The 144,179-nt window shown below is 32.8% G+C and overlaps 5 protein-coding genes across 13 annotated transcripts; 3 read left to right on the plus strand and 2 right to left on the minus strand.

Moving 5' to 3' along the window:
- Window positions 1-6,193: 6,193 nt before the first annotated feature.
- krz (beta-arrestin protein kurtz) lies at window positions 6,194-94,870 on the plus strand. Of its 5 annotated transcripts, XM_088229177.1 has the most exons (14): window positions 6,194-6,275; window positions 10,527-10,572; window positions 69,555-69,597; window positions 72,616-72,745; window positions 76,140-76,200; window positions 78,795-79,203; window positions 80,841-80,976; window positions 81,493-81,650; window positions 85,006-85,149; window positions 86,391-86,534; window positions 89,913-89,942; window positions 91,022-91,108; window positions 91,979-92,116; window positions 92,908-94,870. In XM_088229177.1, the coding sequence occupies exons 4-14, from the start codon at window positions 72,680-72,682 to the stop codon at window positions 92,996-92,998; spliced, it is 1,464 nt and encodes a 487-aa protein (XP_088085303.1). In that variant the 5' UTR covers window positions 6,194-6,275; window positions 10,527-10,572; window positions 69,555-69,597; window positions 72,616-72,679; the 3' UTR covers window positions 92,999-94,870. The 5 variants fall into 5 exon arrangements, with proteins under 5 accessions (XP_088085303.1, XP_088085304.1, XP_088085305.1 ...); XM_088229178.1 differs by lacking the exon at window positions 89,913-89,942; XM_088229179.1 differs by lacking the exon at window positions 85,006-85,149.
- A 5,860-nt stretch (window positions 94,871-100,730) lies between these two features.
- Window positions 100,731-108,350, minus strand: LOC148279934 (mitochondrial intermediate peptidase). Its single transcript, XM_088229192.1, has 11 exons — window positions 108,178-108,350; window positions 107,838-107,991; window positions 106,120-106,382; window positions 105,506-105,757; window positions 104,665-104,850; window positions 104,175-104,491; window positions 103,746-103,909; window positions 103,270-103,491; window positions 102,306-102,419; window positions 102,044-102,169; window positions 100,731-101,602 (listed from the first exon to the last, which is right to left on the minus strand). Exons 2-11 carry the CDS (start codon window positions 107,982-107,984, stop codon window positions 101,291-101,293), a joined length of 2,103 nt encoding a protein of 700 aa, XP_088085318.1. The 5' UTR covers window positions 107,985-107,991; window positions 108,178-108,350; the 3' UTR covers window positions 100,731-101,290.
- Window positions 108,351-108,373: 23 nt separating this feature from the next.
- Window positions 108,374-128,478, plus strand: HDAC6 (histone deacetylase 6). Of its 2 annotated transcripts, none has more exons than XM_088229190.1 (18): window positions 108,374-108,571; window positions 108,744-108,878; window positions 110,319-110,408; window positions 111,999-112,129; window positions 113,277-113,460; window positions 114,185-114,456; window positions 115,477-115,669; window positions 116,371-116,430; window positions 119,270-119,463; window positions 120,755-121,011; window positions 123,502-123,580; window positions 123,935-124,205; window positions 125,015-125,172; window positions 125,774-125,969; window positions 126,070-126,199; window positions 126,280-127,037; window positions 127,125-127,286; window positions 128,142-128,478. In XM_088229190.1, the coding sequence occupies exons 1-18, from the start codon at window positions 108,569-108,571 to the stop codon at window positions 128,367-128,369; spliced, it is 3,501 nt and encodes a 1,166-aa protein (XP_088085316.1). In that variant the 5' UTR covers window positions 108,374-108,568; the 3' UTR covers window positions 128,370-128,478. The 2 variants fall into 2 exon arrangements, with proteins under 2 accessions (XP_088085316.1, XP_088085317.1); XM_088229191.1 differs by lacking the exon at window positions 116,371-116,430 and adding an exon at window positions 116,482-116,541.
- Window positions 128,479-132,155: 3,677 nt separating this feature from the next.
- On the minus strand, window positions 132,156-135,156 carry PIG-Z (phosphatidylinositol glycan anchor biosynthesis class Z). The gene is made up of 3 exons (XM_088229193.1): window positions 134,687-135,156; window positions 133,652-134,591; window positions 132,156-133,516 (listed from the first exon to the last, which is right to left on the minus strand). The coding sequence occupies exons 1-3, from the start codon at window positions 134,850-134,852 to the stop codon at window positions 132,631-132,633; spliced, it is 1,992 nt and encodes a 663-aa protein (XP_088085319.1). The 5' UTR covers window positions 134,853-135,156; the 3' UTR covers window positions 132,156-132,630.
- A 1,190-nt stretch (window positions 135,157-136,346) lies between these two features.
- Window positions 136,347-143,019, plus strand: imd (death domain-containing immune deficiency protein). 4 transcript variants are annotated; one of them, XM_088229183.1, is made up of 5 exons: window positions 136,347-136,471; window positions 136,566-136,854; window positions 138,393-138,556; window positions 140,234-140,368; window positions 142,043-143,019. In XM_088229183.1, exons 2-5 carry the CDS (start codon window positions 136,575-136,577, stop codon window positions 142,214-142,216), a joined length of 753 nt encoding a protein of 250 aa, XP_088085309.1. In that variant the 5' UTR covers window positions 136,347-136,471; window positions 136,566-136,574; the 3' UTR covers window positions 142,217-143,019. The 4 variants fall into 4 exon arrangements, with proteins under 4 accessions (XP_088085309.1, XP_088085311.1, XP_088085310.1 ...); XM_088229185.1 differs by having other exon boundaries at window positions 138,474-138,556; XM_088229184.1 differs by having other exon boundaries at window positions 136,347-136,440.
- Window positions 143,020-144,179: the final 1,160 nt, after the last annotated feature.

Below are 144,179 nucleotides of genomic sequence, written 5' to 3' on the forward strand. Positions count from 1 at the left end.
TTTCCTATATTAGATCAACATTACAGCGATTCTAAGTTTTCACAGAACGGTTTTACCATCCATAAAACACTTAAAATGTGTTATTGTTTGCTCAAAACTATCGCAATTCCTCAGATCTGGCTACTTAACGAAAATATGGAACAATGCCAAGTTGTATAACGGGTACATAGATACGCCAGTGACCAGATTAATGGAGACGTAAGTGAAATATAACGTAACAGAATTTCCTTACCGACACGCAATTTCCACGTACCATATGAAGACGATTACCTATCAACAGTATAAGTATAGATGTTTGTAAAATACAAGTCGATTAATTACAGCGCAAACGACTTGAAGGATATTGGGCCATGAACTGGGTAACTATCGTTATTTTAATATTATTTATTGATTCGGTGTTAATATTGTTGTTAATCAATTAATATTCCCGAAGCTACATATATTTACCATGATTTGTAAGCCTTTTTTGCTAAAATTTCTATTCAACTCATGTCATTCACAATTTCCAGGGAAATCGTTTATTTATTGGAATTGAACTTCCGGGCCAAAATACGACGGCTTAAGAATTACCCGTGTTTATATTATTGCTCAAAATCTTCATCATCCATAAATATTGCCCCTATTGTAATGAGCAGGTTCGTAGTATAATGTAATTACACGGTCATATACTTTGACAGTTTTGATTTTTTTAGTTCCGTAATGTTTGTAAGGTTATTATATTTTAATATATAATTCAATTTTGTCTATAGTGAAAATATGCTGTATTGAGAAGAAAAAAAAAGAAAATTCGGTCCACCTCAGAACAGGTGTTTACTGTACCTAGTGAGAATACACAGCTCCTTATATGTTTGTTTATATTTTAGTTTTGCTAATTTGTTTATTTTTTTACCTTCTTCACTGTTTTGCAAACATATCAAAATAATACTATGCTTTACTTATAATAAACGCCGAATTTTTCGGCACCGAACTGGAACTGGAGGTAGTCATGTGTCTAGCGCCAATCTTATCTTTTATTTATATTAGATAGAAGATTTCGCTTAACATAAACAGTATGTCTTCCTCACGGCTGACCTTCTTGTTTTGTTTATCAATAAACAATTTTTCAATAAAATATACGAAACAGGGAGTTAAAAATAACAAATACCTATCTAATTCAATTACAAACCATCTTGTTATGTAGATTCATGTTTTGTGTTCTGTGTGTAATCCTTTATAATTTCAAAAATATACATTTTGTTTAATCAACTTTATTGCATTGGTGAGCTCATTGGGGGTGAAGTGAACTAACTGACATTTTAAAAGTAAAGTAAACATAATCCTTGTATTAAATTTCTATAATTGGCATAATCCCAAAACCTTTTTTCCCTGTTTATTTATGTACAAAATATCAAAATATCCTCGTTAAATAAATACATCAAAACAGTTCATACAAATTCCATCTTGTATTATTACTAAGGTTCAATATGTCTATTTCAGTTTCTTAAACAAAAAGTTTAACCTAAAAGGTGTGTACTGATTATGAACAATGAATCAATAGAACATATTTGTATCCAAACTACAAAATGCAATGAAGAATATCAGTTTCAAAATGATAATTTCCTCCAATCACTGAAAAAAATTGCATAAAATATTTACAAATTATAATTGATTAAAATATAAAATGGAAAGAGCAAATAAATAATATGGTTAATAGAATGAGAAAACTTAAATATGTGTTTATTAGATTAAGGAATATATTAACTATCGAAACATTAAAATCAATTTACTTTGCATTAGCCCAATCCGTATTACAGTACGGAATAATTGAGTGCTTTTAAAACAAATATTTTACCGGTCGAAAAAATACAAAAATTATAAAAGTTATTTTGAAAAAACCGTCTACTTTTCCCACTGTTCAATTATTTTTAAAAAAATAAGGTTTTAGAAATAAAATTGTTATATGAAAAGAATTGTTTGCTTCAAATACATAAATACTAGTAGTGTTTCTATGTCACAAAACGTAAGTACGCGACCTAGAACAGGTGGTAATATCTTTATTCCCAAATTAAAAACAACTACAGCACAACATCATTACAGAGGAATATTTACTTAAATGAAATGAACAAAGATAATAAAAAGTTCAGTCAGGAATACACCATATTTAAGAAAGGAGTGAAAAGGTACATTTATAATTCTTCTTTATGAATATAAACACTGTTTTTATATTTTTTTGTAATTTATATATGTTATCCTAAAAATATTAATAATTAAAACTAAAATTAACAAACCATTGTAAGACCTCACTCCCCATTATGTGCATAAGAATCGTTTATTTCTTTTACGTAATGGGAAACGTTTATGTAAATATACGTATTTAATTAATGTAAAAATTGTATTTAGTTGTAATATTGTATTTTTATTTGTTATCTGAATAAAAATATTTTTAAAAAGTCGCGCGCTTCAGATATTTAGGAATTGATATTTACAGAGAAATGGCGTGATGGTAGTAGTAGTACATATGTCGGTACGAAAATAATTTTCACATGAAATTTAGTAAAAATACAAACATTATTACGTATATTTACTAAAAATTCACTAAAAACCTAAATCTTTTTACACCGTGAATTCAGTAATTTATTGGAATACAACACGTAGAAATTAATGTTACCAAGTAATTAAAAATTTACTACGGATTTCCATATTATATGCCTCTTCTGATATTTACCATTCTTTTCTATCGTGTGCTTTTCTTTCCCAATGGTCTCCATTTTTGAACTCTGGGTGTCCATCTCGCGTTTCCCTGTCTCGCAACATGACCTGCCCATTGCCATTTTAATTTAGCGATACGATCTGCTTTGTCGGTGACTTTTGTTCAACGTCTGATTTCATTTCTAATTTTTTCCCTCAGACTTATTGCTAACATTTGCCGATTCATAGACCGCTATGTGCATTTTAATTTAGACTTTGTGTTGGCAGTTAATGTCGTCGATTCCAACCCATATGTTACCACCGGAAGGATACAGGTATCGAAGACTTTTCGTTTTATGTTTATTGGAGCTTCCTTGTTTTTGAGGATGTGATCGAGTTTACCAAAGGCTGTCAGCCTAGTCGAATTCTTCTAGATAACTCTGCTATTTGTTTTTTTTTCCCAATTTAATTTTATGTCCAAAGTATATATTGTCGGATTTCTGACACAAGTTGGTAACCACATTTTACTAGTTGTGAGATATTGCAATTTTCTAGTTAAAAGCTCACCCTAAAGCAACAATTCTAATAAAACTGTAAGCTGAATATTCTGAAATATTATTTTTTGTATTTATAAAATACGAAATATTTTGATTTATTTTTTAAATAAAGATTATTTGATGCTGTTTATGAAGACATGTCATTTTTCGAAAAATTGTAGTTACCAACTTGTGCCAGAAACCCAACGATATATTCTTGAACATTTTCTATTATTTTGTATCTACTTTAACTTCTAATGCTAATATTGATATCTTGAACGATACATAAAATAATTATAGGAGAACTGTAACACAATAAAAAAAAAACAAATAGTCCCTTTTTTTAGTAAGAAAAATAATTCGTAATAACCTGTTAGTATAATGTCGACATTGTTGTCGGCCTTGTGGTGTAGTGGTCAGCTCTTTTACCTACCATGCAAGAGGTCTCGGGTTTGATTACCGACATGAAATATTTATTCAATACACTAGAATATTTCATAGTACCTGGACCGGTACCTGAAGCGTAAGACTGATCATATTTCCTTCGAGTAGAAAAAATGATCAAGATACACTGCGATTGGTGAATTAATGCAGTGTCCTATGCACCATTACGTGCGGAAAGGGAATGATGATGATAATTTATTTTAATAACTTTTATATTATTGTTAGAAAAAATTACAACTTTTATTTTTTTTACCTATTTGTGCATGTTGTGTTTACATATAATTGATGAACAATATCTTAACATATAACTGATTGCCAAAGATGAAACCGAGCTAGCAGAGGTCTTCAGACGGATAGAGTTGGAGAGTGAGGCTCTGGGTCTGAAAATAAATGAAAGTAAGACAAAGCTCATGATTGTAGACAGAGCTGGTAGTCTCCTAAGGACAAGACAGATGCAAGACCTTGAACTGAGTCAAAGTCTCTAATCGTTCGCAACAGGAATCCGAGAGTTTTCATGCTTTTATTAGTTATGCTCTGTATATGTTTAATGAAGTTTAATTTTTCATCAAATATAATACTAAGATCAGTCATTTCGGTTACTAGCTCTAAATTTATAGAGCAGTTGAAAGCAATTGGGTTCTTATTTCGGCAAAAAGTCAAAACTTTGCATTTGTCAAGGTTAAGGAATAAATTGTTATTTTCACACCATACATTCAAACACTTTCATGTAGATTGCAGATTTTCGCAATGACCTATGTTTGTTACCTCTCTATATATTTTAATATCATCAGCAAACAGCAAAACTTCGGCATCTCGGAAAAACGATGTTATGTCGTTTACGAAAATCAAAAATAATATAGGTCCCAGATGACTGCCTCGCGGAAGACCGCTGGTTGCACAGAAGCAATCGGAAAAATAATTTTTCTGACAGGAAGGCCCGAAACCATTCGAAAAACGTTCCACGGACTCCCAAACCAAATAATTTACTACGCATCACCTTATGTGAAACCTTATCAAACGCCTCGCTGAAGTCAGTATATATACTGTCAACCTGATGATTCTTGATAAGAGCTTCACCAATAAAATTCTGATAAAGCTTGTGGCAGTTTAAATAAAATTCTGCAAAGTTTGTGGCAGTTGATCTTCCTTTAACGAAGCCACGTTGTTTACAATCAATTATTTCTAAGATTTGCGGTTGAATTCGATCGAGAATAAGTAACTCAAACAATTTAGGAATGACAGACTGAATGCAAATAGAACGGTAGTTTTTTACATCGGTATCATCGCCCTTTTTGAAAATAGGCGTGACATAGCAGGACTTCCACTTAGAAGGAAAGTGTCCTAGAGATAATAATTTATTAAATAATTCAGCAAAACAATAAAGGGTTAATTGATACTTAACAAAATGTGTCCGCTGCACCTTGACGCAAAGTAAAGTGGTCTCCACATCTTCGGGCCACGCGGCCAACGCTCTTCACAATCGAGTAACTTCCCCACCCGCCCCGCTCCCGCCCGTCGCGTCGGCGTCGTTCGCTGTAAGCCACCGGAATTACAAGAGCACCGCATTTATACAAGGAATTGATTTATCGCTACTATCTGCCCCATTTCGTATCATCGTCATCATCATAAACCCCTTTCCGTACCCAGCGGTGCAAAGGGCACCAATCGCATTGTATCGCGATCATTTTAGTTACGTGAAGGTAAGATGATTAGTCTTACGCTTCAGGTACCAGTCCAAGGACTATGAAATGAACGTAGTCATGCAGAAAGCAGCCAGCCATAGAAAACTGAAACTGAGATAATAGCACTTTTGTGAAAAGAGTAACTGATCAAATCTACACAACATTTTAAATGTTTTTGACTCTGACGAAATGATCAACAATGAATACATTAGTTTTTTTTTAATATTACAAACAAGAATCTAATTTTGTATTTGACCAGCTTTAATGATTTTTCAAGTACCCTAAGATTTTGCTAGTGCTGCGGGTGTTTTATGCAAATTGAGAAATGCCGTTTTTGTGATCGGCATCATTTTCAGAAGGTGATTAATAAAGTTTTTTGTTTGAAAACGGTCTGGCTGTTTTTAGCAGAATATAGAATTGATCTTACTGCGCCCGTTAACACCGATATCTCATTTTTTCAAAATTGTGGACTGGCTGCTTTCTGCATAACTACGTTAAAATATTCTAGCACTGGTCAGTAATATTTATTTATCAAAAAAAAAACATCAAATGGCAGGTCATAAGCCCTGTAAATGCCTAGACTTCTATATTCCCTTATTTAAGGTATTCTCCATCCCTGTTGTAATTTGTTTAAAAAAAATATACAAAATATCAAGTCCTACTGAACTGCATAAAATGCAGTTCGTCTGCAGGTGCTTATAGTTAAGTTTTAATATACAGGGTGTTCATTAAACCCTTACACATCCGAAACCACGATGACCAGTATGAGTAAGAAGACATATTGGCTCATTAAAATAATTTTAAAAAACGAATATATATATTTTTTTAAATATTAAAAAAAGCAAATGGTTCCTTACTTCTGCAGGAAAGAAACGAGGAGGGGGAGGGGGAGTCTGATACACTGCCGACCGCGCGGCCACGCCCCCCTCGCCTCTCTCCTGCCGAGGTAAGCACCCATTTGTTTTTTTTAATATTTTATTTTTAAAAAAATCTTTGTTTTGAATATTTCTTTTAATATGCTTATATGTTTTCTTGCCCATTATCGTGGTTTCGGATGTGACAGGGTTTATAGAACCTATTCACAAAATGCTGATTTTAACATCAAACTACATAATAATAATTGTCTTCAAAGTGCTCATTGTAATTGCCCAATACTGGATAGGACAGACAATGTCAAATACTTAGGAGTTATTATTGATATAAATTTAAAGTGGAAACAGCAGATTGAAAATGTTACTAATAAACTTAAGAAATTAACGTATTTATTCAAAACAATTCGAAATATAATTAATGTACAGGAACTTTTAAAGATTTATTTTGCATTGTGCCAATCAATTTTGGAGTACGGTATAATCGGTTGGGGTGGTGCGAGTGACACAGTTCTAAATAGTGTATTGGTTGCACAAAAATCCATCATTAAAATAATACTCAGAGTCCCGATACAGACATCCACTGAAGAAATATTCCATAAATCACAACTTATGACACCAAAACAATTATACGCTAAAACAATACTCACTTATAGATTCAAACACTACTCTTACTCAAATGAAAGACATAACCCCCACAATACATCACATACAAATAATATAATCACTAGATCCTCAACACATAAACAACTTAAACAAATACAAACTAATACCACTTTCAGACAAAGGGATTTTGAGTATTATTCAATTAAAATCTATAACCTACTTCCACTATCTATTAAAGCAATTAGTAATGAGAAAATGTTTAAAAAGGCTATAAAAAAATGGATAGTGGAGCTAGGTAGAAGTAAAATGGATTGTCTCATTCGCCCATACCAATGCTGAATCAACTGCTCCACAACTGTATGGCTATTGCTAGGTTTTTGTTGTTTTCATTGTGTGTTTTGTAGTGTTTTGTAATATAAATAATATAGATGTATATAAATACCTTGTTTTTAAAACTGTCTGAATATTTGTTTAATTATGTTTGTTTTTTAAGTGAGTCTTCTTTGTTTATTCTCAAATGTAATAAAAAAAACTAAATTGTTAAGTGTCCTCGGCACGGGAAACCCCAGTGAGGTCACATTATTTTAATTATTAATTTATAGTTTGTAAGCGAAAAATATGAATAAATAAATAAAATAAAATATAGAACATAATCTTATCTCTTAAATTCTATAACATGTATAAAACTCTTATTACTACGGAAAAAAAGATAATATCTATTCCCATGTGCATCGAAAATATGTTACACGTCGAAAAATAAAAATTTGTCCAAGATAAAAAAGAAAAACTCAAAAAAATTTCAATATAAAAAAGCACGTTCTCAAAAGCCAGATTTTCAGCATATGTTTTTTTGAGCCTAATAAGTTTTTTTTGTTTTTTTGTTGTATTTAATGAAAGCATATTATACATTTTTGGTATAATACTAGAAGTAAAGACAAATTAGTAATCCCAAAATAAAAGCTAAGAAAGGTAAGCACATCGTTTGTTGGGCACTGTACTGTGCGTACGCTTCTACAATAGAATACCCGACATTGTCCTAAACATGACCTCTAAAAACGGCCTATTATGGACTAAATGAATACATGGAAGACACCAGTATAATGGAATTGACAACATTATTTTATTTGTGTTAATTTATTTGATTATTTTTAGAATGTGTATTTATTATTAGAAACTTGACTTTCGTGTTGTTTTGTTTATTCATATATATATATTGACTTTCAATAAGCGTGTAAATTATACCTACATTAAAGAAAAATTAAAAACGAAAAAACGACATTCTTGTCTAAAAACACCTTTTGAAATAAATATTTTATCTCAACCATGTCAGGCATTGAACCCTGGACTTCTTGCATGGTAGGCGAACGCGCTGACCACTACACCACGAGGCTGATTTTACACCATCGTAAAAATCCACACGGCTCGATGAAATAACATAGGGTGGATTGATATTTATTGTATTTTTATTTATTTTATGCTAGGAGAACGCTGTAACCAGTACTAAAATGGATCCAGGATACCTATTGGTCGTCTGTATTAGGGAAAGTTTACGTCAGAGGAAATCTACTCTTAAGTCGGAATTTAAATCAGGCAGAGAAAACTTGTCGAACTTCGGCGCTGCTCAAACACTAGGTTCGGAGATCGTGCTTTTGCAGTATTTACATACAAAATACACGAGAAAAACGGTTATCTCGTGCCACAAGAGTGGTTCAGAATAGCACCCCTGGAACCAATTGCCTTCACTCTCGCGAATCATCGAGTCCCGTCCCAGTCAGTTCAAATCTCAACTGAAATCTCACTTCTTTCAATTTTCAAATCTGAATATAGAAATCGGGTTGTAGTCCCTTAGTTAATGTCTCGGACTCGCGGCTCAAAGGCCCGTGCTTCGAATCCCACTCTACCCCAACTTAATTCTTATTTCCTAATAGTGAGTTATTTACAACTCGTTTTGAAAATGGCCCTAAAATATTTGGGTAAATCATAAGAACTCAAATATTTATTTTTATTTAAAAAAATAAAATGGCGCTATTTAAATCAGCCAAATGTTATTATTAACATTTTTATTGCCGTGACGCCGATTTATCTCCACTGGATAACCTGGAACACTGGATTTTTACCTGAGCGTAGCCGCTGAATATGTTTGGAATAAATATTTTTTTCTTTTAAAAATATCATCATCATTCCCTTTCCGCAATTAATGGTGCATGTGCATAAGGCACTGCATTGGTACACCAATCGCAGTGTATCTTAATATTTTTTGTTACATGAAGGTAAGATGATCAGACTTACCCACGCTTCTGGTGTTCAGGGACTATGAAATATTCTAGTGTAAAAACACCTTTTTAAATCAATATTTCATTTCAACCATGTACCAAAATATAGCAATCCATCCTAATTTCACCGTGCCTTGTGGATTTAGACGATGAAATGGTCCATTAGGTCGTGCGAAGATCTTAACATGGTGCCTTTGGTATGCACAGACAACTTGAGATTTTTTTATTAATACATTTTACACCAATCGACAAGTTTTTAGATCAAATTAACCTGATGATGGATACTACTGTGACTCCGAAACTTGTTGGATAATTCATAATTTAACTTGTTGTGTGTGGGTCTTAAAAAACAATGTATTAAATATTTACCATCAATTTAATCTCTTTAACTCTTATAGGATCGGTATATACAGCGTGAATTGTAAACCCCATCACATCCGAAACCACGATATTCGCTGTACGCACGAAAACATATTGGCATATTTTGAAAAAATATTTAGAAGCGTTTCAAAATTATTAACAAAATCATTTAATATAACCGAATGGTAGCTTACTACTGCGGGGGAGAAAACAGGAGTGCGGAGAGGGTAGCTAGCTCCACGCGCTGCAGAAGTAAGCAACCATTTGTTTTTTTTTTAAGATTTTCGAAACGGTTCTTAATTGTTATTTTTTTAATTGTCAATACGTCATGTGCTCTTATTATTGTCATCTGTTAAGAAGTGAACCTATAGTAAGTAACAAAATATTAAACAGAACGTTTACTATACAAGATAAAACAACCTGTTTCAGAGATATAATGACCTATTGGCGTGTTTGCTAACAGTAATTATTTCAATTTAAAGTTATCATACCCATATGAAAATAGAAATTATTACCAAATTATGTACAGTGCAACTCCAATAAGGAATATCAACAAATGCCATAAATCAAATCACTGTTTAAATGTTTAATTTATTCTTACAAAAAAGATAAACAAACAAATAAATAATAAATAGATGTATGGCTTATTTTCGTAAACTAAAAGTAGCAGACATTTTTAAAAATTTTTTTCGTTTTCTTATTAAAAAATTAATCCTATTTTAGTGTGTTAATAGCGACGACTAAATCTGTTCTCTCTTAATTAGTATGTTGTACGCGAACTTATGATTTTCTTAGTTGGAAAGTTTATACTTAGAAATTACAAACTTTCTACGACATAAAATTATCTTTTACTCCCATTTTTCCCCACAAATTACTTAAGTTTTAATATAACCGCATATGTAATGATTATGAAAATTTACCCCTTTGTTTTTTACGTTAGCACTTTTCGGTTGGCTGCCATTTTCTCGTTATTTTATGTCTTGGAGCTCTTGCCACCTTTTTGTTCCTCCGGCGAATATGGGGATCGAGGGTAATTTACATAAAGATTCGAGGTTTGTTTATAATAGAGTTGTTTTCCTTTCTTTTCAGATCCGGTTGCGACCGACTTTTCGTGCCAAAGCTTCGGCTACATAAGGTAAAATAATATCATTTTTCCTCCGCTTTTTAGATTATCCCCTTAAACCTGTTTACTCAATAAAGAGTAATAATATCTCCTGCTATTGAAAATCTCTAGTTTTAGTTTGGCACGTAGTTTGCGGTTAAACGCGGATTAGACAAGAAGTTCTTATTTTACCCGTTAAAGAAAACATTCTCTTAATTTATTGATACATCTTTCTTTCTCCCTGCTCTTTCTGAAAGAGCTCTGAACAAGGTTAATGTTCATTACGTTTTAACCGCCGACGCCAACGTCGACGTGTTGCTTCTTCTGAAAGGAATGAAACCGTTCATTTTTAGCTATATTTGCTTATTCTAGCTTTTTTACTTTTCATCGAAAGAAGCTCTTTAACTGTTTCAATCAAATACAGTACCATCATCAATTATTTCGTCATTTCTATTCTTTGTACATTATTTTATGTTTATTCGAAAAGCGATCCCGGTTAAGTGTGTAAATATTATTTTATATAAATATCTTCCATTCGTATCGCCGCCACCGCTCGCTCTGCGATAGAAAATAAAACATATATTTATACACATTTCCTATACTTTAATGGTGAAGTCGTAAGGGGAGTTTTATTGAGTAGATAAAGTGGGAAATGTTTGTTGTGCTAGCTGTCACCTCTAGTATCGTCTAAGTTAAGTGTCTTTTCCTGTATTTCTATAGGTCTCGCTTATACAAGTGCTTGTGTAATAATTTTTCTGTATTTATTAGGGACGTATTCATTATATCATGTGTATCCTGTATAACAATTCAATGTGATTAATTCTTTACTCATCCTTAAATTGAATCTAGGGACTTCTATTTCAATATTAAATTGAAAAAATGTTTCGTTTCATGTCCCGAGTTAAAGTAAATATGCGCGGGTTAGTTATCGCATTCTGATTAAATCCCTTTATGTTAAATGTCTCTTAAATTGAACAATACGCGCTAAAGAACGAATCCAAACAAACCCCTCGATTACATCGAGTTAGAAACATTTCATCAATTTATTCCATTTCCAGCACCACTAATTTCATTAAAATATCATTCCTTCGGTTAATATTATGTTCCAAGTTATTGAAATTCCTTAAAATGAGTATTTAATTAGATCTAAATTTGTTGTAATAGAGAAGGAAAATATTTTTGAGCAAGGAATATGGACGTATAGACATTTACAGGGCTTGTGATCCGTCATTTTGTATTTATTTTTTTATTTTTTTTATTTACAATATCTGCGAGGCTGGTCTCCATTCTGCCTATGTTCAAACATCCACATTTCTTAAAGTCTTTCACTCATTCCCCAAAGGAAGTTAGTAGCTCACCCACGTGATAAAAGTTTCACCTCTTTTACTTCACAAAAATCAATGATGAGTCGAGGAAATGTTGATGTTTAAATATAAATGAATGGTAAAGTGGCCACTTAACATAGCCAATGACATGTCATAAGCCCTGTAAATGTCTAGACTTCCATTCCCCTTCTCAAAAATGTTTTCCCTCTCTGATGCCGCAAATTTAGATCTAAATAACTCCCTAGGGAGGAAACCCAGCCCGTCCACAAACATTTGGACATACTCAAAACATTGTTCTATTTGATTATATTAAATTATTATATTTTATTTCTATGTCATGCAAATAATCTTACGTCTTCATCCATGTACATACTTGACGATAAGAAATCCTTATTTTACTGAAAATTATATTTCAAATAATATCGGTCGCTACAAAATAAACAGAAATTAACACTTTTCTTTGTTCCCCTGTGAATGCCTTTTTGTGACCTTAAGTAGGTAATCTAATCTTAGTTATGTGTGATTTTTCCTATTTTACCTGTGTTTCCTTCTTGCACACGTTCATTCCAAATCAGCGAGTTAAGCGATCTTGATTTAGGGTTGAACTTAGAACATATTCCTCATTATTGTAACGTTCATATTTGTTTAGTTAAAATAAATCGTAGTTCCTTGTTTGAAAATAACAAATTCGTATACCTGTATTCGTTTCCGCATGGCCTTTTTTATTCCCGTTTCACTATTCTTTTGGGGAAAATCTTATTTGCTCGTTTAGCTTTCATGTATTTCATTCGGAGATGTATTTTTATTGAAATAGTTCTATTTACTTTCACGATGATACGTGGAATACAAATAAATCCGCCAATCACTTCAATATTTATTTTTGATCTTCCATAAAATGTAAATATTGTTGTACGTGTAATGCCCTCTGGCCGAGTATAGAGTATCGAATTTTGATCCATACCCCTAAAACTTGCTCTCTATTTTGGTGTTCTTGTCAAAACGAATTTATCGGAAACATTTTCCCCCCTATTCCACCAAAATGTTTGTCCGAAAAATATATTGTTTCTCACTCCGTTGTTTGAAAGTATGTAATTACAAAATATCTTACTCGACTATTATGTGTGTATTTCAACTTAACAGTTCGAGAACTTTTTTCTATAAAATTCTGGAAAATGTTACACATGACATAAGAATATGCTGCTTCAGATCGTCGCGTGTTTTTTTTTATACCTAAGTATTTATATGGATTTATATAATACTCGTATTGAACCATTTGGAAGTTTTCTGAAAACTTGCCGTAATTATTGTATCACATATTACCCGAAAAGATTAAGCGTGTTAGCTCATTTCCATTTTACTGAAATATTTTCATTTGATATTGTATGAAATCGCAACAATATGAATATTTCGGTAATCATCGATACAATTTTTTTATTTTGGATATTTTAAGCGTGTTTTAGTGTGAACAACATATTAGGTACATTGATTAAATTTTATGCAGTAAATTGATTAATTTTACTTAAATTTTTTTATGATTTATTTTGTTGTTTATTATTACTACTTTTTCTTCAATACATAAAATATGTTAAAAAATAGAGGTCTGTTTTAATATTAGTTGTAAATACTGTTCACCTGTTTGAAGTGCATTTAAAAAATATTTAACGAAAATGGTTTTAATATTAATTTTAATTGATAAAATGGAATTTTAAATATATGTGATTCACAGTGCAGTTTAGTATTACAGGTGTATACGTTTTCATATATAATCTTTCCGTGGAAAAATAAATTTCTCATTTTATCAAATCGTTGAATTAATTCATTTGATTCGAAATCGAATTCGTGGCTTTGGCTCACACTCAATCCTCCAAATACCTCAAATTTCTTACGAATTGAATAGTGTTGTTTTTAAAAAAAATATTTTATATTTATTGAAAAAAATTATTGTCAAAATAAGTATAAAATTACAAAATGGTTTGTACATACATAATTAATAATAACGCTTCCACCTCTCTAGTAGAGTAAAAACTCGTGTTTAGGGAGGGAGTTTGTTTTACATTTATTTTTATACATATATATATAAATATAGTATATGTACATATGTATTTTCATTTTTTTACTTTTCATTTTTACTATCTAAAACATATTCCTTAAAATTAGATACCATATTATTTATGTATATATAGTCGCCTCTAGCGACAGGCTACCATAGAGATGAGTCTGTTAAGCTCGAGTGACGTCACGCGATGATTGCGTATTCTATCCCGGTCGCTGCGCTGGTCGCTGGTCGCCTGGTACTACTACTACAGACGCCCATTGAAGCCTTGCAAGTACTGATTTACCAGGAATCAACGACAGAACATTCCGTTAAGCGACCATGTCATGTATTTTTCATGATTCGTCTGCTGATATCCTGTCACCTGTATACAGGATTATCGAAGATTACCGAAATATTCAAACCGTTTCAATTTCATACAATATCGAATGAAAATATTTCAGTGAAATGGAAATGAGCGAACACGCTTAATGTTTTCGTGTAATAACAATAATTACGCCAGGGCCCCGATTATAATAGGAAGTTAACATTTATCTTCAATTTTATCTACAAAGTAAAATTAAGTTTTCTGTATGGAAAGCAGAATATGCATACATTTTTTTCCTTTAAACCGGTTACCGATGAAGATATTTTAAATTTTCATGCAAATATACTCATTTTCGTACACAAATATCGTTTTTTCTTTATAGACGGTCGAAGATAACTCTGTTAACTTTCCATTGTAATCGGGGCCCAGGTATTTTAAGTTTTCAGAAAACTTCCAATTGGTTCAATAGAGGTGCTTCTATACGAGTATTATATAAACCAATATGAATAAAGTATTGTTGAGTGATAGTGTTATCCTTATAAATTAAAATGTCAGTGCTCACCGCATGTTTTTAAATTATTTTGACAAAAACACAAAAAAAAATATTGTTTACCCGATCGTGCCATTCTTACAGCGCCTCTACTTTCTCCACCATAAATCTTTTCTGCCATCGTTTCCCCATCTATTTGCTCCACGTGCCGTCTTAAAGAACTCTTCCTGGGGGTATTTTATTGTGTAATACCCCCGTTCGTCTAGAAACAATGGCATTAATAAAATAAATTTTGAACAGGTAACACAAATGAACGTAATTCAATCAGGCGGGTTAATTGCGATGACGAATACCAAGCGCTTAGTTCTCTCCCGGTTCTCTCAATCAGCTCCCCCTCGCCATTAAATTACCAGTCGACGGCAAACGGTTAGTCAACGGTTTAAAAAATTCTCAATGTTACGTTCAGCAGGCGGTTAACCAATATGTAAAATAATTTGTTAATCTTTTAGTTAACCACAACTGGCTGTTTCTTGTTTCCCGATGATAATTTTGCGATGACGAATACCAAGCGCTCAGTTCTCTCCCGGTTCTCTCAATCAGCTCCCCCTCGCCATTAAGTTACCAGTTAACGGTAAACGGTTAGTCAACGGTTAAAAAAAATCTCAATGTAACGTTAAGCAGGCGGTTAACCAATATGTAAAATGATTTGTTAATCTATTAGTTAACCACAACTGGTTGTTTCCCGCATCAATAAATAGTATGATTTAACTCTTACTTGGTAATTAACGGAACAAGCCGTTTACGGTGGTAAAGCTCTCGCATTTGTGTATAATTTGTCGGGTTATTTTACGCTTCCTAGCACTCCTAACACCTATTGTTGATTTCGAGTGTTGAAAACTAAATAATAATTTGATTTACAAACCGTACAATTCACGCATTGTCTAACCCACAATTTCTAAATTTAAATGTTCGGTTTTGTATAAATAATCGTGATTACAAAAGACTTTAATAAAAATTCGTTATATTAGTTCTATTCATATCGATATTTACATTACATACATATTTTTTATTTATTTATTTATAAATTTATTCCATTTACGTACCTACTTATTTTTTACCAGGCAATCTATACAACATTAGGGATTAAAACATCAATATATATTATCTTCTGGTTATGTTAGTCCCCTTTCTAACATGGCTCAGCCTAAGATGGAGTTGTCTGTATTTTAAATTATAAGTGGTTTTATGCTAATATTCAAATACCATCTTTTTAAACATTAAGAGTACTTATATTTCGTGTACCAATTATATAAAGATTAATATTTTTCGTACTGGGTTTTGCATGTTGGTTTAGTTGGTGTCCTGGCGAAGATACCGGTACGGATCGAAACCGGTAGACATAGAAAAGTCGGTGAGTGGTTATATACAAATATTTACATTTAGTAAAACTGTTAACCACAAAGCCAATCCTCTAAAAATTAAAATAGTAATTATTTAACCTAGCATAAATAATATTGATCTACAGTTATTGGGTTAGTTTTCCTGAAACTGAACTTGTTTTTTTTTTAATATCTCGATCTGTGCAAATTCAATACGATAATTCACTAAATACATAAAATACATATTTTAACGTCATTTTTAACGTTATTTTTAGATATATAAATGAACAGTGTTGAGGATTCTCAAATCTAATTGCTATTGAGACATTTCACTTAAAGTCTCTAGTGGCAGCTGGAGGCCTCTTGATCGAAAAATGTTTTGGTCCAACTTGAGTTGAAGGGCCTTATTATCAATCACTCATCGGATATCCGGCCGCCCTAAGTGCCACCGTCTTCCAGCACTAGGAAGTATCCAATCCAAATGATATTATAAATAATATAATCACTGCGAAGGATATCCAATAAACCAAAGCAAGCCATACACGACAAACCAAAAAATGTATTTTTTTCCCTTAGACTAAAGAGATTTTTTCTTAAATGAATAATAAATCTGGCTGTTGATATTTTATATTTCTCAAAATTAATTAGGCAAAAACTGTATTTTCCTCTCTACTTTCTAATGTATACTTGAGCAAGTCAAGTGCCTCAAGCGTTTTGCCCTACCACTGGTAAATGATAGCGCAAAACATCCCATCCTAAGAAAAATTTACGGATATTTTGTAATCTTGCATTAGATCGGGCTCGATTCCCAACTGGATCAATAAAACTTAAAACTCGTTACCAGCACTTTTAAATTTCACGAGTTACATAAACGAATATTGACTCGTTTTTTTTTATTTAAAAAATGTCAGAAAATGCAGTCAGATCGAAGCCTTGTTCTCGGCGACATGAACGAATGTTGCAAATCTGTCATTTTCTGAAAATAAGTTTTTTTTCATAAAACCAAAAAACAAATCAGAATGTAGGTACTTTACCCTTTCCCTTACTGTACCGAAATCATCGGCGCCTTGCGGTGCTGTGAAGTCATTACACATGCCTAAAATGAGAGATTTTAAATCGGAATAATGTGATATTCATAGGCAATTGCTTCAATTATTTATAGTTGAATTCAAAAGTGATCATATTTTAAATCTATTTGCTAAAAACATGAAAAAATCATTACTCTATGCTGTCAGCGCGTGCGAAAGAACCGCCCCTGACGAAAGTCCGGGAGCTAGTAACGGGCATCTGGGTTAAATACTAGAAACTTTGCTGTTCGCGCGTTTGACGTGTGAAATTGTCCCTCTCACTCTCGATTATTCCTGTATCATTGAGGGGTGTGTGAGACAATTATTATACAGTATTAGGATTACTCTTGTACTACGTTCGCAATATGCGACACATTGGTAAACTTTCTTTTATATTAGTAATTTATGATAAAATGCTTTTTTCTGATCGCAATAAGCATTAATTATTTTGTAAAAAAATATTTTAACCTATACGTAAATGTATAATGGAGGAATAACGAAAATATCAACCCATAATTAATTATTTTTGTGGAGATATTAATGTTATTAGATGCAATGTGTACTAGCTACCAGTGGCGAGCGGTGAGTTTTTAGATTGATAAAATAAAATGAACTAATGAAATGATAAAATGTCCATAGCGGTAGTATGGCACATAAAAAAAATATGTCTATTTTATATTTGATAAATTTAATAATCCATAACAAATAGCACTAGCGGCTAATAGTTTCAGTTAAAATATTTTCTAATTTAGCACGAACATTTGATTAACAAAAAATGCGTTAAAAAAACATCATTGCAAAAAACTGGAACCCGTAAGGACTCGAACCCCCGCCTTAGTCAATGGAAAGCAACGATTTATCCACTCAGCTATTTTATGTCTTAATCCGACCGTCGAAAAAGTTGTTTATAAAACTATATTGTTTATTAGCGTACCGATGCATCTTTGTTTACGTCTGACTATTAAAACTTGTCTTGAAATAAAACACTTTTTCTTAGTGAGAAAGATAAAAACTAAATTATTTAAAAGCATTCCTTACCGAGTACGATAGTTCACTAAACAAAACATAAATTACGTTTTTAGAATAATTATTCATCGATTTTTATATCACATTAATATTCCCGAAACGACATACGTTATACATTTTAAAATTCATTATATATATTTAGTCTTAACACTATATACTAGTAACGTTTTTATCATCTCCGACATAATTTTTAAAGTTTAAATGGATTCTGAAGAAAACCTATTATTCAACTGTTATCAGTCTGCACAAAAGCATTTTATATATCAAATATATTAAATTTTTGTTGCGAACCTTTGTTTTTTAAAACCCACTAAAGGATTTATACTGATAAGCTAATAATAATATCCATAAGGATTAAAATATCAATTCGTTATATTATTTATTTTACAACAAAATTTCACAAAACCACCGAAACTTATCAAGTATTATTGTAAATTGCGTCTTAAGACATACAAAATGTATTCGTTATCTCTTTCTCACACATATCGAGTGCGTATAATGCCACCTCCCTTGGACCGTCTTAAGTCAAATAGATTTATTTTAAAGAATAATAGCCTTTATGAAGAAGTGTTTAAGATTTTACTGTAAACGCATGTGTCATTTTTCGTTATTTCTTTAGCAGAGTAATCTCGTGTAATCCAGTAGTAATAATTTTGGCCGTTAGAGGCGTAACTGGCTCGCTGTATGAAATAAAGGAATATGATGTAAATTTGCTAACCCAAGAAATGCAACGTATTTTTTTTAAATGTGTTTTTTCCTAATAATAATGTAACATAAAACATTACTTTCAATGTCAAAAAAAAGGTAAGCTGCAAATAATCGATTATAAGGAGAATTCGCCCCTGCTAGCTAAACATCACCGGGAAGGGAGAGTTAAACCTATTAAAAATATATATAATCAAAGTGCATTTTTTTTTCATTTTACCTCGAATTGACTTTCAGTACGTTCGGAACTTTCAAGTTTTTACTGACCATATTACCAACGTTTTATAATCGTTTATTATCATGTCATTAAGTGTGTAATATATTAAAAATAATGTAGAATTATTTAAAAAATCTTCGCCTTAGATTTAAAAAAAAACGGCAGAAAAAATATAATGTTATGATACTCTTTCAGTAATACAACAATTCTTGATTTCCTGTGTCTGTACATGGACGTTAGTGACAAGTTTCTAGATTCTTCCAGGCAGCATTTTCTTCTGCGAAGAAAAAAATGTCTCTGTTATTGTATATAAAACTCGAGTCTTTATTTACTATATTTTTATATTTGTCAGCGGAATAAAAAGTTTTTCTCTTTTTGTGTTCGGATTCTGAGAACTGACAAAATGTTTGCGCTGAGAAAATTTCTCTTAACACCACGTGAATAGAATTCGTTCAAAACATGTTTATGATTTCATTCAATCAATACATTCACGCGATATATTTTTATCATTTAACTACTAGGCAAAAAAAAAACTCTAGGTATTTTTTTTAAGACATTATTTTAAATGAACTCATTAAATTACTGTAATGTTAAAATAACCGATAGTAATAATTCATTATTTAGGTATTATTGTTAACACAATAGTGAAATTTAATTTTTTTACAATTTTCAAGTAATAAGGGTCTATGAAATACTGTCGAGTAAAAAAAACACTTATTACGTATTAGTAGCATGAAATATATATATTTTTTAATTTCCACGAAAACGCGGTCATTGCATTGGCCACGCCCCTAATTCGTCATGATTCATATTAATTTTTAACTTTGTTTTCCGTTTAAATTTTTATAAATTATTGTCACGAATCTTGACGTCACAATTATCAATGCCAAACATGTGGCGTTTTTCTAGAGACATATTTTTTACAATTTCTTTTTTAAAGTTGTGTATGAAAACATTTCTCCACAATATCTATAGTGGTTTTTGAAAATACAATTGATTTTTCCAAAATCATTTCACTTTTTTTTTTATTGGTATTCGTAGTATGTGTCCTTATTATTCTCCTTTTAGATGTATTTTTTCTACAAAATCAAGAAAAGAGTTTTGCGTTGGTAAGGGCATCAGATCGAAAGAACGGCTAAAAATATTATCGATGCTAATGTTGATGGATTTGTCGGCCTCGTGATGTAATGGTCAGCGCGTTTCCCTGCCATGCAAAAGATCTCGGGTTCGATTCCCCACGTGTTTGACATGAAATATTTATTTAAAATGGTGTTTTTACAATAGTATATTTCATAAACCCGGATCTTCATGTTACGAAAATGATCAAGATTCACCGCGATTGGTGTACCAATGCAGTAACCTATGCATCATTAGATGCGGAAAGGGAACGATGTTGATGATGATGTGTTGATGGATGCAAGAATGAGAAAGACCGAGAAAGACATGACATGATCTATCAAGTCCAATAAGTACTTGAATATAGACATGTCCAAAGTCGGAACAATGGGCGCACGTGCATGAGAAGATGTATGAATCTAGAGAAAGCGAAATCTGTATGCAAATGCTGAGTTATACGGCGTTCTATTCTTTCTGCCTGGCCTTGCGGAGAAAGGCCGTGATGGTTTGTTTGTTGTTTGTTTTGAATCTTAACAGGGTACGTATTCTGAAGGGAAGTTAAAATTTATCTTCAATTTTATCTACAAAGTAAAATTAGGTGTTCTATATAAATAGAATATGTTAACAATTTTTTTTCTAAACATGTTTAATTACCGCTTACTGACGAAGATACTTGGAATTTTCATGCAAATATACACACTTTCGTACATAAATATCAATATTAGTTGATACCATTTCAGTATATACCGATGAAGATAGCCGTTCATAATCGCGGCCCAGATCCGTGTAGTATGCGCGGCTGAGAAAAGTGTTGTGTATAGAGTTTAGGTATTTTAAGTAGAATTATCTCAATACTATAGAACTCCATTTATCCGAAACCCAGTCGCCCAGATTGCTAAATATTCAGATCGTTGTCAGGAAATAGAAAATAAACGAGAAGTTTTTCAAATGAATATAAAACATCTTTGTTTTTAACCACTTTTTTTTTTCTACCAACCGGTTTCAAAGCTAAACAAACTTTATCAATTTAAATTTGTAATTAACTAATGAATCGTATTCTAATTTATTTTAAAGTCGTTTTATATTAATTTATTTCATTATAATAAGAAACCACAATTTTAGTGCTTCAAATTTAAATGATTTTAATTCAATTGTGCAATAAACTTTGGTGGACATGTTTAAGTAAGTTTTTAATGTGGTTCAAATTCGCCGTATTATAAAAGCAATAGAATCTGATACTCGTTAATCCGGATAATTGTACTCTTACTGTAATTAATTGGAATGTTTTTAAAAAAATCTACCACTTGTTTACAACATAACCTTAGTGTCTTAAGCTAGGGTTTCCTAGGACAGCGGTGCCCGTATTTTAACGGCCGTAGTGAACGGTGATGCAGTGGACAGCCGTCGTAAAGGTGATTAGAGAGTGGTTTCCTAGGAAAACGGTGTTAAATGGTGTTGATAACACCGTTTTCCTAGAAAACCACACTCTAGTCACCTTTACGACGGCTGTCCACTGCATCACCGTTCACTACGGCCGTTAAAATACGGGCACCGCTGTCCTAGGAAACCCTAGCTTTACGTCTTACACCATTGCAGTGTTAACATTATTATACAAGCATTATTTTTATTAAATTGAATAAACTAAACTTTTATACAATATTATATTATATATTTACAAGTATTTAACAATAATTTATTATATGTATGAAAATATTAACAATTATTATTCATATAAGTCCTTCTGAACTCCATAATATGTACAGTGCATATTGATGAATTAACCATTGAGTTACAATACATATTAAAATCATAAACATTTTCTCCCTTCTCTGTTTGTCCCTGTACTAACACGTTTAATACAAATCATTTTTTTAAAATACAAATAGAAAACGATTTTTAGTACCTCGATAGTCAATATGAAAAATCTACTTTTTTTATTCAGATCCTCAGCATACGTCTCTCTTGTTCACAATTTGAATTATAATAATTTATCACAACGTTTAATTTATATTGGGACATGTTATATTTATTTATTTTTTTATTCACAAATTTCATAAAAAGTACCTACATGTTTTTGTAAAATTCTAAACATTTCTACTTTTACACATCTAGTAAATGTTATCACTGTAACTCTCCAAAAAAAGAGACTCTTGTGCTTGGAGAGTGACTTACACTGTTTTAGTTGTTTATTTATAAGAGTTTATATAATTATAAATACGAGTATTTGAAAAGAAAAATAAAACATAGGATAAATAAATAAAAAACAAAAAAAAAAACATTCATACTAATTAAAATTTAATGTTGTTTTTACACGAGTCAAAAAATTTCTTTGGATTAACTTTAAATTTATTTATTGATATATTATTTTTAATAGTTTTTAGTTCATTAGGAAGATTATTATATTTTTTTACACCTTTGAAGACAAAGCTATTTTGCCCATGACTTGTGTGGAATTTAGGAATTTTAATATTATGCTGGTATCTGAGTGACTTATTCATTTCAAATTCTTTTATTTTTTCTTTTTTATGTATTTGTATAGATTACGGGTATATTATACTTTAGCGATCTTCTACCATTTTTTTGGAATATTTTTGGAGAATTAATATGTCTACAGCTTGCCCACCACATACCGTACACCGCATCTGAGGACATAAGTCTCCTTGGCGGTGCCCACATACACGGAAAATTTGCTCGTTGTCAAACGAGAAAAGCTGCCCGAAGGAGCTCTCTGAAATCTGGTAGCCTTAGCATCTTTGTGCTGAAAGAAATTTATCCAGAAGTTCATAATATGTTAATACGTCTACAATCAAAATTGAATCGCGTTGTGATCCCGTGGCTAGTGTTGCGGTCTCACGAATCAGAGGTTCGAGGTTCGAACCGAACTCTACTCCAAGTACGAGTTCTTTACAGCAAAAAAAAAAAAAATGTCTGAGAAAATCATTCCGACATACATTAACACTCTTTTCAACACATACACCCTACTACCAACACTCCCTCACGATGCATCATTAGCTGAGTATGGGATTTTTACTACAGTTTTCATTGTTTTCTTTTCCTGCCCTTTTGTTATGTGGCTTTCAGCATAACTAAGACAAATTGGCCCGATGCTCGATGTTTTTGTGTTGTGTGTAAAATCAAGAAATATGATACTTTGAATGTGGTCGTAGATTTCTGTATTGAAAATAAGTCAATTTAGTAATAAAAAAATAAAAAATTTAAGCGAACAAATTAAGAGATTTTGTTAACAACTTTTAAGCTTATCTAATTAAAAAACGCAATTTTAAAAACTCTTCACAATATTGTTTTTTTCATTCAAGAGTCACACGTCAAAGATCCAAAATACGTGAAAAAAAAAGTGTTCTCGTGTACAAAAACATTGTTTCCGTAAATTTAAAACATTCAAGTTTGTTAGTGAATATTCTTGGTGGAAGTTCATTGCCTTTGTCTTTTTTTTCCACAATAAATCAGTGAATTTACACTGCAAAACCAGAGCCTTTAAATTATGTTTTGCGCTATACATTTCAATGTCTATGTTTCAACGTAGGTAAACAAGTTTTCTATGTGTTTTGTGTGTCTACTTTACGTGGCGCCTTAACCTAACCTCGGAATACTGAAATGTGTATGTATACGATTAATTACTTCAAGGTCGCCGTGTCATTATATCCTATAAATAATCTCACCTTAAGTCGAAACACCTTTTATTTGTATTAACCCGTATTGCGTGTATTGCGTACGGACCTCAAAATTTAACATGAGCATCTCAGTTAGCAAAACGAGACGTTTAACCTTAGAGTAATAATTATCTGCTGCCTCCAGGGAATCCCTTTAGCTCTATAGCATAGAACAAAAAAGTTTCAAATTTTCAGTATGGTTTTTTTAAAACAAAAACCGTGTAACGGACGGTTTCGGTTTGCGCTTGCAATTCTCAACCTGAGTACCTACGGCCTGTTGTACTATCGTAAACTGTAGCTAACTTCACGGTTGATAATCATAGAATCGTTTTTGTCTCTTTTGGCGACTCTATTAGCCAGTAGCGTATTTATTTATTTTATTTTATTTGGGATTTTTACAGCTATTACATATAAAAATAAGTAGAAATAAATTATCAGTACTAGAGCCAATTAAAAAAATCCACTGTAAATCTTATAATACATCATATATAAGAGAAATTGTAAATTGATTGTAGATCACTTAGTTGATCCGGAATATAAAACAAGAGTTTCCCACACTCACAACACTAGATTAAAAACTAAGGGCTCCCTGTTTTTTCCCCGAATTACAAATTACTTCGGAGAGCGAACATTAAATTGCGTTGTTCCAAGATTGTTCAATGATCTCACACAAACCATCATTAACATAAAATATCTTCAAATGAAAAAAAAAGAACTGAAGAAATATCTTCTAGATACTTTATAGTGCCTGTTTATAAATAAATTTGTAAAATATAAATAAAATAAATGTAATATAAACTTGTCATAAAAAAAATGTGTCCCACCGAAAAGTCTTTAGACTTAGTGGGTAACAAATTCTTGTATGTATTTTTTTAAATTATAAAATAAACGCTGCTCTGCAGCACTGAAACTGAAAGAGTTTACGTAATTGTATGTGTGTGACGTCTGTATTCATGTGTGTGTATGTGAATGTGTGTGTGTGAATGAATGAATGTGTATGTGAATGTGTGTGTGTGTGAATGAATGAATGAGGGAGTATGTGCATGTGCGTGTGTGAATGAATGAGGGAGAAGTTGCGTGTGTGTGGGTGCGTAAGTATAAAAATATAAATAATGTAAAACTTGTAATTAAATCGAAAAGTGATTATTACTCTTAAGGTACGGACTCTGTATATATGTATACTCCGTATACCTTTGAACTAAATTCATATTGTAAAACTGTACTTCTGATCAAATCACGTCTGATTTGGAGAAATTAGATTCAGAATAAAAATAGCATGATCAGCATTGCTGAACAACTGAGACAGGATGGCCAGGTGCTATGTGTGGTCAATACTGCCTTACGGAGTAGAAACGTGGACTCTCAAGGTGGGCTTGATCAACCGATTAGAGGATTTTGGAATGTGGCTTTACCGGAGAATGTTGATAATGCCGTGGACAGATTTAGTAGCCAGTGCCGAAAGACAACTACTGTCGTCATTAAAGCAGAGAAAACTCGCACATCTGGGCCACGTCTTGCGCGTAAGTAAATATGCGCTTCTGCAACTAATTGCGATGGGGAAGATCGAGGGAACGCGTGAAGCTGGAACGCGACGGATGTCCTGGCTGAGGAACATTCACGACGAGAGTGCGCGGGGTCGAGGAGCTGTTCCGGTTGCCAACGTCGCGTCGGGGGGGACCAGATATGGCACAGGAAGAAGAATTTACTTAAAACATAATTGCTTTAAAAAAAATTTAAAAAACACAAATTTAATCCTAAATTCCGCATTTGTATTATTTATTCTTTTACAAGTTTTGTGGTTATTTTTTTACATATAAGATAATGTTTCCTTACTGGAAATCTTGTCTTATATGAAAATTTATTTTCTTTTAAAATACTATATCGTCCAAATTTATTACACATCTACAATTTTCAATTTCATTGCTTACATAATCTTTTTTGTTTTGACTAAAAAGGTTTTTTCTTACACATTTAGGAAAATTTTCGAAAATAAGATTGGAAGGGACAATGCGTTCCGATGTTTAATAAACCTGTGTTAATGTGTTAGTACTGCCTGTCCGTAAACCAAGTAAACATACTAATTTCGCTTATGTTAGTAGGCACACTATATTTATATGAAAGCTTATTGTTATGCACACATAAAGCAGGGGTAATTAAAGATTTGAATGGGCAGTACTTCTTTTCTGCGCATGGTTTTCATAATGATGATGCTTTAACGGCAACAGGGGTAATCTAATAGAATATTTTAATAAAAATGGTTATTTACTTATTTTTTTATTATTGAATCCTGAAATAGGGCACACATAAACATATTCTTATTTTATTTTATTTATTTTGAATACAAACAGATGTACAGGTTAAATGAATATTTAAAAAAATAAATTATATAAAATGTATACATAGTAGAGCCTGCCATCCAATTATATGTATTTACTAAATAATACTGTAATAAAGCGACGACGGCTTGAAGTTTAAACTATATAAATAATAAGTATACTATATATTAAAATAAGATAAATATGGACAAAACAAGGAGATAGTGGAAAGGAAAAGAAGGAAATTGATAAGGAGTGGTAAAGGATGATTGAAGGAAAGTGAGAGTGGAAAATTGCATTTGATTTAATGATTAAACGAATTATGAATGAAGAGCATGAATCAAGCCCATTAATTCTCTTCTGTACATATTGTATGGAGTGTTAAATATATCAAGACTTTTAATTTTTTTGTTAAATGTTTCACATATACGAGGGATTGTAGAATGTTTCCGATGATTAGTTTTAAATTTACGAATATAGAAAATATCAGAGAGTCTAGTTGGCCTGGAGGGGGACACGGTAAGCAAGTAGATTAAGTTCCGGGAAATCGAATTATGTGTGCTTATATAAGAACAACGTATATTTGTTTACTTTATAAGTTATTTAACACAAATTTCTTAACGTTCTGTTTGAATTTTTATATTTCACATATATCAGCGTTACAAACAAGTCATTCAAATAAATAAATTTTAAAAACTAAATATCTGTTTAAGTTTCAGTCGGACATTTAAAAGTACAGATCTCTGGTACTGCTTAAAGTTATTCCGATCTAGTATGTACTTGTTTTATCGGATTGAATTATTTTTATCTCAAAGCGTTTAGTTATTTTCTCCGTTTCGAACGAATTGAATCAATTAAAATTCTTTCGGACGGAATTTCGCCGACTCGATAACTAACATCTGTTATTAATAATTCCAATCGCACTTCTGAATCGTAAAGCTTTGAAATGGAAATTATTCAATCTACGTTACTCTTGTGTAGCATATTTAGTGCTTCGATTGTATTATTGAAACCATAGGTTAATTAATAATTAATAATGTAATGTGTTATCTATCTCACAAAATAAATCACTCGTTGCCTGTTATTTATTTCTCAAAATAAATCACATGTAATAGTCTTTTTTCTTTCTAATTTCGGGATATATAGTTTGTATTTCTTTTTTTATTATCATGGATAACTTATATAGCGCAATTTTCGTAATATAATACCTCAAGGGCGCTTTACATAGTGATTCTATTGTTAAATAAATTTAATTGAAGCTTTTAAATTTGTAATTTAATTAAAACAATTTATTTTTTGTCACATGCTACGGATTTATTCAAATGATTTAGAGAACAAGTGGGTTTTAAGTTTTTTCCGAAACATCACTTCACTTTCACAGCCTCGCACCTCTGCTGGGAGAGCATTCCATGCCATAGGGCCTGCGACCGCAAATGCGCGTTCACTAAATTTAGTGCGTTGTTTGCGTAGAGGTATAATAACTTTTTCTCTCGCCGTAGACGTAGCTGATCTAAGCGTGAGACGCCTGTCAGCTAGTTCATCTGAAATGCATAGTTCCCTTAGATATTCCGGGGCAGAGTTGTGCAGTGACTTATACATAAGCCAACAGAGTTTGTATTCGACCCTCTGTGGAAAACGTAGCCAGTGTAGTTCCCGAAGTAGTGGAGTAATATGACTGAACTTAGAGATTCCGAAAATAAGTCTCGCGGCGGCATTCAATACAGATTGTAGGCGAGTCATTTTGTTCATTGGTAGACCTGCATAGATACCATTACAATAATCGACTCTAGACACTACAAACGCATTTATTAATTGACGGGCGGCATCAACCGGCAAATTTTTGCGTGCATTTAATTTGTCTTAGCTGGTAGAAGCATGAACGTATCATTCTACTAATTTGAGCGTCAAGAGAAAGGTCAGAATTGAGTAAAACTCCCAGTAGTTTAACGGTGGGTAAAGCGGTACTCCCTACATTGGGTAGGGCCGTATCCTGGATAAAATTCTGTCGTCTGGCTGAAGCCACCCATAATTGTTCAGTTTTTGATGGGTTTAATGTTAGTCTGTTTTCAGCCATCCAGTTTCCTATTTTCTCGATGCATCCATCAATTAAATTGACAAGCTCACTTCTCTCGCCTCGTTATCAATAACTCACTATTAGAAAATGGAAATCAAGCTCGGGTAGATTGGAGTTTGAATCTCGGGCCTCTAAAACGTGAGTCCACGTCACTAGCCACGGGATCACAACCCGATCTGAATGACTATGATCTGATTTTATGACGAAGATCTCTTAAACCATAGGTAATAAATCAACATTACTTCGTCAGTTAAATAGGTGCGTAGATTTTTATCAATATGTCTGTTATTTTTTGGGTGATCTCGTTGCAAGAGTTATCTTCAGGGTAAACTTTGTTAAACTAGTGGCTAGATGGCTCCCGCAACGGTAACCGAAACGTCGGAATGAGTCCAACCCACACGAGTATAGTCTTCATATTGACTCCAATAATTATTTTCATCATAGGTATACTGATACATACATGAAAATTTTCCGTTGAAAAATGTCTTCATTTCGTTTTTATATGACCTTGGTTATCTTTTGTGCGCTAAGGGAAAACGAACCTTATGATCATTACATACTCGTAGTATTATGTAAATTTATATGTATACCTACATGATGCTTTAACAAGCGCCTCCTTTATGCCGCGCTTCCTGGGAAGATACACCTTCTGGGTGTTTTTCAATACCCTGCCACATTATATTTAATGTCTCAAATAGTGCCTTTAGATATTTTTTGCCATCCTTCTTTTCAGCGCATTGCTGGTATTTTATCAGACCTATAGCATAAGCGAAACTTAAGAAAATTAAAAATAGTATATTACGCTTTAATTCAATCTTCAATAACATATGGTATAATTGGGTGGGGAGGAGTCTTGGACGTGCATAGTCGCTCAATAGAAATTGCGCAGAAAAATATAATTAAGAAAGTGTACAAAAAACATAGACTATTTCCTAGTAATGAATAGAAGATAGTGGATTCCTTAGTTTTAGAAAATTGTATTTATTCCAGTGCCTGAAATATGTTCACTTAAATAGGGAATTATTTAGTAATAATTTAAATCGTATTAGCAATAGATCCGATAGTGTACTGTCAGTTCCAGGATGCAGAACTAAGTTCGCACAGAGGCACTCCTTACATGTTGGTCCAAGATCCTTTAATCTTCTAACTAAGGAATTACAAAACATTAAATCACTGGTACAGTTTAAAGTAGGTTTGAGGTCTTGGATTAGCATGGAAGGAACAGATAGACACCATTAAAAAAAAAAACAATTAAAAATGAAAACAAAATGCATACTGCAAATAAATACTTATTTCATAATATCAGCATATGTTAATTTTGTTTTTCTTTTCTTTTTCTTTTCTTTTCTGTTCATGGTCATGTCATACCATATTTATATGCTTTAAACTTATTAATAATTAAAAAAGGAATGGCCCAAGCTCAGACGCTGAAGTCTTTGTGGGCATTTTTTACAATTTATGTTATAGCTTAATTTTAAGATGTATTTTTTCTAGTGTATTTTTGTAATTAAAATATTCAAGTTATATCAAACGCTGCAATTGGTGCACAATAGTTTCCTACGTACCGTTATTAGGTGAGTAAAAACTACATTTTCTTCTAATGTGTGCCCTATTTCACCCTATTATTTATATTAATGTAAGAACAAAACTGTCATAAATATTTCTATTAATCGCTTATTTTGTCGATAATGAAATTGAAATAAAAGCCTATAGATGGCACATTCTTTGAAACATTATGTAATCCTACAATAATTAATTGGATCTAAAGTCGAATACATTTGATATTGATACTTCTCGTTAACATGCCGTTTTTTGTGTATAAATAGATGGTTTCCTTGTATGAAATTCGATCATTTATGTAAATGTATGCTCTCAGAGAATAAATGTTGTGGCAATATAAATCAAATCGTTTTTATGGTTTATGACTTTTATCAACCTTCTTTAACCCTGTTCTCTTCTACTTCATTTCTGAAATGGGGGTCGGTGCAATACAAGCTCCTGACGCCTTTGCGACCTGTGAAGACCTATTGTGACGGGTCCCCGTGAATCTGTTCTCGTCCTCCAAGCCTAGGTCTTTAAAGAACCTGACTATTATATGGAGGGCAAGAGTTCTCATTTTGCTAAATCTCTCCCTCCATCAATAAAGTGTAGGACTTTTAGATAGGGGGCGAGCTCTTTAAAATCCTCAGGTTTAACTCTTTTTTTACATTAAAATAAAAAGTAATACACGTAAATCCCAAGTTATACACTTAAGTTTGTATTTTATTTCTAACTAAGTATGCAAATTAATGATACTCGGTAACAGTACTTTCTCTTATTTTATTTGAAGATTCTTATACAGTTTGAAATCGAGTGTAGTCTGTAGCTCTCCATTATATATTCACTATTCACTGCTCGTATTCTTTCTATCTTAATTATCTTAATCCTCTCAAACAGTTTTGCTAATCTATTGAATCCCCTGTTCTTCAAAGGGTATAATCGCGTTTACGAGTTTTATTGTTACTGTTTGGTATTATATTTTTTCAGCGCCATGCAGCGTTTTCGTTTTGTTGAAATTTTGTATGAATTAAAGTCTAATATTTTACACTATTAATATTATGAAATGGGAAAAACATTTATGAAGAAAAAAGAAAATCAAAATTTATTTATTTATTTAATTGACACTTTATATATATACAATAAATATACATATAAGGGCGGGAATATTGCCTTAAGGCAATTTCTTCCTACCTACCCAAACCGTTCAGTTTGAGAAAATTATAAATACATGGACATATTGAATCTTACAATTTTATACAAAAATTAAATGCAAAGATTAACAAAAATAAATATATATATATAATATATATAAATAACACTATATTATGAAGAGAGGAGAGGGGATGGGAAGGAAAGACGGAGGATAAAGGAACAATTTAAATATTTAGATAGTGACATTTCAATCTTGACTTAAATGTAAATAAAGAAGGGCTGTCTCTTACATTAGTGGGTAGATTATTCCACAATCGAGCGGCTACTACTGTGAAAGAGGAGGCAAAAAATTAGAGCGATGACAGGGTATTAAAAGGGTTATCTCGTTACTAGAACGAAGGGATAGTCCGTGTTGTGAAAGAGGTTGGATGAGCTCTTTCAGATAAACAGGCGAAGTGGGATTATTTAAAATATTGTGAAGAAGTGATAGAATGTGAATGTTTCTTATATGCCTGATACTGAGCCAGTGTAGTTGCGTGCGATACTCGGTTATGTGGTCAAATTTGCGAAGATTAAAGATATAACGAATACAAATATTCTGCAATCGTTTTAACTTATCAAGCTATTCAGAGTCAGCATCTGGATAACATACATCCGCGTAGTCAAGGAGTGGAAGAAGTAAGCTCATTTTAAGTAATTTAAACAGTAGATTAAGAAATATGTGTTTAATAACTTATAATTTAATTTATTTTACAGAAACATACAGTCAACAATGATTAAATTACAAAATAAAGATGAAGTTTAAAGACAGACCAGCGAATAATAATCATTGTTATTTATATGTACATTGTTATTATTAGACCATACATAATTATATGTTTGTGTGTGCCGTATTTCAAGATGCAAATAAAATAAATAAATTTATTGTATTTGATAAGTTAAATTAATTACGTTTTAAATTTATATCACAGATTCCGCCCTTATAAATGTTTCATAAAAACGTAGCCATTTGCAATAAAAAAGGCGTTAAAATCTCAAGTTTAACGTTTTTTTTTTGCCTTTTTATTGTAATATTTTGCACCACAACAGGCCAGTAGGCCTAATTACAGCGTTGAATTACTACACAGAACACCCATGCTTGAGAAAAGTCACATGTAATATTTGTGTTCAATCTTCCCTTAACCATTACTTTACAGAGGCTGCCATTTATTTTAGTAAAATTCTTCTCCTTCTACTTGTTCTAGATTATTGATCTGTTCTCGAACGAGTGTCGTTCTCTTGTGAAGTGGAGCACCAGCTAACTTTCCATCTTTTTGGCGGTCTTCCCGTCCCACGGACATATTGTGGGCAACCACATGGGGCATTCTTGTAGTGTCCATCTTATCCACGTGGTCTCTCTAGTACCGCCGTCTCTTCCTGCCCCATCTCACGATGTCTACCGTCTGATATGTCTATCTTATTACGGAATCTCCAACCATGTTCCTAAACGTATTTCCTGCTGCAATACTCTCATCTCAGACGTTCGAAGAAGGCTTTTGGTTCTTAATGTATCAGCCTTATTTTCTATACTAAATACTCGTATGTCATAATGGGCCTGACTGTAAATTCGTACTTTGCTATCTGTGAGCATCCGCTTGTTTCTCCATACTGTGTCTTTCAAGCAGCCGGATATGGATGTTGCCTTAATAGTTTGCTTTCTAACTTCATTGTAGAGGTCACCGTGGCCAGATATCTCAACACCCAGATATTTTAGTGTAATTTAGTATATTCTTCACATAGAATTCATTGAATCACTTATAAACATCAATAAATTACAACTATATAATACTATTCAACAATTAGTAAATTAAGCTCATTAAACGAATAAATGCTAATCAATAAACACGAATCCAATGCCAAGCTGTCTTGTCCTGCAAATAATCTTTGACTCTATCGTAGCTCTTTCCAAACAGCCTGTGTTTGACTAAATCTTTCAAATTTTTTGTTGGCAAAGCCTGAATTTCAAGAGGTACCGTATGCAGGTTTAGGGAAAATAATTGTACTTTTTTGCAGTCTAGTAGTGGGCAAAGCTAGTTTATCTTTATTTCTTGTATTAAACCTATGAAAATCTCCGTTCCTTCTAAAATCGTCAATACTTTTGCCCACATAGATCAAGTTTTCATAAATATATTGACACGTGACTGTCAATATCTCGATTTCATTAAATTTATTTCATTTTAAGGAACCTGTAAAAACTTAAATTTGGACAAACTCAAAATATTGTTGATAAATTACCTGGTCCATGAAGAAGTATAGAAATTGAAAAAATAACATTTTCAGGCGTTGCCTAGTATGTAGGTGAAATAATTCAATTAGATGAATCTCACCCGCATAAATAAAGGTTTCAGCTCTTTAACTTCACAAACATCAACAGATTAAAGAATTGAAGGAATATAGATGTTCAAATATAGGCAGAATGGTGAATGTTACACAGTGTGTAAAGTGGCCACTTAAACCAGCCATTGACAGGTCATAAGCCCTGTAGATGCCTGGACTTCTACATTACCTTATCTTAAATGTTCTTCATCTCTGTTGTAATATGTTGATATAAACAGCTCCCCAGGGAGTTGAATCCAGTCCTTATCTACAAAAATTTGGACACACTCAAAATATTGTTTTTTGTATTAGATACGCCTTACTATTTTGCAAATGCAATATATTGTATTATTTTTTATAGTAAACGCCGATTTTTCGCCAATGAACTGTATTTATTTACGAGGAAAATAAAAAACAAACCGACACGAGCGTTGTCTTAGATATTAAACACGCGTTGACTTATGACTGCGATAACTTGCATGTTCATTATTTATCATTCATCGTGATCGCTCAAATGCTTAGCATGTTTTTCAGCTCGTCGATAGTTATTTGTGAGTGAGCTACTGATCCGTGAGTTCGCAACACGCCGCGCCGGAGGCATTTGCAGGATATAGCCTAGCTCGCCTCTGCTTGATGACAGTTATGACCGGAGTTTGCTAGGTCCGTTCTCTTAGTTCTTTATTCCTCACAAAGTCAAACCACCGCACACTTCAATATTTTTAAAAAATTAAATTAATTTATATTTTCATATTTCATTTCGGTCGTAAAAATTCTTCTAATTCTCACTAAGGTATAATTCTTTAGAGATGATGCTTCATGGAACGACAGTTTGAAATTATGTTCTGAAAAATGAGCGTTGTCACGTCAAAAAACGCAAAACGCGTAGAAGAGTTGCCAGTTCATGGTGAATTGAAAGATGTATGTCGTGTCTTTTTGCGCTGATTCACATTTACTAACTACAAATGAAGTTCCGGAACTTAAGTTGAATGGAACACAAGACGGGTGCTCATATTTTGAAAATAGTTATAATAGTATAAAAGTAAAATAAAAGTGATTCTCTGGGATTCATATGGTAAATTGCTCGATCGGCTCTCTTCTGCAGCACAAAAACGGAATCAATATCAGCTACATTTCCCCACAGCGCCAGCGGTATACCGCAAGTCTTAAGCTAGAGTTTCCTAGGACAGCGGTGCCCGTATTTTAACGGCCGTAGTGAACGGTGATGCAGTGGACAGCCGTCGTAACGGTGACTAGAGTGTGGTTTTCTAGGAAAACGGTGTTAAATGGTGTTGATAACACCGTTTTCCTAGAAAACCACACTCTAGTCACCTTTACGACGGCTGTCCACTGCATCACCGTTCATTACGGCCGTTAAAATACGGGCACCGCTGTCCTAGGAAACCCTAGCTTTAGGACGTAAGGCATAACGCTGCGGAAGTAACTGATATAGACCAACCTAGCTGTTCCTACATCAGTAAGATATCAAATCTTTTTAACTGCGTCGGCTGCATAACTAATAGACCAGCTATATGTTGACCCATTGAAGCTTAGAATCTAATTGCATGCATGTACAATTCATATGAGTTATTAATAAATATTAATAAATATTAATTAATGTCTCATCAGAGACGGAGAAATCTTTTAAAGAAAGGATTATGGCGGCCGAGATAAATTTACAGGGATTATAAATGGTTTATGTGATCACTTTTTCGTCCTATAGTTATCTATTTTTGAACGTTTGATGAAAGCTCCTTACATTTATAAAAAAAATTTACAGGGGAACTATCTATATTCTATTTTAGTATTGACTTATTTCCCATTCACTGTGTTCAGTCACTTAGCTGATTCTTTTCATACGAATACATTTAAAGTCACTGATAAATAAGTCTATATTATATGAACATTATTTGATATTTATTGTAAAAGTTATTGTGGTTTTAACGACAGGCACGGAAATAAACCGCATACTATTTTTAGTATCTAACAGACGTTAAATATATTTAAATAGTTGTTTACAATTCTGAACGATCGGAAATATTGATGAAAATTATTCACTTTGGAATAATTCTATGTTTATATTTTTGTCTATTTTTTATTCCTTGAGAGGAAACCCGGTCTGCCTTTTCTTCAGAGAAACGCATTCCCGTATTTTCTCCCAGGATAATGGCACTAGAGTAATGATTTTTTTACGCACTATGGATATTTACAATTGGCGTGTCTCTATCGTTTTGCATTTTTGATAAATTGTTTCTTATGGGAGTTAAGACCATCCAAAAACCCATAAAAGCGTCCAGTTTTATCTGCCGTCTTCGGACGTACTGCATATAAGTATGATTAATGAAATTGAAAACTGAAATGGCACTGACACAGAAAATTTCATTCTAAAAAAAATCGTTTCAGTTGTGAGGTGCGGAAAACGGGACAGCGAAATCTCTGTTTTGTCGATTTTATTTAGGCATTATCAGTTCGACGTACAGTTGTCTTTTTTGCCCAATATCGGGGAGGCATCTGCGAGAGTGACAAACTATTTTCAAATACTTATTCATCAAATATCAAGCATCTCTGTCGGCTGCCAGCTCCTATGCATCCTCCCAAGTCAGGCTCGCGTACCGTAGGTCTGACACGAACTACCGACGAACAGTCAGCAGTGGACGTCCAGGACGTCGAGAACCTGATGCCTTGTAAAGTAGGCAAGCGGGGTTAAGGCTTTCAGGAGGCATCCGCAGCACATGGCCAAGCCAACCGTATCGTATCCGCTTGATGACAGTTGTCACCGGAGTTTGCTGCGTCCGTTCTCTTATTACTTCATTCCTCTCAAAGTCAAACCACTGCACACCCAATATTCTTCTGAGACACGTATTCTCAAAACTCAGAATTTTGCTGCTTTGGGCCCTAGTGAGGTGCCACGATTCGCATCCGTAGATGAGAACAGGTGTTATGCAGGCGTTATATAGGTGCCATTTGGTTTTCACTGAGTAAATATCTGATTTCCAGACAGCCTTCATTCTATTGAATGTGGCGCCTGCTATTCCTAGTCGCACTCCCAGGTATTTTTTAAAGCTGCCATTTTCCGTTACATATACTCCCAGGTATTTGAAACTCTCGACCCTTTCGATGACTTGGTTTGACAGAGTCAGGGGATTTTGAAAATCAAGGCACGAAGTGTTACGCAGTACATGGGTTTTTGCCATATTGATTTTTAAACCCATGCATGCGGATTACCTATTTAGGCTATCTACAGTGGCCTGAAGACCCCTTACTGAATACCTAATTTTACCGACTTTTTACTTTTGAATAAACAAATCTAATAAATAAAATTAAGTTGAATTTGAAAAAAATTAAAGATTATATAACTTAAAAAAGAGAGAAACAAAAATAAATGTATACCACATACAGCACCAATGCTGCCACAACCTCGATTCTCAGCAATGTTCCACCAATTGGCTGACTCTGATGTTAGGGCTTTTTCCCAGCCGTTATCTGAGGTCTGCTATCCGGTGCCGCAGCATTCCATCCCAGTGAAGAAATCTACCAGCAGCAAACATTTCACTCGCGCTACAGTGTCGGGAAAGCTTGTGTAGGGTTCTATTCTTCTTTCGGGTCCTTCCGAAGTTGATGTCCAGCCGCGGATGTTTTTCATCCAGGACATCTGTCGCCTTCCAACTCCACGCTTTTTCTCGATCTTCCCCCATCATGATTAGCTGTAGAAGTGTATCCATTATTATAGCGCACTTTCATATCCCTAACACTACGGTGATTGTATTTACACCACAACTCACCGGTGTATTGCTGTGTGCATAGAACCTGAAGCAATATGTTCTTCACTTCCACGGAGCATTGACAAAATCTTTGTGCCAGCATATTAGCTGCATATTAAATGAGTTAATTTCAATCCCCGAATGTGGAGAGGATTAAAAAAAATACTTATTTTGATGAATCTTCTCTCAATATAACAGAAAAAGCCGAATCGCTAATTAGGTACAAAAATCCCCGTTAACTTTTCTAACAAGTCAGGGGTTATCACTTCTGAAAAGTAAAGATAGATGCTCAGGTGCCTGGAAAATCCTAAATTTCTCATTTGAATACCTGTTCTAACAATTATTACGTAGTCGTTTTCTCGGGGTGTTCAAATTTTATTTAATCAAAATGTTCACCAGACCTGAATATTCATAAGAAAAAAGCGGCGATTGTTAAATAAAATGCATTATTCAACATTCTTTATTTTATGAAACCTGTTTTGTCAATTTTTACGAAAATGCCACAATAAATATTTAAACTTTTCGTCGTGCAACTGAGTAAATGGGATTAGTACCAAATTGTATTTTTTTATTATTATAATCAATGTGCTATCTCTCGTGAAATATTTATAATATCGTGGTGGCAAAAAGCTTTAACTCTCAAATCCCTGTTTTGAGAAATCAAGCATTTAAGTTTTGACCTAATTTCACTCTTTTATATCTTATTTAAGTATAGTAAGATGTTAAGTGCTCATTTAAGAACATGAATGTAATTTTTCCGTTTCTTAATTTTATATCATGTAAATATTAAGTTATTTAAATCTTTTAGCCTGAATAAAATACCCGGTATACGACTTACCCTTAAATTTATTTTTAAAACTACAGATATATGAAATTTAATATGACTTGGTGTATTTTGCCAGTTAGTAGAGCGTTAAAAACTTTACAAAACTGCATCATTAAGTCAAATCTGCATATTTTCGAGTTAACGTTTTTTGCCAGTATACCCACGATATTATTTATTTTTATTTGTTATTATAAATGCATCTGCATTTTTCTTATTTAAATCGATTTTGGTTTTCACTACTTACTATTTCATTAAACGATTTTTATATTTGGTAGATCAATTATTTTTGTGCTTCGTGTTTAAAAGGTGCGTGGATTGTCTATTTCGTTTTCAACGTTATTTAACGGTTTGCGTAAATGAAAATTTATTTGTGAAATGCCCAAATAAAACCCAGTTAATATTCCACCTACCCTCGCGTACCTTCGTAGGTACATATGTAACATCACTTACACACGGTACAGCCCTGGGCTCCCGCAGGAACACTTCCGTGAGAAGAGAAAATTACTCCGAGAGAAATAGCATGTACGAAAAAAGGCTTTTTATTTTTTCCATCCCCTAAAAGTTTTTTTTAATGGCAAAATATTCACAAGAAACTCTTGAATTTAAATTTAAATTATAACTCTTAATTTATGTTTGTGTAGATAATTATAACGATTTTTTTTACCGTCGCATGTCGGTACAAATGCAACATATTGTGGTACTTCCGCCCGGTTACGCTGGTGCCAAATCGCTACATTTAGGTCGTAGTAAAGTGTATGTGGCTCGTTTATGTAGGTCAGAAAATGCGCGTTATTTGTCGTCATTTTATCGCTAGACATTCAAGATCGTTGTGACTCGGACTTGGGGAGTTTCAGTCGCTGGGGCGTTAGTAACCCGTTCGCCTGAAAGGATGGACCCTTATGAAAATACCCCTACTGATCTTGTTGAATCCGCTGTGATTTTCTGCTTGGCTACATCTCCGGTAGCCATCGAACGGTCACGGTATGTGTTCGGGTGTCGGGAGTATTTCTGATTAAATAATTCAGACGCCGATTCCCAAGCCACATTTCGTGCTTTTCGCTAAATTAACTCACTTGTTCTTAAACAGTAAAAACGAATGGTAACCATTTCTTTGTCTACAATATACTGCGGGTACGTATTCGTGAGGACTAAACTTCTTACCTTTTCGTATTTTACTCGACTGATTTACAAAACCCTCTAACATAATTCCGAATTATTCATTGCTGTTATGAAATCACGTATTTACTAAACATATGAATATTTACGGATGTCTCGGAATTTCGGCCGCGTTTTCACGTATATCGTAGCGAAGTAATATAAGAAAAAAATTTTAGGATCAAGATTTTGTTTTTTCTCGCAGATACGTGATATTTATGCTTCAGTCCACACCACCCTTCTGTATGAAAATACATATTTTTTATTTTCGCAAATTCCTCCACGGAAGCTTTCTATGTAGCAAGGCCTGTGCTTGAGTAAATACATATATGTATTTTCACCATTGTATTCAAGATTATGTATTTTGAGTGATCTCATTTTTATTTATTGTTCGACCATCGATTCTTCTAGTTTTGTAAAAGAAGTTTAAATGGTCGAATGTTAAAAGAGACATACTGCCATTTTGCATTTAATTACTACGGTTTTCTATCCATAGCTTAAAGGATTGACCAAAGAAGTAATTTTTTTGTAATTGTGTGATTTCAAATACATCATATCTTTGAAACCTCGATTTTAATAAGGCATTATCAGTCCGATGTGAAATCGTCTTTTTCGCGCAATATCGGGGAGACATCTGCGAGAGAGTGACAGAAAAACTATGTTCAAATACCTATTCATAAAATTTCTCTGCCGCCGCATTTCCTCTTAAGTGTACGCGGCGCGGGTGGGGGTCGAATGTGTTATTATAGGCACAGGCGGGTAGAATAGACCACAGCCACCGCCCAGTCGCCCAGAGAATTTAATTGGTAGTGATACATATAACTGATTTTTTAAATCCAACAATCAGATACTTCAAGATGATTTTCACAAAAATGGCGCTAAATAAACTATCCAACTATATAACTATATATCGTAGGCAACAGAAATGGCTCGAAATTAGACAGCGGAGAAACATCACTTCCTCTCACTTCTGTTTAATGTACTTCATAGTCCTAACGCTTCTATATACCTCCACGAAAAATTTCAACGCTTATCAGTTCACGGTTTATCTCTTCGTCCTAATTCTCAAAGCACTCTCATAATACCCATCCACAATTTCTCTTTCTTCTCTAACTCATATAGTGTCAATGCGGCTCGACTGTGGAATTATCTCCCATCCACCATCAATGATACTACAGCATCTCTGTTTAAATCACGTCTGAAGAAACATCTCCTTTCTCTTTCTTAATCTCTCCTCCTTTTCTATTTCCTTTTTTCCCATTGAGTAAAGGTATTGATTTAAGATAATTTATACACAAATACATTTATTTATATTTTTTTATACTTAAGATTTTTTATATCATTTTCTTTTGATTATGTTTTGTAACTTGAATTATAAAAATAATACTTTTATTTTATTGGTTGGTTGGAAGAAATTGCCATCTGGCAATAAGCCCGCCAATGTACAATTAACACTATCTACAAAAAGTTAAATAAATATTTTTTTTTAAAGCAGAGGTCTGAGGTTATAATCCCGCACTACCACAACTTGATTCCAATTTTCTAATACACTACAGTTACGTTTTACCGAATTTGATGGGACCGATGAGGCTTCGATTAAACGAAAATTCGGTTAAACCAGAAAATATGTACAAAGCGAAAATGTGCGACATGGAATGAATAAAGATATGAAATTTTTTAAAGCACATTAAAAACATCCTTGCATGATGGAATACAAAACTGAATCGAGGAAGTAAAAAATGTGATATTTTCTTTTGCTTCATAATATGAGAAGAACATTATGATGCAGCTCGATCTCTAGGGCGTTTAATGAGAAGCAGATCAGCAGGAGACGTTTCCCCTTGTTGCTCAAGGTACACCATGTGGTCTTCAAACATCCTAGTTGCTTCTGAATGCTTTGGTCATTCTCTTCTTTTTGTCGACGCTTACTGTACGAAAGCAGTATAGAATATTGGAATACAAAAGGTATTATGGTGATTCGGTTGATCCGAAAATTCGGTTAAACGGGACTGAAGTTTAGTTAGTTATTTATAACTCGTTGAAAATGGCCCCAATTTTTTTTGTAATAAGTAAGATAAATCATATGACGGCAAATATTCTTTATTTGTACCGAGGAAAAATAATAATAAGATTATGAAAAATCACATAATTTTTCGGTTTTGAGAAATTGGGAAAAGTATAATATAAATGAAAAATCACTGTAAATAATAGACCTCAAAAAACTGAAAATATATTAAACAAAATGTCTTTATTTTTTGTCATGTTAAATGTATATATATTGATATATATATAAATATATTTACGTACCATTTACGATGGTAAATAACATAATCTTTTTTTTTTTACTTTTAATGTACAAATTAGTAGAAAGTATCAATAAAAAGAATTATAACATCTGTAAAAAATACATTTGTTTCTATGTAATAAGCAGGTGCCCAAGTTGAACAAAATAACAAAACTAAAATTTAAATGCGTATGTATTTTATTTATTGCGGAAATCAACAGTAACACAGGTTAAAAATATAATTTACAAAATATACAAAGAATAAAAACAATGACAGATACGAGTATCTTATATAATATAATTATAAATTAGTTATCAATGTTTCTCCCTAATCTTTCTTTCTTGAAAAGAATGTTCAAATAATTCCAAAATAATATGAACGAATTTTTCCGTAAGATTATTAATAATCCTGATTTTTATTATTATTATTCCACAACCGACATGAAATACATTTTGTTTCTATTCATATCTTACTAAAGTCCGACCGAAGTTTCGGTTTCAGCAAGTTTGGGCCGCGGTTTCAGTAAGTTAAAGCTTCTATAGCGTACATTGAAGATCTGTTACATATGAGTTATATACATACAATATTTGAGTTTGTCCAAATGTTCGTAGACAAAAGACTGGATTTCGCCCCCTCGGGAGTCATTAAGATTAACAAATTACAACAGGGATGGAGAAAAATGAAATGCAATGAAACCAACTGGTCCAAGAAGTTTAAAAATTGGAAAATTGTTTTCAAGCGTTGCCTAGTATGCGAAATAATTCAGTCAGATGAATCTCTTCACAACAATAAAGGTTTCAGCTCTTTAACTTCACTAAAATAAACAAATGGAAGAATTGAAGAAATATGGATGTTCAAACATAGTCAAAATGGTGAATGTTACACGGTGTGTAAAGTGGCCACTTAAACCAGCCAATGACAGGTCATAAGCCCTGTAAATGCCTAGACTTCCATAATTCCTTATTTAAGGTATTCTCCATCCCTGTTGTAATTTTTTATATACATACAATTTAAAATTCAAATAATGATTAGTTCTTCACCTTTGCTTTAACTCTTTACTCTTGCGTGGACAATTATTTTTGAAATTTATTATTGTTTAATATTAATATTTATATAAACCATTAGGTAAACTTTTTAAAGCACTTTCTTTTTTCTTCTTCTCTTCCTCTTATTTAAAAACTGCTATTTTTTTATTTATTTATTATTTTTATTTACCTTTCTTTTATAAAGGTTTCTTTATATTTATATTTGTTACAGATGTAGTATTTCTTTTTAATATATAAATACTGTTTAAATATAGTTTTTGTTCTTTTTTTATATATTATGTTATTTTTTATTGTATTTTTTTTCATTGGTTTTATTGTAATTATGTTCAAGGTTCATGGAACCGTAAATAAATAAATAAATAACATAACAACGAACCAACAGACCTCGTTGCTCTTTATCACTCCCGGACGGTTGTCAATCGGAGAGTTAACTCTTATTTCAATGAACTCGCGAGGTTTAATAATAAAAACGCATAATTTTTGGCGTTTTGAAGTGACTTTGAAATTATTTAAATAAGTTCAGGTTTCGGAAGAAATTAAAACAAAAGCCGAAATTCTGTTTCGGTTTTGGCTGAAAATCTTGTTTCGGTCGGTCACTATATCTCATGCCCACCACTATCGTGGGTACATAATTTGTCGGGCGAGCGCGACGCCGACGGGTGGCTGCCGCAGGCCGCGGGCATCCCATCAAGTCGCCCAGAAAATGTGACGTCCTTGTCCTACACGCTACACGCACGCTGGAAACGTTAGCAAACAAAGCGAAAGTTCCAACTCTGGAAACAATTTTTATGCCCCTTGAATAAAACATTACGCTGGCGATGTCCCTTAAAATTCAATATGAATTTTGCTGTATATTTACAGTACTCTTTTATTTGTTGGGATATTAGAGGAATATTACGACGCGTTTAGACTTACATTTTTTGCTTGCGGTTTATATACAAGATTTATTCGTTTAATGATTTATATTTTTTCACTCTGTAAATATGATTTGCATGTAATATAAGTTTATTTTATTTTATTAGTATACACGACATAAATGCCTTTTATAAACATAAAGATATATACATTATTATAAAACAATACGTAAACACTAAAGTTTTTCATATTCATCATCATTCCATTTCCGCACATAATGGTGCATAGGGAAATGCATTAGTACACAGTACACCAATAGCACTCCATCTTGATATGTTTTTTTGTTACATGAAGGTTAGATGATCAGTCTTACGATTCAGGTACCAGCCCAGGGACATAGTAACTTAAATATTCTAGTGTAAAAAAATATTTTTAATTAAATATTTCATGTCAACCATGTCGAGAATCGAACCCGAGACCTTTTACGTGGTAGGCAAACGCGCAGACCACTACACCATGAGGCCGACATGTTACACAGTTTTTAAAACGATATTTATATATCGTACTGTATTACAATACTATGCAATACATGATGTTGGTAAATCATTGAAGATGTTAGAATTCGTTCTGCGTACTGCCAGGGTTTTCGAAAATACCCGCATACTGAGAACTCTTTACAACTCCTTGGTGCGAATTATACTCGAGAGTGCCTCGATGATTTGGAGGCCACATGAACTGAAGTACTCTCTTATGATAGAGAAAATCCAAAAGAAGTTTTTGAGATATCTGTACATGGGTGTAGGTATTATCCTTGGCTCTACCCGACCGAGTTTCTCCAGGGTATGCTTGGCTACAACGGTTAAGAGACTAGACGGAATGTGTATTTAACTACAAATTTTTATCGATTGTTGCGGGGTATGGCCGATAATCCTAGAATTTTAGTTTGCAATGCATATATTTTTTTAAATAAATTAATTGAATTGAATATACTAACCGTATTTAGGTAAATATAAATAAAGATAACGTAGTAAATCAGAAATGACCCAAATCATAAATTCCTAATTTGTTGGTATTGTTGCAATGTCTTTATATTGAATACCCTATGTTACTAACTGTCTAGTGGTAAGACCTCGGGGGTTCACAATAATTTAAAAAATAGAAATTATCGCGTTGTGGTCCTGTGGCTAGTGTCTCGGACTCACGTACCAAAGGTCCGTGGTTCGAATCCCACTCTACCCCAACTCGATTCCATTTTCTAATAGTGAGTTATTTACAACTCGTTGAAGATGGCCCTCAAAATTAAATATTTGGATAAATCATAAGAACGCAAATATTTATTTTATTAAAGAAATAAACCCATTGAAAATATTTAACATGTATTGTTTTAACCATTTCCCTTTCTCTTTCTACAAATTATCATAAATATTTAAACAGTAGTTAGATTTCTAAACAATTTTCATGAATATAATGTTTAAACTTGATTTGGCTAGTGTGAAAAATGACAATCCAACTGATCTGGTTCCCTAGACTGTGCAATCTTGGAATAGGTGAATGAATAGAATAATTTGTTGCAGAAATTTCAATATGAAATGGCACATTATGTCTTGGAGTCCTAACAGGTATTCGGAATGAAATCAACAGGTACAATTTTGACTGGGAAATAATTTTTTACCTGTCGTGACGGTTATAAAAGGTGACTTACAAAGTTACTGATACTCCAATGAAATAAAGAAAACATATTTCTGTCCTAGTCCAATTTTACAAATTAATGTTTTGTTCAAAATGTTTATTAGTAGTAAAGTCAAATTAAAAGTAAATCAAATTGGGTTTTGTATTTCGATGTCTGCCTTTAAAAATAATCCATTAAAATAGTGTTGGACATGTTTCTTCCATGACGGTTAAAATAGTAAACCGACTTAACCGCAACGATGTCATTTTGGAATTTCCGGTTTCATCTATTTGTTCATTTTAATATTTTATTTTAAAAAACAGGGAAAAGAATGCTTGCGTAAAACGTATTATTGATTTTGTTATCCTTCCTAAAAAAACCGTTACACAAATAAAAATAGAAATGACGCATCGTTAAACAACCACCAAAATGAACATATTTCACCTACTCAGAATAAATTATTGATACGTTTGTCTTAAAAAGGTAAAAAGCGGAATATCAAATGAAATTATATTTTTAGAATATTATTTATGGTCTTATTTATTTATTTAAATCTTAAAATAGGGCACACATATCATACATATTGTTATGTGTGTTCTAATAATAACATTGCAAATATATTTAATTTATAAATTGTTTATCACATATGTCTTGACCATTATTTTAAATTTTGATATGTTTTTTTCTTCATAAATATTTTTTTCCATTTCGTAATACTTTTTAATTGCTTTAAATAAAATTGAATTTTGTGACTTTGCCTTTTTCCTAAATGGAAGTCTAATTTTGTTCTTTTCTCTAGTATTGTGATCGTGTTCATGCTGGTTCCGATCAATTTTTTTCCAAAATTCTGTTTTTTTATTAGAGTTTATAATTTTATGAACAAATATCATTGTATTGTAAAATATTCTTTGTTTATATGTTAATAATTTCATTTCATTTACCATCGACTTTACCCTCGTATATCTGTTTTTTTTCAAAATGATCTTATACTGATATTTTAAAAATATGCTCACTTAATGAAGTGCTTATCATTGTTGTCTCTTTTCAAATCACCTTCCCTTGTTTTCGAACGTATTTCTTTTATTCGCGATAAAAATAATACGGAATATATTCTTAAACGTCTTGATGAAACAAATAATGTATTACGCGGTGGTCGAGATGTCGTTAAGGGTTGTTTCTTGAAACATTCCTACCCTTCCCTGGGGGGTCGTGACAAGCATGATAAAGACTTTTATTTCTTGTGCATAGAGGATTTGTTTTTAATGTGTTTATTTCGTATTCCTGACGGACTTGAATTCATGCACGCGGGAAAGTAAGACCATCATGAAAGCCGCAAACCTAAATGGTCCCCCATAAAACAATTTTCGCCGGTAACATGTTAAAACGATTCTACACACGTATTCAGTTTTTATAGAGAAAATTCTAATGATGTAATAACTTATATTTACATACAAGTTATTAATTTTAAAAATACTCTGTACACTTCCACTTATTTATTTTGACCAATTAGCGCTTTCACCCTCTAATGGGCATCTTCAGACTGGTGAATATTATACAGTGTAAGGGTAATTTATATAAAACTAAATATTATCTTAAGTGTAGGTACATTTAAAAATAAGTTGAAAAAAATACAATTTGAAATATTTCAATGGAACAGAGTGAGACAAATTATTGAAACATGTGTTGGCGGTATACTTTTAAGAGAATATTATATTATTTGAAAAATATTTATTGTTTTATTACAATGTACAGGGTCTAACTAAGGGGGCTAATAAGGGTGAGTTTTTAAATTATATTTGTTGATTTATTAAAATTCTATCGCTATTATTTATTTCTAAAATTTCTAATCTATCTAACTTTTGACCTTTATGTCCTACATGTAAAATTTTTATGTTTTTTGCTTTATCAAAAGTATGTTTAAATTCATTTAAATGTGATGAGTTTGATAAGTCGTTATTTAATCTATGCGAAGCTAAATGTTCTTTTACTCTATATTTAATACGTCTCCCAGTTTGTCCTATATATAAACCAGGACAAGTACATGTTAGTTCGTATATTCCGCTATTTTAAAATTTATCGACCTGAACTTTACTATTTATTAATGTTTGGCCCAAAGATTTTTTAATTTAAAATGAAACAAAAGATTTTTTTTTGTAAAACTTGTTTTATTTTATTGCTATTATTAAATTAGAGATAATAAAGAAAATCAATATAAAAAAAAATGTCTCGTAGACGTTGTTTTTTTAACAATTTAAAAAAATGTTCTCATTCAATGATCCGAGTGCCTATTTTTAAATGATAGATAATGTCTTCGACGGAGCGAGATATTTTAGAGATAAAAATGGCGCTTTCCATGAAATTTCGGAAAATTCTTGTATTTTTCTTTTATCAAGATACACCAACGACGTAAGCGTGATGGTGCGTTTATGTATGCGGCCATAATTCCCGAATTCGTAGAATCTAATTCATACAACAAGTCTTTTCAATTCCAACGCGAAGTGCGCGGTAATGGGGTAATAGCATGGGCGGCTCAGCGAGAAGGATCCTCCAATTTGTGTTCAAAAATATCTCCAAACCCGAGGTAAAATATTATCGGGGCCACCAATGAGAGATGACGGATCGTTCTGCGGTGGTCACGGATATGTTAGTACCATTTTCGGGATTCTTGTTTATGGTTAATGTCAGAGTCCGTACACAGCATTAATAGTACCTCTACTTGTATTCATTAACTAGACAGTTCCGAGCCTTTCTGTACTCAGTAATCGGTGTTGAATGCTTTGGCAGCTACCCACCGTACCAACTTAATATATGTTCCTTAACTCCGCAATTATAATTTATCGTATAATTCAAATATTCCCACTTCGGATTCTTTAAGTTAACGAACATTTAACGAGGCACTTCTTTTTACTAAAGTAATGTACGGGAGTGAAGTATGGAATTGGAAAAATGATGATGAAAGTAGGTTAAATGCTGTCGAAATGCGATCCCTTAGGCGAATGTGTGGTAAAACAAAGCATGATAGGTGCACAAATTTCGAGATCCGTAAACGGTGTAAGGCTGAGATATGCATTATCGACAGAATCGAGATGAGATTGCTGCGTTGGTTTGTACACGTAGAGCGAATGGACAGCGAAAGAACGGCTGAAAGGAACTACGATGCGAATGTTGATGGATGCAGAAAACGCGAAAGACCGAGAAAGCCATGGCACGATCAAGCCCATCAAATACTTGAAGATGGACATGTCAAAAGTAGGAATAATCGGCGTGCGTGCATGCGAAGATGTATGAATGTAGAGGAAGCGAGGTATGTATGCAAAGATAAGATAAGACGGTACCACCTGTTTCATGTACCAATAAGTAAAACATCGTATGTTAAAAATGCTTTTTTTCGTAGGACTTTTTCAATGTATAATACAACATTTGAAAATATAGATTACACAAACATCACTCCGTCAGATTTAAAATTTACACTAAAAATGCGTTATGTAACTTAGTAGACATTATAATAATAAATATGTACATCTCCCTTCCCCTCCTTATCCTCTCTTCAAGCATTCTTGTCCTAATCCCGCCCAATTTACAGTAACGTTCTTAAAATAAATATAAAAAATTATTTGATTATTGAGTACATGAAAATAACATTTTTATATGTATAAATTGTATGTATTTATTTGAAATGTAATATATTTTCTTTACTAACTTTGTATACTATGTGGAAATCTGTTATTAGTTCTGAGTTTATACACTATATCTGTTTGTTTACTAAAAATATGTATGTAGAACTGTTGATTTACCAAATAAAATAAAATAATAAATAAAAGATAGAGTGATATGGCGTTCTATCCTCTCTGCCTATCCCTACGGGCAAACGGCGAGATGGTTTGTTCGTTTGTTTTCTTTTTAAAATGCTCATTTTTATTAATTCATTGAATGATTTAATCAAAATACCTTTCATATTGATTCACAACTTACACACATTATTTTACTCACTGTTTCTGGCGATTTTGGTTCCCCGTTTTAGTCAAGATAAAAGAATTATCCTAAAATTTTTAGATTTCTTGACGACACTGATCACTTTGCTGAAGTGGAGATATCAGACTAAAAATTGCAGTCTTCTACAGATCTTATTTTCCTCGTCGATAATATGATGCCGATTTAATAATTATAGTTCTTTAAACGTAAAACTTTATTTTTTTTAATCAATTTTCATAAGCGATTCATAGATCCAGTAATCAAAATACATTTTTAAAATCACCAATAATATAAATCCGCAGGAATGATAGTATGTTGTATCGTTTTCACTGTGCATAATATTTTTGCAATGTTTTTTATCGCTTTGGTCGCCCAATCTATCCGCTTTGAGCACTTAGGAAACTTTGGAATTATTTTTAGTTAAACCGTCTCCGCTCGTAGATGCTTTTCGAAGTTTAATATTAAATTTAGGAACATTTTTCATTAATAACCATTACAGCTTTCAAACTTTCATAGAAGCTTTTGACTACTACTTTAATCGTCTTGAAAATCGTGCAAAATGCTTCAACCTCTTAGTTCATTATCACTTTAACATATTACAACAGAGATTAAGAACATTCAAGAGAAGGTAATATCGAAGTCTAGGCATCTACAGGGCTTATGACCTGTCAATGGATGGTTGAGGTGGCCACTTTACACACTGTGTAACATTCACCATTCTGCCCATATTCGAAAATCTATATTCCTTCTTTTTCTTTTATCTGTTGATGTTTGTGAAGTTAAAGAGCTGAAACCTTTATTTAACCTGTTGATAAATCTACCTGGTCCATTAAACCAGCCATTGACAGGTCATAAGCCCTGTAGATGCCTAGACTTTTATATTACCTTCTCTTAAATGTTCTTCATCTCTGTTGTAATATATTAATATAAACCTCAGAGAGATGAATCCAGTCCTTGTCTACCAAAATTTGGACAAACTCAAAATATTGTTAACTATCACATTATTTAATATTATAAATAGCATAACCCATATTATTATTTATAAAACATGATATTTTTCGATGTTTTTTTTTTACCTACCAGTCTGATGATATTCTTATCATTTTTTTTTTGCAACAGAGGGAAAACATTTTTGAGAAGGGAATATGGAAGTCTAGGCTTATGACCTGTCGTTGCCTGGTTTAAGTGGCCACATTACACACTGTGTAACCATTCTGCTTATGTTTAAACATCCACATTTCCTCAACTCTTCCAGCAGTTGACTTTTGTGAAGTAAAAGACCTGAAACCTTTATCGTGTCGGTGAGATTCATCCGGCTGAAGCATTTGGAGAAAATCCAGTCTGTATACGAACGCTTGGACATATTTAAATCATTTTTAATTAAAATCACCGATATAAGAAGTTTAACAATTGTTTTCAGGCGTTGCCAAGTAAAGGAAATGGTTCAGCCGGATGAATCTCACCCGCATGATATTATGCAGTCAGTAACCTCACTTCCCCTTTCAAGTACCATTACTGACGACTGATAATAGTAATAAATAACATATTTTCCAAGAGACATCACACATCACAACATTTGTAATTTGTTGTTTTATTTATCATGTGGGTGAGATTCATCCGGCTGAACCAATTCACCTACTAGGCAAAGCCTGAAAACAATTTTCCAATTTTCATACTTCTTTTACCAGATTCAACAATGTTTTAAGTATGTCCAAATGTTTTCAGACTGGTTGAATTTCCTCCCTAGGGAGTTATTCAGATCTAAATTTGTTGCAACAGAGGGAAAAATATGGAAATCTAGGCATTTACCCTACAATAAAAACGAATTATTTGAATGGACAACAATCCAATATGTCTAATTGTGCTATTTTTTTATTGATGAATAGCAATGCATATTTGGAATACTTCCATAAAAAATAAAAATTTCAAAAGTTAATTTAAAAAAAAAAATGAGAATCAAAAACGACTGTCCGACGCGTGCGAGCGTTTTAAAAAGATTTTATGTAAAGTTTTATTATTTTATTTTACATTCACGGCTCGAAGGCCTTTTACAAAATGAAAACTACATAAATTACAGTGTATACATACAAACAAAGTAAATTAACAGTGGGGGTTAAGAAACAATAATATAGGGAAAAAACATTTTAAAAATGACATATAAATAGTAAAAAGTATTTTAAAAAATGGAATTAATTATTGATCTTAAGTGAAAATCTAAGCAAATTAACAATGATATTATATGTATGTACATACGAGTATACCGTCTAACAAATAATTATAAATACAGGTTCGGCTGCTTCGGCCAAAGTTTCGGCTAATTTTCGGCTGAAACTGAAAATGCGGCCGAAACTAGTTCTATTATAATCCTCTTTTTTGTTGCAACACGTATATATTGTAATATATATTTTACGTTACTCCCCATTATGTACGCAAGAATTGTTTTTACGTTTACGTAATGGAAAACGTCAATGTTTAAAATATATGTATTAAATTTAGTTGTAATATTATAGTAGATATTTAATTATATTTTTTCTGAATGAGAAAAAAAAAATTGTCCGAAAAAGAATCTTTGGTCGTTCACTACTGTGTACATGGTATAACGTTGTGACACTTACACTAGGTTTAAGGCTGTTGTTTGGGAAAACTCATGAAAAGTGGGGAAATCGTACGATTTTGTCATTTTAAAACATATTATTTTCAAACTCGTGCCATTAAAAAAAAAAAAATTAACACTAGGTGTGTTAACGTAAATGGTTTCCGTTTTTTTCATGATAAGGAGAACGAGAGTACTCAACAAAAAAAAAATACAACAAATAAGTCAATAATCAATTAACTGATATATTTTTATGTAATATATTTTTTTTCACAAAATGATTTCTGATTATTCCTCAAATGAGTTTACTAAAAAGGTTTTTTCTAATCAATGTGAACACAGATATGAAACTAGGAAAAAAATGAATTAAGGCTGCCATTTCGTAAGAAGACAAAGACACAGAACTCGTTGATGCACCGAGCTGTAAAGTTATAGTTTAAGGAAATACTATTAAAGAACAAAAAATATTATTTCATTTAAACGTAAGTTAAAAAAACATGTGTGTAGTAGATAAGTTAGCTCTTAAAAAAATAATTGTATTCTAGTCGGCTTATGAAGTTAATTTTTTAAGTGAACTTATATTATTTAGAAATGTTAATAATTAGTATATATTTTAGTAATAATTATATATAAGTTAATATTAGGACATTAATATATTATGTTTGTACTATTTTAAGACTAAATTGATCGGATTGTGGTCCTGTGGCTAGTGTCTCGGACTCACAGACCAAAGGCCCGTGGTTCGAATCCCACTCTACCCCAACTCGATTCCACTTTCTAATAGTGAGTTATTTACAACTCGTTGAAAATGGCCCTCAAAATTAAATATATGGGTAAATCATAAAATAATAATTATAATAAAAATAATTAAATAATTGGGGTATTACATTACGAAAATGGCGCTGTATAAGTATAAGTAATCCATAATGATAATAACTAACTGGCAAAATGGTAAAACCTTTGTAATCAAAGTTTTTACTTTACTAGCTTCTTGCATATTTTTTGTACTAATCTGTTTCGACATTTGTAATGAACTTGGATGTTTTATACATAAATAACCGGGTAAAAAGTTCTTTGGATTTTACTGATTGCAGAAATGTAATGTAAGCAATGAGTTTACTTCACCTTTAATATCAGTTGGTTCTCTACACCTGCAACGGACTCAGATTGAGAGCGTATTTTCCCCTTTTCAGAGCATGTGTAAAGCCGTTATAATACTTAAAATAAAATATTACCTACACGTATAGTTTGACGTAGGTATTTGTTTTCTCGATATGCAAATCTTTTGGTTTTTATGTCCGTTCATACGTATTTCTCTTATGTGCGCGTTTAATGTTATTCGGTTTCGCTATTATAAGACAATTAATATGCTCATCATGTATTATTGGGATTATAATTGAGAATCTTTAAAAACACAAACAACATAATACATTTTTCGATGAAAATGTCAATAGTTTTATGTTCTGGTTATTCACCAAACCCTAACACTTTTACACACACACACGCACAAACATGCATATTCTTAGACCCACACGCACAATTATATGGGCCTGGGCCGCGTCATAAAGGCTATAATATTCTAGGGTATGTTCTACTAGGTATATATATATATTGAAATACTTTCGTTGAATCCTTCTTTTATAGAATTGTATTATCTTTTTTGTTAAAGAAGATAATTCTGGTTGTAATATTTAATTTATTACAACATCTTATTTACGTTTTTATGACCTTCAGTCCTGCCCTTATCGTTTTCGGTAAAGGCAGGTATGAAGGTCATATAAAGTTTTTCAATGTCTTTTTTTTTAAGTGTTACCGAAGGCATAAATTTACGTAAAAATAAAGGAAAATGTCACAAAAATTTATTTGATTATGATGATTTAAAATGCTTGCGTTTCTTTTCGAAATCTAAAAGTAAAATTTGGCTTTGGCCACTTCCATGTTCAACTTATTATCTTCAAATTATTACAACAAATTTTAGTTCAGTACTTAGTCTTCATTGAGATCCCAGATACTTAAGTTTAGGATAATTTTGAACTGGCGTAATCTGCCGGTCTTAAAGTAATTATATTTAACATATTACAACAGAGATGAAGAACATTTAAGAAAAGGTAATATAGAAGTCTAGGCATCTACAGGGCTTATGACCTGTCAATGGCTGGTTTAAGTGGCCACTTTACACACTGTAACATTCACCATTCTGCCTATATTTGAACATCTATATTCCTTCAATTCTTTCATCTGTTGATGTTTGTGAAGTTAAAGAGCTGAAACCTTTATTTATGCAGGTGAGATTCATATAATTGAATTATTTCACCTACATACTAGGCAACGCCTGAAAATGTTATTTTTTCAATTTCTATACTTCTTCATGGACCAGGTAATTTATCAACAATATTTTGAGTCTGTCCAAATTCCCAGCTCTCCAGGGAGTTGAATCCAGTCCTTGTCTGCAGGAATTTGGACAGACTCAAAATATTGTCAATTATATTTTATTTATATAAAACTTTTAAGTAAGTTTTTCAACAGAAATACCTTTAAAAAATATTGTTTTTATCTAATTTATGTTTTTTTATTATTGCGAGTTTAAAAAAAACATTCGTTTTAAAATGGCAAAATCGTATGGTTTCCTAATTTTTGCGTTCGTTTTACCAGACTACAGCCTTAATACTTAGGACTATATATTGATTACAAACTTTCATGGAGCTACCAATTTGAACATGTAAAATCAAAATCTAATCCAATATATTTAATAGGGATATATCACTTTAATATATAAAAAAAAATTTAAATCAATTAGGTCTATGAAATACTGTAGAGAAAAAATAATAGATTTACTACTTATTAGTAGCATAAAAAATAATTTTAAATTTGTATCTTTGAATTCCCTCTAAAACGGTCATTGCATTGGCCACCCTCTAATACGTCACGATTCCTGTTTTTTTAAAACTATATTTCAAACCATTAAAAAAATTTCAGAACATCGTCACTAGTCTTGACGTCACAATTATCAATGCCAAACATGTCGTGTTTTTCTAGTGATTTTTTTTTTTAAAGTTATATATGAAATCATTTCTCCACAATGTCTGTTTTGATTTTGAATATACAATTAATTATTCTAAATCCATTTCAAATATATTTATCGGTATTCGTAGTGTGTGATATTTCCCTATTGTGCTTATTTTTCTCGCGAGCCGAAGTTTCTGCCAATTTTCGGCAGAAACTGAAACCGCGACTGAAACTCGTTTTATTGGCCAAAAACTGGCCAAAAAATGAAACCGAAACTTCGTTTACTACTAATCACTACTAATTTGATTATGTAAGACCAAACACACGTAATTCTCACGCGCGACCGTGACCGCTCGAGCAGCGCAAAAAGTAGTTCCCAACGTCATAGAAACTCGAAATACCGGTGTTAACTAGCACATTAAAAATTGATGGGATACAAATAAGAAAAAAATGTAGCAAGTACTAGGTAATCACTACCTAGTTGAAATTTAGAAAACAACTCAATTAATATTAGTTTCAAGTAAGGTACCCCAATTAAGAAAATAAACGAGGTTCCTACTTGACACAAGATAGAGGTCCCGTGATGTAGGAACATAGTCTGTTTTTGAAGGAGAGTGATAGTTGTAGACTTTAAATAAAATCGATTTGTCAAATATTAATTTAGAATTATATCCCATCAAAATCCATAACGTGCTTTCACTGCTGTTTTTATAATTTTAAATTCCTCATGCTTTTATTTTAAATCAGTTTAAGCCTTAGAGTAATAATACGCCACCGGCTAATAGTGTCGCTCATACGGACATAAAACATTCTATGATTATCAACTACGAAGTTAGCAACAGTTTACAGCAATACAACGGGCCGTATTTACTCAGGTCGAGAATCGCAAACCAAAATTTTAAACACTTTTGTTCTATGCGTTAGAGCTAAAGGGCTAGTCTTTTAAAGAGCGATTGATTACTCTAAACTAAATTTTATTTTTCTAGCAAAAAAGACATGCCAAAAATCGGTTATAAAAGATAAATGAATGTAGAGGAAGCGAGGTATGTATGTATAAACAGAGTCGTGAGGCGTTCAATCCTCTCTGCCTGCCCCCTCCCCCCCTACGGGTAAACTGCGTAATGGTTTATTTATTGTGTTTTTGTGAACATTACTTTTCTCTTTTGGTTAGTTGGATTAACCTATTTTATAACGTTTTGCCTTTTAAAAAAGAATTTAGCCAATATATAACTTTTTGAAAAACGTGTTTAAAATTGACCGTTTTAATTGTTAGTGAAAATTATATAAAATTCCCAATTTATTTATGGGTGGGCATGCACATACATATAAAATATTGACTGTCTTCAATCAAATCATTCTCTAATATGTTCTCCATCTCTGTTGTAATTTGTTAAACTTAGATACTACTTTTATTGGGTGGAACTTTCAGCTCTTTTACTTCACAAAATTCAACAGATGGAAGAGTTCAGGAAATGTGGATGTTCAAACATGTGTAGAATGGTGAATGTTACACAGTGTATAAAGTGGCCACTTAAACCAGGCAATGACAGGTCATAAGCCCTGTAAATGCCTAGACTTCCATATTACCTTCTCAAAAACGTTTTCCCTCTCTGTCGAAATAAATTGAAATAATTGCAGTTCCACTCGATAATTTATGATACTGTAAAAGATTGATCGATATTTATCGATATAGTCAACACGAATTTTCTACACAAAAATTTGATTTTTCGTTACCTTTTTCGATTATAGAGTACGGTAAGCTTACCTATATTACTAATAAAATTTCACACAAACCCGAGTATTAAAATGTTATGTTCGCTTTATCCTTAAACATCGATAAACCTTTGATGAGTGTGACGCAAAGACTTGCAGAAAAACATTCCTGCGAAATGAGAGAAGATAAATATTTCTCACTTAATTAAAAATAATACTTTCCTTGAAATTTGGATTACAATACGCCAAATAAGTGTTTGCTTATTTGATGTTGTTTGTACCTGGAAATTCGCACCTAAAATATTTAGCAAGAAAACATGTTTTCACAAATGAGATGTTAAATTGACGCGTAGCAACCTTTATAAAAAATACATAAAATATTTGATTACTCTGTTGCTAGCTCGAACCTTAATTACCATTGTATTTTTGTTGTTTGTGTCGAAATGGAAAAAATAATAATTGCTCGTTACATTTATTAATCATATCCAATCAGTCGACTGATTCGGTGAATTGATTGTTTCAACCCACAACCCTTTGGATCTGCCTACCTCACACTAATATTATGTACATTTCCTATACGAATAATGATTATGTTATGTGATTCTATACTCTGTATAGGCACTGGGTACGACTACGGGATAACGACTGAAAACCTTTTAATAGTAGTTTTTAAGTCCGTGAAAATTATTTATTACCAATTCGGTATGATACTCTACTCCAGCAGTCGGCAACCAGTGCCTCGATTACGAACGCTATCTTCATCTGTATATATCGAGATGGTATACTTAACTTCTGTACTATTTTCAATTCAATTCAATTTTCAATTCAATTTATTTGTTTTAAATATAACATATACATTACAAAAATATATTCAATACGTACATATTATAAAAAAGGAAAAAAAATACACGAAAGAGACTCATGTCAAAGGAGTCGAAGAATCCTGCTCCGGAAAACCCCTTCGGATACATGGAACAGATCAATATCCAGAGCGATGTTGTTCAACATAGCGGTAGCTCTTCCAACAGGCATAACCATAGGCAGGTTGGTCCTGAATATCGGAATATGAAACAATCTATGCTGACGCTGTCTTAGGTAATTATCAGGAACATACAAACCAATGCTCATCATAATTTCAGAATTATCGATCATACCGCGCAACAATCGATAAAAATGTGTGGTCAAATACACATTCCTTCTAGTCTCTAAACTGTTGTAGCCAAGCATACCCTGGAGAAACTCGGTCGGGTAGAGCCAAGGATAATACCCGCACTCTCTCATGTAGAGATATCTCAGAAACTTCTTACTATCTGTATCTTACCTCGGTATGTTCTACCTACTTGTCATATCGACATCATATGATCGAAACAAGCCAATGGAATGACCGCAAACAATTAGTTCCTTACGTCATTAACATTTAAAATAGTTCTCATTAATATTTAAAATAAGCTTCTGTAATAAAAAGTGCTCAATTCAAAGCGATTATAATCTCCAATAAACCCCAATTCAAGCAAAAATTGCTCGCTCGAACATGCATTTTACATGACTTTTGGAAATCACCTGGACGGTACGCTTAACGATAGTCAGTATGTATCTACTGATCGACTACAAAGACGGCTCCTACAACGTCTTGATACATATACCCGAAAAGATAGTAAAACAGATGGAAAAAATATAACTAAATTATTTTTTTAGAGTGGTAACTTTCTGACGCATATATTCTGTGTCTGATGCCTAAATACTCTTATTTGTTAATAATACAGAAACTAGTGACATTATTTTCACATCTAGGCGTTCGTTTTATTAAAGTGACAGTTATGTCTTTGGAATCGGCCTTCTTTAAACTACACGGAGTTAAAAAGGTTTGCTAAGAAAAAAATTAGTATGTTAGATAAGTATGTTTGTGAATTAATTTTCTATTCTTAATTACCGAAGAAAACAGATACTGTTCTCGGTTATCAGATTCACATTTAGACGCAATACTACACGTCTCTACTTCAAAAATGCAACCCAATACATACGAGGTCTGTTCAAAAACTATCGCAAATTTTGAATTTCCGCGGGTTATGTATATTTCATTTTCGATTTTTTTGTGGCGTTATGTTGGCACTTATGTCTCTAACTTATGCCGACAAGTTCGGCCATTTTGAATGTTTAGTTAGTTTTTGACAGCTGCTTTGCTTGCACGTGTTTTGGCTCGTCTTCGATTTTTGCTCATTCCAAAAAATGGATCAAATAATCTGTATCAAATTTTGTGTGAAAAAGAACATTAAGTGCGCGGACGCTACTTTATACACTTTTCATTTAAACATTAACCAATCGTTTAATTTTCAACCTCCTAGCCCCTCATCCTCAAACATTCTGCAACATGTCACTAAATATTATTTACCTAATATTAGTGCATGTTCGGACATGGTGGTGTTTGCATCCCCTTTAACTCTGCATGTAATTTATGTATTTTTTCGTAAATACTACGTATACTACGGTGATGGTAAAGGTAAACGTGTGGTTAAGTATTTGCATGTTGGTGTAGTGAGTGTCCCGACGAAGAAACGGGTAGGTCTCGAAACCGGTAGACATAAAAAGTCGATAAGTGGTTATATATTAAATTCACTAACATTAATGATTAAATAGGTGCACTTCGTGTAGGTATACAGTATAATACTATAGATGCACAAGATTGCAGTATACCTTTGTTGTGGCGTCTGGTAGACAGAATTATGTTGTAAATTTTCCAATCGTCAGACTACACCGGCTCGAAAAACGAGTATAGAGAAATTGGTAAGTTTGGTTTCGATCGTCAGTTTTTAGATGAAAAATTCTTACGGCGATAAAATCAAAATAACTTGCCTTATTCGAATGTAGTAAAAATCACTTTGACTTTTTGTATTTTGCTTATCTACTCTTAAACTTGTTATAATTTTTCAAACACATGTAATTATGTACCTACCTACTTTTATGTAGTATTTTATCTTTATTTATGTACCTATAAAATGTAATACGAAACTTAAAAAAAAACTGTTCTTTAGATAAGTGCCTACACATTGACTTGTTATGCCATGAAACGCTTTAATTTTATTTTGTACCTGTCATGTAAAAGCCCTCTGGGCGTATATAATAAATATTATATATATTTTATATGTAATATACAAAAGTTATTGCTACATCTTACGCAAACATTTTGTTTCTAGCAGATTATATTAATTGCTCTGAATTTTTTGAATAATCGATTTTTTTTGTTATTAGTGAAAAATGATTTTTAGCAAGTACCGAAATAGAAGATATAGTGTACATATTGCGAACCGGAAAATGTTTACTGAAAGTTAGATATTATAAAGGAAACAAGCAGAAAAATGGTGCTCATAACTGAAATATGAATTGTGTTGAGCATTCTATATTGAATATACAGGCATCCTAAAATGTTGTAAGATTATATTCAATATGAATGTATGTAATGTATGAAAAAATGGTGCTCATAACTGAAATATCCATTCGGTTGTCGCTGTTGTGCTAAATATTAATACAATGGAAAAGTAAATGTGCTTCGTTTAATTTATTGCAGAAAATAAGTTTTAAGTTGACCATTTAATGGAACACCTGGAAACCGATCACGAAGTTAACAAAAAAAACATTATAAAAGTAAGGATTAAAGAAGGTAAATGGCACTTTTATTTTAATCTTTTTTGTATTATCTCCTCGAGCCTACGATTTACCGCCTCGGTAATCTCGTAAAAAAATTCTGGAGAAAATTGAAGAGGACCCGTCCTGTTCCTGGAGTTGCTAGAGATTAGTTATGAAGGATTTTACTATTTGTAGCAAGAACAGCTCGTACTGTTCTCTATCAACTGTCGGCTTACCCCGGCAACGTGACGTGTGACAATAATAATAATTTTAGAGTGCGATATTTCGCGCTGTTGAAAAGTATGAACATAACCATTTACATTTGTTATTTATGGTTCATTAGTTATAATGAGTGAATTGTGTTGAGCATTCTATATTGAATATACAGGCATCCTAAAATGTTGTAAGATTATATTCGATATGAATGTATGTGGTTTATATTCATAATTAATGTATAATTATGTGTATGCAGATACGAGTAATTGGTAGAATTCCATATTAAAATTTGTTAAGGTATCAAAAATAAAACACTTTTATTGGATTTAATCATACTTTTATTTTTTTTAAATACGTGTGAGGCGTTTCGTCTTGTTAGGAGTTTGTTAATGTCCTAACAAGACGAAACGCATCACACATTTTTTTTTAAAGTAGAATTCAATCCAATAAAAGTGTTTTTTATTGGATACCTTACCAAATTTTAAAACCAACATTATAATCAAACAACAAAAATTTTATAAAAAAAAGAACTAACATAATTATAATATCTATCATGATTATAATATTGATAATGGAGTTGTAATTTTAGACAGTCAAACGGGTGACAGCTCTATGCAAGACTGATACCCAAAATATGTTATTTTTTGGAATTAATTACTTCAAAATGGCCGAAACTGCTACAAAAAACGTCCAGATATGTATCGACAGTGATTAGTTACATTGAATTCATTCTCAAGTAACAGAATCGTAAGTATACAACCAAAACTGTCCAAATCAGAATTAGTGTTTGTTGGCAAATCAAGATGAAAGTTTTTACATATGTAGATACACACTCATAGGTTTTCTATTTAGTAAACTTTTGATTATGAGTTTCTTTTGCTTAACTTAGTACGAAGCATTAACAATGTATTGTCTCAGTCTGAAGTGTTTTGATTTTGTCAATATTTCCTGTACCAAATGTTCTTAAACTGATCAATAAACAACTATCAATTTACAATATTTGAGTTTGTCCAAATGTTCGTAGACAGGACTGGATTTCACCCCCTTGGGAGTCCTAAGCACAGTAATTTCTAATAAAAATATGTCAATCGAAGCTAAACTGGCAGTGCACAACGGAGTTTTAGTCCCAACACTTATGTATGGAAGTGAAACATGAAACTGGCAGAGGAAGGATGAAAGCCGAGTGAACGCGGTTGAAATCTCTTAGACGAATGTGTGGGAAATCAATGTATGACAGGGTTACGAATGATGAAATCAGGCAAGAGTGTAAATCTGAGACAAGTATAATTGATAAGATTAAGAAAGGGTCTCTGAGATGGTTTGGTCACGTAGAACGAATGGACGACGAAAGAATGGTAAAACAAGTATATATATGGCGAAAATGAACGGCAACGTTAGACGAGGACGACCAAGGAAGACGTGGCATGATCAGATAAACCAAAATCTTAAGTCTGGTCATGTCAAAAGTAGACCGAACCGAGGGGCATGTATGACAAGATGTATGAATGTGGAAGAGGCTAGGATTGTATGCCAGGATAGACGTGTGTTGCGGTCCATTCTCTCTGCCTACCCCTACGGGGAAATAGCGTGATGGTACCAGTAGTAGTACACGTATCATGTACTTAAGAAAATACGATATTCAACACTGAAACAAATGTACATGAAATGCATTTAAGTATTGTGGGAATTGATGTAATAAGAGTAATTTTTGACATTTTTTACGTACAACACTCACATGTCAATTTGACAGTTGTTAAGCGCCAAAAATTATGACTTACAGTTTATTAATCCTTTGGGAACTGATATTAGTGTTTGTTGGTGTACTATCTGTTGTTTTTTTTTTTTACATTTTCTCAGTAAAGCTTGCATATTAAACATTGTTTTTGAGTTGATTTAAATCATGGATATCACGCCGAGGAAAAGGGAAAAGATTATAACCTTAAGTGAACATACATCAATGACTCAGAAGGAGATTGCTAAAGAATGTTTTGTGAGTCAGGGAGCAGTCAGCAAGATTATTAAGCAGAAAAGAGAAACAGGGTTCGTTGAAGCAAAGAGAATTGGGAAATGTGGAAGTAACCGGAAAACTAGTGTCCGAGATAAAATATCTTTAATCGGAAATAGTAAGTTAAATCCCGGAAAAACAAGCAATTCGACCACAGAAGAAACAACTCCTGACGGCACGTATGATGAAGCAAAGGCTCATTTGGGCTAGAAAATATAAAAAATGGACTGTAGAAGACTGGAGGAAGACCCACTTTCTCGTGCAGGGATATCGCACAAAATTTGTCAGAAAAAGTGGGGATGAAAAACTTACTGTGGCTCATATTGACCAAACGGTGAAATATCCTGTGAAGAAGATGTTTTGGGGCTGCTTTTTGTGGGGGACCGTATCTTTGATACCAATAGAAGGAATGTTAAATTGCCTAAAGTAAAAAGCTCTATTGGAGCAGCACTTGAGTACAGAACTGAGTAAATGTTGTCCTAATGGTAGGGATGTATTTCAACAGGACTCGGCTCCTTGTCATGTATAGAAATTTATGCTTAAGTATTTCAATGATAAAAAGATAACTCTTTTCGACTGGCCTGGAAATTCACCTGACCTTAAACCCTATAGAAAATTTGTGGGCGATTTGTAAATCTAGGATACAAAAATTGGACTGCACCGCCAATATAAAGATAATAGAAACTGTTATTCAAATGTGGTTTCGAGATGACAAAATAAAAGAAAATGGCCGAAGTTTAATTGAGTTCATGCCAAAACGTGTTCAAGCAGTTTTAAAAGCACAAGGAGGACGTACATCCTATTAAATAAAAAATATTTTATGATTTTACGTCACCTGTAACTCAAAATATTAATAAAAAACATATTTTATGATTACAATGAATTTTATTCCATTACTTCGCACAATACTGTATTTGCGGTAGAAATAATAACACTAGACAAAAATAGTTTTTTTTTTAAGAAGAAAGATGGCAAAAATATATAATTCGGTGTAAACTAATATTAAACTAATGTCGGCTTCGTGGTGAATGGTCCGCGCATTTGCCTACCGTGCAAAAGGTCTCGGGTTCGATTTCCGACATGGTTGATATGAAATGTTTATTTAATAGGGTGTTTTTACACTATAATATTTCATAGTCCGTGGACTGGTACCTGAAGCGAAAGACTGATCATCTTACCTTCATGTAACAAAAAATAACAAGTTACGCTGCGATTGGTGTACCAATGCGGTACCCTATGCACCATTAGGTGCGGAAAGGGAATGATAATGACGATGAAACAAATATAGGTGTTAGGAATATTTTTTCCTCAATAAGTCGTAGGACAACATAATATTATGTTCTCACCTGAAGATTATTTATCACTCAAAAAACATTTTCTTTTGTCAGTTTTTCCGTTTGTTAGGGGCTTTGGGGAATAGGATTACGGAGAACCTTCGAACAAAAGTTCGGTATTGTTGCGCACGGCGCAGTTCCAGGCAGTCCGTTCTGTATAATATAATTCCAAATGTCAATCACTGGGCCTGGGAATGTAATACACCTCCACCCGCAGCTGTTATAGAGTCCTGGGGGACTCTCTGTCAGCCACGCTATTTTAACGAACTTACTTTCTTCATACATTTTTTTCCAAGTGATTTTAGTCAAAATCTAGGACAGAAAAGAGCGTGCAATCAATTACTGTACACGATTTTTCTACTCTAGTCTTTTCTACTCAATGTCTCAGTTACAACTTTATTGGAAAAAATGTATTTTTAAATAAAACCGAAATATTTACAAAGTTATTACATTACACATAATGATATAGAAAATACATATTTGGTTACGCCACATTAACTCTATGTGTACACACTTATATACATAGCACAATAACTAGGATGGGGCGTTCGAATTTATTTGCTACCTACGGAGCCCTGCTTAAGATGTTGCATTTGCCTACCGCGGGTACCGATATTGTCCCAGCGCCAGAATAACAACTGAACTGATCGTGTGCACATGTGCTTTTTTATATTCTCACCGCGATTGCAAAGAAGATATTTTGCAATCAATAACTATTAAATCCACTGTGTTGTGTAATTCGTCGAGTGCCCCTCCTTCCTGACCACAAGATCTGGTCTGATTTTGACTGTTGCGACAGAAGTTTCAGACAATAAAGGTGCCGGAACCCAGAATAAGGTAGGTTATTGCGGTCATTGTATTTAGGGTTCTGTGGCAAAGCAAATAAAGGATAACGCATTCCGCGAACCAGCAATTCGAGCGTTCATCTGCAAACATTATAAATTAATCACTTGAATTTATTTTCATTTTCAGTGCTGCAGAACAGCGTTTATTCGGTATTTTAGAAACATGTTATAATTAGTTACCCACTAAGTCTAAATACTTTTCGGTGGGACACAATTTTTTAGGACAGGTTTATTTTACGCACTTTTATAAAATATGTATTTATTTATTACCTTTGAAGCACTAGTATATAGTTTCGGAAATCACATATCTTTCCATCTACAGATGTAGTTTTAAACAAGTTATAACTACAACGATAAGTTTGTAACTACACCTGTGGATGGAAAGATCTTGTTTTCCGAAACTGTATAGTAGTGATTCAAAATATATTCGAGCGGTCTCATAACAAATTATTGTTTAATTTCATATATTTAAATATGTTATTCCACAAAGTTAATGCCGATTTAACAAATAGTATAATTGTAAATTAATCTCAATAATTGACTTTTCACACCGGTGATGCTTTTCACCGCTTAAATCGATGTTCTAGAAGACAAACGTGGCAAGTACAAGAAAAATGAGTTTGGACATATTTGTATTCTTTTTAGTTTATTCATATAAAAAATGGAAGTATACAATATTACAACTTAATAAATTTAATACATATTAACGTTTCCCATTACTTAAAAGAAAAAACAATTATTGTTTGCATAAGAGGAGTGACGTCTTACAATAATTTGTTTATTTTATTTTGAGTTACTAAATATTTTCAGTAACGTTCATTTTCAAGCAAGTGTATTAAATGAGTATGTCATACCATTTGCACTCGCTAAAACACCAATTATTATTTTTTTCCTTAATCATAGTGGCATATTCATAATGAGTTACATGAAAACAAAGACAAAAAACCACGTTTGTCTTCTAGACCATCGAAATTATCTTCTCTGCCTGCTTTGTGTTGAATAATAATTATAATACAAGATGTTCTAAATAACATTGTGTATCTCTTTGCTGTCCGCATTTTGCGTTGAATTTTAACAACTTAGAGGTTGTGAGGTGGATTGTGGTCCCTTGGGCAGTGGGTAGTGTCGCGGACTCAGAATCAGAAGGTCCGGGGTATAAACCCCGCTCTACAACTTGTTTTCAATTTTCTAACACGGCTAACACACTTTATTAACAACCAAAAGAAAATGGCGCCAACATTGAAATATCTGGGTGAATCATAAGAACGCAAAAATTTATTTATTACTAAAAAAAAATGTACGACTTCAGACACCGTTGAAGTTTCTTTTTGTTTACGCCTATTTTTTTAAAAAATCTCTAGGTACTTCTGTGAAAATTTTAACTCATTCCCGCTCTCCATTGAGTAATGTGTATCTTGCTAAATTTAAAAAAATGTTTTTAATTTGATTGATCCATTGATTCATTGTTCTGATTTGCATAAAAACAAAATTCATTTTATCCCGAATGTGTTTTCGTGTAAAATATCATGTTTGTGAATTCGTGCAAATGATTCGCCAATTATTGGAACTGTTTCGATTTGCGAGTGAGGGGTCTGTGTAAATATTTGTTGGATACATTATAATTTCACCCAGACAGATACAGACAATAAATTATTCACGTGTAGCAATGTATCTTATTTATTCACAAATACGTTTAATTGGATTTCGCGTTATTTTTGCCGTCGAATTAGGATTTGTATTTCTTTATCCGATCAATTTGTTAATTCTACATGACTTCTCACGTCTGAATCTGAAGAATTGCCTCGTTTACATTTGAATAATTGAATCACTAAGTAAAATAATTCAAAGGTCCACAATATACATTTCTTCTAATAATTTCAGGAATAAGAACACCGTAGAATTAATTTTAATATTATAACTCGTTTATCCCCGATTCCGCATATGTTATGAACAGAATTACCAGGAGATGGCAGATATTATATTATTTACATCTGTAAACCAAATAAATTACGAGTCAGGTCGCATTTTTCACCTTATTTTCAGATTTAATGTTCGACCGTCTGTCATTCGTGTTATTGAGTTTTAATTTCAATAGGGAAATATCACTTTTTTTAAACATTTTTAAAGTAATAAATGTCTATGAAATACTGTCCAGTAATAAAATATTTTTTTACTAATTATTAGTAGCATAAAAAATACAATTCCCGCAAAAACCGTCATTCCATTAGCCACCCCCCTAATACGTCACGATTCATGTTTATTTGTTCCTACAATTGAACTTTGTTTAGAACAATTTCATGAATCTTGACGTCACAACAATCAAGGCCAAATACGTCGCGTTTTTCTACTGAAATATTTTTTTTGAATTCCTTTTTTTTATTTATGTGTGAAAACATTTCTCTACAATATCCATATTGATTTTGAAAATACAATGAATTATTCTAAATCCATTTCAGATATTTTTATCGGTAATCGTAGTGTGTGATATTTCCCTATTGTGTAGCATTAATTTATTACTTGATCCTGTACACAGCTTTAAAACGTCGCAGTGGTTGTAAACTGATTATATCTATATTTTTCCATGTTTAGGCACACGAAGAATACAGTTCTGTGAGTGAAATAGAACCAGAACCCTGGACGAGTGTTTTCGACTCGATGGGTTACTACTCTCGGGTAAGAAGCCCGATAAGTCCACCTCATAGTGCAGTCCTTATGCATTTCTACTGTTCGATTCTTGGTAGGGCCGACGTGAAATATTAGTTTTAAGGGGTTATATACCATTAGAATTTTTTTGAATAGTTTTTTTTTAATTGTATTTTTGTAATGTACATATATTTAAGTATACGCACACAAAATCCGAGGCATAGTGGTAGAATACGGATGAAAATACCATCCTTATTATAGTGGTAGAATAAGGATGCTTTTCCCATATTTATTATACCACTATATGCCTAGGTGTAACTTTATACCAGGTTTATAAGTAAATCCCAATGAGCTGTGAGAGAAATGATGTTTCAGAAAAAATGTGAAACCCACCTGTTCTCTTACCATTCGAATAAATCCGCAACATGTGATGAGAAAATTATTTTTTTAAACTTTAATTTAAAGTCCAATCAAAATCAATATTCATATTATCACTTTGTAAAGAACCCTTTAAGCATAATAATATTATGAAAATAACTATGTACAAGCAATCCATAATAATAATAACAATAGTACGAGTATTATTATTATGGATAACTTACAAAAAGTGGAGGGTGAGTGCCGGGAACAGGGTGAACGGTGCACTAAAATCTACTTTGGCAAACAAATGTTTATCGCAGGAGGCTAAACTAGCAGTTCACAACGGAGTTCTAGTTCCAACTCTAATGTATGGGAGCGAAGTATGGAATTGGAAAAATAATGATGAAAGTAGGTTGAATGCTGTCGAAATGCGATCCCTCAGGCGAATGTGTGGTAAAACGATGTATGATAGGTGCACAAATGTCGAGATCCGTGAAGTGTGTAAGGCTGAGACATGCATAATTGACAGAATTAAGAAAGGGGTGCTGCGTTGGTTTGGACATGTAGAGCGAATGGACAGCGAAAGAACGGCTAAAAGGATCTACGATGCAAATGTTGATGGATGCAGAAAACGAGGAAGACCGAGAAAGACATGGCACGATCAAGTCCATCAAATACTTGAAGATGGACATGTCAAAAGTAGGAATAATCGGCGTGCGTGCATAAGAAGATGTATGAATGTAGAGGAAGCGAGGTCTGTATGCCAAGATAGAGTGTTATGGCGTTCTATCCTCTCTGCCTACTCCTACGGGGAAACGGCGTGATGGTTTGTTGTCGTTGTTGTTACAAAAAGTAACTTCAAAAGTAACCTGACCTTTTGTTTACAAAACATTCCGTTTTAGAATTTATCAATACTGATGGTTTTATTTAATGAATTATATTGGATTTTGTTGTTTAAAAATAAATAAAACCATGGATTACTCTCTTAGTGGCTTAAATAAGTTCCACGTAATACAAACAGCACACTTTTAAGGTTTAGGGGTTGGAATCCTTGATAGAGAAACTTTTGATTGGAGGTGTTAGACCCTCCCTTAATCTAATGGTGTAAGGTTTAAGAGCTTGTCAATAATTAAAGAGTTTAGCCGATCATATTGAACTTTCGAGTGATTCAACGAAATGATTAGTTTTTATATAAAGTTTATATTTGAAGCATTTATTTTATGATCAGTTTTTGTTCTCAAACTTGTTTGTCTAATTTGAATGTACTTTTTATTAAGACAAAGAATACTATCCGAAAATAATACAAGTTTTTAAAATTACTAAATCAAAGAAAAGAACATAATATTTCTTTTTCTTACAATATCAATATCCCAATACATATACCCACACACAGACAATACATTTGTGTTTTATTGTTTCAGTAGTATCTATATTTATTGGATTTCTTTATTTTTTAGATTTTAAAAAACATTTTCATATTTAAAGGATAACATTGTGATATTTTTTAGTGTACCTCGAGTTTTGTTCGGATTTTCACTTGCTTTTATTTTGTTTATTTTTTTATTTATTTCGAATACAATCAGATGTACTGGTTAAATGATTCAAAATAGAAACTGTAAAAATATATATATATAAATATATAAATAGTAGGGCCTGCCATCTAATGACATGAATTCACTTATTTATACTAAAATAAAGCGACGGCGGTTTAACGAATAATTAATATACTAAATATTGTATTTATGTTTTTGTGGATTTTTCTTGATAAAACTCCATAGTTAATGCTTTAGATAAAATTATCAATAATTATTGGTTAAGTTTCACTTTCACGCTAGGACTGAAAAATGAACAGTTTTTGCAAACCAATTGTAATAATATTTATGTTGTCTGTCCTTTAGTAAAATACCTTGTAACAAATATTTTAAAAGTTCTAAATGTTGTAAACAACTTACCAGTCCTGAAGATGCCTTCTTGGGCGAAAGCGCTCATTGGTCAAAATTAAATAATAGTGAAACTAAACTAAGAAGTTTTATTTATAATTTTATCTTAATCTTAAATATACTATATATTAAAATAAAAGAAATATGGACAAAACAAAGAGATAGTGCGAAGGAAAAGAAGGAAATTTATGAGGAGTGGCGAAGGATGAATGAAGGAAAGTAGGAGTGGAAAATTGCATTTGATTTAATGATAAAGGTCAAAAAACAGACCGAAGGTTTGTTTTGTGTTATTTTGAATCAAGCCTATTAGTTCTCTTCTGCACCTATTATATTATTGATTTACGAGCAGTAAATATATTTTGTATTTTTCACATTGTTTCAGAATCAAATAGTGTTTCCCGATAACAGACACCTTGAGGTATCAGGTATGTCACTTTTTATTACTATATGTAGATTATTCAAAATAATTTTTTTCGTCTTTTGTTACAAATCGTGTAAAAAAATTAATATATTTACAATATTTCATTAGAAATTCTTAGTGCGCATTGGTTTAAATTTACTATCTATTTTGTGGTGAGAAGCTTGACTCGCGCGCAAAAGTTCCGAGTTTTATTCCCGGTGAGGTCACAATTTGATTGAATATAATTGAGGCCCTCGGTATCAAAGATGGCCAAACGCTAATAATAGTATTAAAAACGGCCAAATGCATATTTAATACATACTAAAAATAGCGTTTCCTGTTATGTTACATTGTTAATTGTTCAAAGTGTTAATGGCACCAAATATTATCAAATATATATATATTTTTTTAATATTTAAATTAAAAAGTGCTATTACAGATTTTTGTAATTTTCTCGAAAATAGGTATGGATGGGGTCGTTTGGCCATCTTTGATATTGAGGGCCTCAATTAGTCCCTCCTCCCATGCGCTGGTCGGACCAGATAAAAACTGCAGGGAGTACGACATGGTGGTCAAGATCCTCGGTCATGAGGGACTGACTAGGATGAAGAAGAATTAAACGTAGTTATGCAGAAAGCAGCCAGTCCACAATTTCGAAAAATAAATAAATAGATATTGGTGTTATCGGGTGCAGTAAGGTCAATTCTATGTTGTGCTAAAAACAGCCAGGCTGCTTTAATACAAAAAACTGCAATAATCACCTTATGAATATAGTGTTGATCACAAAACGGTATTTCTCAATTAGCAGAAAACACTTAAAGCTCTAAAAAAATCTTACGTGAAAAAAATCTAGTTCTCTTAAATAAATTAAGTGGATAAACACTTAAGTATTTAAATATTATAGATTCATTAATTTAAAAATACCTGTAATAAAAATATATGTTTTATTGCAGAATGTCACCCCATGCATTCAACATAAGATATTGCTGTTTTCTGAAAAATCTATTTCAGTTTGTGTGGTCAGCCATACTTTAAAATATAACCGAAATGCCTTAAACACATAATTGAATACCCTAATATTAATATAAATTGGCGGCCTCCTTGGTGTAGTGGTCAAGACGCTTGACTCACACACGGAAGGTTCCGGGTTCAATTCCCGGTGAGAACACAAAAACTAAATGTGATTTTTATCGAGGGTGTTCTGTGATGCAATTCACCACTGTAATTATATGTTGTGGTGCAAAAATAAAAGTAATAAATGAAGTAATATGTTTAATACACAATGACATAACAACATATGTGCATCAAAATTTTACTAGGGCTGGCTGTTTTCTGCAAAATGCGCATCTTAGGTTGTGCGGTCAGGAAGACTATAAAAATCATTAAAACTGCTCAAATATATATCAAAATTCTTTTTTGTATTACATTAAAAAACGAATGTATGCATTACTAATGGTTTTTCAAAGTAAAAAAACATTCTAACTTCGGTGTAGATTTGATTATTTACACTTTTCACAAAAGTGCTATTATCTCAGTTTCACTTTTCTGTGGCTGGCTGCTTTTTGCATAGCTACGTTCAATTACTCCCTAGTAATCCACTACTTGAATTAAGCCCCTTGGCTGTAATTATGCAAAGATAGTAGAAAAGTAAATTAAATGTAGTCTGTACTAAATTCTCTGTACTAAAAGTGGGCACGTTTTTCCCCGAAACCGAACCTGTGATTGATTAAGATTTTTATGATGAAATGGAAAAGACCAAACAAATCATTACGCTTCTTCCCCGTATTGATAAGCGAAGGATGGAACATCATGCCTCTCTTACTTAAGATGGAACCTGGATATCTCGTCTTCCCCTGCACCCGGCTGCTTAACATTTTAACATGTCTATTTTCAAGTATTTGTCGACGGTTTAAAAAAAAAAAAAGTTTAATTCGCTTTCAACTCGACAATATTACTGTTTTTATATCGGTACTAAATTTTCTACTTGTCTTATTGTATGTTATTTTATTTTATTTCGCCCTTTAATTTGTTTTGTCTATTTAGCATAGGTGTTAAACATAATATTTTATAACTTAGCAGATGCGTCATTCAGCCTTAGCGGGGCAGTATAATATATGCTAATAAATTAATATGTACCATTATTTTTTTTTACTTAAAAATAACATTTCTACCTACCCCTTTTATTGTAAAATCCAAGTGAAAATTATTTTATCACTTATAGGGCTTATGACTAGGCACTTATAGGACTTATGACCTGCCATTGACCTGCTAAGTGGCCACCTTAAACACCGTGTAACATTCACCATTCTGCCCATGTTTGAACATCCACATTTCCTCAACTCATCCATCTGTTGACTTTCTGTGAAGTAAAAGAGCTGAAACCTTTATAATGCGGGTGAGATTCATCCGGCTGAACCAATTCACCTACTAGGCAACGTCTGAAAACAATATTCTAATCTTTATAATTCTTCTCTTACCAGGTAGTTAATTCAACAATGTCTCGAGTGTGTCCAAATGCTTGCAGACTGTCTGGATTTCCTCCCTAGGGAGTTTTTTTATTTTTAAATTTGTGACAACAGAGAGGGAAAACATTTTTGAGATGGGATTATGGAGGTCTAGGCATTTCCAGGGTTTATGACCTTTCATTGGCTGGTTTAAGTGGCCACTTTACATACTGTGTAACATTCACCATTCTGCCTATGCTTGAACATCCACATTTCCTTAACTCATCCATCTGTTGAATTTTGTTGTTTTGGTCAGTTTATTTTGTTTAAGAAATTGTGTCATTTGTTTGGTTTATATTTATAAAATGTTAAACTATTTCTTTCTTGTTCTTAATAAGTACATTTTTATGTTAAAATCTTATTGTGGTTCCGAATTGAGTTTTAGCAACTCTCGGGGTTTTGTATTATACTCACTATTAGAAAATAATAATCGTAAAACTTGTGGTAGAGTGCGGTTCGAACTGCGAATCTCTGTTCCGTGAGTCCGCGACACTTACCACGGGACCACAACGGCAATAACACTATTGGCTTGTTTCCAGCGTGGTGGCGGAGGGTCTGGGGGCGGGTGGGGGCGCGGAGGCGGCGCCCTCGGGCAGCCCAGACATGGATGACGCTAGCAGCAAGAGGCAGGCGACCAGGGTCTTCAAGAAGAGCTCCCCCAACGGGAAGGTAACCAAACCTAACTTTCCCTTACCGGGACCAACGTAAGAACCCCGTCTGCTCGAATAATATCGCTGGCTGTGAATTTGAACCGCTGTAAAAGGCAATGATGAAGAATTTTGTATACAATGAAGTATCACCGAGTCTACAAAAATAAAAATAGTCAAAACACAAAATTTTCCCATTATTTTGTGCGCCGCAGAAACATAGACCTTGTGAGAAAGAGCCGAAGAAAGATAGGCGCTTTTAAGATGTGGTGCTAAGGTAGAATGTTGCGGATACCATGTACAGCCCTTGGGTCTCATGTTTCTACTAACAAACAAACCATCACGCCGTTTTCCGTAAGGGCTGGCAGAGAAGACAGAACGCCATATCACTCTGTCTTTGCTTACATATCTCGCTTCCTCTACATCCATGCATCTCCTCTTGCACGCCCGCCGATTATTCTGACTTCTGACTTGTCGAGTATTTGTTGGATTCGGTCATGCCATGTTTTTATTTGTTATTTTATTTATTTAAGAAAAACAACAGTTGTTATATAAGAATTTAAAATAAAAAAATAGTGCATACATCAAAATAGTACGTACATACAGTAAAGAGAAAAAATCATATAATATATGAGACGAGAGAAAAAAAGAGCACGAAGGGATGAGGAAATGGAGGGGAGGAGAGGAGAGAGGGGTTTTCATAATGTAGGTGACCGATTAAAAATTTTAATATGATTATAACATGAACATAATTAAAGGAACATCTACTTATTACACACTGACAAATGTTTCATTTTACAGTGCTTCAAAAAGTTTTCTCGGTCTTCCTCGTTTCCTGTATTCATCAACATTTGCGTCGTAAATCTTTTTAGCCGTTCTTTCGCTGTCCATTCGCTCTACGCGTCCAAACCAGCGCAGAACTCCTCTCTTGATTTTGTCGATAATGCTTATCTCAGCCTTACAATATGTACGGATCTTGGCATTTGTGCGCCTATCGTACATAATTTAACCAAACATTCGCTTGAGAGATCGCATTTCGACTACTTTTTTTCTCGTTTTTCCAATTCCATACTTCGCTCCCATACATCGGGGTCGGCACCAGGACTCCATTGTGAATGGCTGATTTTACCTCCTGCTTTCTATAATCCGAGAATTGGATATTGACCAGCGTCTTTCTTCCACGGTGCAAATCCGTGTTCTCAGTTACTTCGGCCACGTTGCGAGGCGAAGATTCAAATGAAAAAAATAGTGGCGCAAGGACGAGTAGATCGAACTTAATCTCGCGGAAGAAGTCCTACAAAATAGACCGACATTTGTGAAACTTTTTTTAAATCATTCATTCTTTTTTTTGTTTTGTATGCATCTTTTGTATTACAATGTTTCATTTATATACATATTATTTACTACTAGTAAGATCAGGTGGGGTAAGAGCGTCATACTCTTTTGTAAATTAAAATTTGCTCTCTGTGTCCAGAATTTTAATATTTTTATTTTTAATGTTACACAGAATGTAAGTCTATTTATTACTATTTTATATTAAGCTAACTTTTACATCAAAAACACAATGTTATTAACATTGACATAATAATCCATAGACACGCCCTATATAGTAAAATATTTGAAAAGTAGTGATGTAAAGTAAAAAGAAGTTTGTTTATTTATACCAGGGCTCCATGTAACTATCGCGCGTATACTACAAAAAATTGGAGGATACTCATTTGTTTTTATTTTAACGTTAACAATCAATATACGATTTTGGTGGATCCCAATCAGGTTCTTTCCTTAAATTCCTTGTAATTTCGGCCCATTTATTTATTTCCAGTGGATTTTAAGGAATGCAAAAATATTATTAAATCACGTTTATTATATTTCAAAAATTAATGTATTCCTATCAGTGCACCTTTCTAAAAAGAGTTTTACAATTGCGTGCTAGGCGTAGTTTGACGTTTACAAAAGCTTTTTTTAAAGATATTTTAATATGATAGCCGAGGAATTTTAGGTTTTAAACATCTAATGTTTTATAACCAGCTGATTTTCGCACATGATTTTGATTTTGCACATGTGTTCGAGACGTGGTACTCTATTATTACTCAAAACTTCCCAACCCTCCCCCGCTTGCGTCTTGAGATATTTCATTATATAGGGTGTCCGGTAGTATATTATATACTTAAAACCGCCATAACTTTTAAACGCAAGCAGATATAATAATTTGGAGTATGGCGTTTTAATCACAAACTTACGCTTATTATTTTTACAAAAAAACATTTTTTGAAAGAGTGGCGTTGTTTCGCTATCGAGGCGTAATTAAAATACAATTTTTGCTCACTGCGACGGCGGAGCTACAAAAATTCCGTAAAAGTTGCAATAATTGCGGGATGAGTTACGGCTATTTTAGGTCTAATATTCCTGGGAATTCTTAACGGATTTTACATCCTTTCGTGACACACGTAGGCATTTTGGTTTCGATTCTGAACGTAACGCCTGGCTGGCGGTCGAAGAACGACTAAATACGAATTGAGCATGACTGAGCGTTCGGGCACGAGTTAATTTTTTATAGCGCCGTATTTGTGGAAAATCGCCTCAAGGGCGCCGTACAATAAGCATCCCAACACGTCCTGCAGCTACAGAGCGCATAGGCGGTCGGGATTTTAGTTCCTCTTTTTTAATAGATTATTTTTTATTTTAAAAATAAAATGTTTAAAAATATATATTTATTTAAAATTTTAAAGATAAAAACATGTCTTGCAGTTACAGAGCGCACGGACAGTTACCATCTAGCCTCTATTTACATTTCCCCAAAAAATACCCTTTTATTATAAATAATATTTTTAATAAAAAAATACATCAATGAAAAACGTTTACATATAGAATATAGATTACAATTTATCCTGCTGCTACAGAGTGCACGGACAGCTAGAAATCTATGTAGACTCTATTTACAGTTAAAGATACAAAGCGCGTGGACAATTGGAATTCTAGTAACATTAAAATAATTTCAAAAAGTTTACAAGAAATAAAATACATCGAGCAGTCAGTAGTAAGTTTGGCAAGTGTGCGCATGATGCAACGGCACAAAATGTAAACAGAAAAAAAAACTAAACAAATTGAGCTTTCCATAATACAATATTATGGTTTACAATATAACAAAAGAGATGACTTTTTGTTCCTCTTTTCCCGTGGTTACGATCTTACCCCGTCTGATCTTATAAACAAAAACCTGTGTTCAGGCAAATGTAGAATACAGTTCTGTGTGTGAAATAGAGCCAGGATGAACAGCTGAACAGCCGTCGAGCCAAAGCCACTTTTCTAGCGTTCTGGTTCTATTTCACACACAACTATATTCTTCATCAGCCTGGACTCATACTGACATTTAAAAATTGAAGGTGTAATATATTTAAATGTTCGTTTATTTTCAGATTACAGTATATTTGGGCAAAAGGGATTTTGTGGATCACATATCACATGTCGACCCTATAGGTAAATGGTTATTTAAGTATTTTTAAAAACACGTGTCGTTAAAATTGATTAATAAATAATGTTTATATGGCTTGATATTTATTGATTTAATTGGCCAATGAACCATATTTTTAGACATAATAAGATGTGTATGATGTACATTACGCTGTACATTTCTTCCTCAAAAATAAATATGTTAGTAAATATTTGTGCCTTAAAGGATAAACCACGGGAGACACATTAAACGAAATGTTCAGGAAACAAGATTTTGTGATTGGGCGATTTCCAAAACATCATAATTTATGAACCAAATGAGATAATTTCAATACATTATTTTCGTAATGCGTATCTGGGATTACTGATGTTAATGATTTTTATTTCAACTTAAAAAGGCATTTTACGACGAAAGTGAACTCTGGTGTTTTATTCGCGTATAAAATAGCTTATAGCGATAATTTCTGCATATTTAACTTCAAAACGGCAAAAAGTGGACTCCCGTGATTTATCCTCCAAGGCAGCGGTTTCCAACCTCGTACTACGCCCCCCCAAAAAAAAATCCGCGTCTCCCTAACATTTATTTTTTAATAGTTATAATAATAAATACACTTTATTACAACAAAAAAACTATAAATTACAATCAACAGAACATAATCTAAAAATTGAATGTGAGGGTTACAGTTGTTTATTGGCACAAAGTTTATCAAATCTTGGGAGCAATTTGGAGAGAGCCACTCGTATCTCCCTTTCGACTACTAACCTGGCTCGATATTTGGTTTTCATTGCAGCCAGTGGCGAATAGCCCGTTTCGAATAAATAAGACGTTACAAACGGTAGGATTTCCTGCATTTCTTTGCAATACAAAGATTCATACTCTCCGCTAAGATTCATCCAAAATTAAATTAAGGTTTGATTTTGAAACATTTATTTTACTGAGCTATCGCAGGATTATCCTATCAATTTTTTTTTCAATTATTGGTGCCTCCCCTGGTAATAGTCCGCGCCCCCCCCTCGGAGGCGCGCCTCTCAGGTTGAAAACCGCTGTTTTAAGGTACAGATGTTCTTTTCTATGAAAATTAATTTTATTGGTCACCTGAAGGGTATGCATAACAAGATGTTTACATTTAAATCAAGGTTGAAATGTCGCTATCTGAATATTTGAGTTATTCCTTTCTCCTCCTTCTTTCCTTCCCATTCTTCCTCATCTCTTCATAGTATAGTGTAGAATTTTAGTAAAAAAAAAAAATCCATAGTAAAGTGTATATATACTATTTTCTAACTCATTTTCATATTGGGGATTTATATCTCTTGTTGGATGTTCCCTAATCATACGATATTCGTGAGACCCATAGGAGGCGAGCTTTCTGAAGAAGAATTGTACCGCGGATCAGAGTCAATAATGTTTTAGATTTGATTTTAACGGTTTTTTCTGTCTTCTGTTGATTCAGTAGATATGTATAAAGTGCTTAATAATAATAAAAAGACACAAAGGCTAGGATTTGGTGTTCGTAAATAGTAGTAGATTGAAGAGAACTAAAATTTTATTTTCATAATGAATTTTATGTTTTGGTATTTTTACATATACCATTTTAGTTATCATTTCTCCATCTTTGAGAGTTCCTAATGGCATCTCAGTAAATAATTCAAAATATTTATTGTTGAGGGGTTGGAGCTCCCACCCCAGTTAGAGATTGACAGAAGTCACGAGGTTTATGTTTGATGCGTGAGTTTATCACATGGCGAATAAATAATGAATTGAATTATGTCGTTCAAGTGTTACGGTGATGAGGACAAATGGCTGCACTTGAACTACATACTGGAACTGATTTTCTACACGGCTGGGTTGACTGCTCGGGCTGACTGTTTGGGCTGACTGGGTATTACCACGACCTGTAGTATCTTTATAGGCCACGTTCCTTTGTGCTTCATGTCTTCGTGAAGGACATTGCTCTTATCTAGACAGGCATTTTATTGTATTCAATATAAAATGATGACTCGCTTCATCGGTCGTTGCTCTATATCAGATGAAATTATTGCACGTCTGTGTGTCATCGATCAATGGACTATGAACCCACATATCTATAAAATAAATCAAAATAAAATATCTACTTCTTCTTCCTATCGTTCCCCTCCCTGGTGGAGGTTGAACATCAACATAGCAATTCTAACTTTGTTGGCAGCTGCCCTTAACTAGGACTGAGTGCTGTAATGGAACCAGTCACACAAGTTCTTAAGCCAAGAGATGCGCCTTCTACCTGCACTGCGTCTTCCTTCAATCCTTCCTTGTAGAATGACTTTTAAAATGTGAAATTTTTCACCTCTCATCACATGCCCAAAATACTCAAGTTTTCTTTTCTTTATGGTCTTCAGTACCTCTTTATCTTTTTCCATCCGTCGGAGACGTCATCGTTTCGGACTCTGTCCACCCAGGAGATTTGTAATATCCTCCTGTAGCACCACATTTCAAAGGCTTCGATCTTTTTCGAAGTGCTTTGGGTGAGTGTACACTAATACTCCTATTATACTGCCTCTCTTATTCAGAATATGTTTATGTGAAAGATAACACAGTTCCTACCCAGTCCCTAACTGCATCTCTTTAAATATTATAAATTTTCCAGATGGCGTAGTTCTCATTGATCCAGAGTACGTAAAAGAGCGGAAAGTTTTCGGTCATGTGCTCGCCGCCTTCCGGTATGGCCGCGAAGACCTCGACGTTCTGGGCCTCACCTTCCGGAAAGATCTGTACCTCGCGGCAGAGCAGATATTCCCCGCGTCGGGTGGCGCTGGCGCTCCGGGCATCGGTGCGGGGGCGGCCGGAGGGGCTCGGCGCCCCCTGACGAGGCTCCAGGAGCGCTTGGTCCGCAAGCTCGGGCCTTGCGCATTCCCCTTCTACTTCGAGCTACCACCGCACTGCCCCGCTTCGGTCACCCTGCAGCCGGCCCCCGGAGACACGGGGAAACCATGCGGAGTGGACTATGAACTCAAAGCTTTTGTCGCCGACTCACAAGATGATAAGCCACATAAAAGGTTATTATTATTTATCTAGATTTATGTACTCATTTTTACAGACCTAAATACATAGGGTAACCCAGGGGCATACGGACCTCAGGTCATACGGACCCCATCTTAACTTTTGGGTCAGCAGAGTGAAATACGGTTGCTAATGGAGAAGACCCAAATTTCAGATGCATTCAATGTGAAAACGATGACTCAAATGTCATGTTCCCCTTGACACGGGGCAAACGGACCTTTGCTTTTTTAAAAAAATATTTTGTAGTAGTTATTAAGTTTATGTGTAAAGTAAACATTTAATATGATGCTGTAATAGCTTATTTAATTTTTAGTATATATTATATATATTTTTAACTATGAATTGCCGTGTGCATAACATAAAACCTTAAGACTGTCCGTTTGCCCCTGGGTTACACTATACATATTGGTTGTTAACATAAGGTGTGTCTGTTTTTTTTACAAATTAAGAGAACAAGAGGATAAGACAAAAATAGACAATTCATAGCATCTTCATCGTACACTGCGCAAATATCGCGAGCGTCTTGAGCAGATTTATTCCTCGATTGAACGTGAACAGAAGGAGGTGTCAAAAATGCTCACTTTCGTCTACTTGACATTCCATTTTGAAGGCTCGTTATCAAATAAAATAATTAGTGACTGACCGAAACGAGATTTTCCGCCGAAACCGAAACCGAATTTCGGCTTCTGTTCTAGTTTCGGCTGAAACTGAAACTTATTTGAATAAGTTAAAAGTCTCTTCAAAACGCCCAAAATTAGGCGTTTTTATTTTTAAACCTTACGAGTTATTCAAAATAAGTTTTAAATAAAATACACATTGAAATAAGAGGCATAAATTTAACTTGACAATTACCAACACTCACTGGCCGAAAGCTGAAACAACTAAAGGGCACACGTCACGCGGCCGAGTCACGAACCATAAGATGCACCCGAGTACAGTCAAACGTAATTCGACACATCCCGACCACAGGTTTTGTCTGAGCCGAAGTTTCGGCCAATTATTGACCGAAACCAAAACTTCTGCCGAAAATCGTTTTATTGGCTCAAACCAAAACCGAAACTTCGGTCGGTCACTAAAAATAATACATGTTACGTAAAAGTAAACTCATTTTCTTGTAGAGCAGAAAATTTTCTTCCATTTTGTTTTTGGTGCTCATTTTGTAATTTGAAAAAAACAGACGCAACTTATGTTAATATCTAATATTCTTGTATTAATTAAAAGGCAATATCGTTAATAAAAATTAAGCAAATTAAATTAATTTATTTCATTATTTACATTTAATAGTTTTTAATGATTGTTTGATAATATATACAATTATTTCAAGACATTAAAACTATACTCAAAATAATGTGAAGATGATAATGATACTTTATTTGAGAGTAATGTTTTTATAGAAAAGTTTGCTTATTGACAGTATTGAAATACCATCAAATCTAGTCAAACAACAATTATTTGTATTTTTGTACTAGCTATATGAAAATGGCAGCTAAAATTCATGTAGTATAAAAACGTATATCAGCCTATGACAAGTCATAAGCTTCCCAAATGTCTAGTCTTCCACATCGTTTTGTATAGTATAAATGCAAGTTCTTATAATGGAGTTTTTTTTATACTGTTTAAATTCCCTTTCCAGAAACTCTGTACGCCTGGCTATCAGAAAAATAATGTATGCTCCGAGTAAGCAAGGAGAACAGCCGTCAGTAGAAGTGTCCAAAGAGTTCATGATGAGCCCAAACAAATTATACCTAGAGGCTTCCCTTGATAAAGAGGTATTTATTTTATTTTACTCCTTTACTTTCAATAAATTGCACTGGTAAAAAAGTTTAAAGTTTTCATTTTTACTAAAAATAATTCAATCGTTTGTGTAAAAGATAATGGTGGTTTCTGGATCCAAACCTTGTTTTCTTTTTGTCAAATGTGTAGTAAAGGTTTCAAAATAAATTACAGTATCAGCTGATTCGGACCCCCGCTTATCTGGTGATTGGGGTAATCGGGACGGATGGGGTGGGAATATTTACAGGGAGGCTGGCCGAATTTCACCTGCGTCGAGCGCCGCACTTCTGTTTTTCGGTTTTTTTTAGCTTCATTTTTAACGCGCGGTTTTCCTACATATTCAATATTGCTTATATTACCGTTAAAGTATTGCAGACCACAATCCGGACGCCTCAGTAATCCGTCGAGTTCCCATTTTTTGTCTGTCCGGATTGTCGAGGCCCTGCTGCATTGACTTTTCTCTTAGAAACATTTATATTTTTGTGGTACTTTCATATTCTGTACTCTTTCAGCTCTATCATCATGGAGAGAATATAGCAGTGAACGTACACATAGCCAACAATAGCAATCGAACTGTGAAAAAGATTAAAGTTTCAGTGAGGCAGTTTGCTGATATCTGTCTATTCTCTACCGCACAGTATAAATGTATTGTCGCCGAAGCTGAAAGCGAGTAAGTTGTGGAAACTCTTTATTCCTCTGTACAGACTATTTTTTATTCATGTTTTAAAGCGCAGAAATATTTTAAAAATATATATTTACTATAGTTACGTTGTGTGTATACTACTTATATACTATAGTTACAATATGTTATTTTGTAGAAACTTTACTTTTACTTTGTGACTAAGAATCGAGAAAATTTTATAATTTACTTTACAATCAATTAATCCTGTCACAATCGATCTATCTACTCAGATGACAGTGATGTCAGGAGCTTATTTAGTACCGATCCCCACCTACAAGAATACACCGATTAATTTTAATTGTGATAATGGTCAAAATATTAAATAATCTTTTTTTTTAAATTTATTTTGAGTTCTTATCATCTATTCAAATTATTGAATTTTCAGACCATTTCTTAAAAGTCGTAAATAAGATAAGAATTTAGTTATGGTAGAGTGGGATTTGAACCTCGGACCTTTGATCCGCGAGTTCACAATACCATTGGCTATGTGTAATGTCTCGGACAGTTCTTTAACATTTGCATTTCTGATGATATTATTTAATGACGGTTGTTATATGATGTTATGGGTGATAGGAGAATAGTGAGGCCGGGAAAAAGAAAATATATAACTCCATTCTGCAAGTGGTTTGGGGGTTCCGGAGAGGGGGAAACGTGAGTTTGAACCAAATTTTTAGTTTGTTTTTGAGACCAGCTAACTCGCAATACACTTTCACTCAGCAGATTATTCAAATTGCAGATTTTGCTTGTTAAAATGAAGGTTTACATGTTTTAACATTATTTTCTGCATTAATGTTTATTCACATTTTTACTGCAAATGTTTTCTGATTTATAAGTTATTTATTTTGGCACAAAACTGATGTTTTCAATATAAAAATGGATTCTAATTTACCATTTTTGAATTCATTTTTAAATATTCCCTTTATTACGTTATACATATTTTTAGTTTGGTCTTTTTCTCACCTAATCTTTTTCTCAAAATAAATATAAAATGCTTCCAAAAAAAAAATTTAATCACAAGAGTTTTTTTGCTTTACTTTTATCTACATTTTTTTTGAGTCTTCTAACATAATAACTTTATATTTTTTAACTATGTACCTATGTAGCTTAGGAAAGTTTTAAAAATTAGTAGTCTCATCTCAGTATTTTTTTTAATAGGTGGAATTGTAATGTTATATCAATTTAAATTGTTTTACAAAAAAATATACCAAAAAAGGCCCCTTATTTTGTAACTTCTTTCAATTGGTATTTTCACACACATAAATTTATGTAACATCACAATCAGTGTGTTTATTTCAGTTTGATATTATTTCGTTATATAACGACAAACTAATACGAACTTTGGTACTATTATATATTTTAACAAATTATGTTCTCAATGAACTCCAAATACTTCATGATTTATGTTTTTTATAAAGTATTGATGGAAAATACGATTAATACTTAAGCAAAAATAAATCGATGAAAAAATTCCTTTTCAAAAAGGCACATTCAATTAATTATTTTTGTTATACAAGGGTTGTGTAAAAAATAAGGTTCCCAATGCTGTAAACTCGTTGTGCAAAATGCTAGACGAAATCCGGCAACACCGCTGTGTGCACTGGTTACCCCACTCTAGATCCCGCCTTAGACTGTTGTAAGCTGCGACTTTCAGTGCCGGCCTGACAGCCATCCGCGATGCAACCCTTTATCGCTGTCACCGCCAGGTGAGAAGTTCGTGCAGTAATCCGATTTTTGCACACTAAAAAGTTACCACCGGTTGATATTCATTGGCAGTTGTGTGAAGTTTATGGGGAAGCTTGTATCAGCGTTCAACACGTCTGCAAATGGTGTAGGGAGTTCTCCGATGGGCGCACAGACATTCACAATGAGCAAAAAAGCGGAAGGCCATCGATCTCGGACAAAGTTGTGTCGAAGATTGAGCGAATTCTGTTGGAAGATCGGAGGATAATGATTCGGGAACTGGCTACCCGGGCTCCTGGGGTCGGAGAGGAAGACTGACGAAAGGCGTTAGACTGCACCACGACAATGCGCGCCCGCATGTCTCTCGCCAAACCAAGAATTTAATCGAAAATTTTGGCTGGGATCTCGTTGAACAGGCTCCCTACAGCCCTGATCTTGCACCGAGTGACTTCCACTTGTTTTCAAAATTAAAGCAACACTTGGGTAACAACGCTTCAAGACTGATGAAAGAGTGCAGGAAGCGGTCACCAAATTCCTCCACGGACTGGTGGCGGACTTCTTTGAAGCTGGATTCCAAAAGTGGATTAGTCGTCAACAAAAATGTGTTGAAAAATCTGGTGATTATGCTGAAAAATAGTTAAGAAATTAAGCTTTCCAATGATATATTTTTCAGTTCAAATAAAAAATGCCTTAAACCTGAAAAAAAAATACAAACCTTATTTTTTACACAACCCTCGTATATGTACTTGTTATGTTTGCAAATAAGTATTAATCATTTTCATCATACGCTTTAATGTAATATGTGTTGATATTTTATATTTTATTATACTCCCCAATATGTGTTGAAGGTAATAAAAAAGTTTTAGTTTTTTAATAACAACTAACCTTTTAATAAAATCCAAATTAAGCAATAAATTTAATAAAAATAAAATTGCTCTTTAAAAATTTTTAAATATGCATTTATTTGTGGTTTCCATATATTTATTTGACTGTAATATTTTGTTTAATTAATTATTTATTCATTAATATATCGACAGTAAAAAGGCTAAATGACTGGTGGATCATAAAGTGAATTTTGCAGGAGTCACTTATTTTTATTACGAATAAATTCCAAAACCATGTAGGTAAGATAGTTGTTATGTAAAAATATTAGAGCTTTGTAGGAGATGTATCAAAAATCGATTTTAATACTAACCCGCCTCTAACTAGGCCTCTTTACCATCGATATGCTTCGAGAAGGTAAGCATTTAGAATATGTAAAGCAAAATTGAAATGTTTCTCAGCTTTTTAATTTAGTATGGTCATTTTATTAGAGAATGTCAATTAATTTTATTTTCATATCTCTACTACTAAATATAATAAGTTCATATTTATTTTGTGTAATGCAGAATGAAAATTGCAATTTTTGCAAATATATATTTGATAGTACACATACCCTTAAGACTTTAAATAAAGTATTTATTTATCGAGTAAAGTTATTATTATTTAATTTAAATTTTTTTCTAATAATATATACAAATTTCAGCATTGGAATGTGAATGTGAATTCCAGAAAATAAATGGTGTTCCAATCAATAATATAAATATTGTTTAAATAGTTGAGGGCTGCGCGCACGTGTGTGTATAAAGAAATAAGTGTGAAGCGTGGTTGTGTGGGTTTCCAGCGTGGGTTGTCCTGTGGCGCCCGGGTTCACCCTCAGCAAGGTGTTCTCAGTTCGCCCCCTCCTGGCCGACAACAAGGACAAGCGCGGCCTCGCTTTGGACGGACAGCTGAAGCACGAGGACACCAACCTTGCCTCTTCCACTGTGTGAGTGCGCCACTTCACCTCCCGCCGATGGCTTCTTTGTTACCTTGCACTTACCAGTTCACATTCTGGATTACCTAAACTCTGTGAAATAATACACCGATCGATATCCTTGTGCCAAACTGTTTCATTCCTTTATTTATTAATCGACAATAGTTACATATAATGATTTTATATCTTATCCAGAATGTGCATTCAATGAACTGTGAATTTATCGCAATAAATCTTCTGCTCCATCAATATTTTAATAAACACAACAGCCAACTATGAGCCATGTATTGATTTATAGTACATGGTGTAAAATTGCGTACTGCAGTCAGCCCTGTAACTGACATATAACTTGACTCGCGCATTGCATTAATTATGTTGAGCCAAAAATGATGTTTCATTTTTCATACTGTTTGTGCAAGGTAATAGGGAGGGTTATTGCGGGACAGGAGTAATGGTGTGGTGTACGGGTAGCAGTGTAATGTTTTCCTTTTTCTCGATTCTATTCCCGTAGCTCCACGTAACAGTTTGACCTGACCGGTGTTGTGCATCTCTCCGCTTCCACTCCAGTAATCTTATGTAGTTCACAGCCTAATCTACATGTTCCTGTTCCAACTCAATTCAATACTATTATTAAGTTGGTCACATTGATAACTTTAAATGTCGATAATCAAATAAATTATTTTGCAGTCAATCCAGTATTAGTCATACTCCAGCTAGCGAGGAGAAATTACTCTAGTAATATATAGTTTTAAAATACAGTTAAACGTGTACTACAAATTTTATTTTGAAGTTGTGCGTATTTTTAATAGGTAATCCAAAATAAACCAGTATTGCAAATTTTTTATACTTAGTTGTGTTTAATTTTGTGAAGAGGCTCATTCTTTTTATCCTGAGTACAGCAGAGTTGAATGCTGAAAAACTTCTATTTAATTTGATTAGATTTTGATTTACCTAAACTTGTAAAAAAAATCTAATGAAAATAATATTCAAGCATATTGTAACTGCAGATTGAGTAATAAAATATATTGTATATTTTTTATAATTTACGAATAAGATATATCTTTACTTGGTTCTTTTAATTGACCACGGATAATGGTTTTGAGTTGATGTGGACAATTCCGCAAGGAAAGGAAGGTAACGAGTAGACCAGCCTCTATATCCCTAAATTGTTATCTAATACCTGTAGTCACTAAAGTATCTGCTTGTTTCTTTTTTGGTTTGGTTTGCGTTGTTGCTCGGTGGTGGTGGAACAGGGAGGGGTGTCCCATCGGGCCGGGCTTCACGTTGAGCAAAATATTCATAGTGACCCCCCTGCTGGCTAACAACAAGGACAAGTGGGGCTTGGCCCTCGACGGTCAACTGAAACACGAGGACACCAATCTCGCCTCCAGCACCCTGTAAGTTGGGACCGCTCGCCTACTGATCTGCCACCGTTCATCAGATCGCATGCGCTACGCATCATTCCTCATACTTTCCACCAAAACAAGGGCTTGACACATTGATGGCCGGCACATTTTACAGTCAATATATTTATATAGTTTACAATCTTTATCATCAGGTCCATGTGAATCTACATATGTAGTTAACTTTACAGGAAAGTGTAAAACTGCTTTTTAAAATCTAAATATAAATAGGTTTGAACTGTTGATGTATATTGTTAAATAACTACATTCTTAAAAAGTAATAGTGTGTTTACATGGTTAACTTTTAACAAACTGTCTAATAATCTGTTTTCCATTAATGTAATCATATAATTTAAACTTATTTTAGCAAAATAGAATGAGGAAGTTCAGTGGTTTTTCTTTATTTTTTTATTTATTAATAGACTCCTCTAATTTTTACTGCGTGTAAGAAAACATTTTTTTTATACAATTTCCTGTAGGGCCGAACTTCCTCATTCATTATTTTTTTTAATTAGAGAGTATAGAGAGAGATATATCAAGTCTTGTACCATACGTAGACTCGTGTGACACCATAGCCACACAAGGGTTAAAATCATATACCTATTAAAAACCTTAATTAAATTTAATTAACTGGGCTTGATCCGAGTAAATATCTATGTAGTGCAATTGCACAATGATTAGATGTCACCTTGAAAGCATCGTGGGCTAGATAGGTATACAACTTGTAAACTTGTGGAATAGTGGATAGTGCATTTGCCTACAGCGCATGGCATCTTGTAGTACTTAATAGTTCCTGAACTGGCACCTGAATCATAACACTGATTATTTTATATTACAAATGATTAAGATATACTGCGTTTTGTGTAAAAATGCAGTGGACTGTGCACTATTATTTTCATAGAAGGATAGTGCGAAAAGCAATCAATTATACAAAATATGCATTGTTGAGTCACGAGATAATAAAAAGTGTTGGCTGACTGGCTCTCCTGTTAAGTTTTTTTTAAACATTCTTTCATACTAAATATTATCATCTTCAATTTGGAGATACCATACTTGAGGTCCCAGGTTCAATTCCTGGGAAGGTGGATATAAAATATTGATTTAATATGTGGTTTTTACATTGCAATATTTCATTGTTCCTGGACTTTTTTATCATAGTCGAGTTACACGAGTATTCTGAAACATCCACAAAAATAGAAATGAACCCCCTTAAATTTTAATATCGTTTCATAAAATAAGTGCCAATAATTGCGAATGGGATGGATGCTATAGTAGTTGGACACTCTTAATCATTAGATACGTTTACTTATTTTTGACCATTAGGTCAAAAATAAGTAAACATGAATTTATCTCCACCGTAAAATAAATACTTTTTTTGTTTGTTTTTTTTAAATGGGCACATTACATTTAATTTTTTTTTACCATTACGCTTATAATGTCCAATTACTGTAGCATGTCTAATTACTATAGCACCCACCCTACTTCCTTTGGCATTATTATTTTAAATGGTTATAGGGATACATTTTTTTTTTAAATTTCAAAATGATGTTAAAAAAAGATTAGTAAAATATAGGTACCCATATAAATATGTAATCATATTGTGTATATATTTGATAAAGTAAGTTTGTTTTCATCCCTGAGTCACCTAAGTAAATACTGCATTTGCTTTCTGCTTAAATCATCACCCATTCTTTATTTGATAAGATTATTATTTTGTATTATTTGTGTTTTCGTAAAGCTTTTTAACAGTCTTAATGTAATATTTTATTATCAACCATTTACAGAATTTAATTTTACCCTGGACAACATGTACATCGTTGGCGATATTTATTTGAACAGCGCAATTACTTTTCTATAACTGCACTGCACTGGGTATCTAATAAATATCTTTAGATTTAAAAAATACTCGGTACCATAGAAATGTAATACAATTAATATTCTATTTCTGATTTCATTTGCCAAAACGATCTAGCATTTTTTTCATAACAAACACACTTTTTTCATTCTTAATTAACTTTTAAAATTCTTAAAAAACTTTTTAAAATCGTAATAAAAAAGATACTCAGTTAAAATAAATAGTGAATCAATCATTTTTTTTAAAGATTTGACATTGTCAATTTTTATTGTTTCTTAGGGAAATTCTTAAATTGTTCTAATGAAAGGTGGTTAAAAAATTTGCAGAATGGAAGGGTTACCGGGAAAGGTACTTATATACATGACTTATCACTAGTATATATACTAAATATTGACACAAATGAGGCATAAGTTCCTAGGTTACACCTGATAAGTGAGTCAACCTGGAAGAAATACAGAGTATGGATAAAATAGAGTTTTGAGCAGTCATTAAATTTCTGACTAAACAGAATAAAGCACAGCGTATCATCTTGGAAGAGATTTCAACAGTATATGGGGAGTCTTGTCCTGAGAAAACCATAATTTGTAAATGGTATAGTCTTTTCAAAGAAAGCAGAGAGTAAATTGAAGATGACCCCCGCGCTGGATGGAATGTTGAGTTCCTTCATCAAATTTCATTGAAAAAGTCAAAAAACTTATACTGGAGGTTGCCCATTAGAAGAAAAAGCAGCTAGCGGAGATGGTAGGAGTATCATCCACATCAGTTTTGAGAATCTTACATCATCGTATTTGTATGTCAAAAGTCATGCCAAGATGGGCACCCGGAATGCTTACACCGCTTCAAGAGCGACAGTGCGTCGAGAGTTCCTGCGCCTTTTTAGACTTCTGCCGAGACAAAAAGGATGATATTTTGGATCAGATTGTTACCGGAGATGTAATGCGGGTTCCTCACTATGATCTTGGATTGAAACAAGATTCAATGCGGTGTAAAGACAATGACAAAATAAATTGAACGATCTGAAAAATGTGTACGTGTCAGAAGAATATATTTTAAAGGAAAAGATTACCATCTTTCTTTTTATTCTGTGAATTTTCAGACCACCTTATACTGTTAATTTTCCCTACTTACATATTTTGCGATTATATTTCTTGTGCAGTGTTTAAGAAATATGCGAGCTTAAACTACAGAAATCATTATTATTATAATCTGAATAGTTAGTTAATTAGTTCATTCATATTTCATTACTATAACTGTTTTCTCTCGTGTTTAGGAGTTTAAAATTATATTTTTTATCATCCGATCTTACTTAAACTCTTCTTACAATATAAATAATAAAGAATTAGGTTCTGTACAATATTTTTCCAAAAACAAACTGTCTTTTTGCATGCCCGCTCTGATGGAATTTTTTATTTATTTATTTTGCATGCATTTGGATCATAAATAGAACTAAAACCGTCAGTGTTAATTCAAAATGTAGTTATGAAATCCATTGATATTTAATGATATGTATTCCATAGGTCTCGCTCATCCGTTGATGGAGAATATAGGTATAATTCAATATATTTGTATGAACCTACTCAACATCCTGTAACATGTTATTTTTCTATAATAATTACATGCCATAGATTTGGTTATTTTTCCTCAGTTTTGCTTCTTTAGATATTTTGCTGAAGATTAAAACAATATGTAATAAAACAAAGAAATCCTGTATTCAATTCTTTACAGCATGGTATGCTATTGATCAAATTACAGGTATATATATATATCTAAACTTATCTATCTAAACTTTTCAATTAATACAGAAGTGAAGTTCATTAGAACAATTGTATCAGATCTTTATATTGAGATTAATTATTAGTTCATGGTTTCTATTATTAAAATGATTTTGTATTCACTGTTAAACTCTAGTTAAAATTTCCCATGAAATTCCCCTGTGTTATTTTTATGATATTAAACATAAACAGCTGTTAGTTTTTTTTATATTAATTTTATTACTCGTGGAAAGAAATAGCAAAATAATGTCTAAATATAAAATATTAAAATTAATTGTTTGCTGTTCTTAGTTTTGCTTGTGTTTTTTGGGTGTTGGCTGTATTTTAGTTTTTTTTTAGGGCACTGGGATTCCTTCTTCCCCGTAACTTGGCTGATATCAATATATTAATTTTATTCTACCCACTAGAATACGAAGTTCCTGTTTCATTTTTGTTTGCATTTTCTCAATTTTGGTTCCATATTTGTATCCCGCTTACAAGTTGGAATTTTTAAAAATTTCAACCTCATTGCTGTAATTCAAATTATTTACATTCGTAACAAAAATAATGTATTGTGTTTTTCTTTTTCTTTCACATAAACTAGTCTTCTGAGCATTTCCAACCACGTGTGTTTTATAAATATAAATACATCTTTTTTGGGTTAGTTTTTCAATATGTATTTTCATCATTAAATTTTAGTTAAAAACTTGAAATTTTATCGCCAAAATATCAAAAACGTCTCATACATCTTGAATCATCTTTTGAAATAGATACCTTCTGTTCTTTATATATAAAAAAAAAAAAAACATTATAGATAACTCTTATAATGCTGCTGATTCAGTGGACATCAGTTAAAATGAACATTATGTTGACAGGGTTGCAGATCCTTCGCAGCGAGAGAATCTTGGTATTATTGTCCAATACAAAGTTAAAGTGAAACTGTGTTTAGGGGCATTGGGAGGGTAAGTTTAATCTGAATTTTTACTATTACATCACATGCATGCATACATACATAGTTGGTCAGATGGTCAGTAGTCAAATGAGGACAGAGACCGACCCTTTTTAGAAACAATTAATTATTAAATTTATTAAATTATTATGCTTGTTTATACACAGATAAATCATTCAATAGTGTATCTACACAAAATTCATAATCAAAAATAAATGGTTATAATAATGTGTTCTGTAATAATGCACACAATAAAGAAAATAATTATTTTTTTAGTAAATCACACCCTCAGAAGTACACCGTCATATGTCTAATTCGGCCAATTCGGAGGAGAGCATAAACAATCTTTTTAACATTATTTATTAATGCTCGTAACAAGTATATTGACATTATAATGCCCAGTATTTTTTTGTGGTAAATGCTCATTTAACTGTTAAAATAGTAGAAGGACACTAGCATCATAATTACTGCAGCGTTCTTCTCGATATTTTACTCAATTGATTTTGAAGAATTCTGAAGTTTGTGGTATATCTCATTAAAAAAATTAAAAGTGATACTTGAGTGTTCTCCTAAGAAAGATAAAAAAATGTGCTTAAACTGCATTCAAAACGCAAAACGGCTAAATTTAGGCTTACGATGTTGTACTTCTGAGGATGCAAAATCTCAATTTTTTGGTGAAGTACATAAAAGTAATATAAGAAATTTATTTATTTATTGACTATTTTTTTGTTTAACAAATGTTACATTTTTTATTACATAATATATCACTTTATTTATAAAAAACAAAAAAAATCCCTCATAACCGCCTGTGCGTGGGTATACTAAATGTAGAATACATTATGAAATCTATGGTGTAGATTAATTATTCGTTTTTTATAAACAGTGAACTTGTGGCTGAATTACCATTTATCCTGATGCATCCTAAACCTGAGGAGGAGGCTCCGCCGGTACGTCCTCCCGCTCCCCCAGATCGGCCAGCTCCCGAAGTTCCAGTGGACACCAACCTCATCCAACTTGACGCGTAAGTACTTGTACTTATTGATAGTTACAATTGCCATGCCGGACTAGACTGGTATGTGAAGATGCTATGAAACTGTTCAAAACATTGCCATTTTTATATGTAATCTTGTCTTTAATAATGTAACCAAACTGAACTTTTTTATTCTTAGTTTACCCAGTACATTGAAACAGTAAATTAAATTTCAATACATTTTCCTTTTCTTTTGTCAAATATAAATTATTGATAAATTTCAAATTTTTTGATTCTCAGTTTTGCAATAAATTGCCATTGATATATACATATGTTTTTATTTAACATGGAAGTTTGTTTATATTTTTCTTCTGCGAATTGTAAATTTTTGTACAATTTATACGCTGCATTTAGTATACCAATGGAGTGCCCTATGCGCCACTAGGTGTGGAAAGGGAAATGATGAAGATAACTCCCAAATATTTATTTCTGCAGATATGCACGCAGATGTCCTTACTTAATTAACGTTGTGATAAAATTTATTAATATTTTTTTTAATTTATGTACATGGTGGCCTCTGTGGTGTAGTGGTCAAGACGCTTGACTTACGCACGGAAGGTTCCGGGTTCGATTCCCGGTGAGAACACAAATATTTTTTGTGATTTTTCTCAAGCACGGATGTTCTGTGTTGTAATTCACCACAATAATTGGGCCTCCTGGTTTGTTGTGGTGAAGAAAAAAACTGTTTGATAGTTGGTGTAGTTTTTTCAATACCAGTAGACGTTGCGGTTTGAATGAACAAATGTATCAAAATACACTTTCATGTTTCTATTCTTTTACAGCGATGATTACGACAACCAGGACCATGAAGATGATATAATATTTGAAGATTTTGCTCGATTGCGGCTGAAAGGAGGAGAAGCCGAAGCTTGAGGAGAGTACGCAATCCTCTGTGAACCGGTGGGAGTCCATTAGTCAGAACGCAACATGGTGCCACTTTACATACCCAACTGGGAAACATTACACCCACCTTCCTCTTCACCGGGAAAACGGATTTCTACGAGGAAATTCAATGTGGAGGCATTTCATACTCGTAGCACTTATGTTGTTGATATTTGGTATTTTGCTTTGGGAGTCTAACTCCAGACTTTTCATTGATAAGAAACTTGTCAATTCTATTTTCTGTAAAACTGTTTAAAGTACGCATTTAAAAAAAAGTTGTATATAATGCCATTAATCTCAATGTATAAGTGTTTTGTACAATTTTTTATTCCGTATACTTCTCTTGTGATATGATAGAATGCTAAGACTTTTTATATCTTATCGTAATTGGCAGATCATATTTCCCATCGAGTAGTTTTTGTTGCCGAGCTTTCCCAATAGTTGATGTTCCACATTGTCTTTATTTATCAGATCTAACAATAGTATACTGAAAGCGTGTTGTCCATATTGGATTGAGATTATAATTTATTTTCGTTTAAGTGGACACCCATCTTATTTGCACAAATTACCTAAAACTCCGGTTTATTTATGTGTTAGAGATGATACATAGTTCTCATAATTTATTAGTATAAATGTATTGAAGATACAATATTTTTTTGCAGAATAGGAAATCAGTTTGGCAAATATGTATAACTAATTTGCATTATTAGATAATCAAATTTTTGTTAAATCATTATTGTAAAATACAATGTATGTTAGAGTTTGTTAAATTATATTGTAATCTCATGTATTCATTCAAACTATGAATATAACCTAGAACATTAACTAGCCTTAAACTGAAGTCATTTCTGGTAGTCAGGGATTTAACATATACATATATATTTGTATTGCCGAGATGGAATTTGGTTCATTGAATGTTGCAAAATGTATAATTTGTTTCGAGTGGAATATTAATATTTGAAAGCAGTCCATTATAATATATAACGATTGTTGTAAGTTAGAGCCAAGAATCAGGGTTGAGCGCTCCCTGCAGAATGCTGCGTAATAAATATGTCTTGTAAATTCTTAAATACCTATTTATATTTTTTTATATTTGTGATGATTGAGAATCTTTAAGCACAATTTTTAGAGTACATTAAATGAATTTGCGCAAATATACAAGTGATCCGAGGACTCTGCGAGTTGTCTGTTGTCTATAGATGTAGTGAATATGAAAAGGTTCCTACTCAATAATTTGCGGGGAATCTAAACGTCCTTCACAAACTGTTCTATTTGGTCTAATATTTATATTGATTATATATTTTACGCACAATCCCATATGTATGTGGATTATATTTAGCCTATTTGTAATATCAATGGTTAATTGTGAAACATAAATAATATGAGAAAATTAAAGGGAGTTTGTAAAGATATTCAATGTAACGTGTACATATATTCTTGCTAGTAATATTAGTTCCATTGCGACGTATACATGTCTTCATCTCGACGTTTCCAATGGCTAAGCTACACTAATTACTTTACATTATATAACCTCATAGTAAATGCCAAAGTGCAGGGATCAGACCTGTAATATATAATATGTACTTTACGGATGTCTGTTTGCTGCTGTATCAGAGATAGGAGGACAAACTATTTATTTTTTGTGACTACAATGTGTTCTAATTTTATTTTTAGCCATTCCATTTTATCATTGTTTATCTTATTTGTCATTTAGAATATAATTTTACATACTGAAATGCTTTATTTATCACCAAAATCCATCAACTTATCCTTAATATAATTTTTTTATCTAATCAATTTTATCAAAACTGGTTTAAAAAAATCATCAACATTTAAAATCATAATAAAACATGTTTTTCAACATATGACTCGTTTCATTCACAGAGCCTTATCCATGTTATTTTATTTTCTCATTTATTACACTCGATTAGTTGAATAACATACATATGTACACATGCATTACATACTCCAAAATATTTTTTTAACGTTTTCTGTTTGTATGACACTCATAAAGGCCAAAGTGTTGATACGCCATGGGTGCTATGGAGGTTTGTATTGGTCGAAAATGTTATCACATGGTACACTTGAAGTTAGGAGGTGATAAAACGGAAAAAAACAGTGATATATATTATATTAAATATAACATTCCGAACAACTTCGTTAAAAAATGTGGCTCAAAATTTCTCAGAACGCGGAAGGTAGGGGGACGGGGTAAAAACGTTCATCCAATCAGAGGAGACCCGAAGAGGTACTTCGGTTTTACTCGGCCGACATCGGCCGTCGTCCACTGACAGGGGTGGCACAAATAAAAATTAAATATTCGTTTTTTTTCAAAATTGTAGAGGTTATAATGGCAATAAAAACAGTTTTACTACTTAAAATTTAACAACATAAATACCAAGATAAATGATATGTGAAAACAACACAGTTTTTATAGATACAACTCAAAGACAATACCATTAAATTTGGCAAAGTTAATATTATGAAAAGTAGAATCTGGATCTGGGAGAGCTATTGGGTTTTTCCCAGTTCCGTATCGTGGATAATATTTTTGTGATACCTTCCTATTTATACTTTAAAATTAAACTCAATATACCTATATTTAAAATATTTTTAACAATACCAAACAAATAAAAATGATTAAAGGGAAAAATACTTGAGTGTTGAATAATTTCTTGGAATAAAATACCATTAATTCAAGCAATTGAGGACCGTTAACTAGTAATTACCGAGATAGTAATTTCAATGGATGTTTCAATATTATCATTCCAGGAATCCAAATAATCGTGATTATGAAAAGACTACTCTGTTACAATGGAATTACAATATAGAATTTAGGTAATGACCTAGTCGAGGTTTCTTCCTTCTTTCGAAATGACATTATGGGTCGTTAAATCAATTGACTTTAATTTTTCTAGCCTTATATACACATTTTCGAAATTCCCAGTATTCCTGAATCGTTAATTTAGGTAGTGCGTTTTTAAACTAAATTCATTATTTAAAACCTTATATTTTGTCTTCCTAGAATGTTTTTTTTTTTAAAGAGATTACTAAATTGTTTTTTTAAATATAGGTGCCAGTTCCTTCTTAATATATGAATTGATGCCTACTTAGAGTTTAAAAAAATAAAATATTTGTGTTTTACATACTGCCTTCAACCAGAGATAATGTAGAACTATAACAAGTTCCTTCAACTAGTCAGAAAGCATGCTAGAAAGTATGACTCCAATTGTGGTACAGTGGGATTCGAACTCAGGAATTCTAATCCAGAGTCTAGGACTCTTAACTACGGGACCACAACTTTTTGAACATTCTACTGACATAATTATATTTATTAAAAAAATATATGAAATCTTTTGTATTTAAGTGATTGAAATATTTTTTGATCGTACTGAATTTAGAAAAAAAAAATTGGATCGAGATAATTATTGAAATCGTAAAATACGGAAAGTTAAAAAAAACGTTTTTGCTTGGAGGAAAGATACAAGATATATTAATTATAAAGAAAAATTATTAATGTTTTAACTCAATAATATTTTACGACGCCACACCCACGCCGCTCAAATCGATCTCCCAGATCCGATCTCAGAACACAAAAACATATTTTTTTATGGAACACTATATATTATTATTGGATTTTTACGTATTTTTTAAATTGTGAGATAGCTCTTATAATAAAAACGCAAGATGCATTTTGAATAGAAAAATGTAAAAAATAATAATGAAATACAATAAAATTTAATGAAATAAAAGTAGAATCAGCGGTGGCAACCCTGACGAGACACTAGATAAAGAGCTTTCTCACAAATGGAGGAAATATTTTTTCTTAAAATGTTATTCTACCGGTTATTTCAATTAAAAAATTAAGTGCGTAACTTTGGAAAATTACTCCGTCTTTTTTCCGAACTGTTCTGGCACTGTTTTTATAATATCTTAACACACACAACGACATTTTACATTTTATGATAAAATAAAAGTCTAATTTTTATTACATTTGTTTGAAAATGCTGAATATATTACATATTTTTCTGCTTTATAGCATTTGTAAAATATTTTTCATTCGATTTGCATTTTAGACGGAAGAGCAGAAAGCTACCGAAGAGAGAGTTTACCAAGATCGCCAGTACCAAATAGATGCAGCTATTGTTCGTATCATGAAAATGCCCAAAACACTGTCGCACAACTTACTTATCTCAGAACTCTACAATCAACTCAAATTTCCAGTCAAGGTAAACAATTTTTTTAAATCTTTTATTTATTATTTCATAATATTTGTTTATATCACCTAATACTACTTTTGTCAAGCGGTCTTGAGGTGAAGATGATAATAGTGCTTTGTAAGTTGTTATCCAAAATAATATTGTGTTGGTAATCGCTTTCCCATAACTGTTTTTCATATTTGTTTTTTTTTCTTTCTAGCCTTCTGATTTAAAGAAACGCATTGAATCACTTATAGACCGCGATTACATGGAGCGCGATAAGGACAACCCCAATCAATACAACTACGTTGCATAAAACCATTCTTTGATTTATAGAACTAAAGTAATTATTGATTGCATATTATAACAGTGAGTGAGCTTATCTAGTTCTTAGAATTCATTTTCAAATCTGTGCTTTGCGTTCATATAAGTAAAAATAAAATTTATCAACAGAACTGATTCCGTTATTACAAGGTGGACTTTTAACAAAGTGATAATATAATACTACAATAGTCTATGAAATTTGTATGAGTGATGACTGAATCATGAAAATATGAGTGTATTTTTTGTGATTAAAAAAATTCAAATTTGTAAAAAAATAATTTATTAAGTGTAAAACGTGTTTCCATAGTTTTTAGCTATATATTTTGTTTCATTATTCTCTTTGCATTATATTATATTGTTGAAATAAAATTAAATTTAAAGAAAATAGGTGCTTTTGGATTCACGAAAGTACTACAAATACAGTACCTACTGCACGTTCACCACAATTAAATCCATGTGGCCAAAACCAAAATTGACATGTTTTACCTTAATAATTAGAAAAAAATGTTGTCTAATGGTGGCTGCGTTTGTTTACCATACATTCAGTCTCCAGTTTGAATCTGTTTCATACGTTATAGTGTAAGATTGATCATTTTACCTTCATGTATATAACAAATGATCGGGTTACGATGTGATTGCAATACCAAGCTGTGCCTTATGCACTGTTAGGTGTGGATAAGGAATATAACTGAAAAATTATTTTATAAAGTGAAATACGAGTAGCTGAAAGTAAATAATCATCTTTAATTACATTCTTTGTTATATCTGAAAAGACAGAAATGTATGCTATTAAAGATAAATTAAAGGGTAATTTGGCTAGCAAAAAATATCTAAATCAATCAAAATAACATCACTGATTTAAAATGAGATTCTTCTCCTATCCCCTATCTACACCGACTACATTGACGCACCATCTTATCTTGATAATTTGTGAAAGATGGTTTTTATTAGGTACCTACGCTACATTATTGCAGTGAAAAACAACTTGGATAGAATTTTCACTTTTGGCAGATAAAATATACAATGTAGTTATTGAATGTTAAAATGGACATGTCCATATTCAGCTTATAATATATCGAATTACATTATGTACTAGAGTTTAAGCACTTACTGGATGCCTCCAGGAATTACATGTTGGAATAATTATTTGTCACAATATAAAAACCTAGCTATTCCAATATCAGTTTATACACAGTACTTAATGCGAGTTTTAAGATGGCTTCAGGTATAAGATCACTATAATTAACGTGAAACCATTTCGTATTAAAAAAAAAAACTACAGTAAAACCTCGTTTTTACGTTTATCGTTTTTACGTTTTTCCACTTTTTACGCCGAATTATTTAGGTCCCATTTTTTTTCCATACATTTTCATTAAATTTTCCCCCCAATTAACGTTTTTTATGTTTTTCATAACCCCGGTTTTACGTAAAAAAAAAAAAATAACTCATTCGATCTGTCAAAAGACGAGCCGCGCGCCACCGCGTGAATGGAGAATAAAATCGAGGTAAATAAAAAAATGTGTAAATTATTGTCTCAAACTAAATTCAAAGTAGGTGCAGTGTAATTGACCATTCTGTTTAAGTGTCTAATTTTGACGTTTTACTAAATAGTGACATGCAGTTGACGCATGTGAAGAATAAAGTCTTCGCATCAATAAATTACGATGCAGAAAGTTTAAAAAAAATGACATTATAAATATTATTTGATGTTTTATACCCATAATGTGAAAAGGAGATAGTTTAAACAGTTTTCATAAAAGTGTGAAACTAAAAATGTGCCATACTAAAAAAAGTGATATTATATAAATAAAATTTCCCAATATTTAGGGAAAAAATCGTTATAATAATGTATGGATAATTTATATAGCGCCATTTTTGTGAAAATCACCTCAAGGGCGCTTATATCAAACATCACTCTGTCAGATTTAAAATTTACACTAAAAATGTATTATGTAACTTAGTAGACATTATAATAATAAATATGTACATCTCCCCTCCCCTCCTTATCCTCTCTTCAAGCATTCTTGTCCTTATCCCGCCCAATTTACAGTAACTTAATGTTCTTAAAATAAATATTAAAAAAATCTTTGATTATTGAGTACATGAAAATAACATTTTTATATGTATAAATTGTATGTATTTATTTGATATGTAATACTAACTTTGTATACTATGTGGAAATCTGTTATTAGTTCTGAGTTTATACACTATATCTGTTAGTTTACTAAAAATATGTATGTAGATTTCCCAAATAAAATAAAATAAAAATAAAAATATGCATTTTATGCAAATTAAAAATTTTATTTTCGTGTTTTTAATGTTAAGTACCTAGATAAAATTATTTATGCATGTATTTTTTTAAATTTAATAAAAAAATAAAACATTGCAGTTTTGTTTGAAAAATATTCTATATAAATATTTAAATATTCAAAATATTTTTAATTATATCATTGGTAAATATGAATAATCCCCAATCATGACAGTTCTTACAATTTTTCCGTAGTAAATTTAGTATAGTCTTGTACAATAATTATATTTTAATGAAATTTGTTTTTCATTTCCTCACTTTAAAGTTTTCCTCAGTTTTACACTTTTTTTTGTTGCCCCCTGAAAAACGTAAAACAAGGGTTTTACTGTAGTATATACATAAACACTTGCCCATTGAGTGATGTGTTTTAGAAACGGACTATTAATCTCACTAGGATTTGCATTGTGGCTGTTATCTAAAACATCAAATTGAGAATAAGTTTTCGACAATGTTTCATCATCCAATATTTTTAGAAAAAAATTTAACCGTCCAGTTAAAAGTAAAATGATATCTCTAAAATCTGTCAAATAAATCACTGTTAAAACTATTTTTGACAAAAAAAAATTTTTTTGACGAAATTTTAAACCATTTTTATTTTATTAATTTTTCCATACATGTTATGTAACAGAAAAGTTGGAACTTTGAAATATTTTTCTAAACCGACTTACCTATGTAGAAATGATAAACAATTTATTTAAAAAAGCATGTAGGGAATTGCAATATTATGCTTTTAATATACGTATGTACACTTTAATATGTATGTGCATTCATTACATCAACTAAATGATCTATAATTAGTACACTTGGAGTCTTATAGTACAAGCTTGAGGTGACGTTTGGACAAGGAGTGAATGAGTTGTGAACGGGAATTTGAAAAATTAAAAATGTTGAATTCAACAAATATGTTTGGTTTTTATTAATTCCTATATTTTTCTTATAGTGAGCTTCTTCGTTTGAAACAAAACATTTATTTTAATAGAAGATTGAAACATACTATAAAAGATAACTACACTGATAGTCATTGACTAGTCTGCCCTTGATAGCAACAAAGTAATCCCAATTCAACATATTGGATTGGATCAACCACACATATTGAGATTTACAAAAAATCAATCATCACATGCTTCCAACATCAGTCTTCTATGTAAAAATTACTTAGATACATAAAAAAAAAGGTAACAAACCCTTGGGGTCAAAAAAATGACTCGCGTTTCTGTATGATCTTGAGTTTACATACATAAATATTTAATTTCATTTTTTTTTTGCATATTATGTTATCTACATATGAGATTCGTGCTACACATGCGTGTCAAGCGCAAATCAATAATGGTATTTCTATTATTGTAAATAGTGAAAATATAAGATTAAAATCAGGGCTCAAAACTGAATGGAAGTAAAATTTTAAATAAGCGGAAAACGTTTACGTTTTTATTTTATGAAACTGAAATATTATTAACACTTGTCGTTAATTCTGAGAACCCTGTTAATGTGATCTTGGTGATGATCAAGTTCATCAGCAAGAGCATTTGCTAGAGATTCGGGAGTAATGGTCTGCGGCTTGAGATAATCAGATAGCAGCTCTTGGGGTGTCCGTGATCCTCCATGCTTTAAGATGCCGTTGCGAAATCTTTCCCCGGCTCCCCTTGACAGCGGGTCTGATGCAAACCCGTGCCTCCATGTACTCCACGCTACTGCTCGTGATATGAGGTACGCATAGTATTTAGCTCCGTAGCTAACTAGATGACTGAAGCGATGCTGCCAAGCCTAAAAATATTATTCAAGTGTTACAAAATACCTAGCTATTTAGTTTAAAAATGTCCATTTTAAAGAACATTCATCGAGGAATTAATAAATAAATTAAAAACTTTTTTTATTAAAATAAAGAACCGTCAAACAGTATTAGTTTTAAAAATGTTTTTTTATTACTATTTTATATTTTGCACGTTTTTTTTAACAAATAACGGGCTGAAATCATAGTTCATTTTGAAAATGTTTGAGTTGTCCACCGGCAATGATATTTTTGCTTTTTGCAGAATTTAAAACGTACCTTTATAATTCATAAACATAATGAATTGCAGTGCTTTCGCACATAATTTATATAATAAATAGCTTATAATACATTTAATCTATCAAATATTTAAAAAAATGAAATAATATTGAGAGAACATGATTTCTATTGTATCAAAAATATGAAAAAAATCTTACTGTATTTTCAACATAAGGAAGACTATAATACTGGTTTTGCACTTCTTTTAAAACATCAGTAGTGCTAGTAACTTCGTCTGGTGATTTAATACCGTGATATCTTTGATCCAAAACAGAATAGAATACCTATAATAAAAATGTACAATTAATATATTCGAAAATTTTATAGATATTCAGCCACAAATTGTAAGAAAATTTAGGTAGAACGAAAAAAGGGTCATTTAATTTCTCTTTAGTTGATAATTGATGAATGATAATCTACCTGTTGTTGCATGTCACTGGCACCAAACACATGTTTAGAGGCACAAAGTCGTTGAATCATTTCTTCCGGCATCGGTTCTTGTGTTTGGAAATGTTTGGCGAACAATCGGACAACCTGGAAAATAATACATATGTCAAAGGTATAGAGTTTCATTTATCGGATGTGACATCAAAAAGACTTAGAACTTTAGAAGAAAGATTGATTAGTTATAGTGATGAAGTTTTTGAAATATAATGCCAAGACTGTAAGTTGTTGTTCTATTTGAAGAATTTTTAGATACAGAACAGCAAAAAAACCCCAGTAAGTCCAATTAAATTAAAGTAGCTTCAATGAAATATTTACTGTTAAATCATTATAATGTTAATGTGTGTTTCCACAACTCTAAAATCAAATAAGAATGATTGAAAACTAAAATCATACTGATAATAATTAAAACAAACCGCACTAATATAATTTGTGAATTTATTAGAGGAATAATCTATAAAGGTAAATCCATCACAATTACATTAGAACGTAAATAATAACATAGATTTTTAGAAAATAATTTTTTTTTGCTTTGTGTGTTTTTTAATTATTATTTTATGACAATTTCTTAAAAGAAACTACTAAATTTGAGTATTAATCTGACTGGTTTCAGTTTCATCATCATCATTCCCTTTCTGACCCTGATGGTGCATAGGGCACTGCTTAGCTGAGTCTACATAGAATACAAAACTTGACATGTCTCTTATTTAAAATGATTAAGTCATATTTTGCTATAAAACAGGCCTAAATTTTATGTTTATTTTTATAAATTTATATAACCAAGCAAAAGATGACATGTTTTTAAATACCTGTATTTAAATACATGTAATCTTTTGCTTAATGTAACACAACGTTACAGCATCGCCTCCAGAGGGATTTTTTAGCACAGTCTTTTAAGAGTTAAACACAGGTATAACAATACAATACAAAAAAGATTTACCTCAGGATTCCCCGTGAAGTACTCCATGAGTATAGATGGGACTTCAGCAAGATCCGTGGGGCAGCGGGTGCCAGAGACGTGTTGGTGCTTAGTACGGCCGAGCATGGAGTGCATTGCGTGACCCAACTCATGGAACAGATTATCTACTGCTCCCGGAGTGAGCAGAGCAGGTCCACCCCAACTTCCGCATCCCAGAGACAACATCACCACCACTATCGGGTTCTGGAAAGTAAAGTCTGTAGACTGAAGCGCAAGTTTTCTCCAAATTTATAATACTAATGTTAAACTTCATTTTATACAGATACTAATTTAGTAAATTACTTTTTATCTTGTGTATGATAAAAATACACGGTGAATGAATTTTTATAGCAGCAGCAGGGCAGGACAACGTCTGCCGGGTCCGCTAGTCTTATGTATAATATTACGTAAATACTAAGTATAAATATATATATATTTTTTAAATTGAACATTCTCACTTGGTATGTCCCATCGGGAAGTAGTTTCCCTCCTCGAATTGTGAAATGGCAGTCTTGATGAGGTTTGTGAGCTCGTTCATAAAAATCACAGTAGATATGTCCCAACAAACCTTCAGCCTCGTGGACAACGGCTAATTTGTACACGTCTGGAGACCAACTCTCACCTAAAATAAGATTTATGTACCCTCTAATACATTTGCTTACTATCCCTCGCTTATAACTAAACTTAAACTGACTTAATTTAATTTATTACCCTTATCATTTGTAAAAAAAAAATACAGTTTTTATGTTGGCCAGGTTTGTCTCAGGTCTCAAGAGGCTTAGGCTCTCGGGAGGCATCTGCATTATGTGGTCCAGGTAATCAAATCACCCTTATTTAATAAAGTTGTCACCAAAGGTAAAATATCTTTTAGGTCTTTTATAACATACCCGGCTCCATTTCTTGATGCTGCAGGGATATTCCATACAATGATTGAACTAAGAGGTTAAACCCTTCCATACATGCTCCGAGGGAGAAATACGGACTGTATTCTGAACTGGCCACCTTGAGCCAGTCTTTTTTGGCCTTTTGCGTGAAGTATGGAGTATCCCATATTCCCAAATGCTTGGCATAAGGAACTTCTAATTTCTTCATGTTCAACATCTGTTCCAAATCATGTTTGGCCCTTTCTTTCAAGTTGTCAGAAAGAATATCGAGGAATTTTTGAACATTCAATGCGGTTTCCATTGTGCTCGCTTTTATTGCACTAAAAATCAAAAATTTATTTTTGTAATCCTTCTATTAATACGAATTTGCTAAGGCTAAAATTGGCGCATGAAATAAAAGTGGTAACGATGTTCCGATAGACTTTTAGGCTATTTCCCTGAAGATGTATGCAGAACACGGTAGGGCCACAAAAATGACAGAGATAATACATACCGATCAGCGTAACTACTGAAACCACAGAGTTGTGCCATCTCGTGTCGGCAGCTGAGCATGTACAGGAGAGTCTGTTCTTGTTGGGGATCAGGGGACAGATAGAGACGGTACGCCGCCTCTCTTGCTCGCTCCTCACTACTTTCCACCTGAAGGCCAGATACCATAACATCACCATCGCTGCCAAAGCTACAAATTGAAAATATGCACATTTTATATATGTACAATTATTACTACAAATTATTATATCTATGTTATTTTGTGAAATAAAAAAATGATAAAAAATAAATTCTACAATAATATTTCTTACTTAAATAATTAAAATACCTATGTACAATAACTCACATTAGAATGAATTCATCATCAGTTCTAAGGCTCAGAGATAAACTATCAATGTATGCATTAAAAAATATTTTGTCACATTTTTCTGACTAATGTAAATTACACGATTTTGAAGTTCATTGTAAAAAGTAGTATAACAGTTAGTGTTTTCAGTAAGTGAATTAAATTAGTTGAAATTACCAACAACCCTATCATTGGGGAAGTTCTTGAGAAAGTACAGATTGAACTGAGTTTGATCATATTAGAGATAGTGCCTGTGATAAATGTTTTCATATTATGAATGTTTACTAAAATTACTCGTTCTTCATTTGCCTTTCTACTCAATTTGAGCATATTAAAGTCCCTGGACTGGTACCTGAATCGTGAGACTGATCATCTTACCTTCATGTAACAAAAATGATCTAGATACGCTGCGATTGGTGTGCCAATGCAGTGCTCTATACACCATTAGGTGCGGAAAGGGAATGATGATGATGATGAAAGAAATTGAATGAAAACTTACTATTCTCTGACAGAAGAAGGTATAACATCTCGTCGTACTTTTCTAGGAGTAGAGGAACCAGCCATGAACCTTTGACCAATCTGAAGAATTGCATCGTTCAACTGCACAACTCTCTTTCTAGGCTTTGTATCAAGATGGATGCCACTTTGTTCAAAGTCAAATAAAAATAATTGAGCTACATGTTGATCTCCGGAATCACCATTAACAATTGAGTTTTTCAATGCGTCGTACAGTTGCCGATGTGTATTTAATCTAAAAAAAATGAGAATATGGATTATTATATATTTAAATATAGGTACAGCTTTTGTTTTTATTTCAATCAAAGTTCTGATGACTGACACATACATTCGATAGTAAATAAATATCAATGACACTCAATATTGTCAAAAAGAAACTATATTACTCTGACATTTTATTTGTAGATACATCATAAAATTCACATTTTTATAATTTTTGATAAAACAAGAGAATACAAAACTGTTAGGCGTTTAATACCTACATCATTAATATGGATATATTTTTTATATTTCATGTGCATAGGCCTTAGTTCCGTCAATCAAGTTAAAGTTGATTGGTATAGAGTTATCTTATTTATAGAATAAAAATATATTTACTTTTCTACGACTCCAGAAATGCTAATACACGCATCTTCGGCAGCATGTCGGTAATGTACGCTGGGGTGGGCGATCCGAACAAACTCAGACAAGTCGGCCACTTGGCAAAGTGTGTCAGACAGCTCGTCAAATATTTCCACCATTGGCCTTTGTCGATTCAAACTGACTGCTTCATCTATTAAGTCATTGCTTTTGGAGATAGCATTTTCTTTAAAGGTGTAAAATCCATCATATCCGATCAAATTGTCTTTTTTGAAAAGTCCCTAAAAGTAAAACAACCTCAGAAATTGTAACTATGTATTTTATTCTGGATAATTTTTAGAGCACCATTTTTGTAAAAATTACCTCAAGGGCGCTGTACAATAAACAGTCCTGCAGCTACAGAGCGCAGAGCGTATGTAAATATGTTTAGTGAGATAATGAGACGTGTATTTTTAATTTGCAATTAAACATTCTGAAATAATGTTTTGAGTTTGTCCAAATTTTTGTAGATAAGGATCGGATTCAACTCCGCAGGGAGTTGTTAATATTAACTATCTATATGGCAACCGTCCGTCTTCGAAAGAAGATGGTGATGTACACTTAATTTGAAGACTGGGAAAGTCAGCTTTTCCGGTGACTGTATAGTCCTATACGGGACCAGCACAGTCGGCCACATTTCTCACACTTCCAGGTTGTGGGGGAGCGCTCTACTAGGTAGCTGCCTTCCTCGCAGTCTTTTAAGCCTCAGACTTTCCAGCCAGAGGTCGTCGTGTGCCACTTTTCCCTCCTTTACGGCTCCTCTCCACACATCTGTATCCCTGGCGAGATCTTCCCAATGATCAGCGTCAATGCAAAAAGTCTCCATGTCGCGTTTACAGAAATCTTTAAATCGCAATCGCTGACCACCGTGGGATCGTTTATCATCACAAAGCTCTCATTAACATATTACAACAGAAATGAAGAACATTTTAGAGAAGGGAATATAGAGGTTTAGGCATCTAAATGGTTTATGACCTGTGATTGGCTGGTTTAATTCAGAGCACATATTTAATTCAGAGCATATAGGCAGAATTAAGAATATAGATGTTCAAATATAGGCAGAATGGTGAATGTTACACAGTCTCTAAAGTGGCCACTTAAACCAGCCAATGACAGGTCATAAGTCCTGTAGATGCCTAGACCTCTATATCCCTTCTCTAAAATTTATTTAATCTCTGTTATAATATGTTAATTTTAAAATAATTTCAGGTTTTTGATAAATTTTGATAAGTATTTTATTTATTTATATTTTTTGCTTACAAACTATAGTTAATAATAAAAATAATGTGACCTCACTGGGGTTTCCCGTGCCGAGGATACTTAACAATATACTTTTTTGAAGATATAGATCGGATATATATTTTTAGTCGATAGTCAATTTTCAAAAATATTAAAAATATAATATGTTGAATGAAGATCAGTACTTGAAGACATTTTCTCTGGCTATGGTACTTACAGATTCATACAACCATTCCATACAAGACCTATGCATGTGTCATGTAGGAAAGTATTAGTTGGGATAAGGAAGTAAACAGCTCCATGTATAAGCGCAGCTGGGTAGATGCACAAATGCAAGGTAAAGGAATAAGGAGCCTGTTATCTATATAAAAATTCTGATGGGGCTTTGATTGCGCAAAAATGAAACATGTTTCAAAATATACAAATTTATTTTTTGTGTATAAAGAACCAATACTTACTGAGTCTTCCTTTACTAAACTAAAATTTATTTTAGGGCGAGGTCTGTTGTTGAAGGCAGTGGCTAGGGGTGATAAAGTGCTAACAGAGCACCATTGTTTTTTCGGTGTTTTTTTAATAATACCCCTACATCTCAAAATGGTGTTCATTATGAATCTGTGAAAAGTGGCAATATAATCGTTTTAATACAAAAATATGAATATTGTAAGAATGGTCAAGTAATCGCGCAAATATGGCAATTGATCTGTTGACATAAATATCAAGAAGAATTCATGTAGGCCTAGGCCGTATAAGGTTATAAAGTTGCGTAGGATTCAATACCAAAGATTAATATTCACATACCCAAATAAGGACACTTGTAGAGGACAAAAGAATCCAGCTCTCCCCTGTTATGGTATCATAATGCTTTCCTGTTATAATTTAGCCACTTAGTTTACTCAACATAATTTTTAATTTTAGAGTTAGCGAAATATTAAAATAATTTCGACAGACAGCTGTCATTTCTGTCGGTAATTACGAAATCTGTATTTTTATTGTCATTATTTCTATGATTTTGCGCGCAGTTCGCAGTTATGTGACGTGAAAATTGAGGTTAAGCGAGACGTCTTTATTGGTCGTTGCCTTTGCTTTCGTTGCTTTGGCTTTTGGCTTTTGGCTTATCTCATATTTATTTAATATTGTTGTGTAATCGTGTATTATTGTTTTATATACTATTATTTATTTGACAGCGTACATGGTAAGTTTTGACAAATGTTTATTCTTAAATACGATTACTCGAGTCTGGCAAAAATCACATTTGTTTACTTTCTTCTTGTCATGTTTTAGATATAAATGTACATATGAATTTGAAGTGTTTCGGCACCGTCGTTTGGCAGATTGAACTAATGTTTAATAAAATAATATTTTAGGCTTCTCCTCCGCCTTTGCGACGTATAAGTAATGAAAGCAAAAAAGTTTCCACTGGCGGTGGTTCTGGTGTGACTACGAGAAATGGGGCACGAAAAGCAAAAATACAAACTAGAGCCATGTCAGGGACGGCAAAGGTATTGTTGTTTTCATTTCTGTTATCGTTACTCATATTTTCCATTTTATTATTTGGAGCATGTCTCATATTGGACTGAATTTCTTTTCTTAATTATTTTAATGTTTTATGCTCTACATAACAAACAGAACCAGTGAAATTATTATTTTTTAAGAGAATTGGCTACCCAACTAAGAGAAAAGCCTTTGGATGTTTTCATTTTGCTATGCGTTTATACATCTCTTAAGTACATAAGTTCAATAAATTTTAATCCCCCGACCTTCACAACTACTTAACTGTTATCAGATAAAGACAGTAAATTAGTGAATTAACAACAACCATAGAACGATATTAATAATGTATCATCAGCTTAAGGTCAATAATTTTCTCTTCTACTACCAGCAATGTTTCTTCTCAAGCGTAGGCTAGAAGATGGAACACCACACTTCTATGCTTATATTCCTAGTTTCTTTTGTTTCTATCCATCCAGTCATATAATATATCGAGGCTTTACTGACAGAATGCATTAAGTCATCAAAACAAGTTGCGGGAAAATGGCATTTAAAGCTTTTTTATTATTTCAATGCATTATTTCTCCCAAAATTTTCTTTTATTTTAATGGATTTTAAAGCTTTAAAAGAGTAATCCTTATTCTAGAATAAGATTCTAGAATATGCCACTGTTTTTAATCAAAAGCTTGCACCTATATTAAAAAATATTTGAAATTTATAAAGACTGTTGACTTAATGCATTCTGTCAGTATAGCCTCGATATATTTCAAATATTTTTCAATATAGCTGCAAGATGTTGATTTTAAATGTTATGCTATGCCTAGAATAAAAATTACTCTTATAAAGCTTTAAAAGAATTTAAATATATGAAAATTATAGGAGAAATAATGCGTTGAAAGAATAAAAAAGCTTTAAAGGCGATTATCCCGGAACTTGTTTTAATGACTTCATTATTAGTTTAAGTTTGTAAGTGAAAATTCTTATTAGTGACCAATCTAGTCAAGTCTTCCTCTACTTTGGGGAAAATAAATTCAAATTTTATTCACAGTCGTGTATAGTTTAGTAATACAAGTTCAAAATATGAATTTTCTTTAGTCTACACAATATGGCACGCTATTAATAAGTATTTAGTAGTTTTTTTTAATATTTTATTTACTTTGTTATAAAAAAAAACTCCAGCAAATAAAATGTGAAAATACTAAAACGGATGAACTCCCGTGTTCTGTTTGTGCTTTGTTTGTCACGATTATCATCTTCTCTCATTATTTTATTTATTATTTCAAGTCTTGTCGGGAAATCACTCATTAAGGTATGCAGCTTTCTTCTTCAATATATTTTTTGGTAATATTTGTGCTGTATTATTTTTTTTGTTTCAACAATAACACTTATAAAACACAAATATTGAGAATAAAGAAATTAAAAAAATTGCAGCGTTCTTTGTGTTTTTCCAGCCTTCATCTGCATTGCTCGCTGCCAAGAAAAAGGCCCAGTTGAAGAAAAGAACTCCTTTCGAAATCGATCTCAGAGACCATTATCAAACGGTAAGAGACAAACAATGTCATTAATTCAATAGCATAGTAGAGGGCATTTTAATTAGTACGTAATTGCCTTCCTCGCTTTTATTCTCTAACGGATCTTCACTGTGATAAGACGTGACACTACCTAAAAAACTGCTGTTTCAATGACGTGTAATGCGTGATGAAAAAATTATTTAATTACACTAAAAAACTGAAGCATAATAAATTGATGCATTATTCCTATACTAGCTACGTCTAAGAACGTACGTATTTTTTTTTTTTCCAATTGTTGAGGGCAACACAATATTTGCTAAATCTGAGATGCAGTTAGTAAAGGAATTACATGTCTATGTATTTTACATCAGTGGAGACGAATATGTATAAAAACAAAATAAACAATGCATCATAAATCAAATTATTTATCAGCGTGAGGTTTTTCTGTAATTTGAACTATTCAATACCCAAAACATGTACGACTTTCGCTCAGAGAAATTTTTATTTTGTGGTCCCAAGAGTGTTTAATGTCGTAGATAAACATATTGAGTTCTCCAAAATGAAAGCCATTTTCAAAAAAAGTGTACAAGTTTGGATTTTGTCCAAGGGAAGAGACCGTTGCAGGAGACTGCTGCGAGACATTGCATATATTTTTAATCTTCTTGTCCAAATGTTGATTAAAATTTATGTTTACGTAATAATTGTTATTTTTGCATTCTTGAATAACATGTATGCTTCCACTTTCCATTATGTTGTATCACAACTTAATACAGGGCTCTTGGCCTCATGGAGTTAGTTTTTTTTTTTTTAATGTGTACCTTTGTATAAATAAATAAATAATTCAATATGGATAAATTTCACAGTGTACCATTGCCAATAGTTTTATTGACATTTTAATAAGAACTTTACTAATATTAAAGATAGTTTATACTTCTGCTTACTTGCATGTTACACAATAATATGTATTACTTATACCCAATGCTGGATTACTTAATTAGGCACTCGCCTCTTAGATTCTTCAAAATATTAGAATAAATAGAGCTGTATGCAGAGAATGATCAATGTTACAATGAACTCTTTAAGTTGATATACAGTTAAACATAATTCTTATTCTTGTTTCAAATTTTACTTCTCAGAAGACATTTTTTTTTTAGACTTTTATTTGTTCTCATTCTAAAAGTGATTTTCATGTATTTTTTGTGTACACTTAAGTTTTGTTACAATTTGAAGGTAATTTGAATGTGCTATATGTAGGTTGCACATGAATTTTATTTTTGTCTGCCTCAGAGTAACTGGTCATCACATTATTATAGAAATCATTTTATGTATCCAGTTTACTGGAAGAAATCTTACCTACCATAAAATCAGTTTGTTAGTTATGTGTGTCCTACATAAAATATTCAATTCTTGTGAAAGATATTTGCAGAATATGACGTGTTTGAATAAATAAATATAACTCTTAAATCTAGTATTCTTTTTTAATGAATCAATAAATTATTGATATCATCGCTAGCATTTTAAAAAGATATATTAAAAAATTCAATACAAAATCCTCGTGTTGCTAAGTTCACTTCCTAAGCAATTCTATAACTCAGTGACACAATTAATTTGTTTTTGCAGGCAATGGATTCTAAGAATGTCGAAAGGGGAGATGTTGGCCTCATACTGGAACCTAAGATGTTAAAACACGAGTGCTTGTGGGATCCTAACTATCCTGAAAATCCTGGACGATTATCATGCATAATGAAAAGGTAATTATTAAATTGATGTCTGGTAATACAATGAAATTCAATGTGAATACTTAAGAAAGGGTTGCTATAATGGTTCCATCATGTGGAAACAAATAGATAAAAAAATAGGTAAACTAGCCAATGACAGGTCATAAGCCCTGTAAATGTCTAGACTTCCATATTCCTTTCTCTAAAATGTTCTCCATCCCTATTGTAATTTGTTAAAGATAAAAATATGTTATACTTGTATGGCAAGAAGGAATGGTAACAAAATAAGTCTTAAGGTTAAACCGAACTAGAGTGGCACGTTGCGGCTAGTGACCGACCGAAGTTTGGGTTTTAACCAGTAAAATGAGTTTCGACTGCGGTTTTTGTTTCTGGCAGAAATTTGCCGAAACTTAAGCTCAGACGAAACCTGCAGTCGGATTACGTTATTAGTATCCCAAATATACATTACTAATCATATATGCAAAAAATTGCACAATTGGAGTTATTGGATTTTTGACCATTTAAATAATTAGTTATTGTATTGCCATTGTCTAACAAAAAATAAAAACTATAGTCGATAAGTTTGAGTTCCTATAGCATACATTGAAGAACTGTTACATATAAGTTACATGTATGACATAACAATGAACCAAAAGCGCTAAAAATAAACAAATTTACTCATTCAGTTTATACCTTTTATTTCATTGTGTATTTTATTAACAGTTATTTTAATTAACTCGTAAGGTTTAACAATAAAAACGCCTAATTTTAGGTGTTTTAAAGTGACTCTTAACTTATTTAAATACGTTTCGGTGTCTGCCGAAATTAGGTTTTGGTTTCGGCTGAAAATCTTGTTTCGGTTGGAGACTAGTTGCAGCAACATAAAATATTATTTCCACAAACCGTACTACAGCTGCGCTAAACTTTGCGGCACTCCATACAAAATTTTGTCATGCAATGCCACTGAAGTGCAGTGTCGCCGTAGTGCTGTTTGACCTTTAGTGTAATCAGGTAAATGAATACCTTATATCTGGACATGACAAGTCATAATTGAAGGGCATGCATGACAAGATGTATGTAAGTGGATGCTTGTATTTGGACTACAAATTTTAATGAAAACGGTTTGAATCATCAAAATGAATCATTCTGTTTGACATTCACAAATGTAATTAAATTTTAGATGCGAAGAATTAGGGCTGCTGAAAAGATGTAGGAGTCTTACACCTCGTGCAGCCAGTAAAGAAGAAGTATTGCAGTTGCACTCGGAAAGTGTTTATGATATGTTACTCAGTACCCACCAATCTAAAGATATTGACTTTTTGGAAGCCATTTCTGCCAATTTTGACGCTATCTACATACACCCTGTAAGAATTAACAAGTGTTTTTCAATGTAATTTTTATAACTGATTAAGCTGAGTTTCTTCATTTCCTTTACCTAAAATTCCTATTACGTTGTCATTCAAAAATAAGAGATTAAAGCTTTGACAGAGAATCTTCCGTTCTTCAGAAACGCCTAATAATACTTCTGAATTTTTATACTTTTTTTTGACCAGTTGTTTAATGAGCCAAATCAACAAATGAAAGAAATTAATAAATGTTTTTTTTTTTTTAATATTGGCAGTAGATTTTAGTGTGTAAAGCAAAAATACAATATTTAAAGTATGTTCAAATCTTTGTAAACAATTACTTGGATTTAACCTCTAGGCGTTAAAATGCTGTAGGTGTATGTTAAACCCTGTGTACTGTGATCATTTGTACCAGCCAATGGCTTCCATATTTCCATCTCAAAATTATTCTTCATTTCTATTAAATTATTTATCAATCTATATTATAAAATGGTTTGGTTTCTACGACATTTTAAACAAATTTATGGGTGCTGCACTTTTTCTGTATACATATTTATTTTTGTCTTATAATTATGTTTTGGAACTAAATTATTTTGGGTTCAAATCATTAAAAATAACCCTTGCTAAAAATAAAAGTATTATGTAATTTGATTCAATGCATTGTTGAAACCCAACTTTTTTGTTTCATTTTTATAAAACTATTCACAAAAATTAGGGATTAAATTCAGTCATTTTTTTTTAGTCTACCCATGAACTGGCTCTCATCGCCGCCGGCAGCACCATTGATTTGGTTGCCTCCGTGGCCCGCAAGGAGATAGACTGTGGCATGGCCCTCGTGCGCCCCCCCGGCCATCACGCCATGACTGCGGAGCCGTGTGGCTACTGCTTCTACAACAACGTCGCCCTCGCTGCCAAGCACGCCGTCACCAGTTGCGGAATGTCCAGGGTGCTGATTGTCGACTGGGACGTACACCATGGACAAGCTACACAGCAAATGTTTTACGACGACCCAAGGTATCTTATACACGTTTTGTCTGCAGTGTTTTTCTTTTAGGAAATCATCTTAAACCACTGACGTATAATACATAGATGCCTTTACTTCTATATAAGCTTCTTCTAAGATATAACAAATATTGCATAACAATAAAAAAATAAATACCATATAATGATACGCATGAAATCATTTATCTAAAAAAGAGATATAAATATATTTTTATTTTATATTTTTTTAATGTAACTCGTTACCATATAAACAACATTATCTGGCAGCTGTCAGTAATTTGAAAAATATAATTATCTACTTATTCCATAAATTGTATTGTATTGTCAAATAAAAATGTATTGTTTTTCACAGTTGCAGTACAATCAAAGCATTTTTTCATTACACACAGTGACATATTTCTGCGTAGCATCACATATGATCATGATGAAAGTCTGTTAAAGAATGAAGGTGCAGAAGACGATTACCCACGGATTAAAATGCCATTTTCTTCACACTAGTAACGCAACATCATTGTTTTAGATGTTTTTTTATTGAATCAACACAACATTACAAATATGTATAATACACTAACAGCTTTAATCTTTAATTGGTACATCCAATGTACTTGCTCATGTAAATGCTCAAATCTGTTTATATTTGATGGTATGTTAGACCATTTTTGTAGGTTTTAAAAGAACAGGTTTTGCATACAAAATGTAGAAGATTACATTTTTTGTAAAATTGCTTCTATCCATATTTTATCAGTCTTTCTGAGGGTGGACAGTAGGGTGATTTTATTTAAAATTCCAGAAAAGCAGCCTTCGCAATATATATATTTTTACAAATTATCTGCCAAATTATTTACTTCAGACCCGCCTTTAGGTGTAACAGTTGGTGTGTTTTCTCTATGTTTTAAGTTTCTTCAATAATGTGAAACTTATACTTAGTTTATTGAAAATATCAGTTTACATTTTCAATATTTAAACTCGATAGTGTGATGTTAACCCTTGAATGACTACTAGTATCCATATTATGTATATTATTTTTCGCAGAGTGGTATATTTTTCAATCCATCGCTATGAGCACGGATCTTTTTGGCCTAACTTAAAACAATCTGACTTCCACTATGTGGGATGTGGTGCCGGCACTGGGTATAACTTCAACGTTCCTCTCAACAAGACCAAGATGCAGGACTCCGATTACCTGGCTATCTGGCACCAACTTCTCCTGCCAATGGCTTTAGAGGTAAAGTACCCAACTTCACAGTAATACGTAATACTTTTTAGGCCTTAATAACATAAGTTCTACCAACATCTAATTTTTTTTCTATTAATAGGTATTTTCATATTTACAAATGAAAGTTACAGGACATAAAGTATAAATGTTAAAAAATAAGTTTTGGGATATATAGATTTTTATGTTTTCAAACCTCTTGGACATTAAAATAAATATCAAGGTACCTGCTTAATATAAATAGCCAATACTGTTTTATATTATCTAAAATGGTTTTCATCAATTATTAAATTAAATTATCACTTTATTTCTAGTATTTAACCAACTACCACCCTATAGAGCCCCCGCTTATTGTGACAAAAAGTCACAGTCAGCGGGTGGTCTTATCCCCGGTATGCATTAAAAAAAAAAATTATCTTGGAAAGTAGAGCTTTTATGTCAAATTTTATTAAAATGTAGATCATGTGAACTGCCGTCAGGTGCCATTATTAGTTTAAAACACATAAAAATTTACATCTATCCTTTTTATCCTGTCCCCTTCAAATATTAATTTACTTAAACGTAATGAATGTTTTTTTACAATCTTAAATTAGACTAGTTTATATCCATCTTTATATGTTCCAAATGTCAGTTTTTTTCTTGAATAAAATTCTTGATTAATTATTATATTATTCACTGTGGAAAGCAATGAAATATTTGTAATTTTCCCCCAGTTCCAACCACAAGTGATCATAGTATCCGCCGGGTATGACGCAGCACTCGGCTGTCTCGAGGTGAGTTTAGTGAACACATTATAAAAACATGTTATTTTGTTATTTTTGTAGTTTTCTCCCGAACTGGTGATTTGCTCAGCTGGATACGATTCCGCCCTCGGGGATGAGAAGGTTTATAAATGTCCATTTTAAAGCTTTGTGAATGTTGCCAATATACATTTTTTTCCCAATCATGCATATCTTGAAATATTCATTATTTTTAACATAACTGGGCGCTTATTTATTTAATTGTGAAAAAAAACAGTACATTTTGGGATGACACTATAAATAGCAATCTTAAAGCTTTGTCTTAATCTTTACTTAACGCATTTTGTTCAATCACGCATTTAATTTCGTTTAAATAACATGTATAAATTTAAAATTGTTCCAACGGAGAGGGGAAACATTTTTGAGAAGGGAATACGGAAGTCTAGGCATTTACAGAGCTTAATACCTGTCATTGGCTGGTTTCAGTGGCCACTTTGCACACTGTGTAACATTCACTATTCTGCCTATGTTTAAACATCCACATTTCCTTAATTATTCCATCTGTTGACTTTTGAAGTAAGTTATTTTACAAAAGTCAACAGAAATGTAAATGCCTAGACTTCCATATTTCCTTCTCAAAAATGTTTTCCCTCTCTATTGCTGCAGATTTCCAATTTCATTATCATCTATCTATAGATCTAAATAATTCACTAGGGAGGAAATCCAGCCTGTCTACAAACATTTGGACACACTCAAAACATTGTCGATATATAAATTTATTTACTTTACATATCATAAAACATAATATTTTTGTTGGTGAACCCCCTTTGAGCAAACCCTATGTATTTTATCTGTTTATGAGATAATTTTTTTAGTAAAAAAGTTATCATATACTATTTTATATCTCTGTGTCCAGTGGATGAAGAATACAGTTCTCGAAGAAGTCGCGAAAGCGGTTAAACCGGTCATTGGTTTTTCTAAATTTGCGTATTAAAGTATCGCTTGTCTTTTATTTCTATAATAAAAAAAGTCAATAAAATTAATGGTTTTCACCAGAATACGTTTTTAAAAAAGAACTTATAGTGGGTTTTTATGCATGGTAAATTTGAAACAAAACCGCAAAGCATAAAGCTCGAAAAGTGAAATAGATTTGCATTTTAACTTGAAATTTTGTCATTTTTGGTTTTATCCGTATACCGACGATATTTGAACTGCAATATTTCATTGCTCCTAGACTGGCACCTGCGACATAAGACTGATCACCTTACCTTCATGTAACAGATAATCGAAATGCGCTACATTTGGTTTACAAGTATGCACTATGGAAGGGGGATGATGATGATAAATATATTTATTTCTTTACTTGACAATAACACCCTTAAGCAAATCTTCCATAGAATGAGGAAGTTCTGTGGTTTTTGAAAAAAAAAAAATTCTAATTGACTATTAAACTAAGCCAAAAATTTTTTTAAAAAAATTTATCGTATTATAATCGTTATGATTTTTTAAAGTTTTATATTTCTGAAATTACTCCGCGTGTGACGTCTCAAGTTCTCTTATTATTATTTATTTAATTAACGCCCAGAAGGCTTTTACACTATACAGTTAAAATTATATATTATTGTATTATAGAAAATAGCAAAAATAAAATCATAACTATTCTACTCTTCCGCTTCTTCTTGGTCAATTCTGCCGATCGGTCCGCTGAATGACCATAAACCGGAAATCTTCTGCAACTTTATTATCGTTGGTTGATTCATATAAACTAGTGACGCCGTTCAAAGTACTTAATTTTTATTAAAATATATATAGATATTTTTTTGTACATTTTCAAGAAACTTACCGCACCATTTAACGCTCTAAGTTTTACCGTGCATAAGAATACATTTTTTGTATCCAATATCCCTTAGGGCTGAAGTTCCTCATTCAATTTTCCCTGAATTAATTTCAAATAGAACTATCAAATCAATATGTTCTAATAATCAGGAATTATATGTTTGTACTTAGAATAACTCATGTCTCTATTTATAAATAGCTAATTGTACATTATGAGATATTAAAAAAACATATAAATAACTGAGATAAATGCTCAGGCTTAATTTGTGAGATGCTAGATGAAACTTGTGTAACATGCGTTGTAAATCATCTTCAGATTCTGCCACTATGGCTGCATCGTCTGCGAAGCATGTAATGTTAACGACCTTATCTCCCTTAGTCCTAACACTTCCTCCATTCTTGAAAGCCTTTTTATTTTTTTGGTGTTAGAATTTTTTTTTGGTTTTTATACTGCCGTGATATATTTAGTTATAAAGATGCCAAACTTGCTTCGTTTCTTTGTTGTTCTGAATATGTGCTTTTTTTAAAGTCCCGAATTGAGTTAAAGTAACTCCTGGGAATGTAATTAATTTGTATTATACTAAAAAAAAATACTTGTAAAAAAATTATTTGCAACGATTTGATAAAATGAGAAGTTTATTTTGTCACGAAATTAATACAGTAGAACTCGTTTATCCGAACCCAGGTATCTGGATGGCCAAATATCCAAATCGTCATCAGGAAATAAATAAAGGAGATTTTAAAATTTAATTTTGCAATTAACTTTGCGGGATATGTTTAAGTAAGTTTTCAATGTGATTCTGATTCGCTGCATTATTTCAAAAGTAATCAAATCCGACACTCGTTGATCCGGATAATTGGAGTTTTACTGTATCATCTGTTATATGATATATGATAAATAATTTTGAGTTAAAAAAGTTATGATTGATCATTTTATAGCTTAATGAATTAATGTTGTGATTTTATTTTGCAAAACATGCACTTTATTATTTCATTCATGCGTTCGTATTTATGTAAAAATTAATTCTATCTTTAGGGAGAAATGGAGGTAACGCCAGCTTGCTACGCTCACCTCACTCAGCTCTTGCTGGGAGTGTGCAGCTCGCTGGCTGTGGTGCTGGAAGGGGGTTACTGCCCCGCGTCACTGTCAGAGGGGGCAGCCCTCACCCTGCGGGCACTACTGGGGGACACGGCCCCTGCGCTGCCGCCCCTGGTGCCCCCGTCGGATTCGTGAGTTGTCTAATATTAAATGTCAGATGGATCACTGTTAGAAATCAGTATTTTTTCTATCAACATAGACAGAACTATGTCTTTAGCATCTCTTCACGAATACCAATACCTACACTTCAGTACTTTATTATGCCTTACATGGATTTTTTATTTATTACAAGATATTGTCAGCAATAAAGTGTGATTTGTTTTTGTGTGATGTTGAGAGACAGGGAAAAATTCTGAAATATATGATTAATGTAATCTTTTTAGCTATAATTTTTTTTGTATTGTCTCCGTACAGTACAGTTATGTACGTGAAATATTAGGTGTTAACATAGAGTGTACGATGAAAATGGTATGAAATATTGACTAATTTGTTGTAAAATAATAAAGGAAAATCGTTATTTGCTAATTTGTTTTTTTTGTGTCCTCTCGTTCTCTTCATTTGGAAAAAAACAGACACAACTTATGTGAACACGCAACAGATTCAGAGGAGTGCTTTTTCGACTCGACCGCTACTCTCATATAAAAGTCCTGAGAAAGGAAATAGAGTGAACATACGTTTGCCTTGTCGTGTTGTGGTTGGTACGTTCGCCTACCATTCTCGAGGTTTTGGGTTCGTTTTCTGGCTGGGGGGGTGTGAAATATTGGTTTTAAAGGTAGTTCTACACTGCAATATTTAATTGTCCCTGGATTGGCACCTGAAGCTTAAAACTGATAATTTTTTATTCTAAAATTGATCCAGATGCGTTGCAATTGGAGTACCAATACAGCAATTTATTTATTTTCATTTTTATATTTATTGTTTTTTTTTTCTCTATAATTACATATGTTTACAGTACATGTGAATGATAGAATATAACAAAATGATAAGAAAAGAAAATCCTACAGGCCCTGTGCGTGGGTATACTGGTTTAATCAGCTTAATGTGACTGCATTGGTATACCAATCGCAGCGTATCTTGATAATTTTTGTTACATAAAGGTAAGATGATCAGTCTTACGCTTCAAGTACTAGTCCAGGGACTATGAAATATTCTAGTGTGAAAACACACTTTAAATAAATATTTCATATCAACCATGCCGGGAATCGAACTCGAGACCTTTCGCATGGTAGGCAAACGCGCTGACCATTACATCACGGGGTCGACAATACGACATACGCATACACATATAAAAAATACACAATAATTTTTTTTTATTACAAAATACTAAAAGGTAACATATTTTGATAGCAATTTAGCTAAAGAAATCAAAAACATCTCTTTCAATTTATGCAATGACAATGATTTTTTGTTTTATTTCCACAGCATACAAGAGACCATTCTGAACTGCATTTATTCTCACAAGCAATATTGGAACTGCTATAATTACCAGTCCACCTACAACACGGACACATCTGTTTTGGGGATATCTAACATCAAGAATGAGAGACATCACCAAGTGCGAGTGGAGTGGTTGGGAAGTGAGGAAGTACCGGACAAGTATGCCACTCGGGACTGTTACCCCGTGCAATCTAAAGACTTTGTAGACAAAGTCCATCAGAGACTGAACCATTTGAAAATTAGTAAGTTATGAGAAAATTAATACAACTCGGTTCCATAGAACTAGATTTAGAAATTACTAGTTTTGAGAAATGGCTGACCAAAGTTTTGCCTCGTCTAAATTTATTTTTAGAAATATGTATGCGTATATTTATGTGAAATATGTACCCAATTATTACTAGTTTTAGGATTACCATTGTGCCAATTTCGTGAATGCCAACAGTAGTTAATCTTTTTAAGAGAGAAAGAGTTGTGAAATACCTATCAAAAAAGAGACAGCTATTTCGCTATTTCGTCCTATCTGCTAATAGATTAAAGATATTTTCCACAAGTTCATCGTCTTCATTTTCTTCACTTGAACAGTTTATTTCTGAAATGTTTCCATCTCCAATCGCATTCAGAACAAAATCGTCGAATCCTTCCTCATCTGGTGCTACTTCCTTGACAGCATCTAATGAAAATAATAATTATTATTATGAATAGTTTATATATGAATTTATGTTAAGCATTTAAATAATTAGTTATACGGAATTCATAAAAAAACTACAAATACACGTAGAAAACATTGAAATATGTCATTACTCTATAAATGTTGTAATGTCAGAGGTGCCGCACGCTCGTGCTGGTGTAAATACTATCGTAAATAACTGCCACAATTGCCAATATTTTTTTTTAAAAACAAATAAAACCACTTAAACGCATATGTAAACTACACTAATTACATCGCAAGTTACTTAAATAATGAATGTTTATATAATACTTACGTGACAGAGTTCGACCTCCAATGCGGTGTGACATTTTGACAGCTGACACTGACGCCCCTAGCGATATATTTTTGAATCTAATGCCTTTAGAGTATTGCTGTAGACCTTCACGGTAAATATCAACTGGTGAAAATTTTGAAATGTTTTCGAGATAAATTTTTTTGTCGACCTGCACGATGGTGTTAGCCGGGTCTGAAAGGAATATATAAATATATGCAATGTCTCAAAGCAGTCTCCTGTAATTGTCTCTTCCCTAAGAGAAAATCCAAACTTCTACTCTTCTGAAAACGGCTTTCGTTTTGTTATGCATAAATAACTATATATAACTAAAAAAATACTTTTTGTTCTATGGAATTAAGCCATCTATATATATAAAATTACTTGTACCATTGATAAGTTTGACAAAAATTCTATAAGGAAAAACATGGGTAATTTTGATCTCAATTGCCAGTATCCGACAGCACCGACATAAAATTACGCATGGCGTACGTATATTTATGTATTATTATCACTTGATGTCATTAAGTTCAAGTATTCAGGAATGAAGTATTATAATTTTCAAGATGAAAATGTGAAAATAATAAGCTTCTTCATTGACACTGTTGTTCTCATTGATGGAAACACTTAGGAAGAAACTTACCAAAAAAACAAGCTCTTTCCATGGTCAAGGGTTATTTAGACTAAAATCTTATGACATTAAATGAAGAAAAAACGAAATTCTTAATTTTACAGAAAAAGGACAACCTAAGTGTGATAGATTCATCATCATCGTTCCCTTTCCGCACCTAATGGTGCATAGGGCACTGCATTGGTACTCCAATCACAACGTATTTTGATCATTTTCTTTTGTTATATTAAGGTAAGATGATCAGTCTTACGCTTCAAGTACCAGTCCAGGGACTATGAAATATTTTAGTGTTAAAACACCCATTTAAATAAATATTTCACATCAACCATGTCGGGAATCAAACCCGAGACCTCTTGCATCCAGGCTAACGCGCCGACCATTACAAAAAGATAAATGGTGATGGATAATTGATACATAAATGCAATTTAACGACTTTAACGACCAATGCACATGTAAATTTATAAACAATGTATTAAATATAAGATATCTAGAAATCAAAATCGTTTGTACCTTGTAACTGGACAAGTCACAAAAATAATGTTTCAGTAAAGGTTAAAAAATTTGAAAATATATATAATATGTTAAGATAAATTTTTCTTGAAAAAACTATATATGAAGTATATTACTCAATGTGTCGTCAAACCATCATAGATTATCGATGCACGGGGTGGAGCCAGCAAAAGTGCTAGACATACCTTGGAAACAGCACAACAGTATTTACTCAAGGCTCTATTCGGGGTCACCCACAACACAAAACACCCACAACAGAGGTGTTCTAGATGTCAGGTAACTGTACGCTATGGTACTTCTCGTTCACACACATAAAAATGATGGGAGTAAATATAATACAATCCATGAAACGCGATCAAAAAAGAGACAGCTATATCCACTATGGTACTTCTCGTTCACACACATGAAAATGGTGGGAGTAAATATAATACAATCCATGAAACGCGATCAAAAAAGAGACAGCTATATCTGCCACCTAAAATGACAACATCGTTTGGTCAGAGGAGTAACGTTGCTCCCAAAATCTATTGTGTTATTGATTTTGTCTCATTAGAAGTTGCCCTTTTTATGTACCAGTATCAAAATGATTAAAATTATGTCTTCTATTTCAGTAACCAATTTGACATCTCCCGAGAAACCATGTTACGTTTATGATGAGGCAATGTTGAAACACAAGAATATATGCGAACCGTAAGTTTTAATTTAATACCAAAATTACTGTACGTATGAGATGAAGGGATGTCTGTAGGTGCAGGGGTGGGCGGGGGCCACCATTGCCAGTGTAGATTCATTATCTCCCCAAAGGCCATGAGCTGTCAAATGTGGCAAACATGTCATATTGTAACCCTAAAAACAGTACATAAATTGAATTTAAAAACAAATTTGAACATTAATTTAACAATGCGTAATGTAATATAATATTATACTATTTTTACACGGTACTGCGTGGAACGTATCCCCCGTGTTTTCAAAAGAGGTTTCAGTGTTTGTTTTTATCTTAAACTTAGTTTTGTCCGCAAAGGATTTATTGATTTGTTTATCCAGCGGGCACGTGGAGCGGCCGGAGCGCCTGAGCCGGGTGCACGGGCGCCTGACAGAGTGGCGGCTTGTAGCGCGCATGCGGCGCGTGGAGGCGCGCGCGGCCAGCGAGGCGGAGCTGCGCCTGGCACACGGCGCGCCGCTTGTGGCGGCCGCACGCGCTACGGCCGCCTCACCGCCGCGCGCCCTGCTCGCGCAGCAGCAGAGATACGACTCGCTGTACCTGCACCCCGACACCTATGTCAGCGCCTCCACGGCCGCGGGATCTGTACTGCAGGTATTTACTGCCATTATTCGACGTCTGTTCCCTAGTTGAAGCTGTAACTGGATAACTTCAACATCAGCACAGGTAAGACTCGCTGTACCTCCACCCCGACACCTATGTCAGTGCCTCCATGGCTGCGGGACATTTGGGATCATTTAATATGTGACGGTAAGATAATCTGTCTCACGCTACAGATCCAGTCAAGGGATCATGAAACATTACATTGAAAAATCACCTATAAAATTAATATTCCAAGTCCATCCTGCTAGAATTTGAATCTATTAACCAGTACACCTCAGACCGACTTATTGCCTATTGATTCCCTTCACTAGGATTTTTACCTGAGAGTAGTCGTGGAGTAGAAACCACTCATCCAGGATTTTGGCTCTATTTCAAACACATAAGTGTATTACTAAAACTATGTTACATTGCCTGCCCCTTCATAAAACTAGTTAGTGCTTTTTCCAGTTCCGCACAATCACTTTATTGATTGTCTAGTTTATTGGTAAATTCAATATTGTCCGCTTGATTTTTTAATATTTGAAAATATTTTTTTAATGTTTAGTGTTGACAACATGTTTACTTTATTAGCAGGATTCCATTCTATTTCATTCTGTAGAAGTAAGTTTTTCAGCGTTAATTTATTTTTGGTGGCAATTATCGGAGTAGTGAATCAGAAACAGCAAAATTTTCATGAAACTGCTTATTAATTTAAATATTGTTTTTTCAGACTTGTTTTGCTAGTGAACTAAACAATAAATTTATTTGAAAAGTTTAATGTGACATATTATTAAAGTTTAATTTTTGTATATATTGTGCAGGTAGTCGACAGTGTACTGGGAGGAGAGTCTCGAGGGGGAGTGTGCGCTGTCCGTCCCCCTGGGCACCACGCATCGGAAGATGTCCACTGCGGCTTCTGCATATTCAACAATGTGGCTGTAGCTGCCAAGTACGCCCTCTCCTGCCATTCCCTCAAGAGGTAACTATCATCGTAATAATAATAATGATATTTGGCTGATTTATATAGTGAAATTTTTGTGAAAAATCACCTCAAGGGTGCTTTACAATTGTATAATTAAACTTACATTTTAACTAAGCTAATGGGACATATTATATTTCCTGATTTAAAAAAGTGAGGGTATGATAAACTAAAGAAATGAGATTTTAGTTGGGATCTGAACTGACTGAGACTTTCGATGATTCGTAAGTTTGAAGGCAATTGGTTCCAGGCAGAGGGGCCGGCAAAGACAAAAGCATGATCTCCAAATCTAGTGTTTGGGGATCGCCGGATTTTGACAAGTTTTCCTCTGCCTGAATCAAATGCTGACCTAAGAGTAGATTTTCTTTGACATGTATTTTCCCTAATACAAAGGTCCGATAGGTATTTTAGAACCATTTCATGAAGGGATTTGAATACTGTCTAGCAAAGCTTGTATTTTATTCTCCGGGGTTTTTAACCAGTGCAAATCTCGAAGATGTTGTGAGATGTGAGAATATTTTTTACTCCCGTAATACCCTTGCTACATTATTATTATACTCGAATGAGTTATAAATGTTTACTTGTAATTTGAATGCCATAGGATCTTGATTGTGGATTGGGATGTACACCACGGAAATGGTACTCAGAGCATATTCTTGGATGATCCTCGAGTCCTGTACATTTCTCTCCACCGGTACGATCACGGCACCTTCTTCCCACATTCTAAAGATGGAGACCATTCAAGAGTCGGTACTGGGCCTGCTGCTGGATTTAATGTCAACATACCCTGGAATAAGGTATTGATTCAGTTTGTACAAAACATACCTGCAATGAATTCTGTTCCACCTGAATTTTGTGCTTTTAGTTTTATTTTTAATTATTTTTAAACTTTCAAAGCGAGGAATGGGTGATGTAGAGTACCTGGCTGCATTCACTCAAGTCATTCTACCCATTGCGTATGAATTCAACCCTGAACTTGTACTGGTGTCAGCTGGATTTGATGCTTGTATCGGTGATCCTCTTGGAGGTTAGTAATTAGCTATTATTTTAATTTGCGGTAATTTTGGGATTTGATTATGTTTTATGAGAGAAACTTACATTCCGCAGGTTGCAAAGTGAGTCCAGAATGTTTTGGGCGCTTCACACATTGGCTGTCCGGATTAGCTGGGGGAAGAATTATCCTGTGCCTGGAAGGAGGTTATAATGTGACCGCTATATCTTATGCCATGGCCATGTGCACTAAAGCTCTGCTGAGAGATCCTCTGGTTCACCATTACGAGCCGAGGAAACCGCCGCACTCTAGCGCCGTAGAATCCATCAACGACGTTATTACTTCCCAAAAACAGTATTGGAAACATATTTGCTTTCAAGCGGCCTTACCAAAAGAAAACATATTACCAACTCCGGAAGAAAGCCGCGGTTTGATAGTCAGGGAACCACAAATTATACCCATCAAAACAGATAGAGATGATAATGATTCAAGTCTCAACAGTACAGATCAGAATTCATCTTACGATAGTCAAACCATTTCAGACAGTCCTATCTCCGATAGGACGATAGATAAAGTGATTCGGGACATCGATAACCTTTCTTTAGAATCTAAGACAGCAAATAAAAGTATTAATCGATTTCTTCCTGAAAATGACGAAACTTCAGAACATTCCCGACAATGTTACATTCGTAACGAAGTAGAGATAAATAAAATTAATGTAAAAAGTGTGTCTGATAATAAAGGCGAGCCGTCTCAGAAGCAAACTAGTAATACATTGACTGAAAGTAACTCTGATGCGGGACCTTCTGGGTCTAGCAATACTGGCGGCGCCAAAACTCAAACTCTTGTTGACTATTTGGCCGAAAACATTGATGTAAGTACAAAAGAAAACTTTATGTATCACAACTACTTTATTTTTCATATTTTTTTTTAATTCTATTTAGTCGATATTTTATTTTAGGCAATAGTCAATGAAGAAATGTATGCCGTGGTACCACTGCGTTGGTGTCCTCATGTGGACCTTCCACTTCCCGAACCCGTGGAGGAAAACTTTGCTCAAGGAGAAAAATGTAACAATTGTAATCACATTACTGAAAATTGGGTCTGCTTGCACTGTTTCACTGTAAGTCTTTTATTTATTTTTCTTATACATATATTGACAGTAAATATACAAAGCATAAAAAAAAAACCTTTATAGGCATAGCTTGTGCGTGGGTATACTGATTTATACAGCACTAACATACCTTATTTTCAAATTAATACGACCCGGAATTTGTAAAAAATCTAACTTTAGCTCAATTATTCATCAATATTTATTTTATCGTCTCCAAAGTAATTGCCATTAGAGGCTATACAACGTTTTTTTCAATCTTCGTAGCAGAACTGCTACGAGATCAGCCTACGAGAACTCGTAGGCTGATTTCGGAATGGCTTTTAGCTCCCTCTGCGAATTTTCTTTTATCACCTCAATCGAGTATGCTTTCTGTGAAGCTGTAATTTGAGTTTAGGGTACAGGAAAAAGTCTCACGGAGTCAAATCAGGTGAATACGGTGCTTGGGGGACAATTTTTATAATTTTGACATAGTAAAATTTGCAGAATAGACCAAAGATCGACTTGGTTTACACAGCTGTCATAAACAAACTACATACATGATAGTTTGCGCTAAAAATTGACACGTATGTCTATGACAATCTTACCAACTTTAAAAAATATATATATATCTTTAGTGCGGTTTTTTTAAATTTCAAATTCCGGGTCATATTTGAACATAAGGTATACTCAATTTTACACAAATTAATTTGATTTTTTACATGTCCCGAATAAAAAACCTTACATATCATTTGATAAAATAAAAATTACTCGGTATATGGTAAAGTGTAGTAAGATATTTCCTCTATCAGGAACGGCATTTCTCTATATTAACTTTTAGATGTATTTTAAGCTCTGAATAATTTAAGTTTGAATGTTTGTTTGCAGAGAGCTTGTGGTCGTTACATAGAGGGCCACATGGTGGAACATTGTGAAGTAACCAAACATGCCCTGACACTCTCCCTGGCTGACTTGTCAGTTTGGTGTTCGCAGTGTGAAGCGTACGTGGACCACCCTAATCTCTTTCCGCATCGCAGTCGAGCGTATAAAGTCAAGTTTGGAGAGGAACTTCCCTGGTCCTTTGGAAATCAGCCCCCTGAATTATCCCTTGTTTGATATTACTTTATAAACTAATTTTATAATTATTTATTTACATTACTTTTATTTTATTTAAATATATATGTTTTTTGTATATTATTATTTAATTAAAATGACTAACCACTGATAGTGTGTTTCATTTACTGTTTATTAAATTAATTCATTAAAAACTTATAAAAAAAAATAAAATTTGTTGCTCAAAAAAATATAGCAAGGTAATGGTAAAATTGATAAGAAAAGCTTCATATTTAAATGTACAAAATAAAATTTTATCCAGTTTGGGTTAAGGTTTTAATTTTTAACTTTATTAATAACATTCTTCACCTTCTTATTTTAATTCATATTTGTAAGTGGTTTAAAAACAGTGATATAAATAATTGAAAAATAATGACAAGTGAATTACGCTTTATTTCCAATTAGCGAAAATACATACATATTTGATTCACAGCAACAGCATTGTGCAAAATACAGTATGACAATATTATAAATTATACATTTTTAACATTGAACACTTCAATTAACGTTTACTTCAATAAATTTTCACTGTTCTTTTGATTTAAAAAAAAATCAAGTTTATTTTATTATTTCTGTGTCCTTAAATTTGCTAATGGGATTTATCATATTATAATATTTGCTGTTTAATATTTATATTAATTTGGAATTTTGGTGTCAAAATCTGTGTTGTTAACATTTAATTAACCTATTTACTAAATGATAAAGCTCAATCAAGTCATAAAAAATGTGGAAATCAACAGTAAAAATTCATTCAAGCTCCAATACCTAATATCAAATAAAATGAGTGTTATCTGATTTATGAAGAAACACAAGTTCTATATATTTTTATAATTTAAATGCAAATTATCTGCATATAGTCATATATGTATGTACATATATACTTTAATTCAGTTCATTGTTTAAAATGATTTATTCGAAATTAAAATTAAGATATAAAAAAAATTGTTACAAAAAACTATTATTATTTTAATCTCTTTTACCAGGCAAATTAAAGTTAAAGGTATCTAATTAAGAAAAAAAAATATATTTTAACCCTTCTTTCTGTGCCAAAAAAAATCCGCACGTTTCAGTGCACGCATACAAAAATTAGGGATTTAAAATCTGAAAAATGGAACATTCATAGGCAATTGCTTCAATCAACTTTATTTGAAGTCAAAAGTGATAGGCATGAAAAAACCATTTGTGGTCGTGGTAGAGGCTAGCCCACATCATGCGTAAAATTGTCTCTCGCTTGGGAATATATCTATAGCGTCGAGGGTGAGACTAAAGAGTGTTTGAGACAATCGTATATTCATACTCTTTTACTTCATCGTCGTGACAACACGACACATCAGTTAGCTTTCGATTGTATTGGTGATTTATCTCCAATTTCTGATAAAATGCTTTTTCTGTACCCAATAAGTATTTATTATTTAATTACAAAATATTTCAATTGATATGTAAATGTATAACAAAGGAATACTGAAAATCTTAACCGAGTATTTATTATATTTACGGATATATAAAAGTTATCGGATGCAATGTGTACTACTGACTACACAACGCCAGGAAGGGAGAGTTAAATAATGACTCATTATTTATGACTTTTTGTTAAAATAAAAACATTGAAAAATCATTTAAAACTTAAAACAATAAATTTATGACTAAACTTTTAAAACATGAAAAATATTCGCAGGGTAAAGAAACAGCAATACTTTTAAATTATTGTTCTTAAATATAATTTATTGTCATTGGTTAAAAATGATTAATGTCTGGTTATAATATCTGGTTGTAAGACTAAAAGTATTTATGGTTGCAAAATTTGATATTGGAACTTCTGTTCCAGAATATAATTAAGAAATTGATGTAAGTATTACACAAACAATAAATGACATACAGTCGAACTCGGTTATAACGATCACGGAAATAGCGAGATCTCGGATGTAACGAGGAAACATTAGTTGACATTTTAGTTCAAGGTTTTCTGCATACAATTATTCACTGTTATAAACGAGCTACTTCTCGGACATACCAAACAAAAATATTGTCAAAAATTACACAAAAAAATCTTCAATTGTTAAAAACATCTTTCTCGAAATAAGCACCTAAGTGATAAAATCCAAACGATCAGCTAACGTAAAGGATAAATACCGCCGGGCGTTGGGATCTGATTATGTTTATGTTAGCTATGTAAGTGTCTAGGTACCTAATTGGATTTTTCGACGACAATATTAAAAAATGATCACACATGGTTTTTAAAAATCCAAGCTTTGTGAACTTAGTAAGTGCCGGTTCGGGACATTGTTACAATTTACAGCTGCTTTTGTAGTTTATGAATAACATGCTTGTTTCGGGGGTTTTTACGAATTTTTTTTTAGATTATTTAATGTTTTATGATTATTTCAATACGCAATAAACATTACAAGTGGGTGATGTCAAATGAGTTCTAGACCAGATCAGTCAAAACCTAACCCCTGAATTATAAACATGTCTACCGAGTGTCTCTCAATTTGTGAAAAAGTGGCAATTATTCGTGAAATCGAACGTGGCGCGAAAAATGTGGAAGTGTGTACAAAGTTTCCTCTATCTTCATCTACAGTGTCAACATTGTGGAAAAATAAGGATGTTTATTTGTCTGCATTTGAAAAGAATATCATGGACACAAAAAATTTAGAAAATGCGATCGTACTGATGTCGATGAAGCATTGCTACAACGGTTTTGTACCCAAAGAAACACCGGATTTTCCATCGATGGACTAATATTGAAGGCGCAAGCGGAAAAGTTTGTAAAACAATTAGGGAACGACGATATTAAATGTAATAATGTTTTCATGTGATAGGTATGTTTATATGCATTTATTATAATTTTCCCTAACATTTTTTATTTGATTTTCTGTACGAATTATATGTACACATATGTATTTACTTGTTTACTTAGTGACAATGTGCAATAGCGATTGTATAAAAAAAACCTTTCACTGGTATAACGAGTAATGCTTATAATGAGCAAATTCAATCGGTCCCATCTTCCTCGTAATAACCAAGTTCGACTGTATGTATATTATTATCTTTTGATGTGATTATAATCTAATAAAAGTAGATGAATCTACAGTTGAGCTGCCATTATTAAATTGTTACTTTATTTAACAGGACTGCATAGATCATAAATAGCTTTAAAGGAATAAACCCAATCAATACATATCAGTGACATATTAATACATAGACACACCCTATAGAGTAAAATATTTTTAAAAGTAGTGACCCGAGAAAATACTCATCGTTACCGAGTTTGTTTATTTATACCAGGGCTGCATTCAACGATCATGCATATGCTACCAAAAATGGGAGGATACTCAGTTTTGGTATATAAAAAAGTTTGTATTTTAACGTTAAATATCAACATTAGTTTTTGGTGGATCCCAGATTCTTTCTCTAAATTCATTATAAATTTGATCCATTTATTTCATTCCACTGGATTTTGGAGAATGCAAAAATAATATTAATTTACATTTATTATATTTAAAAAACGTATTCGTATCAGTACACCCCTGTGAGAAGAGCTTTGCGATTGCGCCGCTAGGGGTAGTTTAAAGTTTCAAAAAATAATATATTTTTATGTTAATATTAATTGTTTTAAGCTTTCTCAATCACCCATGAACAAATATTTATCAATGAAAGGTTTCGCAATCCTTTTTACAATGTTTATCCGAAAGGTTTTTTTACATGGTTCATGACACAAGCAGGCATTTTGGTTTCGATTCTAAATATCACGCCTAGCTGGCGGTCAAAGAATGACTAAATACAGGTTGGGCATAACTGAGTTTTTGGGCATGAGTTAAGTGTCATCATTTTTGAGGGCTCAGGGCATGTCTATGTGCATTGATATGTCAATGGTGACATAATCATACAATATAGTTTTCATAACTTGCTGTACATTTTACGGAATATATTTTTTATAATATCCACTGTATCTCAATTCGATCAAAGTACATTAATATAGTAAATATTTTATAGTAAAATTAAGAAGGCAACAATTTTAGAGTTAAGCACTAAGCACTCGTTAAAATATCACATTACAACTTTAGGATTAATCATAAACCGTTAACATTTTAGCATTTAAAAATTGTTGTGTTATGGAGGTGCATGGATTTATATTCAACACAATTTAATGAGATCATAAGCTATTTACATATTTCACAAATTCAAATAGCAATTGTAGCTATTCTAATCAGAACATGTTTTACTCTGGATATTAATAAAAATAGCCTTAACCTAAAAATAAACATCAAATTTTTCTTTCAGAATTGAATTTATCAATTGTCAAATAAGATGATATATCTACTTTATATAAAACAAGAGAAAATTGATTAATAAAACACATGAATCTTTCTTTTAGATTAAGTTCTAATTTCCAGGACACATCAGACAGAGAATGACCCTCGTAATAGCAAGTTTGATCATTAGGTTTAGGTAAATAGGGAAACGCTTCGGTGCTCAAGTGCGGATAGAACTGAGTTTCCTCTTTTAACTCTAAAGTGGAAGCGTTAGTTTTAAACCAAGCTTGGCCTAGTTCTGATTTGAGAGAAGAAGGAACAAGAAGATACAGTCGAAATGAATGTTTCGATTTGAACTCGTTATCTTTCCAAATTACTTTGACTTTCATGAGAACATCATCTAGAGATTTAGAACCAAGTTCATATAGGAACATTTGTTTAGATAAGTAGTATTTTTGATTGGTATATCTGTTTATTCTAATTTTATTTGTACTTTCGGTCAAAAATAATGACTGTGGAATGTCATATACGTGACTTGTGACTAGATGAATGGTTGTGGCACGAGGCTTTGTTTTTAATTCGGAATGGAAATGATTGGCTACGGAATATATACCCCCTTGATGGATGAATCCGAAAAATAAAGTTAGGAAAATATTGCAGCAGCTCCAAATGATTAAAGCGTATGTTTTCAATTTTTTGGTGGGAATGCTGTCATTATCGATTTTTTGCAGCACATTCGTAAAGAGAAAGACGATCGGAAGTACGACTGGAATTAAAAATCGAGGTTCCTGGTGAGGAAACAAGGAGAGTATCGTCACCGGAGCTATCAAGGAGAATGTCATCAGTCCAGTTATACTCTGCACTTTAGGCATCGAACCGTAGGATCCCTTACTCAATCTGAAAGAATATAATAATGACATGTAAAGCGGGCATTTCAAAATGAAGTTTACTGTATTTATTTGCATTTTACAAGTTAATTGGGTAAGCAAGTACAAAACATAAAATTGAAACAATTTTTACGCTGTATCTTACCTGTACAACATTCTCGTGATGGACACTATAGCAGCCATTCCGAGAACATTGAAGAGCAGGGGAATATTAACCAGGACGTGTAACCAGCGCGGGTGCAGTCCGTGCTCGGCCAAGTTATCGCTCAGCAAGTTATACTTCAGGAAGTTGAACGGAGTCACTACAAAGTTCTCCATGGATACATCGAGGTACAGTATTTCGCCAGATGTGAGGTAACCGTAGTAAAAACTATCTACAAGAATCAAAAAGCAAATGGCCGGTAGCATGCTCAAAATAAAACATAATATCCGAACGTGAAAGTCTTTAAATCCGATAAACTTTGTTCCCAGGCCCCTAATGAGCCAGAAGAATACGGGCGGAATAGCGAACCCTACAAATGTAGGTCTATTGAATATACCTACAGCTACAATAGTAGCCATCTGAATGCACTTGCTTAATGAATGTGCGGGTAATGAATTTCTTAATTTATAAATAGTCACTCTCTCTACTATATCCTTGGACTTCTCATACTTATTGCTGAGGTATTCGTTGTGATAAATAATGCAGTCGGATTTGAGCATACAATCTGCCACGATCCATATTAATAAGGATGTTAAAATCATCTCCAGACTATTGGAGAAGGTGCGAGTTGCGTACACGAGTATTACGTGAGAGCTCGCCAGTGTCAAGAGTCTGTTTTTGTAGTTTTGTCCATACAATTTACAGACTTTGTAAAGGCTGTAATCATTTATGAGGGAAAGAAGGCAGTAGAATAACCGGGGAAATATTAAAATGAAGTAAGGTGTTCTCAAACTTGCTATTAAAAAGTCCCTAAAAATCACGTTAATGAAATTTAAAATCATCAGCGGGAACCCTATTGTAAGGTGAGAAAGAGCCACATTTCTCAAAGGGAATGTTGTGTTGAATTCCCAACAGTGGCGAACTTCCACACTGAGGATATCACCTGCAATAGTAAAAGTTTTTTAATTTGTTTTATTTTAATAATAGGACTAAAAGAAATAAAATATGTAAAGAGAAAATAATAAGCTCTTAGCATACCTGTAATCGGTTCCATAGTTTGAAAAAACTCATCTGGGTGAATATATCCATTTTGTGGAAAGCATGCCAAGATGAATCTTATTGCAACTAATATCCAATAGGAATATGGAAGAACTGGCGAAGGATTTTCCTTAATAGCTGAACGAACATTTCTTTTCAGAAACATGTCGATATTATCCGATACTATTTCATAATCAAAATTGTTGGTTCTACATTAGACCTATTCACTGTTTGTACTCAATAAATTTTGATCACAATATAAGGTAATTATTATGTAATTATTTCGGTAAAACGCATAATTTTATCAAAAAAGTTGTATTTTCCTTTCTGTCAGTTATAATTTATAATATAAATTTTCAGGACTCGACTCATTTTCGCGTAAGTTGTAAATCACTTTATTTTTTTTTTTATTTTACTTTATATTGGTGCAACTGCCTGTCACTTCAGTGTAACTGTCACTGTCATTGAACAAAAAACTTCTAAGTTCATTCATCTTCTATGCACAGCATACCCACGACTGGTATTCCGAATGCAATTATAGCACGTTTTTACATACTAAATACGCGCTGTAAAAGCATTTGGAATACCAGCCGTGGTGAGTCAGGGTTCAGTGCAAAGCCATAAATATTCATGTTTTTTCCCCTTAACTAGGGTCTTTTACCAAAACTTTATAATATCGGCCGAAAACAAGTTACATGCATGCAAATAATTATAATAAGCACAAAAAACGTATTTTATAATAATATTCAAAATGCTTTTTCAGCATTTTATTTTATTTTTATTTTAAAAAAGATATTATTTTCATTCTTGTGATAAACTGAAGTATTTCTTTTTTGTTACCATTTTCAACGAGTTGTAAATAAGTCACCTTTAGAAAAAAGGAATCAAGTTGTGGTAGAGCAGGGAAACGTTTGATTTTATAAAAGAAATGTGGATGTTCAAATAATGAAAGTGTTTTGAATTTTGAATAGTATATGAAGTGAACACTGTAAGTGTACGCATTTAAATATTAATCTTAAAAATGTTTTACAACATCGTCAGTTTTAATATTTGTCAGTAAGTCATGTTCATAATTATGAGTCTTGTTCTGTTCACCTCGTGTTTGATTTCACCCCGGGTTTGATTTCCATCAAGGTTGATATATATTTATTTTCAAAATGCTTTTTAAATGTTTCATAGTCTGAAGCGTAAGGTAGAAAACGTGTATCAATCCAAAGCCCTGTGTTCTATTAGGTGTGTATAAGATGATGATGATGAATATAAGATAAGAGTGGAAAGCTGTTTTGGTGGAAAATTAGAGATTATTGACTGGACATTCAGAAATTTGACATTTGAATCGGCTAGAACTAACATTGCCTAGATTCTAGTATAGGAGTGTTAGTAACACCCCTCTATTACTATTACCTATATTTTGTACCAACACCTCTCTACTCTCTACTGGGCTGGTATTCCAAACGAAATTATAGCGCGGTATAGCGCGTTTTTACGTACTAAATACGCATTATAGCGCGCTTTAAACCAAAACCACCTCTGTAGAGGGGGTTGTGTATAAACGCGTTCGGAATACCAGCCCGTATTACAAATCGATCGGTGTTACGGTCATCTCGAAACGATAGACATAAAACAAAATTAATAAATTGCATAGACAACATGTACAGATCCACAGACTACAGATATCTTCTCTATTTTGACAGATTGAGAGAAGTCACCTGTCGTTTGCTCTATTAGGACTAATTTTATAAATATCATTTGAAGTAATAATTTTGATTTTATTTTCAGTATTCCGTGAGTTATGTTATCTATGTATTTTAAGATCTACTGCGTTTTTTTACTATCAAAATATGGTATTAATATTGTATTTGTTGATCGTTGATTTCAGCTAAAAGAGATGGAGATGATGAACAAATTTGGTTCCAAGCCTGCTCAATTTTCTACGTTGGCCACTGACGCCATGCCGAACCGCCCCGAGGCTGTCCCCAAAGAACCGGAAATTCCCAGAATATATATTGACCAAACATCACGGTCTTCTGATGACGATACTTCTCCAATAAATACAATTCCTCCAGAATCCCCCCCGATCCCTCCGCTACGACAAAAAAGAAAGAAAAAGTTTGATTCGAACTCTAGTTTACCTGAAGAGAAAACGATTCCTCCTATAAATACCAACGGTAAGAAAAATTGCACAATATTTATTTGTGTACTTTGGTTTTCATTGTATCGGTATATTTATCGGTTAAAACTTTTTTTTAAAGCTCCTGCCTTGCTTAAATACGTGTATTTTTAAAGTTTGATTTTCAATAGCATGAGTTAGCACATCAAAATACATCATAAATGTTAAACAAACATTTTGCAACAAATGTATTAAATTCAAAGAGCAATAAAATGCTTTTAAATCTGAAAAAAAATAATTGAAAAAATATCTAATAAAGTATTCATGTAAATACACAATAGTATACAAAAGTAAACATAGAAAGCACTTTAATCTAATAAATGTAAATTACCGTTCACCGTCTTTGAAATTATTAAATAGAGTTCATTTACATAAAAATCACTTTATTTATAATTATTTACCTCCCGGGGTCACAATCAAATTACATGAAATCTAAGTCCATTAAAAACATCATAAATTTAACATGCATTTTGTAAACATACTACCCGTTTTGAAATGTTAAATGTAAATGTACAGGGAGAGGAAAAGGGTGTAGGGAGTTTCATCTTTTTTTCCCTTATAAACTAATCTGCACCACACCATGTCTTCTCCCTTTCACATATTTTGTGAGTTGTCCTGATTGGTGAGTTGGCTTCCAGAAAACTGGAAATCTATCACAACACTATCATTGGTTGATTCGGAAGATCTAGTGACGTCATACAAAGTAGTTAATTTTTTATTTTTTTTGTACATTTTCAAGAAACAATCAAATGCTCTAATTAAGAAAATGTTTTTTATATCCAACTTCCTGTAGCACTGAGCTTCCTCATTGGTCTTATTTTAAAAAAAAAAATGTTGTAAACTAATATTGAGAGTACGTTAGACACTGGATTAGTATTTTTGTTTATAGTTACTGTTTAAGTAAATAAATATTAATTATACGAGGTATATTCAGAAAGTATGTTCCGCTTATATTTGTTGCCATCCCTGTACTGCAATCGCAGTTTCGCCCATGCGCGGTACTTACCCAGACCTATTGAAAGGGAGTTGATGACATTATGAGTTAGCTGACTGTTGTTTACGCTTCGTGGTGCTTGTTTGAAATGCAGAATAAAATTGAAAATCCCGTCGCTTCTGAGATAAGCTTCTGTAATTCGTTTCCTTGATGCGAAGAACCTTAAACCTGTCCACATTCACCAACAAATTTGTCAGGTGTATTCGAATAACACATGATTCAATGGTAAGGAGAAGGATGAGGCAGTTCAATGAAGGTCATGATGATGTGCACGAAGACAGACAAAGTGGGCGTCCAACTTTGATAAGTGATGATCTGGTTCTTCAAAGATGGACGCCAACTCAATCCAATGGGATTTTAAATTTTATTTGGCATTCCTAACAAGCACCGCACATAACACTCGGCTAACTCATAATGGCGTCAACTCATTCCCAATAGTGCAATTGCGGTAATGTGAAATATAAACGGAACATACTTTCCGGATATACCTCGTATGTTTTATTTGAGAAAATTCTTAAATATGTTGCTGGTGAATTTTATAGCTTCTGGAAGTGTGATTAACATTGTGAACTCTAACGGAATTCACTGGGGACCTGAAGTAACCTACAATTTTGGTTCCCCAGAGAAAGCTGAATCTGAGCCAGATCCCGATGTTGCCATTAGAAAAACTAAATCTATCGTCGCCATAATGGAGTCTAAAGATAAGGTGTGTAATGTTTCTACTATATAAAATATTAATTACTATTTTAAAGGTTATTGTTATTATTTCTTTTATCATCCATCCATCTGTTATTTCCATTGTTTTGGAAAACTTGTATTTTTTATTTCTGTATTCATAAATTAATCTACAAAATGTGGATATTCATAAACATAATGCTGAATGTTACACACTGTGTAAAGCGGCCACTTGAACCAGCCAATGACAGGTCATAAACCTTGCTTAGACCTCCATTTTACTTTCTCTAAAATGTTCCCCATCTCTGTTGAAATATATAATCTTAATAGCTCAATGGGGTGCGAAATCCCGTCCTTGTTTACAAACATTTAGATTTTAGATAAACTCGAAATATTGTTAATAAATGATTTTTTCAAATCCTTTGATGTTTCTTTTTTTTTTGCTACATATTTATATTACACAGTAATTTGTGAATAGCCTAAAATTTAACCATTTTTAATGTAGACAAATGTTTTTTAGATTTTTACTGTGTCCAAATGTTTGTAGACAAGTACTGGATTTGAGTATTTACAGGGCAGAGTTACACAGTATGTAAAGTGATCACTTGAACCAGCCAATGGCACCCTGTAAATGTCTAGACTACCGTATTCCCTTTTAAAAAATGATCTCCATCATTTCGGTATTATTTAAAATATGACTAAGTTGCTGTCAGTAGCAAAAGTGATTACCTATGTATGATTGCCAAAAAGAATCTCAATATCTGTCGGGATCTTGCTTAGTTCGTATTGACACATTTTATCCAGAAAAGGTAGATCTACCAGCACGCCTGACTAGTGCGATAAGCATAAGACGGGAAGGGTAGAAATAACCGCTGTCCCGAGCTCCACTTTAAAGGCAGGATAGCTAGATCTACTCGATTATATCATAATAGTATTTTATGTCAATGCTTCAAGATGTTCCAAGTTACACACACACATCTAAAAAAAGCTGTTGTTTAATTTACATACACACATACTTTTGTACAGCTCTTAAGTTAAATATGAGAGCTTGTGCCTAAGATGATTTGTTTAGTCAATGTGTTGATGAATTATATCTGTTCTCTTTTTATTTATTTATTTAACTTTTTGTACAAAATGATATTTGTACATTGGCGGGATTGTATACTCTTTTCACACATAAACACTTTTCACTTTTGTCATTATATTATTGGTAAGCAGAAGGAAACATTTTCGGATTTTATTTTTTATAATATGGATTGTTGTTAGTTAGTCGTTCTGCAAATACAAATATATCCAAATATTTTTTTCACAGCGTGTTGTAAATTTGTTTGACTTCTATTTCCTCTTATTAAATTTGACTAGCAAAATGTGGTGAGTGTGTATTAGAAATTTTATTCAATATTAACTGATATTTTAGGCGATATAGCGATTTTGTTATTTGATTTTTGCCCGCTACGCTTACCGGTCGCACTGTAGCGAAGGCCGAATAAAGTGTGTTTAGTAGTCATAACATCTATCATCATCTGAATATCACTGGCCTTAAAGAAAAATATTCCAATTTTTTCAGCAGTTTATAAAAAGTTTGTGTAAAATTGTATACAGCAGAAAACTATTAAAACAAGATGAAATTTTACAAATTTTCACCCGAAAGGAGTCTAAACCATAAATTATTGTTACATAAGTATGTATTTTCTGTTGTTTTTTGTAGATTGAGCACAAGCACATGGATATAGTGAGCCAGAACTTGGGCTCCGGTTGGCGTGGTACTGCACGTCGCCTGGGCTTTGAAGATGGAATGTTGGAACTATTGTATGAATCTCATCACCATAAAGGTATTCCTGAGGTACGTTTACACCATGAATTAAATTATTTACTACAATATATTTTATATAATAAATAATACAAAAAGTACTTGGCCAGCACCATGCGAAGGAACTGATAAAAAGGTAGTCGCAAAGTTTTGCATTTGACCTAATAAAGCTCAGCCGAAATCAAGTGAGGGTTACCACTAGAGCCCGCCTAGGGCACTGCAAATTGAACAAACACCTTGCTAGAATGAACCTTTCCCAAACTTCTAGATGTAGGTTCTGCAGTGCAGATGAGGAAACACCTATACACATTCTATGTGAATGTGATGCTTTCCATCATAAAAGGAGCCTCACCCTCGGATGACCACTGGTTAAACCTGAGGATGTTAAAGAGCTCGCCCCCTACCCAATAGCCTGATACTTCACGGATCTGGGCTTAGAGGGGGAGATGAATTGTTGATTGATTTATAAATTTAAAACATTTAACCTCTTATTCAAATTATTGAAATAACAAACACTATTGTGATAAAATATTCTTTTAAATAAGTATGAGATTGGTTTTATTTTAGAATGCATCTTTTCAAATTATATAACTTAATTCTCTTTTTTCTTATTGGAGATTTTAATAAGTCCTCACTGTTTTTTTGTGAAAATTAATATTTATTAAAAAAAATTGGTAAAGAACGTGTCGCGGAAAGTATTGTCCATCGCCATCTTTCTGGCAGCATACGAATACCATCTCAAAAGAACGACTCATCTTTCGAGGTTATCCACAAAGGGAGCCATTTTTTGACATCTTCATAAGAATGGAAGTGCTGCTCAGTCAGGCCATGAGTCATTGATCAGAACAAGTAGTTATCGATAGGAGCAATGTCCGGTGACTACGGCGGGTGGGGTAGGACTTCCTATTTGAGCGTTTTCAAGTATGTTTTAACTGACCTCGCAACATGTGGACGAGCATTGTCACGCTTCAAAATTACATTGTCGTGTCTCTCTTTGTATTGTGGCCATTTTTCCTTTAATGTTCGGCTCAAACGCATCGATCGTTGTCGATAGTAATCTCCTATGATGGTTTTGTTGGGTTTGAGAAGCTCCCATACATTTAATAATTTAACTAATACATTTCACCCAGCTGATCATGGTGCTGAGCAGAGATGATGATGATGGTGTTCGGTGATGGTCCGACAGAGCATGGTCACTGTAAGTTTCCACAAGAATTCTATGTGCTTCAGATGCAATAAAAAAAAAGTGTTGCATTAAAAATCTCCATAAATACTCTTTTTTTGGCACGAAATTCGACATGTTTAATGCTATGAAAAAATACGTTGTTTATACTGCGGCGGAATAACATATACTATCATTTCAAGCCTAATGGTGAGCTTTATGACGGAGCTGGCTGTAGTATTGCCCTATGTAAAAAGGCGATAACATCAGCTGTCGGGAAACAGCGAAAACTTATTCAAGTCCCTATTACTACGATGCGTACGGGGCTCAGGGATATCGGGATTATTGCAAAAGTCGCATGTTTGCATTGCATCTAAATATTTGTTCGTAAAATTACTTTATTATCTTTATTCCTATTATCATTTTCAGTGCAGCCAGAGTAGGGATATGAGGTACTGAATAATGAATTTCCCACACTTCTCTGCCTTGAATGTTGTGAAGGCGAGAATCTTTTATAATTAAAATATCAAACGAATTTGTTACAGGTTATCTACCAAGTGTTGCTGGATTGGACAAGAACTGGAAAGCGAACACTCGGGGACTTGTGTTCGGAACTATGGAAAGATGGAAAGAGGGCTGTAGTTCGCAACATTGCCAATCTCCATAAGGTGTCTCCCACCGCTGATGCCCAAGAGAAGAAATTTGATCTTAATAAATAAAAATTACACAATTATGTTTCGAAAGATTCAATAATTTACTCGACAGAAATTTACATTTAGTCATGTCAATTGGAATAATCTCATCTCTAAGTTCAGTTCGTTAACTCGTTCCGATAAGACGCCTTAAAATCACGCACTGAAAATACAAAAGGTTTACATATAACTAATTCTAGTGAAACAAGTAATATGGGTAGAGTGCAATAGTGCAAGAGCAAGTTGTCACAAAATGGTGATTTTTTTACAGTGTAAAGGGAAGTGCGAAAATATTTTTTGAGAAACTTCGTTGCCCCGCAAAAAAGACTCGTGGGTATGCAAAAATTGTACCGATAATATTGTTACACCACACTCGGACCTAGTACAGTCGCCGGCACTCGCTACGACTGCCAGTGGCTTTTGCCGACTCATGTAAAAGACAAAATACTTCTCGAGGACATTTTTCTAAAATTAAACATATTGGATGATCTTAAGGCGGAAATATTAGAGCTCAAAAACACCAGAGAATTTATCAGCCAACAATATGATGTACTTGTTAAAATATCGCACGAAAATAAAAACATTATTTATGAAGTGAAAAAGGAGGTGGATTTTCTTATGATAAAAAATCAAGTAATATACAAACTTCAGGAATCAATTGAGGAAATACAAAATCCTTGTACAAAATTATCAATAGAAATACACAGAGAAATTTTTGACAAACATATTATAGATCGTAAGGAAATTGTAGAAGAAATTTGAGAAGAAAAAACTATAGAAAAAAAAGGAAATAGTAAAAATAATAGTAGAGTTTAAAAATCAAGAAGAAAGGCAAGGCTTCTCAATAGATCTATAAAGTTGAACAATGGGATAATCGAGGAAACAATGAGAGAAAAATTTACATCAACAAATTGACTCGACAGAAAAAAAATGCTATTCTGGAAGACAAAACAAGCAGCGAAGGGAAAATACAATTTTGTTTGGATCAAGAATATTAAAATTCTAGTAAAATAAAACTCCTCTGTAACGCGTTCAATAATCATAAGAACAGAATCTGATTAGAAATAGAATAAATTCATTCCGGCCGCTGCCGTCTAAGCTAATAAAATAAAACTCTGCATGCATTAGTCACATTTCGGACGATATAGTCCGCTGTCTGGATTGGGTCATCTTTTTGATTTCATCATTTACAATAATTATCTTAAGGAGTCTTTTCTGAAGATTTTATATCCTATCGACGTGTCTTGTGGTTCCTCCCCAAGACAGAATTCCGTATGAAAGAATTGATTCTGCAAGACTTATGTAAACTAATTTAAGCAATTAAAAGTTAATATTTGCTTTAGCTGATGAAGTTTTATCATACATACTCTAAGCCTCGTGCAAATAATATTTATGTGTTTTTCAAAGTTAAAAGTTCTATCTAACGTCAAGCCAAGGTATTTACAATCGTTTACAATTTCTAAGTTCTCACATATACACGACATACTGCCTTCGTGTTCATTATGAAGACATAAGACAGCGGACGATTAAAGGACTTCTTAAAAGTGTAAAAATATGTGAACTTTATTTATCTCTTTTTTTATATAAATTCGCAGTATTCCTTTTTAGTACATATAGTTTTATTTTTGTGTTTATTTGTTTTTTATGATAATTTCCTGTTATTTTTATTTGTATCAGAAACGCGCCGATAAACTTTAATTTATTATTAGTTTGGCGCGATCCACAAATTTTAATTTTTTTAATAAATTTGAATAAATATTTTTTTTTTTTTTAAAAATGAAAAAAGCAGTGATTGATTTTCAAAAATATTACCTCATAAATAACTGATGCAATATGTATTTTAAGGTTAAGGGACCAATTATTATGATAATATGGAAAACTAAAATAAAATATTTTTACTTATTTATTTTATCAAGTATGTATGTATAAATTTTTACAAAGTGATATATGTATACATGGATTATAGATTGATGATGATGATGAAGTATCA

This window comes from Micrasema longulum, unplaced genomic scaffold (genome assembly GCF_059751315.1).
Source record: "Micrasema longulum isolate JH-2025_06_02 unplaced genomic scaffold, ASM5975131v1 h1tg000640l, whole genome shotgun sequence".
Taxonomy (NCBI): domain Eukaryota; kingdom Metazoa; phylum Arthropoda; class Insecta; order Trichoptera; family Brachycentridae; genus Micrasema; species Micrasema longulum.

What these genes read in the sequence shown, in the direction of transcription:
- HDAC6 (XM_088229190.1), top strand. An exon ending in CACAAGAATATATGCGAACC is followed by an intron (nt 123,581 to 123,934) that starts GTAAGTTTTAAT and finishes TTGTTTATCCAG; the next exon opens with CGGGCACGTGGAGCGGCCGG. An exon ending in TATCGGTGATCCTCTTGGAG is followed by an intron (nt 126,200 to 126,279) that starts GTTAGTAATTAG and finishes TACATTCCGCAG; the next exon opens with GTTGCAAAGTGAGTCCAGAA.
- LOC148279934 (XM_088229192.1), bottom strand. Translation starts at nt 107,984, where the DNA reads ATGAACACCATTTTGAGATGTAGGGGTATTATTAAAAAAACACCGAAA. An exon ending in CCTTCTTCTGTCAGAGAATA is followed by an intron (nt 104,851 to 105,505) that starts GTAAGTTTTCAT and finishes TTCAATTTGTAG; the next exon opens with CTTTGGCAGCGATGGTGATG. An exon ending in TTCAGTAGTTACGCTGATCG is followed by an intron (nt 104,492 to 104,664) that starts GTATGTATTATC and finishes TTTGATTTTTAG; the next exon opens with TGCAATAAAAGCGAGCACAA.
- PIG-Z (XM_088229193.1), bottom strand. Translation starts at nt 134,852, where the DNA reads ATGTTTCTGAAAAGAAATGTTCGTTCAGCTATTAAGGAAAATCCTTCG. An exon ending in AACTATGGAACCGATTACAG is followed by an intron (nt 134,592 to 134,686) that starts GTATGCTAAGAG and finishes TTACTATTGCAG; the next exon opens with GTGATATCCTCAGTGTGGAA. An exon ending in ATCACGAGAATGTTGTACAG is followed by an intron (nt 133,517 to 133,651) that starts GTAAGATACAGC and finishes ATATTCTTTCAG; the next exon opens with ATTGAGTAAGGGATCCTACG.
- imd (XM_088229183.1), top strand. Translation starts at nt 136,575, where the DNA reads ATGGAGATGATGAACAAATTTGGTTCCAAGCCTGCTCAATTTTCTACG. An exon ending in TCCTCCTATAAATACCAACG is followed by an intron (nt 136,855 to 138,392) that starts GTAAGAAAAATT and finishes TGAATTTTATAG; the next exon opens with CTTCTGGAAGTGTGATTAAC. An exon ending in ACCATAAAGGTATTCCTGAG is followed by an intron (nt 140,369 to 142,042) that starts GTACGTTTACAC and finishes AATTTGTTACAG; the next exon opens with GTTATCTACCAAGTGTTGCT.
- krz (XM_088229177.1), top strand. Translation starts at nt 72,680, where the DNA reads ATGGATGACGCTAGCAGCAAGAGGCAGGCGACCAGGGTCTTCAAGAAG. An exon ending in AACCTTGCCTCTTCCACTGT is followed by an intron (nt 85,150 to 86,390) that starts GTGAGTGCGCCA and finishes GTGGTGGAACAG; the next exon opens with GGAGGGGTGTCCCATCGGGC. An exon ending in TGTTTAGGGGCATTGGGAGG is followed by an intron (nt 91,109 to 91,978) that starts GTAAGTTTAATC and finishes TTTTATAAACAG; the next exon opens with TGAACTTGTGGCTGAATTAC.